General features: G+C 43.4%; 4 protein-coding genes across 5 annotated transcripts; all 4 read left to right on the forward strand.

Annotated features, from left to right (window-relative positions):
• The first annotated feature begins 2304 nt into the window (after positions 1-2304).
• CRYL1 (crystallin lambda 1) lies at positions 2305-60606 on the forward strand. Its single transcript, XM_032203432.1, has 8 exons — positions 2305-2401; positions 4676-4783; positions 14093-14219; positions 28678-28839; positions 33195-33389; positions 43264-43369; positions 56363-56469; positions 58508-60606. The coding sequence occupies exons 1-8, from the start codon at positions 2370-2372 to the stop codon at positions 58619-58621; spliced, it is 951 nt and encodes a 316-aa protein (XP_032059323.1). The 5' UTR covers positions 2305-2369; the 3' UTR covers positions 58622-60606.
• A 40514-nt stretch (positions 60607-101120) lies between these two features.
• Positions 101121-102198, forward strand: LOC116500448 (gap junction beta-6 protein). 2 transcript variants are annotated; one of them, XM_032205483.1, is made up of 2 exons: positions 101121-101434; positions 101489-102198. In XM_032205483.1, the coding sequence occupies exons 1-2, from the start codon at positions 101121-101123 to the stop codon at positions 101910-101912; spliced, it is 738 nt and encodes a 245-aa protein (XP_032061374.1). In that variant the 3' UTR covers positions 101913-102198. The 2 variants fall into 2 exon arrangements, with proteins under 2 accessions (XP_032061374.1, XP_032061366.1); XM_032205475.1 differs by having other exon boundaries at positions 101121-102198.
• A 19510-nt stretch (positions 102199-121708) lies between these two features.
• LOC116500673 (gap junction beta-6 protein-like) lies at positions 121709-122844 on the forward strand. The gene has a single exon (XM_032205846.1). The coding sequence runs from the start codon at positions 121709-121711 to the stop codon at positions 122384-122386; it is 678 nt and encodes a 225-aa protein (XP_032061737.1). The 3' UTR covers positions 122387-122844.
• Positions 122845-140660: 17816 nt separating this feature from the next.
• Positions 140661-142196, forward strand: GJA3 (gap junction protein alpha 3). The gene has a single exon (XM_032205831.1). The coding sequence runs from the start codon at positions 140661-140663 to the stop codon at positions 142194-142196; it is 1536 nt and encodes a 511-aa protein (XP_032061722.1).
• The last annotated feature ends 1983 nt before the right edge of the window (positions 142197-144179 follow it).

Raw genomic sequence — 144179 nt, forward strand, 5'->3', positions numbered from 1 at the left:
AGGCCAGGTTTCCTTCAGCCTGCCCTCCTACTTCCTTTGGTCTTCTTGTGGCCCAGCTATCTCTGCTTTGCTCCTCCTACATCTCCTAACTGCTGGCAGCTCTTGGGTCACACGTGCAGCATTTAGGTCCTGAGGTCACGAAGATATTGGCATGGTTTTCCACCTGCTGTCCTAGTCTTCATGACTAGTCTTCATGAAGGCTTTAGAAATTTATACTTCTGAGATCTCTGCCTCTGTGCTAAATATGGCTGGACTTAGTGAAGTGCTAGTGAGGGTTGTGGACATGCAAAATGATTATGTTTTTAGTTATGTTATTTTTTTGTATTTTTCCCCCCTTGGAAACTAGAAGAAATGATAGCCAAATAATGTTTCACCAAAATTTTTCATCAGTAATTATGAAACACTTATTCTGGAAAAAAATGTATCAATTTTCAACTTGGTTTTCAGAATGCCAGTAACACATAACTTACAGATGGTTTTCAGCTATATTAAGAGTACAGTAATATAACCAAAGAATCATAGAATGGCTCAGGTTGGGAGGGACCTTAAGGATCATCTAACTCCAACCCCCCTGCCATGGGCAGGGAGGTCACCCAGTAGATCAGGTTGGCCAAGGCCCCATCCAACCTGGTCTTGAACACCTCCAGGGTTGAGGCCCTGGCCACCTAGAGCTCCAGGTGGGGCCTCACGAGGGCAGAGTAGAGGAGGTCAGTCAGCTCCGTCCACCTGCTGCCCACCCCTCTGTTGGTGCAGCCCAGGACGCAGTTGGCCTTCTGGGCTGCAGGCATACACTACTGGCTCGTGTTGGGCTTTTTGTCCACCAGATCCCCTAAGTCCTTCTCTGCTGGGCTGCTCTCAGTGAGTTCTTCTCCCAGTCTGTGCTCATGTCTGGGATCACCCCGGCCCAGGTGCAGCACCTTGCACTTGGACTTGTTGAACCTCATGTGGTTCACGTTGGCCTACTTCTCCAGACTGTCCACGTCCTTTGGATGGCCTCTCTTCCTTCTTTGGTACCAACTGCACCACTCAGCTTGGTGTCATCTAAAAACTTGCTGAGGGTGCACTCAATCCCATCGTCTATGTCATTGATGAAGATATTGAGAAGTGCTAGTCCCAAGACAGACCCCTGAGGGAAACCACTCATCACTGGTCTCCACCTGGACATAGAGCAATTGACTACTACTCTCTGGGTGCTTTGCTACCTTTGCTAACAAGTAGGCATTTTAAATCTCAATTTTTATTTCTTTTTAGGAATATCCAGCATGATTACAGAGCAACACGCAGGTGAGTAGGAACTATATAGAATTAGAAAAAATGAGGAACACAGCAATCCAGCAGAACAGCAGAAAGTATAGAGCTGTCAAGATTATTAAAGAATTATGTTGACATTCTAATTTCACCATTTTTTTTTCACAATATAAGAAAGCTTTTGTCCAAAAATCAAGGAAAGTCAACAAAAACATATTATTTATCAGGATTCAAGAGGAAAGTATTTTAATGGTATGAAATTATAACTTTAATTTTATTACAATAAAATATGTATTTGTTATAATGTATTAGAATAACTTATTATAATACATTTATTATATTTTTATTATAATATTATTCCCTAATGAAAAAAAAAAAAAGAAATGCTTTGGACTTTGAACTTCATTTTGGAATTCATTTGTGCCCTCATCAGGAAACTGACAGCTGTGGGCTTTGACACACATTCTCGTCCTTTCTGTGGCCCAAGTGTCATGGGATGGGGGCTTTGCTTCTTCAGGGGAGGCTGCAAACCCCAGGTCCCCAATCCTCGAAGGTGTTTCAGTTTCAGTGGGAGCTCACATTGAACCTGAACACCTGATGTGGCCAGCAGGGTGTATGCTTTTGGACAGTAGGGTAACTGTTTCTGACAGTAGGGCGACTCGGGCCTCAACTTTAAGGCCAGATTTAGGCAGTGGTGGGGCACACTCCCTTCGAGGTGGCACAGGCAGAGTGCACCCAGCAAAGTGTGCAGAGTGCCCCTGAGCCTGGCAGGGGCTGCCATCCCTGCTGCCTCCTGGCACGGCGTGGGGCTGAGCACACAGTGCCCGTCCTTCCCGGGGCGTGGGGAGGACCAGAGCACGGCTCCTCGCTTTCGGAGGGGATAAACCTCCGTGTAGGGCCAGCATGGCTGCGGCAGGGGACGAGGCGAGCCCCGGGGGCGGGCTCCCTGCCTCCCTCCCGTCATGGCAGCGAGGCGAGGCCGGCCCGAGAGGCGCGGCCAGCGGGAGCCAATGGGGGCGGCCGCGACATGGCGGCCGCCGTGGGTGGGGAGCGGGCGCCTTAAAGGCGGCGGCGGGGGCGGTGGTGGCGGCTGCTGCTGCTCGGTGGTGTCCCCCGCGGGCATGGAGTCCTCGCAGGTTGCCGTGATCGGCAGGTGAGGCGTCTCCTTTCCCTTGCCGCACTCCGGGAGCCGGCTGTGAAGGGGAAGGAGCAGGCGGGGGGCAGCGGGGCAGCGCCTCTCGCAGCCGGCCGGGCTCTCGGTGCCCTCTCCGGCTCGGTGCTGCGGTGCTCGGTGTGGTTGGGAGCCCGCAGGAGGCCGGGGAGAGGTTTAAAAGCTGCCCCCGTGGGTGGGGAGCATCCCGCGGTGTGCCCGCGGGGTGGCCCTCGGTTGGGCATGCAGCGATGGGTTTGGCTGTGGAGGTGTCGCTTCGTCCTCTTGAGCTAAAATTGGTTGATTTGGGCAATAACCTGGCGAGGCGACGCTGGCAGCGAGGCAGCTCGAGGTCGGAGGCACGTGTCTGGCCGCTGTCACGCGCCAGCGACGAAACCCGCTGTGTCTGCTGGCACAAAGAAGCGTCCGGAGAGCCGGGCTCTGCGCTACCTGCCTAAGGAGGAACCCACCATCCATACCAGCCAAGGCCAAGGGAGAAGGTCTGGATCCACAGGCTGCAGCAGCGGGCCCCAAATGACAGTGCCTGCCTGTCCTAAAGGGACGTCTTGGGGTCAAGTGCGTCTGCATCCTCCCGGGATGCGGCTGTCATGCGCTGCTGCTCCATCGCACAAGTCTGATGCCTACCGCTGACTTCGTACGCTTGATAGTGCCTAAGAAAACAAATCACACAATCCTGAAAAATCAGTATCAAAATAGAATACATTATTTGATCAAATGTTGATTTTTTAAAGAGAGAAAGTTCATTTAAAAGTGCAGTTCAAGAGGAGTGATGTTTTATAAAGATACTAGTGGCTTAGATATACTTTGTTAGGGGGTCAGGTGGTCCTAACGCTTGTAGTTTAGAAGTATTTGTTAGCTGGGAAGTTATCATAGCTAACAAAGTATGACCCATATGTTATTTTCCTGTAAGTGCTTGCTCTGTAGTTTGCCTGAGAACTGCTGAGATCTGGGCTTGCTGCAGTGAAAATGTTTGCTTTTTCTTTTTAAATGATGTATTTTAAATAGATGTTAAGTTCTCGTTTAACAACACTAAATACACAGTTTCACCCCCCCACCCCACCCCCAGTTATTTCTACTGATTCCTGCTGTTTCCTGAAACTTCCTGTTTTGTTCCATTTTTATTCTTCTTTAACTAAAGGCTGAACGCGTTCCTGTTTTCTCTTCCTTTTCTTATCTGGCCTGCTGCTTTATCTCTGAATTTTTACCCCCCCATATCATAATTTACTGATGACCTATTGCCTTCCATTTTTACAGTTGACAGACATCGCTTCAGTTTAATGTTACAAGGACAGCAATCTCAGAAACGTCAGGAAATGCATGTGAAAATCAACACCAGTAATAGTAGTCGTGGATATAGAGTTCTGTTCTTGTTGCTGTTAGGATTATAATTATTTGTGATGTTACTTAATCTTGCTGTACTGTATCTCAGTACTTCTGTTTAAAGAGGCTAATGCCTGCAAATAAAGCTAGTTAAGTTAAAAAACCTGCATTGTTTTGATAGATGTGATGAAATTATCAATTACTGTACATTTCCTTTATATATTTCTTAATAATGGGCTACAAGTAATATGGCTTTGCCACAAGATGTGGGCAGACTCCTTCTGCAGGCCTCCAACATGGTAGGATGTTTCATCCAAAAGCAAGGGTGATGCTAGATGCGGGTAGGTGGAAAAGTAGCATCAAAACCACGTGGTTCTTTTTTTTTTTTTTTCTCCTGTTTTTTGCACACTTAACAGCATTTCCTGAGTTGTAGAGGATCCATGATTGCAGTAGCTGGGCCTTAGGTTTCTCAGATTAACTCTGAAGCAGGATCTTGAACTCCTGAACAAATGGGCTGCTCTCCATATTCAGACTTTGAATTAAACAAATGAGTTTCAAAAAGATGAAAAAACAAACCCTCCATAATGTGATTCCATGCACCATTTCCAGGTTAGGATTACAGCTGACAAAACTGTTAATACTTGAATCTAGTGTCACAGAGTAGCAGCTCCTACTCTTTAGAATTCCGCTGTCCTTTTTCTCTTTTTTTTCTTTCTTATCTTTCTCCCAGCACTCAGAGAAGCTGCTACACCACTAGCAAAGGATATTGCTTTGTTACAGAGAGAGGTTGGTTTCTTATCAACATGTAACTGATTTTTGGATCAAGTATTGCAGAGTCTGGACTCTGTTTTAGTTCTTGCAGTGCTTGTTGTTGGACCTTCCCCACCCCAGATAAATGCTACTTTATTAATTGGTTAAAATTTATTTCCTTTTCAGTGGGCTCATTGGTCGCAGCTGGGCCATGGTGTTTGCTGCTGGAGGCTTCAAAGTGAAACTTTATGACATTGCACAACAACAATTAACAGGTGCACTGGAAAACATACGGTAGGTCACCTGACTTGAAATGACTGACATTGCAGTGAATCTGTGGGATTTCTGTGGGATGTAATTAGGAATGAACAGCCTCATCTTACTATTCAAGAGAGTATAGATTTTAAGCATTAAAGAAGGCTTTAACTTAAAAGTACAAGTCCTGTTAAGATTAGAACTGTGCCTCTAAATCTTTCAATGACACTTCTGAAGAGCGCTTCAATAATTAAATAATGGTTTAAGACATTAAGTTTAAATCTAAGTTCTTGAAATCATGTCTTCCATGATTAGGTTATCTATAGACTAAGCTTAAAATACAGGAACATAGGAGTTTTTGCATAGAAAGATTACAAAGACTTCTTCAGAACTCAAAGAGGCTAATACTGATTGCTAAAGAGACCTACTGCAATTACCACTTCTCTATAACTAGATTAAAAAAAAATAATAATCTTAAAGTGACATTTCAGCATCCTAGAAGAAGAGGTGGCTAGTTGTGTTAAAGACACAACTACTGAACATTTACAATAGAGGTTTGGAAGCACCTTTATAAATTGCAAATTTGAGGACTTAAACATGAGAACAGTCAAACTACTTCAGACGGTAATCCCCTCACCCTTTTCTGTTAACCCTGTGGCACTACAGCTGAAGCCTTTGGAAACATGCGGAGCTGCAAATTCAAGTCCTGCCTGTCTGCCCTCCCTCCTTCCCATGACCTGCAGTGCCTAGAAGTTGCTTATGTACTGAGTGACTCTTAACTATATTTCTTCCAAGTATTTCTCTTAACCTTGCCTTGAACCTGTGTAAGTCGTTTTGCAGCCTCCTTGCCAAGGGACTTTGTGTTCTGCGGGTTTACTGCTCTCTGTGTGAAGAGCTGTTCGTCTTGTTTGTTTTGAACCTGACTCCTCAGGTGCTTTGTTTGGCCCCTAGTTCTTATGTTAGAAGGGACAGTGACTGGTTCTATTCAACCTTTTTTTTGCCAGTCCTGGAAGTCTAGTTCTCGTGGATGTGAGAGTGTACATTGATAGGGGGGTTCTGTGTACAGCCTCATATTGCTATATCAGCATTTAATGCTGAAGTTCAGGTTGCTTCCTGATAAGCATCCAGCTAAGTGCTTCAGCCCTTCTTCCCTCTTGCTGTCTTGTAATGTAACATGTTAGCTGCTGTGCAGCAGCCAGTATGGGGATTAACTTGTACCTAAAAAGGGATTGTGGTGTGTTGCTTTCGGTAACAAGGCTTACAGCAAGGAAGAGTGACATCAGGAGCCTCTGTACACTATTCCTCTTGTAGGAATTTAGATGTGAGACAGTATGTTATATCTAATCAGATTTATTTTTTTTAAGCAAAAATTTGATAGTGAAGGAGGGGGGAAAATCTGTCTCTTACAGGTGTGTGGTGTTGTTTTTTTGGTCGTGGTGCTTTTTTTTTTTATAATTTCCTCAAAACTTTCAATATAGACATTAGGTTTGACTAACACCTCTGTAACTATACCCTATATGATGGCACTTCCATTTTTTTGCAGAGTTGCTGTCATAGCAGTAGCCATAATGAGCTTCTGGATTTCTGGAGAAGGGAGGAGTCTTGTGGTCTGCATTACTAAAGCTAGCACTCACCTAATTCTTTTTTTTTTTTTTCTAATAGCAGAATGACAACTGCAGTCTTCCAAGGTTTTCAGCTTGGAAAAGAAAAGCATAAATTATTGTGTGTGGTAGAGTAGAGAGGCATTTGGGTGTGTCAGTGTACTGTCCTGTGCCTGCACATGCTGTTCCATAGGAGTTCAAGTCAAGTTTTGCCTTTCGCATAAGGTGTTTAGTTAAACTTATAATTAACTTAGGTATCTTGGCTGTTGTAACACCTTAGTTAAAAAGTCTAGTTTCAATAAAAGCGTTGTTTTTTTTTTTTTTTTTGTTTGTTTGTTTTTTGTGACAAGAACACAAGCTATGTAGTTTTATCAACCAGTATTTTAATGATTGTATCTATCAAAATGCAGTCAAACTTTTTTGGCACTGATTTCACAGCACACAATCTGTAGTAAATCCATCTGGATTACTGATACAATACTTCTGTAACTGCTGGAGCTTGAGTAGGTAATGAAGACTTGTAGAAGAGAGCAGCAGGGGCTGCCAATGGAAGCTGTATGACAGAGCCAGCTGGTGGTTACTCCTCTGGATTTGCTGGGATGTGCTTTCCATTCTCTCTGCATTGCTGATAATTTAGGAAAGTTCTTAGATTTAGTTGAGTGTGGTTTTGTTTGGTTAGTTGTTTTTTGTTGGTGATTTTTTTTTAAGCTTTAGTATTGGAAAGAGTTTTGTTCCGTTTTAGTTTACAGTCTATGACTTAGTTGTATGTACTTTACATAATAAAGAAAAACTGGAGAATACAGAGGACTTCTTAATTTTGCTTTTCTAAACCAAGCAAAATTGGATTTGAGTGGTACGCAGTAGTCACTTCTACAAGGAGTAGAAATAATTTGTTAATATGATTGACTTTTAGTACGTTGACTTGTAACTCATTCTGGATTTATAAAATCTGTGTTTCACTGGGGCATTTTGGGATTCATTAACCTAATGAATCCAACTCTCACAAAACGGTAGGTGGGCAGCAGTTGTGTGCAGACTTGCAACAGGACTGGCATGGAGGCTGGGAGGGACTTACATCAAGGATGGGAACCTGCATGTATCTGTGGAAAGTCTGAAATGTACTCTGTCACGATTTTCAGAACAACTGGTCAAAAATGAGTCTAAACTGTGAAATTTGCATCTACTGACACAAACGGAAATATGTGTCAACACAATGCCAGTAGACCAGATATGGTAAGGAAATGAGAGTGTGGTTATTGAGGCCTAGTGTGGTGCAGTGGATTTCCTACCTACCTGTTGATACACACTTGGTAGTCAGTGTCCTGACAAAAAATGACTGCACACTGGACTGAACTGGGTGTACCATTAGCATTATTAACCAGTGTCTGCTCTAATGGAACAACCTCTTCTGGAGAAGAAAACAAACTATCGAACAGCTTTATGCCCTGCTTGACCTACAGAAAGAACCTGTATTAACCTGCCTTGGAAAATGCAAATTTTCATATCCAGTATGCTTTCTCCAGAGTCAGTGTAATTCTGGTTTGAATGCAAGGTTGTTGAGTTTTAAAATAATGAATTAGAAAAACAAGTAGTGCCCTGTTCCTGGAAGTAATCCTGGAACATACCGTGTGGAAATGCTCTAGTGCATGTCCCCCAAAAATGCTTTGACTCTTGTAATATGTAAACTTTTTTCCAGTAGTTACCGTGCTGTTGTTCTAAACATAATTACACAGCTGATAAAGGTAGGTAAAACACAGTAAAATGCTGTAATAAAAAGATAATGAAGCTGTAGAATGAATTCTATATGGAAAAATAAGATGGGATGTTTGAGACTAGTCTAATTTTTTTCCAGAAACAGTTCTAGAGTGGTAGCTTCCTCTAGCCACCCTTTTCACTGGGGAAGAAAAGAGTTTCCGAGCTGTTTTAAGGAACTGGAAGACAGGGCAGGTTGGTAATGCTACTTCTCAGAAGTTCTGCATTCAGATATGCCGTAGCCATCTCCTGAGATTTAACAGTGGTGCTGATGTGAAGAGGTGCTTTGGGCTTGTCTGCTCAGTCTTGTGCAGGAGGTGATATACTCCTCCTGTCCATCCTCTGAGCTCTTGCTGAGTAACTTACGTTTGGAAGCTGTAGAGACAAGTCCCTTTAGGAACGGTGTCTGCTTCCATTCTCTTTGGGTCCTTTCCCCATCTGTAATAATAGGATATTTTCAAGATGCAAAAAGGACTTTAAAAGTTTTTAAAGTTTCCTATTTCTCAGCTGATGAGACAGGACATAAGTTTGGGAGACCTAAATACATTGCCTTGTTCTGTGATTGGGGGGAAAAAAGCTTCTGTCTGTAGCAATGTAATGTTTCTTGATGTAGAAAGTAGACGTGGCATTTTCTCCTTGAGTGTTTGGAAGCCATTTGAAACAGTCTCCAAAGAGAAATGTTGTTTTTTCTCCTCATTCCTGTGTGGCAGCCAGTTCCCCTTGGCAGCTTGAATATAGGCTTTAAATAAGGCTGACTTTTGCAATGAGAAAGGCTGTGCTTTGAGAACAGTTACGGTGTTGATGCTTGCCTGGTATGCAGAAGTAACAGATTATCTGTAAAGGTGATGAAATTTCCATTCCTGAAGGCTTTCAAGGTTTGGCTGCACAAAGCCAAGGTTAACCTCACCTGGTCTAAGCAGTAGTTTTGCTGCAGGTGCAAGCTGGACTTGAGACTTCCTGAGGCCTCTGTGTGTGCATGTGAACCTTCAGGAGATCTCAGAAGTCAGATCGGTTTGCATGCATTGCCATGCTTTTATGCTGTGCACTAGCTGTCCTGGAGTCCTTTGCTTTCTGCCTCTTCAAAACTGCCCGAGGAAGATGAGCAACTGTCCTGCTTTAATACACAGACATTTCTGTGGAGAAAGTGCATTTGGCAGCTCTGGATCTCATGTCTGGACCAGCTTGTCCTGCTGTTCTGGGTAGGAAACCTGTACTGTGTAAGTTGTATGCTTGTATTCAGCTTTGGGAAAGCAGGAAGAGGGGATTTGGATGTGAATACTTTAAAATGGCCACTTGCAACTCAATATTAGCAGCTTAGTATTTGGCCATTGTGTGTGCAGACAGTAAGCTGGTCCTAGTGTTGGGGCATTTGTTTCCAAGCTTGACCTGTTGTGTCTCAGGCTAGATCTGTGGGGCTGGTGATGTGATGGGGGTTGTGTGGGGTTTTGGTTTTTCTTTCCACTCCAGCTACTCCCTCGTTTATCAGACAGCAGTAGATAGCAGTGTGGTGCTGGCTCTGGTTTTTGGGCAAAGGCGGCTGGCTGAAGTTGTGAAGAAGCATTTTTGGCGTTGCCTCTTCTTCCCCTCCCTTCCTCTTGCTGATCTGGTCAGTGAGTTGTGATTCAGTAGTCGTTAGCTATAGATTTTGTGCCTTATCTTGAAGCAAATAACAGTTCAGTTCTCAGGACAGTGTTGACATGGGCAGTCTGGTACAACAGAGATGCTTGTTGAAGGGTGGGCTCTAAAAGGAGGCAGTATTTTCTTACGGACATGAATTCACCATTCTCTGAAGACCTTATGGGTACTGAGACAAATTCTTCAAGCTACTGCTTCATGTGCTCTGTGACACAGCTGCAGAGTGGAGTCCCGTGGTGTGTCCTCCAGCAACGGCTGCCGTGGCCTTTGAGTCTGTGATCGTACTCAGTGATGATCACCCTGAACATGAGGCTGCTCTGAATAAAAACTCACCCAGCAGAGGTCAGTGGTGCACTGCTGTATGCATAAACCAGTCTGTTGTGGGCCTTAATGTATGGTAAGTCTCTTATGGAAGCTTTCCTCCATTGCTCACACTGCTTCTGTCCCAGTCTAGTACCCCAGGGGAATGTAAGTAGGGATTGCATTTGGAAGGATTAGAATTCATTTGTGGAAGAAAATAACCAAACTGTCAATAAATATATTAATGAAGGGGGCAAAAAAAAAAAATCCCCTAGGGAAAGGGAAAGCCAAAATTGAAGTAATGCATTAATTGCATTTCATGTTCTGTTCCAAGTAAAATTTAAATTGCAAGCTGGGTGATGTTAACAGAAAGGAGTTTCTGCAGGAAGAAGAAGGGGTGAGGGAGGAATGGTCTAGCCTATAACTCTGAAGAATGAAGGCAGTAGCTTTGTAGGTTAGTTAAGAAATTGTATTTTCTGTGCACAGTATAGTGTGTAATGGCTTATGGCAGAGGCAGAATGGGTGGATGCTCATCACTGGCAGAGGGAAAAAAGGAACGGAACAGAAGACAGGTGCTGTGAACTTCTACAAGAGCTTGTGGAAGATGAATAAATGCCACCTCTCTGGTAACTGAGGGATTCAACACAGCTAGCAACAATCATGGTACAGAGTTTCAGAGGGCCAGGAGGAATGAGGAAGTGTAAAATTGCACAGAAAGTGAACAGGAGCTTCACCACCTTCGTGGAAGGGCGTGATTCTGTTCTGGTCTCTTCAAACTTTGCTTTTTTTTAAAAAAAAAAAAAAAAAAATAAGTATGGGCTATGGCAAGAGGATGCTGCATTCAGGCAACTGTGCCTGTGAAATGGACTTCTGATGAACGAATATTTGATGCCTTCTGAATTAATTGGTCCCCTACCGTTTCACTTCACAAGGAAGGCATCAGGAGCCAGAAGTTTGGATACTTCAGTTTAGATGCACCAGTCCCTTTACACACAATGTGCTGGCATCTTCAGTGGGTCAGAAGCCTTAGGAAGTCAATTAGAGCTGCTGCTTAGCCACCCGTGGTGTATCCTGGCAGCTTGCAAAAAGGGAGCTGAAGTGTCCTGTTCCTGCAGATTGCCACGCAGATTACTGAAGAGGCAGAAGGCCGTGCTCTGCAGCTGTCCTGTTGCTGCTTGTCAAGGAGCTGAGTGGGGAACTTGCTGAGAAACTTGATGGATTTTCTACTGATTTCTGTGTCACTAACCAGAGTTTGAGTATAAACCCGTATTTGAGAAAAGAGGCAGAAAGCTGATAGAACCATGCTTAAATTTTGGACTACACAGGCTGATAGAAACATTAATTTTGGCCCCAAATCCAAGGGACTCCAGAGAAACAAACATGACAGACCTGAGCAGTGCCTGGAAAGTGCATAACTCCTGGCTTCATTTTCTAGCTAAGTACAAACCTTTCCAAAGGTGTTGTCCAATGTAAACAGAATGCAGTGCCTGGCTGTTTACTGAGGCGTGCTCTGCCTAAAACAGTTTTAAAAAAGCGTTGTCAATGATCAGCTGTTACAAAAATAAGGTATCAGAACTTGCACCGCAGAAAAGATTATCTGGAGTTAAGTATTGAAGGATTTCCTTGAAGAGGAGAAAGCTAATGCTTGTAGGAGTTAGCTGTGTGTGTTTTACAGCTTGTTTTTCTTGTGTGTGTTTGAAAGTTGAAGAGTTGAAAGTTGAAGTACGTGCTTATTCTGAAATACGGGTGCCTATTCTGTTTTGGAAGGTACAATGTTAACCTTTACCAACTTCATAGAGGGTTTCAGTTAACATCTTGCCTACTCCCAAATTATAGGAAATGCTTTGATTGAAGGTGCAAAGTCCGTGGAGATTAGAAGGTATTTGCCTCTTCTGGCTTTTGTGCTAAACCAGGAGCAGGGCTGTTCTGTATGCCTGTGACTGCTGCAGAGTGCTCCTTACCCAGGTTTTAGTGGTGAGGTGTTGCAGCTCTGGGGTGGTGTTGGAGAGATGCATTGGGAGTCTGGATTGTCTGCTGGGAAACAAATGCTCTCCTCTACACCACTTTCAGTGGGAGGGAGGGAGTCAAGGTAACTTGCAGGGCAGCAGGTGGTTATGACCTCCTAATAAAGCCATGATGGAACTACCAGAGTCTATGCTTGTTGTATTTTCTTGGACATACTCCAGCTACACAGCTGCTGAAGTAAAATTCTGATTCTCTGGAAGTTGATGGTTGATTTAGTGAGCTGTTCCCAGCTGAAGGTCTGAGGGCCCATTGAACCTCTGAGGTTTGACTTCCTTCTGTATAGCTCAGTCGGAACTGGGTTGTCTTTAAATAAATCTCTGAAAACTTTTATCTTTGGTAACTTCAGAATACTGTGGTCTAAATGGCTCATTCTACCTATTTCAGCTAAAAAAGCTGCTTCTGTCATAAGATGAGAAAGATCCCATATTTGAGTGCCTAAAAAAGATCAGGCAAATGTACCCGAAACACTTTGTTCTCCCTTCTCTAAACGAGAGCTGAAGGTGATTGCCTCAGATGTACGTACTGGCAGGGTAGGTGAGATGAATCCCCCTCAGTCTCTTGAAGAAATCTGGAGGAGGAAGCTTAATATTAGATCTGTGGGCTCAAGACTTGTTGACAGGAAAGAGCCCTAAATAGAGGGATGGCCTCATGAAGTGTGGGTGTGTTATCCCACACTGCTCAGCCAGCAGCCTGAAAAGCATGGAGAAGATAGAGGCAGGGCAACCTGCATCCCTTTCCCTTAATTTGAAGGGCTGCTTGGAAAAATATTGATGGACTCAGGGAGCCCCATCTCTTCTGAGGTCTCTAGATGCAAAAACGAACCCAGTGGTGCTGTTTGGGGACAAGAGGGGGCAGACTTACTGAGGACTGGTTTGTGGCTGGGTACAGAGATCATCTTGGTGTATGTAAGTATCTTCTACACATTTAACATACGCTGTCCCAGACAGCCCCTTGTGAAAACTGTCATGTCTGCGCTGCAGTCACTTAGAAAAAGCATTCTGGATCCCTGGTTGTTTCAGTATTCAGCGAAGTGTATTTTTATGTTACACAAATCACAAACTTTTTCTTTCCAGGCTGTCCAGCTCCTCTGTTTGCTGTGGCGTTTCCACCCTCCAGTTGGGTGCCAAGTGCAATTTACTTGCTGTCTAAGGAGGCATTCAAAAAGAAGCCAAAGTTTCGGAACTTGTTTGGTAGGGAGAACAAAGGATTATTTTTTTCTCCCGCTGCTAATCATTAGCTCAATTTCCTCCTCTTCAGGATGAGCACTTTTTGCTGAATAATAAGCAAAGGCTTTAGAGGAGTTCTGCCTTGAGGTAACCAACAGATTTAACTGTAATAATGGCTACATCAAATAGCTTCAGGTTAATTGTGATGAGGTGCTGTAATCCCACTTAATTTCTGTGGAAATTACACCTCTCAATTACTTACATAATTTTGAGGCTTGCTCTTGACTTTTGATGGTTTTAAGCTGCGGAGGCGCTTTCTCAGGTGGCGTGTCCAACCCCAGCAGTTGTATACTTGAACATTCAGTTCAAACTCCGGCCACTCAGTGTCTGAAAATTCCTGTAGTTATTAAACTTGCTCTGTATTCATTATCTGTGCTGGGGAATGTGTTTTTTTAGGAATGACTCTTGGCATTATGGAATGCATTTTTTTATTCAGTTAAACAGTGATCCTACAGAGGTGTCACCAAAAGCTGTTTGTAATGCTAGAGGAAATAAATTAAAGGTATCTCTATTCTTGTTAAATATAAGTAGAAAATCTTTCTGATTTTGCATTAGTGAAAACAGGCTGGTGGCGGTGACAAATTTGGGGCTAGGAATAAATCTTGCAGCTGCCCATGACTGAAGAGAAGAAAAACCTTAGCAGAGAGAAATGACCAAAACTAACCTTTGTTTTCGAGTACAAATAAATGCTGCGGCATGGCAAATAGTGTTCATGTTTCTGGGTTTTTAAGAAGCTTTTATTTAAAAAACAAAAAAGTAAATGTGGCTTAAAAATGATCAGGTACTTGTGTGTGTCTTGTTTCTATCAGGAAACAAATGAAAGAGCTGGAGGAGTCAGGATTCCTGAAAGGATCTTTGAATGCAGAGAAGCAGTTGGCTCTCATCAGCATTTGCACAGACCTGAAGGCAGCAGTAGAGGGTGCTACTTTCATTCAGGTAAGCAAAGATTTAGCAACAGCGAGCAAACAGTTTAAGAAAGATGATGAAAAACTACTGCGCAGTAGGTGGGCGGTGGAGAGTTCAGCACCCTGACCCTGTGAGGATGGTTGTGCTTGTTATGATTAAAGTTCTTTCCAGCCTAGTATCCCAGCAGGGGAGATCATGCCTCTTTGCAGGTTTGCCTGCTCAAGAGTCTTTGCAAGTTTCTTCTGGGTTATGTTGGAAGAGGCTGACAGCTGGCTAAGCTGAGAGGGAATTGCTGACCTCCACGTGCAACAAAGACCATACCTGTTAGAAGAAGGAGGCTGGGGCAGGAGATTCTTGGGGGAGAGCTTATCTATTTCAGCAACATCGCTCATGCTAGAGCTAGGACTAAAAAGTATTTCTTCTCCAGGTATCTAGGTAAGGCAGGGAACATGGCTATGCCCAGGACTGACTTGTGACTGGTGAAAAGCAAGCCTCTTCTTGCTTGTGCCCTCAGGCAAAAACAGGTTAGGCTCTGTGGAGTGCACATCCTATCTCTGCCACAATCGCTTGTCATGGATGCTACAAAGAGTGCTGCATGAAGAGGGAGAACTGTAGCCAAAACCAACTATGGGCAGAGCGTTAGAGTATTAAAAATAAGGTTAGTAGGCAGGGCTGGATCTGTGCTGCTAATAAAATCTGGCTGGGGAACAAGTTAAATTATTGGACCTGATTATTCTGTGCTGCATAACTGCTCATATGCTCGTTGATATGGGTATAGTTGAGGGAATAGGTGCATTAGTGACCATTTCTGGAGTAAAGGCTGAATGAGTCTGAGTCTGCACAGAACTGAGTCTGCCTAAAAGAGGACAGATGTCCAGACCCCATCTTCCTCCTGTGTAGCCAGTTGAATGGGGAAGAAGGGGAGGCAGAGGGAAGCCTCACAGAGCAGTCAAGATGTGAATGCACTTGCAGATTCCTACAGTCGTGTACTATTTTGTGTTCGCTTCCTTTTCACAAGGTCATGAAACTATATGGTGTTAGCTCAGTATCTTACTTCCTCATTAGTAATGAGCTTAGAGTTTGTCAGTTCATATTGTTTTCACATATGTATCACGTCTACAGAGTTTAATCTGTGAGTTTGTCTATTCACTCAGTCTTATAAAGTCCTCCTGCAGATGTTTGCGGTAATAATGAGAAGGATCAACTTAAATCTGTGAGCTAACTTGCAGGTCATTTAATCTTTGTGAAACAGCACTGGTCAGCATCTTTCACTGAGTAAGAGCTGACTGTACTTACTTGATGCTTACCATCTTTACCAGTTACTGTCCGTGAAAGGACTTTTTTTTCCCCTCACATAGCTAGTTAACTTCCTTGAAAGCCTATATATGTCAAATGTCTTGGTCTTTGTTACAAGACTTCCAGACATCCTTACTGACTGCATCAGCTGTGTGACTCCTGTGCCTGTTGCCTCATTTAGAGAATTCAACTAGATTTGTGAGGCAATGCTTCTCTTTGAAAACGTTGCTTTGACTCTTCCACATTTATTTAAAGCTCATTCAGTGCTCCCTTTTTCTCTTAACTCTCTTAATAGAGACATAAAGCTTACAGGCTCAGTGTAGAAATCTTCCCTTAGTTTCCTTAAAATTGGCACTGTGCTTGCTACTCTCCTGCTCTTTGCTATCAAAATGCATTCATTCAGTTGTTTCAAGTGAGCAGTTGTGTATCACTTACTGGTTTGGGGCAATGCAAACACATCAAAACTGGATACCGTGTCCCAGTACCTTGATTTTTCACCCCCCCCTCCCTTTGTTCTAAGATTTCTTCCACTTCTTCCCACTTGAGACAGACCCTGGGAGCTCCTAAGAGGAGATCTTCAGTGTCTGCAGGGAGTAGAAAGGAGAAGTGGAAATATATAAAAAATAAAATAAATAATTCTGTTATCCAGATGTTCCTTATGTACTTAGGTTATTTCTTGGCTCTATACATTACTCTTAATGCATTCTGAAGGAGAAATAACTTTTTTCTGTGTATTTTTTGTCTTTGGCAAATAAACAGTCCTTTGCTGGCACGATCATTTGAGCACCTGGTTCTCACAGCTTTATGAAGTCTGCCTTCTTGGTTCTAGCAGACTCCAAGTTTTGCCTGTTTTCTCTTGCTCTTCCAAGCATTTCTTACCACCTAGTTTGTCAATATGGTATGTCTGTTCCTTCCATGCCACCTGTAAGCATCCAGTCCTCTTTTGCTGGCAAGTGTGCATCTCCTTTCAAGCATCCTCACTTGTATTTTACTATCTTCTGAAGCTGAGTGCAGCTGTCATAGAGTTACTAGCACTTGTTACTAGCCCCTAGAGATTTTGAATGTTTGCTTTTGTTCCTGGTAGAGAGGCTCTTCAGCCCTAAGAGTTTTCAGTAAGGTCCTGCATGCTACTTCAGATTAAATCAGGGGCTGCATTTTTCTGTCCCCTTCATATTCTTCTTGATCAGCTGATCAGCGAAGCGGGCATTGGGAAAGTGTTGCAAAATCAGAGTAATTCTGTATTGGAAGGGACCTGTGGAAGTCACCTTGTCCAACCTGCTGCTCTAAGCAGGACCAGCTTACATCAGCTTGCCCAGAGTTTGTCCAGTTGAGTTTTGCATATTTCTAAGGATGGAGACTTCCAGCCTCCCCAGGTAACTTGTTACAGCATTTGATTACTCTCATTGTGAAACTTCTTTTCTGGTATCTAATTGGAATTTTCCTTCCTGCAACTTTTGTCCCTTGCCTCTTGTCCTACTACTGTGGACCTTTGAGAAGAATCTGGCTTGTGTGTGCTCCCTTCAGGTAACTGAAGACAGCAGTGTTGCATTAATAGTGCCTGAATAGCAACAATCTACCTGGGGTAATGCAAGCTCTCAAGCTTTCTGGTACTATCTTATGTTCTCTTAATCCTTCTGATAACACTTAACAGCTACATGTTAAGCGTATAAATAAATGAAGGAGGTGCAGCATGCTGAAGGGTAACAAGCCTGAAGTGTGAAACGCTGTTGGTGGTGTTCATATCAGCTTATCAGTTCCAAGCCATAGTATCGAATTTTGGCTTGAAATGAAGTGTTACCAAATACACAATGTAAGCAGACAAATTATTTGAACTAGCCTTCAGTTTGTTCTTTTGGAGGTGAGAAGGGAAATAAAAAAAAGAATCCTTATTTTTAGGTTCATAGCCCTATTTCAGCATTGAACTGATTACTTTCTGCCTGGATGAACCATATTAAACTTCCGAAACTTCACAGCATACAGCTTTCCACCTGGAAGGACAAGGTGGACTATGAAGACAAGTGTATTGTTTTTTTTTCTTATTTTTTATTTTTAATTATTGGTTACTTAAAAATTAAGATGTCATTTGCGTTAATCTTAGTTGAATATAAAGGGCTTAATTTTCTGGCCTAGTGATAAAAACCTACTGATTAACTTGTCAGAAGACTTCCATGAGATCTCCATTTCTTTGCACTAGATTTCAGTTGGTTAAATCTTAACTTATTTTCAAATTTGGCCTTTGTAGAGTAAGTCCACCTCAAACTAAAAATTTCCTTGATGTTTGCACTGCTTGAATGAATTCTGCAGATAGCCTTCTATGCTGTTCTAGTGGGACATAACTTGAAATGAATGGGGTGAAATTATAAAAATATGAAACTTCTTGAATAGCAGTAATGAAGATACAATGGAAAAGTGAAGTGAAAGATGCAAGAAATAATTAGAAGGACTGAGAAGGACTACTATTTGGAATAGTAGTGTTGTGAACTTCTAAAAACAAGGTATGCCTTGCTGTGTTTTTGTTTGTATCTTCTATCTCATGGGCACTTCTATGAAGTAAGCTATCTTGATGATTTGGTGTGCTTTACATCATCTTCGGAAGGAAATTAATTTGCTTTTTGCTTTAAAACTGAGTATTCACCCAGGAAAATGATGGAAGTGCAGTTTCACCTCTCAGTTTTCCTGTGCTACTTAGAAGCAGTTGGCAGTGCCTCTAATTACTAAATAATAAAAATCAGTGCAGCATTTGTATAATCTCTTACCATGGTGCTATTAAAGCAAAAGCCTTTCTTTATATGCTTTGCTCTATTTTTCTGTTACTAAATTGTTCCAAAGCCTATTAGCTCTCATAGGAGGATAAAATGACTAGCTGCTGGTAAGATCTAATGCTTGATACTTGAGCTACCATGTTCTCCAGCAGCAAGCAGGGAGAGCAGCAGCAAAACCTGGGCTTTGAGGCCAGTGCTCACGGTGAGCTGCCTGCTCAGGGAGGTGCTCTTTGAGCCTACCAGCTGGGCTGTGGCATGGGACAAAGCAGGCTGGCAAGAGGATGACGTTAAGCTTGGAATTCAGACTACTGAATTCATAAGGAATTCATAAAGAGAGGATTCATAATCCCCATGGTGTGAGGTATTTATCCTTTTACATTTTAAATGAACTTTTCCAGAACAGCCCTTGAGCAGTTTCTTTTTTTTTCCTTATGTTAAAATGGGAGGACTCCCTCCCACCACCCTACCTTACATGTGCAAACTCTTGAACTGATAATAATAACACTAGTAGATTTTTGGCTTGGTTTCTTTCAGACCTTCCTGGATGTATTATATCTCCCAGGTAGACATAAATAATAATTTAAAAAGTTCTACCACCTTAAAATTAACTTCCAGAAAGTCTGGATGTGTTTCAGGATGGGATAACAGCATTGACTTGGGAGTCTTGACAGCTGGTGTCTCGTGTCTCTTGTCACACAAACTTGCTTGACTGATTGGTACCAATTTCTACCATTAGTGTTTGTTCTGCTCGTCTGATGGCTTCCAAGAAGGTTTGTGCTTCTGGTGGTGACCTGTCTGCAGACAGGTCAATGTGCAAAGGTGTCTTGAGCTGCCCTGAGCTCGTAGGCTGGGAGACAAGCCTGGTTTGGAAGCTGTGTTAATGAAGTACCTCTGTAAATGGAAAGCTGCTGCAAGGCAGTGTGCAAGCACTGCGGTAACAGCTCCTTTGGGACTGGTGTCTGGTCAGCTTGGAGCACTGGACAGGCAAACACGGATCTGTTTGCTCTTAACTGGGCAAACATAACCTTAGGCCTGGTTTTACCTTATCTACCTCAAACACTGGTCTGAGGCACCAGCAATTCCATTTCAGCTTCTGAGGGAGCTGGTTCTGGGACATCAACTGCCTCGCCATCGCTGGGGAAGCTTGAGGAAAACTGTTCTCCATTTTTAGGGGTGAAACAGTTTGAGCTCAAAGATTTGCTGCGAAATACTTGATGAAGTCCATGCTTGAGATGAACTGGAAGTTTGAGTAGGCAGCTGTGGTGCTGCTGTTGAATGGACTTTTATTCTTCCAAATTTCCAGATGCTCACTCCCATCTAGCCTATGCATGTACCAGCTGGCACTGTCAACCATTACGGACTTTAAAATGGTTTTGGTCCCTGTTAGAGGAGGTCTTCGCTGCTATAACCATTGTCCTGCCCAGCAGTTAACCCTGCTCCTGTGTTTTTTTCACTGTTCTCTGGTCTCTTTTCAAGAACTGTATTATATTTCCATTGCCTTTCCTGGATTCTTTCCCCTGGCACTTTTCCCTGTTTTTCAGGTTGGATGGGATCACAGTAGAAGGAAACAGCAGGTCTGATTCTTCAAGAAAGGATGTGGGGAGGAGGATGTTGATCAGGCATATCTTGAGATTGTTTTGCCCCTTCCCTAAAGGACCAAAAAGGATCCTAATCCCTCCTGTGGCAGCCCTGATCATCTTCTTTGTTTGTCTCTTGAAAGCTTTGTAGGATACAGGAACCTCATGGAAAAAGGTGGATGTCTTCATGGCATGATACTGACAATAAGTGAGATGAAACTTGCCTTCATTTATATATTAAAAACAAACAAAAACCAATAACAACAATTCTCCACATTAAAAAAAAACAAAAACAAAAACACTCCTAAATCTACAAGTTTTCACTCTGATTTAGATGATATGTAATTCTGCTCTCCCAGCTCCCTTTCTGTGTTTTGTACCGACTGAAGGTTGAGCAGCCACCTGTAATTCACTTGTTTGTTCTAACAGCGTACAGTGGCTGCAACTTGATATTTTGCTGCTCCAGTTCCTTAACAGGGCATGTTTCTGAACTGTAGGAAAGTACAAAATGTTTCCATCGAAATGCTAGATTTCACCTCACCAAAGTGGGGTTTATTTGTACAGTATCATGTGGTAGGCAGTCTCTCCTGTCAGTTGAGCTGGTGATTTAGGAAGCATCAGATTTCCCTCTAGTATGAACTCATCCAGTCAAGGCACCTAACAAGTTATTCTGGTAGATTTGAGGTGAGTTAATAGGCACAAAATTTCTAATTTGTATTTCTTTTCAAAGTCAGATTAGCCTAGAAATGTTGGTGTTTTAACTGGTGCCTTTGTAACTGCTCCATGACAAATTAGGCTTGCTGGTCTGTTGCCCTGTAGCTGATGATTTTAAGTTCTTTTAAAGCCTTTCTGAATATGAACTTAACACCGTTCTGAAAGCTGGACATTTGTGGATTTGCTGTAGGACACTTTTATAACTATATTTTGAAATGAAATTTAAACAAGTCCAAACAATATGAATTGGAGTTAAACTTGTATAGGGGTTGCCCTGGCTCTGAGCATCTGCTCCTCAACAGAGGAGCCTGTGAGAGGATTTCACCTTTATGAGAAGGTTCACCCTTACCTCTAGCTGCCCTGCCAGCTCCTGAGTTGTCCAAAGCCTGTCTGGAAGGAACTTCAGAGGTTACGTAGTCCATCCACTGCCCTGAGGCAGGTTCAGTCATACTCGGACAAGTGTCTGTCAGAAATGGTTCAACTTGTTCTTAAAATTGTCATGTGATGGGATTCCTTCTCCTTCCCCCTGTTAAGCACTTTATTATCTACCCTTATTCTGAGTCTGTAACTGAAACCTTGGGACGTGAACATATGTGACCATGCCTTTCCATTTTATTTACCATTTTTATAGGTACCACAAATGGTGGTAACGTGTTTTACCACCACTCACTAATTGCTCGCTGGTCTGCTCTTCAGTTAAGGTGCTGCTGTCCTTATCCTGTAAACCACGGGTGAGAGAGAAGGATACCAGTCTGTGTTCAGGTTGAAAACAAAGACTTGATTGCTCAGGTTGTGTGGCTTGTTTTAGGGTAACTAATTTGTTTCACATCTGAGTCTTTTGTCCACAGACATATTGTGTTACTGATCCAGTATTTGAACATGTGCTTAAATCCCATTTTGGAGGAAGTCCTGCACCAGCTGTGTGGAATGCATGTCTGCAGGGGGGAGAGGGGCAGGCAGCCTGTTGAGCTGTCTTCCCTTGGCTTGTATCCCACGTTGCCTGGGTTCCTGCCTCACCCCCAAGTGTTTTGGGGCCAGTCTCTTGATCTCACCTCCCTGCAGTGCTCAGCCAGGTGCTCCCCTGTGCTCCGAGCTGCCGGGGCTCCAGCTGTAGTCCTGCTCTAACACAGCCATGTCAATTATAAGAGTACGTTGTTGACTTTCTTTTTCTCTTTTCTTTTTAATCTTCCTCATTTTAACTGATCTAAATGCTGATACCACACCGAAGGATGCTGCATAGCCTGGGGCCTCCCTCACTGACAGCTGTGCGAGCATCTGCTGTTCCTCTGCTGTGTCCCACACCCGTACGGTGGTGTGCGAATGTCTCCTGTCCAGCAGCTGTCCTTACCTTCACCCTCAGATAAGGGTAATAGCTCTCCTTAAAAGGAGACAGAAAGAAATGTTTCTCCTCACCCACACCCCATCTTTGTAGTTCAAAATGGTGTGTTCTTATTTGACATCGTGTCTTTGTTAAATACTTAATTACTAGACATGGTTGTTTCTTGGGATTTGAGGGGGAGCAGGGGAAAGCTTAGAGTGACAACCTTTAGAACTAAAGCTGTAAAGCACTTTAACACCCCTGGCTTTGACATCCTCAAAATAACTTGAGAGACTAAGAGAAAAATATTAGTTTAGTTTGTTTTGACTTCTGTAATACGAGAACCCAGGAATAATGTGCAGTGACTTACCTTTTCAAAACAATCCACGCTTGCAACTTAGCAAGACCTGCACTTGCAGTCCTATCTCTTCCCTTCTGCTTGTGGTGTGAGTAGTGTGTTAATGCCCTGTATGTGCTGCTCCTTGCACTTGTTACTGATTTGTGAAGTCAGGACAACTTGTGGACAATCCCAGGACTTATATTTAACCACAGATTTAAGAGCAAATGTTTTGGAAAGTCACTGTTAGAACTCTGATAGGGCTGGAAAGACCTGATGTGGATTTAATTTCAACATGCTAGAGAAAGGGGGAAAAAATATTTTCTTTACAGACTGTGATCGTCGTCTTTACTTCTCTGCCCTGTGCTAGAGGAAGGAATTAACACCTGAGTGACTCACTTCAGAGTGTAAAGGAGTATACCTTAAGCCAGAGTGTGGGGAGGATGTTTCTCTTTTTTTTTTTTTATCCTATTATGCTTCCTTATGTAGGTATCTTGAGGAAGCTTTTACATGTTATTGCTGGAACTGATTTTAGTTGGTATGTTCATCGTTGACCTGAGAGTGTTGGTAAACACACCCAGTACTTGAGTTTGTAGGTGATAGTAAATTCTTTCAGGTGGCCTAATGCAATGCAAGCCTAAGAAATTCCTGACAAGCCTCCTAAGTCTGAGCAGAGAAAAAGTAGTAGGTGAGTAGTAACACAGATGTGAAAGAACATAAGGAAAAACTATTTAAATCATGGCTACATGATTCTGAAGTCACAAGTAGCAGTTGGAGTTTGGGAACAAAAATATAATTGTCCAACATTTCTCTAAAAAGTTCTCTAAAATGATCAATGCAGTGCATATTTGCAGGAAAAAAAGAAGCTTGCAAAATGTTGAGTATCACTTGGGAAGGGGTGAGAGGTGAGTGGGAGGTTATTGTTATACTGCCAAATGAAACATCGGTGTGCCCTTGTCTCATAGGTGCTAGACTGCAGACAGTGCTCATCTCACCAAGGATGCATGAGAACTAGAGGAGGTGCAGGAGGAGAGCAACTGAAATGATGAGGGGGCTGGAGCCCCTTGAGAGAAAGCACCACTTCATGTTGTTGGCAGTGATTTGCTGAAGCTGCCTGCCATGGGAAACTGTGGTGGCATAAAGTATCAGCAGGTTCTTATAAGAATTAAGCAAGCTGGGGGACAATATAGTGGGCTGGAGGATGTTTCTTATGTTCTTAGGGAAAACCTGGATAACTCTCATCTCTGAGTCGTTGTGTCCATGTCATTTGGTTTGGGGAGGTTCCACTTGTCTCTGTGTGCATGTGTGCATTTTAAGATTAATTATATAAAAAAAAGGGGGGGCTATCACCCTACAATATTTTAGACCATCCATCTTAAGCTTTTGATACAGATGAGGAAAACTATTTATAAATACATATAGTCATAAATTTATTTTGATGCAGAAAAGCTAAAAGAATATGTAAAAAAACAAAACAAAACAAAAAAAATAAACAACAATGTGGTGAGATCTGTCTCAGAGTTGCACCATACAGTCATTGTTTACATATCTTACAGTCAAACTATTTGTCACTTGGCTGAAACAACAAAATGCTTTGAATGATTGTGTCTAGTGTAAATAGTAATAAAAAATAGTTTGTGTCGAAATTGATAAAGAAATAGAGTCTTAATTTTAAACCTGTTCATGTAAGTTATTGGTATATCCACACACTATTTATCTTAAAACATGTCTCAAAATAAGCACCTAAAATTACTTTGAAAAAGGGTGATACAATAGGAAAACCTGGAATACTTGCTGTCACTTGTATTGTGTAATCATTTTGAATTTTGTGTAGCCACCCAAACCTGTTTAATACATGTGAAATACTTGATAGTTGAGCTAAATTGGTGACAATAACATCAGAAACAAAATTGATATTTTTACATAATAACTTGTTCTGATGTTAAAAACACCATTTTATTTTTCAGCCTGCTTTTTCAGCCAAACCCCTAAGCATTGCAGTCAAACTGTCACACTTCTTAATTGCAGTGGTGTGGTTTGTGTGTAACTTGTCTGCTGAGCAGGCTGTGTGTATCGTTGTTATGACAGAACAAAAAGAAATAAGGCCCCCTTTCCTTGATAGTGTACCTTTGATCTTCCAGATGAGAATTGCAGACCTAAACCCTGCAGAAAAGATGAAACTGGCAAGTCTAACAAAAGCCTAAACAGAAGTAATAGTTAGTATTGAAATCCTAATTATACTAGTGAGTGTTTTAAACACTATTTTACTTTAAGTATAATTTGATTTTGGTTGATATGGATTCTGTGAAACAGCAACAGTGAGGAGCACAGCAGTGCATATGCATACACAAGTGCAGTATTGCTTCAATAACATCAGTAATCTCAACTGTGCAAGTAATATTGTATAAGAATTGTCTGCTAAATTGCAAGGTCTAATTTACAGATAGAATGTACAAATGCTAAAATAAGCTGTTTAAGTCAGCTTTTTTTTTTTTTTATACAAGAGTCCTTTATTATTTAGATTTGCTAAATTATTTGGAATTATTTGGAAGACTTTTGACTGTGCAGTTGCTAAATATAGTTAATAGATCTTTGAAATCTGTTTAACTAAATTTACAGATCTTACAGATGTCTGTCCTTATAGTGATGAACTTAATACAGTTTAAAATCCACGGGTCCCTGTTTTATGCAGGTTTGTGTGAATAAGGCTTTGTTTTTAAAAATGCATCTTTCTAATGTGGTTTTGTAGGTTAAAAATAAAACAATTATGCCTGAAGTCTTTTCTGTGTTCTTTCTAGTGGATTATAACTCCAGAAGATAATGAAGGTATTTGTATAAAGGGATTAGGCACCAAGACTTTCAGAAAAGCAGCTTTGAGTTGCAGAGGTCTCTCTGCTCTTTGTTTCTTAATCCTGTGAGTATCTTTGTATTCCCTCCAGAAGCTGGTAGTCTGTTGCTGTAGGAATTAATGTGGTTTGTGTCCCAGGAGTGCTGTCGGTCCAGGTCCAGCTTGTGGGACAGGTCGGTGCTCCAAAGGTGGCTGCTGTACATCCTTGTGTACGAGAGGATCGCTGTTACCTGGCTCTGGAAAGTGTTCTGTAGAAAAAGAAAAGCTGAGCCCACTTACAGTGCTGTAAATTACACGTGTACAAACACAGGAACGGAGCCAAGGTTCGTGGTATGTTTGGAGATCCTCACTTAACTGCACAAGATGAAGAGCGTGCTTGTAGCAGTTGAAGTGGTTACGGTTTCTGAACAGCTCACCTGCTGCTTGAAGCCCTGTTGAATTCAGTGGGGACTAAGAAGGCCCAGAACTCCTGCAAGGAATTTTCTACCTTTTGTTGTGGTTAGGGCAAGGCTGCAGGGCGCTCCTGCTGCAGCATAGCAGTGAAGTACAACCGCTGGGGGTTAGGCGGTGTGCTCTGCGAGCCAGGTGAAGGTAAGGGAGGAGGAGGAGTACTGCCTAGGGGACTTCATAACATGCTATGAGCTAGGTGGCTCACCTGTGAGCAGGTGAATTTTTCAAGAATTAGTTCCTTCAAGTTCAAGATTGATCCATCTTCACTTGCAGAAATTTACATTGTTATAAATGCTCATATTAATATTCTCAGGGAACAATTTTTGTATTCATTGCTTCTTCAATACACAGCAACCAGAATCTAGTCAGGAGGTGGAAACTCATCATTGTACAGCTGTGGCTTTCAGTTTCTTTCTTTGGGGATTCCTCACACTTGGTGACCACTGTCAAGCTCCATGCTTGCTTATAGAGATGTTTCTGCTGCTCACTCTGACAGCATCATCAGGTGCTGTTATAGAAAGTTGGCTTGCTTGTTGCTGAACAATTAGTAATCTCCATGCCAGCTTAAATCTTTGGCTTTCATCTTACACTGTGATGCTTGTACTGCTATTTTAGGACTATACCGCTGTGTTGCAGTGCTTTGCTCCAGGCCATGCTTTGCTTCTTCACCTCACAGTGCTAGTAAATCCATTGCCTTGGCAGCAGCTCCAGTTGCTGGTGCAAGGAGAAGGGAGGTATTTTGCAAGATAGTGTTCTGGGGAGTGTTTGCTAGAGGGTGATGCAGGTGAATTGCTTCCTTGGCATACCCAAGAACGGATGGGAAGAATCTGGGTAGACGCCAGCATTTAATATAGGTAAATGAAGCTGTGCTCTCAGGTGAGCATGGATGTGTGTGGGAGTGCAGATGGCATGGTGGGAAAAGCTGTACAAAAACACAAACCCTCTTGATTTCAACAGATTAAGCTTCCTAGCTTTGTACTGACATTCAAATGGTCGCATCATACGTGAGTACAGATCCTTAGCTAGGGGTGACTGGACCCTGATCACCATGTCAGGGTATTGTTGGGGAGAAGTCAGGTATGTTCTTACCTTCTCTAGGTCCTTCAGAGTTCACAGGCTGCCTGAGTAACAGCTATGTTGTCTCTGAACCTACAGGTAACAGGCATTAAGCTGGCTGACAAGAAGTCTTTAATACAATGCAGCTATTCCAGGAGGTGGGTTTTAAAAATGAGCAGCTGTCGTGCTCTGCTCAGGCTGCTGAAGAGGACATTTAATAAATTTCTAGTCAGATTAGCAGCAGCCTTGTCCAGACGCTCAAGCCTTGGGATAAAGGCGTACTGTTTCTCACAAATGAGAAGTGCAATCTCTACAAAAAGTGCACAGAAATATACGGTGTCACTTAAAATGCACTGAGGTGTTGGCTAACCTTCTTTGCACTGATTCTTTGAGAGGGACTGTCGTAGCTTTAAAGCTGAATCTTATCTTGCTGTTTGATCTTCTTTTTCTCAGGGTAAACAGAATAGCCTCAGACCGCTCCAGGCTCCGTAACTGACAGCAAGTGAGGCTCCTGTTTAATAGGTTGTTTAGAGTTTAATTTTTCCCCTCTGTTCTTAAGGGAATTGGTGTCTCTGAGAAAATAATTGCATGCCCGATGAGGACAGAAGCTTTATTGCGGTGGTCCAAGAACCTGAATACAATTGTGACGATATATGAGAAACTTCAAGCAAATGGCCCATTCAGAAACCTTACGTAACTGTGGCAGGTTTGAGTTTCCAGCAGATTCGGATTTGCCTCTTTGATTATCATCTGATGTGAGAGGAGGCTTAGGATTTCAAGTTCACAATACATCTATTCAGTGAGACCCGTTTATTAGCCTGAACAGTATCTGCGGAGTTCTCTTCATCTTTGGCTTTACTAAAAGAAGCTATTTAAACTTAATTCCAGGCTCCAAGCTTGTTGGTTATGAGCAGAGTATCACTTTGTTTTGATAAGGATGTCTATTACTTTGCGCTCTCTCTGGAGTTCTTAAATGACCCTGTTTATCTCTTCTGCATCATGGAACTTTCAGTGCTGCCCCATGCAATGTGCTTATTTTCTTGGAAGACTTCAAATTAGCCTTAACCCACTTATATCCAGCCTGATGGAAACTCTGGTCCTGGGCGTTCCTGCTGAGTTCAGCATAACAGGAAGGACCAAATGACATGCTGATTGGTGGGAGAAGCTTAGGGCTGGAAAAAAGTAGGTATTTTCTGCGTTTTGATGGGGAAGCTGAAGTTTTGCAAGTTCAGGATTCTTTTTAGACTTTGTGAAACACTTCTGGGGAACAAAAAATAAAAACAAAGAAACAAATAAGCTGGCTGGCTTTACTCCCCTGTTTTGTCCTGGACAGACTGAAGTCCTTCCTATTGATTGTGGGATCCACTGTAGTTGTTCTCCCATGTCCATGTTGCTTTCAGACTGGTGGATTTCTGCATGCTCTTCTTCAGGCAGCTCATGGGGATAACTTTAAAATTACTGGAGAGGTTCTGGCTCTTGGCTCCTATAGGTAAAACTGCACACAACTCTGTAGTGCTGAACATGCTCTGTAGCTTGGGGGAAGTTTTGATAGCATGCATTCCACTTCAGAAATCTTTCTCACAGTTGAAGTAGGTGTCTGTATTTAAGCTTTTAAAGCATGGGGATCACAGATATTTCGGTGCAGGTTTCAGAACTGTAAGTTGTGTTATTCTCCCTTAGTTCTGGAAATAATAGGTTTGTCTTCTTTTGAGCTACATGTGATCATTTCCATCTTGTCTGAAAAAGAACAAAAGATCGCTGACTTACTTCATTTGAGGTTCTCTTCAAACAGGTTCTGAGCAAAACAGCAACAACAAAAAAAGAACAAGTCTTATTCCTCCTTACTATGTTACCTCTTTGTATGAATAGAAGTCTATACTTTATACAAAGCAGAATCATCTGCTTTGTGTTAAATCTCCAGTGGTGTGTGGTCATCCATCTTCTGCTACAGAAAACCTCTAGGGCTTTCACTTCCTTTGTGTGTAGAAAGGTATCTTTGTAGTATGGCTCACGGGTACATCTAGGCTGAATTAAAACTGGTGGTTTGTATGGATCAGTGAAGTCTGAAATGCATAGATAAATGCTATAAAAATAGAAGAATTCTAATACTGTTCTTTGTTCTTATTTCAGGAATGTACTCCAGAAAACCTGGAACTGAAAAAGAAGATTTTTGCTCAGCTAGATCTAATTGTTGGTGACAATGTTGTATTGAGCAGCTCGACCTCTTGTCTCTTACCCAGCAAACTGTTCACTGGCCTTAAACATGTTAAGCAGTGTATTGTGTCGCATCCTGTAAGTATGATGGCATGTATTATTTTTATAGTAACACTACATGTATTTAATTAAACCATGTCCCAGTTTCTTCCCTACAAACTGAGAGAGCTTGAAGGATATGTGGAGTGCTTTCATGCCATTGTTAGCATACAGGGCCTGAATTTTTGGAAATGCTTTAGTTTGGTCATTCTGTCAGCGGTAGCATTTACTAAATCTCAATTTAGTGTATGTTTTGTACTGTTGGTTCTAGATACCTTCCACGTAAATTCTTGTGCTCACATTGCTGTGTTATTCCAACTAATAATTCTCAAAATATAGGGACCCTGTGTTTTGTAGACGAACTTATAAAAGTCCCTATGCTCTTCTGATGGCATCATTATTATTATTTTTCTTGATGTAATTTTTCAGTATCAGTAAGCTTCCAAACAGCAAGCTGTATGCACTTGTCAGGTAATGTAGATGAAAGGTAGAAAGCTTTAGCTCTGGTTTCATCAAATTATTGATGTAGAGGTGGTATACCTGAAGAGGAGCAGCAGGCAAATGAAATGAAATGGAACAAATTGTACATAGAGCTGAATTTGCATGCTTTGTGTCTGACTGGGGCAAGGCAGCGATACATAGCTAGCATGACTAGAGGTGGCAGCAGAACCTCAGAATGCTGAAGGACACCTTTGAGCCTCTGTAGGCATTTGTGGGGCTGTTTTTCACAGCCTCTGTCCTCAGTGTGGAAGAATGTTTTGTCTTAATCACTGGGATTCTTACTGCTTCTGTTTCTGGACTCTGAGTCTGTTAACTGATCTTGCAGTCAGAAGGCCAATGTTATATTAAGAGAGCTGTGGTCATAAAGGCTTGCAGTAACTGGAGAATGGTACTCTTCGGCTGTATGTGGCTCATAGAATCACTGAATAGTTTGAGTTGGAAGAGATCTTAAGGATTATTGAATTCCAACCCCCCTGCCATGGGCAGGGACGTTACCTGCTAGATCAGGTTGCTCAAAGCCCTCTCTGACCTGGCCTTCAGCACTTCCAAGGATGGGGCATCCACAGTTTCTCCAGGCAACCTGTTCCAGGGACTCGCCACCCACTGAGTGAAGAATTCCTTCCTTATATCTGATCTAAATCTACCCTCTTATCCTATCACTCCACTCGCTAACAAAGAGTCCCTCCCCAGCTTTCCTGTATGTCCCCTTTGGGTATCAAAGGCCACTTTGAGGTCTCCCTGCAGCCTTCTCTTCTCCAGGCTGAACAACCCCAACTCCCTCCGCCTGTCTTTGCAGGAGAGCTGTTCTGGTCCCTTGATCATATTTGTGGCCCTCCTCTGGACTCATTCTGATACTTCAACATCCTTCTTGTGCTGGGGGGCCCAGAGTTAAATGCAACACTCCATGTGGGGTCTCATGAGAGCAGAGTGGAGGGGGAGAATCACCTCCCTTGACCTGCTAGCTAAAATGTTACTACGCTTTGCCTTTCCAGGGCAGAATGTACATTAAATGCCAATTCCGTTGGCATACTCAAGAGTGGCAGTGTGAACACAAAAATCCAGCACTACTTCATTGTGATATCTCTACAGCTGCCTGTAGCCTAATGCTGCAAATCGTTTGGTCAGCCCCTCTGACAGCCCTCCACCAGTACCATTGTGCCTTGGAGTGACTGAGGAGAAAAAGGAACAAAAGGATTGGTTTCTTTCCTTAAAACTGATTTTTTTTTTTTATCCCCTTTTAACTAAAAGGAAAAAGAAATCAAGCTTCAGAATATGTATCTCTGCCTAGGATTAGCCTTTCTCCAGTCTAAAACTCAGGAGTTTCTTATCTCAGATTTCTAGGGTTGTAACTTTCCATAGTGCAAAAGATCATGTCTCTTCTAAGCTTCTGTATTAAGGAACTATGATTTTATTTATTTATTACTGTTTCCTAGGCTTCTTCCTGTGCTCTTCTGCTTGTCAGCCTTTCATTTTTTTTTCCATTACTCTTTTATTGTTATCCCAAGCTGGTTTATTCTGGTTGATCCATTTAGTTTGAGCTGCAGCCTTCATAGGAGCTACTTCTGAAACCATCTTTGATCAGATCTGGCAAAGTAGCTAGTTTCTGCATAAACACTTTTCTAGGTTGCTGTTGTAAAGGTATGTGTGTTTTCCAAAGTAAACACTTCAGAGTGCCATAAAATGTCTAACTGCTCAGAGATGGCTTTGCAGTCTGAGACCATTTTCTTAGTAGTCTCAGATTCACTCATAGGGGAGTGTACTGTTCCATGTACTATTCTATTTTTCTTATATACGTAAAAACATTTGCTTTGTAGTAGTAGTTGGTTTTTGATTGTTTTGTTTTAATCGTGACCTTACTAGCAATTTAAACAAAAGTAGGACATGGGGAATGGTGGCTGAAGGAAGCAAGCTGTTCAGAAAGACTGAAAATAAGAAGTGTGGAATTTGATACTTTCATAGAAAAATAAAAAGCTCAAGTTGTAAAGCCTCTGGGACAGGTGAGCATGCTGAGGACAAATGAAGAGAAATTTCTCAAGTACTATATGAGCCTGCCCAATCACGCAGCTAGAAACATGGAGCTAGAGGAGACTGCCACCGAGTGAAGTTCCTTGCTGTAAGAGGAGGCATGTCATCAAGTTGCCTTAAAATATATTAAACTCCCTCTTAGTTTTTTTTTTTTTTACTTGACTGCTTCTATATAAAGTTTTCTTTTATTTCAATCTTACTAACAGTCCATTAAAATTTGTTTGTGTAGACTGTGGTTTTATAGCTTTTGTCTAGTTTAATTCTGTCTGTTTTCTTCGTTTATCCCTTCTTAGCTATCATTCTGTTAGGCTGAGTAAGGTAAACTCTCCTGCTCCCTTAAAAATGGCTTTGCATTACCCTTCTCCTTTTTAGAAGCCTTTTTTTTCCCCCTCCCTTTCAATTTCATGTTCATTTTACCACTTTCAGTTGTTACCAACATTAGTTATCTCACTCTTAAACAATCGTCCTCCTAAGTCTCCACAGCGTGCTCAGTAACACACCCATACAGTCCTTGTGCCAAGTCCGTGAAATAAAATATTTCAATAAGGTCTCTGTCAAAACTAATCGTGGAAGAAATTCATAATAGCCTCAGTCTTGCTCAACAATTAGCTCGTCTTCTTTCTGATGAGACCCGGTGATATACTTAAGGATTAGAAAAGCCTTCAGAGAACTTCTTGCAGTGTTTCAGGTCTTGCTGAATTGCCTGGCACCACCATGTCTGCAGTGGCGTCCATCACACCACACAGCTTTGGTGGTGGCACTGCCAAAGAAAAAAAAGTAAATGTATTACATGGGTTAGAGCAGGCATAGCTGTACAGCCCGTTATGTGTTGGTCAGATGCTAAAGTAAAGGAAAACATGTAAGTACTGAAACAAAAAACAAACCAGAGGAAGGACTGCTGGCACACTGCTGTGATTAAGTCCTGTATTTGCATTTACATGAGTACAGTTAAGAGCAGCTGACTGTGATGGAGCATGGTGAAAGAATCAGTATTTAATTATCATCCTTTAAATGTGAATGTTTTTTCTGGTGGTCATTTATGGTATGTTGGGTCTGACTGTTGGAATTGAGTACAAGAGCTTCATTTAAGACCTTAAGAATATGGCTTATGGACTCCTACTTTTGGAAGGAGCACACACTGGATACTGCCTGAAACACTGACCTGAAGAACCTTAGGCACTTCTAGGATGTTCGTTACAATTTTTTGTTTATAGCTTCAGAAACACATTGCACACAAGTCAGGACTTGTGTGTAAAATAACATTTGGGAAGAGTCATGGAGAAGTAGGGTTTTGTGGCTTTTTTTAAAAATAGGTGCAGTGTTGAAGGTAGCTGTTCTGCAGCTTTTTTTTTTTTTTGGAAGTATGTATTACGTGATATCTGTTAATGTGTTTACAATATATTCCCAGCCTTGGGCCAGTAGCCATTTATCTGTTGAGTTTTGCATCGTACAGGTGGTGCATAGCAATAATTCTGTTACAAACTTCCTGATTATTTAAAAGGAAATACCTTGTTTAATTTGGGAAGGCAAGTGGTGGTCATTTTTTACAACAAAAACCAACCTGCGTAGTGGGAAAACATCAGTTATTCAAGTCAGCATAAAGCCTTCTAATACTGAACTGTTCTCCTCCTTAGGCTACGTGGACTTTGGGATTAAACAGAGTTAGATTTAATTATAGATTATTTTCTTAATTTGAATTAATATACTTTTTTTTTTTACTGGTGAATTGCCTCAGGAACTAAAGATCAGACCTACTGTATTCACTGGAAAATATCCACGCTAGTAGAAAATTATAAATATGCTTTATATTAACTTGATCTGTTAGACTCTGACATAGCTGACATTCTTCTTTTGTGTTTCTTCTTGAGGTAAATCCACCTTACTTTGTGCCACTGGTTGAAATTGTTCCGCATCCAGAAACAGATCCTTCTACTATAGAGAGAACATACGCTCTTATGAAGAAGATTGGACAATCTCCTGTCAAATTAAACAGAGAAATTGAGGGATTTGTTCTGAATCGGCTCCAGTATGCAGTGATAAGTGAAGCCTGGAGACTTGTGGGTGTACGTATATATTTTTCCAATTTTTACACACTGTCAGTTTTGTAGAGACAAGCAAGATTGTATATTTAAATTTCTTATAAAGTTGACTTTTTAATTAAACTATCCCTTATGTACATGAAAATTAAAATTAGCGTGTAACTTAAAAACAGTAAGAAGTGATGTCAGTAATAAATAGCAAAGTTTATGAAAAACTTTGTGATATGATCTTAACAATTATCCTTTATCCTGCTTTCATTTCAGAATACTGTAATTTTTCAGGACAATCAAAGGAACAATGTTGAAAGTGTAGAAATCAAGATACTGATTTTTATTTTTTCTAGGTTGTCTCACTATTTCCTGTTATTTTTATGAATGTTGCTGGCTTACTTTTCAGTTGTTATGAAATGTTTTAAATAGTTCTCTGTTTGGCCTTTTAGGAATTGAACTCTTAGGTTCATTTGATACTTGCAGGTAAAGACAGATTTCGCCTCCTCCCATTCTGACTTCTAGCTGAGAATCATCTGTTTGTTTTGCTTCAGCTTTTCCCACAATTGCGTGTTCTGTGCTACAAAATCCATTCTTTCACCAGGAAGAGCTGAATTATAAGGCTGTTGGAATTCTGTTGAGAAGAGATTTAATTGGTGTGAGTGGGGTTGACTTTTTTGTCATGGACACTACTTTGATTTCTTTTATTTTTTCTCAAGCTGTCTTAAAAAAAAAAAAAAATGCACAGATACAGGTAAAGATCTTGAAACTAAGGTAATATTAACATGCTGTAAATAAAACAACTCTTTCCAAAGCAGTATCTAAACATATTTGCTCAACTGATGTTACTTTCAGTTAGCTTCCACTAGCAACACGATGCAACAATGTAAAGGAGATGAGTAACAATACCCAGTGATGTTGGGAAGGAACTGAGCTTCTACTGGAGATGTTTCTTTAAATTAAAAAGGTATCTGTTATTAAAAAAGTTACAGCAAAATCTGAAGGATGTGATTAAAAAAAAAAACCCTTCAGAAAGCTGTACTCATGTTGTACAGATGTAAGATAGAAAGGATATTAACCTTTAAATTATTTTTCAACCCATAATAAGGCTTATCAAGAGGAGAAAAAAAAAATAAAAAATAAAAACTACTACCAAAAATGTGAACAAGGAAGACAAACCCCGAGGGGAAAATGGCCGATGTTATTGCTAGGCCACTCTCCATCATCTTTGAAAGGTCGTGGAGAACAGGAGAGGTGCCTGAGGACTAGAACAAAGCCAACGTCATGCAAATCTTCAAAAAAGGCAAGAAGGGAAGACCCAGGCAACTACAGGCCAGTCGGCCTCACCTCCATCCCTGGAAAGGTGATGGAAAAGCTCATCCTGGAGGTCATCTCCAAGCAGTAGAGGATAAGATGGTGAATCCATGCTGACTATTCCTGATCATGGGGGGAAATCATGCTTAACCAATGTGATATCCTTCTATGACAAGATGGCTAGCAGGGTAGATGAGGGGAGAGTGGTGGATGTGGTCTACCTTGACCTCAGCAAGGCTTTTGACACTGTCTCTCGTAACATCCTCATAGACGAGCTCAGGAAGTGCAGCCTGGATGAGTGGATGGTGGATTGGCAGTTGGCTGGATGGCAGAGCTCAGAGGGTTGTGCTTACTGGTGCAGTCTAGTTGGAGGCCTGTAGCTAGTGATGTCCCCCAGGGGTCACCAGAAGACTGAGGGGAGACCTCATCAAAGGGTATAAATATATGAGGGGGAGGGTGTCAAGAGGATGAAGCCTGTCTCTTTTCAGTTATACCCAGCAACAGGATAAGAGGCAATGGGCACAAACTGAAGCACAGGAGGTTCCAACTGAATATGAGGGGGCACTTCTGTACTGTGAGGTGACAGAGCACTGGGACAGGCTGCCCAGAGAGGCTGTGGGGTCTCCTTCTCTGGAGATACTCAAAACCCACCTGGGTGCCATCCTGTACAACGTGCTCTAGGTGATCCTGCTTAACAGGGGGGTTGACTAAATGGTCTTCAGATGTTCCTTCCAACCTCAACCATTCTGTGATTTTGTTTACTGAACAGTGGTGCTCACTGTTAAGGAGGCTCCCCAACTCTAAACTTTCTTTAAAGGAAAGGGGTCTAAAAGTTGTTTCAGTCATGTGAAGAACAAGATTTTTTAGAAGTGGAAAGACAAAATGAATAGCAGCAGATAATGACAGGGTAATTGAACTTACCAAAGACTCCCAGAACTCAAATATTAAGTTGATGAAATACTGGTGTAAGCATCTTGTTACACACCTGCTAGCATAGTACTGCAGAAATGGAAGTTAGCACTTTCACCTGAGTAGTTTGTTTTTGATTTTGTTTAAAAAAAAAAAAAAAAAAAAAAAAAACACTTTCAAGTGTAGTTAGCAAACTGTGGACCAGTAAGTTTGGTAATGCGTAGGCATATATATCAGGGAAAGTAATGCCTCAAAAATGTAGGTTTTCTCATGACTCAAAGAGGCTTAAGCTGAATTGTGAAACTTGCTGTCACAAACCTTGGATGACAAAACTATGAATTGGTTCAGTGAACATGTAGACACAAATTTATGTTAAATGAAAACAATGTAGAAATAACCTCCAGCTCTCAAAATCTGAAAGACTGGACTACTCAGAGCTGAGATTCTGCTTGTGATTGAAGTATGAAAGTATCGCTCTGTATGTGCTCTTTGATTATGGAAAGATAAGAACACTTTGTAGGCTATTATCAGCGGTGGAAAAAAGCTACTGACTTGAGGTGAACTTCCAGTATGAACCTGTACCTTTAGTATAAACCTGTGGGTGGTATGTTAATAGTAACACAACACAGTGCTTTAAGCACTGACAAAGTTGCTTTCATTGTGCTTCATCTAAGTTTCCAAGTTGTTCTGGTTTTGTTTAATTTTATTGCATTTCAGGCAAATACACATTTAAGCTGCAACAACTTTGATACCTGGTATTTGTCTAGACTTCTGAAATGGAAATACAATCAAAGGTGTATAGTTTCAGCTGTATGACTTGGGGCTAAACAGCCCTTTTGGGGGAGAATCACTATGGATAGGTGAAAAATACAAGCCTTGAGCAGTTTTTCTTCCTACTGTTGTGCTGCCAACTTAGTCATTTTCATTGTAAGTCATGTTCTTTTGGTGTTTTCCACTTTCAAATTGGGGAAAAATGTATTTCTTAGTTCTGACTTCTAAAATCAGTTTTTAGTCCTTATTGTTGAGGGTTAAAATATTGTGAAAAACATCATCCTCCCCAGCTCACAAGTTTTGAGAAGGTCCTAAAAATTAAATTTTATTCAGTGTTCTTATTTTGTTGCTGCAGAAGTCCACATTGATACTTCCTAGTAACAAAACTTTTTGCTACCCTAGGAAGTACTTAAGGTGGAAGCTAGACTACAAATATTAGCAATAGAGACATTGTAATAAAATCTGCTTGTCCAAAATAACCCTATTATTAATCCTTTTGTGGTTAGATAGGTAAATTGCATGTATTAGATTTGGCAGACTAAGACATTTTGGATGCAAAACACAGGCATTCTTATGAAATTACTTATAATTGCTTTGGTATTTTAATGCTAATAATTGTGTACTGTTTTTGACGTTGTAAAAGAACAATGAAATGGAACCATAAAACATGATTTCAAGCATACTTGTTTTATTACTGGTTGTAAAATGCCAGAGCAAGTGTCTTTTTATGCCAGCAGTTACTTGTCATAAATTAATTAGTGCTCATACTTCTGTTACAAGTTTTCTTTGAATTTGCTTTTAACATGGTGAGTACTTGGGGGCAAATCTATATCCTCAACAGAAGAGTGCTGTATTTGCACTGCTCAATATCAGTTCTCTGACATATGCAAAAATATTTGTCCTTGTTAAAAATGCTGTGTGTGAACCGGGAGAGGAACGCAGCAGTGGCCTTAAGTGTTTTGAAGCCACTTGAAACTATCTTAAATCAGCCCCTTTATGTAAACAACCCTCTGTGAGGACTTTGAAATGTGAACTTGACAATTTCCATCTGGGTCTTCACCTGAAAAATATTTATAGTAATAGCAGGGGGAGCAGTCTTACACCTGCACACGTGTGCAGATGTACTTTCATGACAGTCACCTTTTTTTTTCCTTTTGTTTTTTTAATCAACTGATCTTAATTCATCCAAGAAACTAGTTGAAACTTCACTGGTAGTATTTATGTAGCCTTAAAAAGGGCATTGGTGGTAGCGCAGCTGTACCTGCATGTCTAACATTTATCTGGAAAACATCATCAAGAAAGGACTGAACAGTTTGCAGGGTATGTTTTAGTTCCCAAATGTAGCTTGGTAACTGACAGCTTGCAAGTCCCTCTTTTCTTTAGCAGTGTTGTGATGAGATGTGTGAGGCATGGGGCAGGAATCACACTACAGGAGAAGGGCTCTGATACAAAGCTATGATTGTGTCACCTGATGAGGAGCATTTGAACCTGGGGCTGTACAGAAAGCAAGCACTGCAGTCCCAAAGCCTTCATTGCTTGCTCTGAATTCCTATGGTAAGTGTAATTGCCTGCTGGATCCTGCACTGGACTTGCCAACTTCTGCCATGTGGGGTCTAAGAGTAGGGAAGTCTGCAACAGCCAGAGATCTGATGGGGGGGCCTGCCAGCAGGTTGAGATCAGCCTCTGACTCCACATGGTGACCTAACTGCATGTGGGCATAAGTGCTTAAGCAGAGCACAGCAAATTTCAGGGCAAGGTGATTAAAGTAGCAATGACAAACCCTCATATTTGGATGCTGTGTCTTTGATTATGGAAATAATCAAACCCTTTTGATTAAGGGTCCTCAAGAGCACCCTTGAGCTGGTATATTGAACCCGGGCACAAACTGAGTGAATGCAGGACTGGGACAAATGTGGAATGGGAGGTTAATGTGACAAAAAATTAGAACTGGAGGTTGAGAACCCAATTTTTAGGGAAGTAGAAGAGCGAAGACTGGTTTGGAGATGTACAGAGAGAACACCTGGGTGCTGAGAACTTCGGTAAGGTAGATAACATGAAATGTTTTAAGGATACAGGAGTTCAACTTTACAAGAAGTTAGGAGCAAAGACTGTAGATTCACTTATGGAATGAAAAGAAAGAATTAAAGCAAATGCTCTCCTTCAAGACAAGAGTGCTGCAATTAGATGCTTTATTTTAGATCTGAGTTAGTCTTTTCATGTGACACGATGTCTTATTGAATGTTGTTTTGATATGCAAGTTGCAAACACTTGGGCAGTGTAGGTGTTCGTGGCAGGAACTTCTTGTATCAGTTTTCTCTCTCCTCAAGCTCTGCATTTATTTATTGAAAATGCAGATATTGGGAAGACTCCAGTTGTCTGCTTCCATGTCTGCCTCTTTGAGGTCAAGTACCTGAGAACTTTCTGGGGGAAACTAACATAGGACCATCCAGTGCATATAAGACTGAAGTTCTTGTAGCCTTCATATTTTTAATTCTTTGGTTGCAAAACTGTTTATAATGAGAGGAAGAGACATACTGTGAGATGTTGAGTTTGAAGACCCTTACTGCTCTGGCCTTTTTAGTCATCTTAACCTTAAATTTTGATATTTTAAGTGTGGAACTATTAAAATAATCTGCAACCAATAGTAGGGAAAAATATCTGACAGGTTTTTCTGTTATTCCCTGTTATTTACTTTCTCATACTTCTATTGACAGTAACCACTAGTGTACATGTATCTGATTTTGTTCGTAGCTCCTGGGAGCAGAGACCTCTTTATTTGCCCTTATTTAGGAGTTTCAGCTGCCTTTAAGAACCTGCTGAAACTACTTTGTGAGATGGATCATACAATGCATGTCTCAAAGATTGTATATTGTCCTCTATGTATGCCTTTAGTACTGCTTTAATACAGATTTCGTTAAAAATGGGTTTACTCTTTTTAAGTTATAGTCATGGAGACTGTAGACGATAAGAATGGGTGGTCTTGCTATTTATTTTTTTTGGTTAATCTGTTGGAAAATAAGCAGTTGTGGTTTGGCTGTGTCCATTTCGGTTTGTTTTCACAGCAAGAATGTGCATTGGCTTCAGTCCCTAATTCATGTACCTCCTGTCTCAGGTGGCTAGCTTGGCTGTTCTTAAATACTGGTAAGACTTCAAAATTCCAAATTTGTTATTATTAATTGTATTACAATGTTGTTCTAGGTCCTTTACAAAAAACAAAGGTAACAACTGTAGAGGATTAAGCATGTAGTTATAGTGTTCTGTAAAAAGGGGATATTGTAAAAGGAAGTTCAAGAGCCCAGGGAGAAGGTGTTGATACTCAGTGGTTCTTACAGGGTGAGGTGCGTGAGGGTGTCATGGGGGAAGATGAGGACCAGCAAAGTAACAAGGTGTAAACTGTAGGATAAGTTTCTCAAACATGATGAAATGGGAAGAAATGGAGCTGGTAGGGGAATCTAGGAGAAAAGTCGTGTGCTCAAAATGATAGGACTGGAAAAAGATTTCATCAGGGTGTGGATCGAAGGGACTTGATTGAAGTGATAGTGAAGAAGTAAAGGGTGTAACTAGTGCTTTTGACAGAGAATGAATATATTAGTAGCAATTGGAGAGAAAAAAAGACTGGATCTTGGAGATTCAGAGGATACAGTGGCAAATCTGGAGACCTGTTATGTGGTCAGGGAGGGAGTAGAGTCCAGAATAACTCCAGAAAGGCTGAAATTACTAGGAGAACGTGGTGAATTGGTAGCAGCAGAAGAAATAAGATTGTTTTTTGTCCGTGACATGTTTAATATGATGACAAGCCAAGTCGGTGACAGAAGCTGAGATGCAGGTGTGACTCACAGACGTAAAACCTGGCAGGCTGGTCAGGGCCCAAAGGTGGAGATGGCAGAACTGCCACAGGCTTTTGGAAAGGAGAACAGGGTCCCCACACAGCAAGGATCACTAAGAAATTACCAGAGGATAATACTCCGGCATCACAGGAGATTAAAACACGTGGGAAGATCTGATTGTGGTATGTAAGTGGTGTCACAAGCAGTGTGGAGGTTTCTGATCCAGTGTAAATCTTGAAGTTTAGCTGCCCGTTGGGGTCACTGAGGGTTTTGGTGGAATTTGTTTTAAATTACCTCCTTAATTCTGCATTTGTGAAAGTCAGTCAGCTTCTGGTAAACAAAGCTTTAACTTTTATGTACTTCCTCTTCCCTTTGACAAGTGCTTAAGGGGAAGACTTGCAAGAAGGGTTATGCGGATTGAAGAGGAGGAAAAATCCTCCTTGGGAGGGTTGTTTCACACCTAGACTTAATGAAACCGGGTTGTGGAAGACTTTCTTGTTTACTTCTTAGCATAAACACCAGTCCTTGTGGAAGACACCTCGCTGACCTTGCACCCACCCTGCTGAATCATTCCACCAACTTATGATCTCCTTAACATAAGTGGGAGTAGTTATCCCCTAGAGGAAGGCAGTTTAACATATTTCTTACTTGTCTTCTCGTTTCTGAACAGAACAAGGTAAAAGACTTTTCTTTAAGAGGATCTGTGTGACAAAGAAAACTGAGCTTATATGTACAGAATAATAAGAGACCTCCGCTGGAAGAACCTTTTATTTTCCTTCTGTTAACTGCAATTTTTGCTTTTTAGCAGCCATAGCCATAAAATTACAGCTTTAGGCAGGAGGCCAAGAGCAAAGCACTCACCCTGTGATCCCGAGGGCCCCGGGTCTTCAAACATTGGTACTGAAGCCGAAGACTACAGTATCGGAAGGAAGAGATCACTTTTTCGTTTGAAAACTAATCTGTATTGATTCTGAATTGTTTCAAAAGTCTTATGTAAGCCTGTCAACTCTCTAATATTATAGTTTAAATGCTGCTGCCATTCAGATGCTTGTCTGGAACTTGTGGTTAATTGTTTGTCTGCAAATCTTTGTCAGCCTGAGAGGGGAAGAAAAAAAATCACTCATCAAGCACAGCTTTACCAGCGTAACTCATTGTTAGTTGTGGTGTTATTTCAGGAGAAAAAAACTTTCACAGCCCATGTGGTGCCTGTTTCTTTCACTGACACCAGTTCTGTAACCTGAATGCTGAGGTTTGCACTTGGACCTGTCTTTACACAGACCTTCTGGTCTTCCTCTAGACATGTTAACCATACCAGTGCCTTACCTTTGGGTTGAAGAAAATAATGCTTCCTTATCCCTGCCATTGTGCCCCTAACTGGGGGGTTGGAACTAGATGATCTTTCAGGTCCCTTACAACCCTAGCTTTTCTATGATATAATTAAATTGTTACCAGAGCTGGATGTTGCAAATATGGTGGGTTGGTGGTAATAATTATGTCATTGTTTCCTTTTTCAAGATAGATTTCAAAAGTTTCCTGCAACAGTGATTCAGACAGGGTTATTTCTGATAGGAGCAATGCCTACTAACAGATTGAGACTTGAGACTGAATATTATAAAAGGCTCTATTTAAACCTGAGATGGTTAAAAACTCAGTTTCTTTGGTTATGGAAGTTATGTTGGTCCTTGGCTTATTTTCTTCTAAAGTAACAGCAGCTGTGTTTGACAAACACAGAAGGACACTGTGGATGGGATTCAGCTCACTTAAGCTGAGACTTGTACAGTGTAGATATTAACAAAACATCTTAAAATGTTAACAAAAAAGTTAACAAAAAAAACAATCCTGTCTTGGCCAAGCAGACAAGTATATCTACTTGCCTGCTGCAGCTAAAGAAGGCTCGTGGAGCAAGAGGTCCTGTGTAGGGGGATCACCTCCAGGTAGGCTACAGGTAGACAGACAATTCAGCATCTCTCTCACCTTAACAACCAGAAGGAAATGATTTTTCTTTTGTCCCTTGGAATTAAGACGACAAGTTCTTGAAATGAAGCTTTGTCTGATGGAAGTAGTTAGAACAGGTCTTAGTTTGTCCAGGCCTTTCCAGTAGGTGGAAAATCAACCTCATATGATAAATATTATTTTTCTTAAGTAAAGCTGTAAGTTACTGTTCATTAACTCATTTTTATAAGCCTTCATGTACTTGCCCTAACCTGACGGGGATGTTGGCTTTCCTGTAGGTGACACCATCTGGGTGGAACAGCAGCACTCATTTTTTAACAGGAGAAATTCTTCATTTTGTATACTTCCTATCCTGCCAACTCCGAGGTTTAAGACTGACTGGCAATGAACTCAAGAACCTGGGCAGGTTGAGGCTGTGTAGGTTGAATATTCAGTGAGTTTTTTGGAAGGGAGTGGCAGCTGCATTGCCTGCGTGTTTGGTCCTAGCCTTTTTTTTTTCAAGTGGCCTCAGGGTAGTACAAATGCTGCACCCCCATTCTGCCAGTTGCAAGTCTGCACAAAAGTCCTGAACTAGGAGAAAATGAAGAGAGGTGTAAGATTTAGCTAAAATTTCTGTATTTAAAAGCGCTGGTGTGATACTTGGACTTTACTATAAACTCTTTTTGGTCATGTGCTATTAAGAGTGTCACCCTTGCTATGTGCTCTCTGATTCTCTTTTTCTAAGAAAAGTGTTTATTGGTTGACATAAACAGGTCAATTTAATTTTAATACATGGATTACTGTAAGTAGTAAGTATCAGGCAAACTAGTGTGTACAGGTAGTTTGTATTACATAGTGTATTAATCTACTATCAATTTAAAAAATAAGGTACTGTCAAAATGTATTTAGATTATGAAGTACAGTGATCTTACCAATGTGTTTAAAAAAAAAAGTTAGGTGAATTAATGTTTATACTGAATTACAAGAAGACTTGTATAATAGGTGCACGATTCTGATGAACGTTTACTAACTCTATTTCTAGTCTCTCTTTGTATTACTTCTTAAATTTTATTTTTTTTAATTATATGCAAAAAACAATCAGTTTTGCATTAAAACTTAACACTCACAAGTTTCCCTCTTCTACTTCTGCCATATAGGAAGGAGTAATATCTCCTACTGATCTAGACCTTGTGATGTCTGATGGATTGGGAATGAGATATGCGTTCATTGGACCTCTGGAAACCATGCATCTTAATGCAGAAGGTAGGTACCTTAACATGAGATAAATATGGAGAAAGCCTTACATTGCATAATGTCAAAAATGACATCTAATTGAAACACCAGCTGTGCACCTCATTTTTCCAAGACCTGTTCCAGTGCTTTGAAACCACTGCAGTACACATAGTTCAGGACTGTATGAGTGTCAGAAAAAAGTGTATCTGATAATTCCATGTCAACAGAAACTCACTTTCTATTGGTGAGTGCCTTTTTTTTTTTTTTTTCTTTGAGGACCTAGTAGCAAAAGGTTCACTGTAAGCGTGGCTGGTGCTGGTTTGGTTTAAACTGGTTTAGTTCCTGAAGTGAAGTTGTTTCTGTCTGCAAAACACCATTCTTACAAAGTTGACTTAGTTGAAGCAGTGAGGTAACAGTTCAACACGTCTTGCATAATCAAGATAGATCTTAGGTGTTTCTGGAATTATATACATAAATCCAAGCTAAATAAAAGTTAATTGCCTGGAATGAAATCAAAATTATGAGACTGGGGCTACAAAGGTTTAAGCAATAAATGTAACAAAATGTAAAAAAACATGAATGATCTTTACTTCCTAAAGACTAACTAAACACATTTTTAATTTTTTTTATGTTGTGGGCTGTCTTTATTCTGCTTTTGTATTGTCCTTGACATGGCAGTCCCCTTCTCCACTGATGGATCTTTCAGGAACTGCTGCGATGCATAAGAATACAATAATGAAATGAAAATAAGAAATGAAGATTGTAAAATATCAGTGGAAAATAGGAGTGTTTTATGACTACTTACTGATCAGTCACTTTGCAAAAATTTGTGTTTTTTAAGGGCAAATTGTCAATTTCCATATGAATGTGGAACTGTGTCCTCCACCAGAGGCTTTCTGCTTGTCAGTTTGGTGGCATACCAGTAAATTAAATGTCACAAAGCGTTTGCTTTTGTGCAATTGTTAAGGGAAACAACATCCATCCATCTAAGTAGAGGCATCTTCCTAAAAGCTTCCCCCAGAAATTTTCCAGTAATTTCTCTACTGAATGTAGATTTACTCAATATAAAGTATATGCATTCAGAAGATATATCAGAACTGATGCACACTGCACATCCCTAAACACAGCAATCTACGTGGAGTCTTGCAGGCCAGGGTTCTCCAGTCCTTGCCCCCTGATTCCACTAACGTGCCATGCCGTCCTCTGCATGAACTGTCTATGTGCAGGTGATTCTGTCAGAGCAACTTGCTGAACTGCCCCAACTAAAACATAAAAGCAGAACAACATGTGTATTAGTACCAGAAAAAAAAACGGTTTCAGAGACTGTATCATTCTTGGGTATCCTTTATCTTATTTTATATATAATCTTAGAATTTAGGATCATGGATTTAAATATATATATTCACTTGAGATGAATGGAATTTATAATCATTTAGGTTGGTTTTGATATTCTTCCTGGAGTGCCCTCTGACATTTTAATGCTCCATCGTGATTCAGCTTCGTTTCCTTCTTCCCACCAGAAAGTAGTTACTGTTATAAAACACTTCTGAAATTTCCCATCTCAAACCAGTTTTAAGTAGTATTTGCAACTGGTAGGTAGGTTGCTTATTCATGGCAGAGATCATCCAGATTCTAGATTAATGCTACCTTCGGTTAGTAATATTAGTGTTCAAGATCAGAGGAGGAAAATTAGAAAATACAATCCAGGAGATTGATAAAGAAAAGGAGATTGAAGAAAGAGTAGCTTTGTGGTGGGTTTGCAAAATACAAAGCCAAAATATACCTATATAGTTATTTTAGCATTATATAACACTTTCAATTAAATATCTTTGAAATAATATAACTAGTACATTTGTGAACTGGGACACTTGCTGACAAGGTGCTTTTGTGTTTGTTCAGTAACTTTGATCATGAGAAGTATTCCTTCGCTCCCCATCTAGCAGATGCCTTTTCTTCAACTTCAGAGCTGCTTCTGTTTGTGCTGGCAGACTTATTCAAGATGCTGCTCTCATCAGAGATAGTTCTACATCAAAATTGCTGATGTCAGGACACATGATGGCTTATGGGCACACTTATACCACTGCCAACTTCTTTGTTTGCCCAGAATTGCTTCCCATAGTAAGGAATATCATAGATCTCACCTGCTTGCCCAGGACAGCATTCTTCTGATGCAGTGCACTAAGTGTCTATTTTTGAGCAGCAGAAGGAAATGGAGGTAGAGATGCCTCCATTCTACTTTTTTGCCTGTCCAGCAGCTTTACTAGCTTCACAGCAGCTACCTTTCTAGACTTAAAATGTTAATTTTCCACAATCTTAACCTCACTGCTAATCAAGGAGGAAACATAGTAGGGATGCAGGAAGCATGAGAGGAAAATAGTGTTTGTGGGAGATCCTGGAAGGTGGGGAAGACCGTTTTTCTTTGTAAGGGCGGTGTGATATTTTTGTTTGGTTTTGAATAAAGAATATTATTCCAAAGATTTCTTTTGAAGTCAGCGTTAATGTGATGCAATACATCAAGATCCTCCCATGACCCTCCTATGTGCTAATGCCAGGGTTCCCATGTATTAGTTCTTTAGTCCTTTCCTGCATACTCATAAGTAGCCTTATCAAAAGCTATTATCTAGGCCACCTTAGACTGCTGGTTAATCCATGCATGAGTAATGGGAATTCTGAATATGTGGCTGTGAGCCAACAGCTTTGAACATCAAAGTGATAATGTCAAGCCACTACAAGGAGCAGAAGCAGCAACAGCAAGTTGAAAACTGAATGGCAACGGGCAAAGGTAACCTCCTTTTAAAAACAAACAAACAAACAAACAACACATTCAATTTACATATCATAATGTTGATTGTTGGTTTCGCTTTCAGTAAGCTGTTTTTTTGAGCTTCATCTTATTTCTCATGGCAGTAGCAAAATACATGCCGTTACGTTCCTTTTATAAGGAACATGAATAGACTTCAGTAGAGTCATTTTACCTGTTTCCTTACTGAGGGATTATGTTAGCCGACAGTGTCCCTCCTGTATATGTGCCTGTATCATTAAAATATACATCCATCCCACAATCTTTACTAATTTCACTTACAGCAATAAAAAGAATTCTCCATACCAAAAGCAGTTCCATGCTTGTTACTTGTGAAGATATTAAATATGATTTAAAAGATTGGACTAGATGATCATAGAGGTCACTTCCAAACTAAGTGATTCTTTTATGTAGCCTCAGTAAGACTGTATCTCCTATTTCTTGAACTGGCAATTTCTTTTAAGACCTTAGAAAAAAACATCTGTAAAACCAGAGGTCAGACCATCATATACGGTATTTTACATGTTTGCAGCAAAAGTTCTTCATGCATATTTCATAATGGCTGTCTTAGGTCAGTTACTTTTAGTAGTGGGGTATTTAGTGAGCTATAATTGTAATTTAATCTTGATCTAAAACTGCTACTACTAGTACAGGAGTTGGATATGGGGAGGTTGAAGGATCTTTTGTGGCTATTTTTCAGTATTGTATTTATAAAAAAAAAAAAAAAAAAAAAAAACACCACTCCAGGTTCATACTCTGCCTATTACTCACTGTGGTATTTGTGAGGTGTCCATAGCATGAACTGGATGGAAAATGGATTTGATATATGGTCCTTAAAAGCACAGATAGCCAGTAAGCACAGTATGACTCTTCTTGTTCAAAAAAATTTTGCTTCTCTTACTGGAAGAAGGAACGCTAACTCATCTCAGAAGCACCTGTCAGGTGAATAGGTTTAGGATGATATGACTGGAATGATTGTGTGGTATGGAAAGCACAAAGGATCAAAGGGAAAGAAGGAGAATCATAACCCGTAATTCAAAGCAAGGTTTTTTTTTTTTTTTTTTTTTTTTTACATACAAAAAGTATGTATTTTAACGATTACTGTAGACATACATGCTGGCTAGTTCTAAAGCATAGGTTATTTTCATTGTTACATCCTCTGGATTAATTCTTCCATGAAGGGAGCAAGGATTCAACCCAGTTCAGGGGCTTTGTGACACAAGCAAGTAAGCAGAAGGTGTGTGAATCTCTTTAAATTAAGGTAGTCAAATCAAAGAAAAGGAAGATTGCCCCTCTTTCTGTCTAGCTCTATGTGTTGTGTTTTATGGTACTGAAATATCTCCATTTGTTTCAGGAATACTTGTAGAGCTGAGATAATCACAGTGATACATAATCCTACAATCTCTTCTTTCATACCTGTTTACTCACATTCAGTTTGCTTTCCAATAGGGTGGTTAAAGCAGTTTATAGTGTCCTAGAACTGCTGTTTGCATCTGCAGCTGCAGGCTTTTTCTGTGAGAATGCTTGTATGCAGTAAGCAAAGGATATTTTTATTTTGATTTTTCAGTGCAGAGGTTGGTTTTACCAGTTGCCTACTATGGACTGTTAGGTGCAAAGTAGGTCTCTCCATCTTCTGAAGGGAGCAACTTACTTTGCACAGGAATTCATGTTTTTTTCTCAAGTGATCACGATAAAGCTCTGATTCTCAAGAACCTATCTCAGTGCCGCCTTCTCCCTTGTGCTAACAGAGGAATTTGCATGCTCATCAAGTGACCTGTCTATGGAACTCACCCATATATGAAGCTAATCTAACATAAGGAATATTTGTACACTGCTACTGAGATGGTAACACAGCTCCAGCGAGAAGAAAACTTTTTTGTTGCTACGACTGTCTTAGTGTAGGTGAAAGTATTCATGCAGCTTAAGTAACCTCACAAGGAATTAATGTCGAGTGGCAAGTGTCCTGTGAATTCACACCCTAACTGAGAGCATGCATTTGTGTCCGAACACACCCTTGATGAAGATAGAATTACACGTAGAAAGTTTTCTTTAGACTTGTAATGTCAGCAAAACAAAGAGGTTGGGACTTTTTTCACTGAACATATCCTAACCATGACAAATTCCTCCATGGTGTTCCTGAAATACACCCCTTTTTTTCTGATCTTATCTATACTCACCTTCATTCTTACCAAGTGCAACCTCTTATTAGATTTTACCTCCTAAAATGACCCTACCCCAGTCTTCTCAAATATTTGATGTTATATCAGTGGCTTGACCATCTTGCCTACTGTTTTTGAGTCATTACACTATCTTCTTATTACATTGCTCATCAAGTTCAAAGTAGTCAAGTTAATGCCACTGTCTCTTTTTCTGTCTCACAAATATCTCAGTGCCTTCCTCATTTTGCCCCACGTGTAATGTCCTTGCCAAACTCGTTTACCGAGTTTGTTTGCTTGCATCCTTTGTGCCTGTTGTCCTTCTTATGAAAAAGGCAGGAGTCTTAGCAGACAAGAAGCTAAGTTACTTGAGGCTGTTCACATGCATGAAATGCATGAAAAACCTTTTATGTTGCAATGTTTTCTCTTCTTTTTCCCCATTCTTCCCATCGCCTTTATAGGACCCTCACTTGCAAAGAGGTGTTTTAGAGGCCAAAAAGCGTTTTATGCATACTTCTAAGCTAAAAGCCTGTCCAGAGTTCCTTTTCTTTTCCATCCTCGATGCCCCAGTCATCTTGATGCAGCTAGAGACATTTCACCAATACCCATGTTCGTGTCACACCAGTGCAAGTCCTTCAGGTGAGGACCTGCAAACCAGAAGTGTAGTTTATTCTTCCTTTGGTGGTGGTTAAAAAAAAAAAAAAAAAAAAAAAAAAAAAGTATGGGCAGCTAAAGAGCCTTGAATGAATGCCCTCATCTTGCTTACGTCAACTTGTTCTTTTAACTGCACTTTACCAGGCAGAAATGCTGAGTGGGATAGAGACTTTCATGGACGTTAGGTTGTACCCCTTTTCATCTCTGTAATCCGTATCTGCTACTCCCTTAAAACACTTAGTTATTCCTTCCTCTTCTTTCCCTCTCCATCACAGTTGGAAGTGTGGTGGAAGGGAGATTCAGGGAACTCCTGCCTTCTCTGGAGGTATTTCTGTGCTGTGGTTGTAGTTCTCAGATGTCTGCTGCAACATCTGCCTTCTCTCCCAGCTGCCTCTCTCCAACATGGATGAGGTCAGTGCAAGGAAGACAGAGGTTGGACAGGGAGACAACAAACCACATGGGGAAAAAGGAAACTGTTGTCATTCCTGTACTGCAAGTTGCTTCCCCTCTTTGTCCCAGATGCATCTTGTCATTCTTTTCTTTCCAGTTGGAAATAATGAGGCACAGTAACTGGATGCAAGGAAAGATGGTGAGTGTCTTTAATAGCCCTATTTGCCACCATTTTCCTGTTTCTCCAGCTCCCAGGTACTGCCCTGTCTTATCTCACACTGTTTACAGATACTAATTCATCCAGCTTAAGATGCTGCCTGGGTAGTATCAACAAGGATTAAAGTTAAAGGGACTCTGTCATACTTGTTTTCCATCTTCTTGTCCCTATGCTCCAGTCAAGTGCTCTTCTCATCCACCTTTGCAGTAGCCCTGACCTTTGAGTCAAGGAACTCTTAAGTCTGAAGATCTGGAGTCAAATATTTATTGTTTTGAGTTTGCATTTGAAAAGCAAAGTGGTTTTTCCAGCAGTGTTCCCCATTGCTCAAGCAGTTTCTTAAAGCTGGTAGCATAGGGTTGATCTTTAGTACTTGCATCAAGTCAAACAGTGGGTGTCTCCTGAGATTTCATGCTGGGAGTGCTATCTCAAGTTACCTATTTTGAAATTAATTATTATTATTATTAAGTCTTTGAGTAGTACCATATATACATATATATATGTATATATATATATTCAACTTTCAGTGTGTTCCCTTCTCTTGAGACTGGAAAGTGTTTGCATAGAGCATCCACACCATTTGGCAAGCAGCATACATGCCTGCATGTTGCTATTTCAGCCACAATGTTGAGGTAAGCTGTAGTGCTGCTCTTCTCTACAGCCATAATATTTTGTTTTTATCTTTTCTTGTTTTGATGACTTTGCCTAAGGCTTCTTTTCATTCATACATTGCATGCAGTGAGTGAATTATATTACCCAACTTGCGTTTGGCATGTCTTTGTTACCTTGGTAAGAAACACCCACCCAGAAATTACTCTGATTCATTCAAGCTGTAGGTGAGCTCCAGTAGGAGCTCAATTTCCAGGCCTAGCTGGCTGAGTGAGCTTTGAAGGCCATCTCCAACCCAGGAGTTCACATCCACTAGGTAAATGGATAAGCCAAGCATTTTGCTTCCCAAAATACTAATGTTCTCTCTTTAGGCTGGGGCTCCTGGAAAAAAAAAAAATGCTGACACAGACTTCGGTTTTTACCTTCCTGACTGTACTAGAATCGGAACTACTCAGATTTATGGTATTATTACACAGGCTGACCAGGTGGTTGAGAGGTTCACCTTGGCTATTGGAAAATTACCAATCCCAAATTATTCAGCACTGGTGTAGGTGTCATAGACCTTTGTCAGCCATTGAAGCACCGGAATAACTGGTCACTGACACTGCTTTGTTTACCATTCATTCGATTACTAATTGCTTGTGTGGATTTGCTTGAATTGCCATGTTTGGCTGAATAACCATTTCTGCTTTTGTGATTGTCCAGCTGGCAACAGCTGCTGCTAGCAGCTGTGAGTTAGCAAGGTGTCCATGTAGTTCTGCACTCCTCAGCATCAGTTATTTCTACTTCTATATCTGGAAACTTTCTGTGACATTGCATGATGTGGGGGCAAACCTCTTGCTCAGACTCTTCGCTGTTACAAGAAGCTCACGTGAGTAAGGTGAAATATAAGCATCGTCATCTTGTGGTTGGTGCATAAGTATCATCCAGAATATCTGCTGCAGGTTGATTTAGGTTGGCTTTAGGTGCCAGAGTCTGTGAACCTAGCTGTTAAGAGGTAGCACACAGGCCCTTTATGCTAATAACAAGGTATGGTCAGTGTTCCAGTAACCAGTGATCCTTTGCAGAGACTTTGTGGAGGAGAATGGTCCCTGCTTATGCCCTCAATGAAGAGATAAAATCATATCACAGCCTGTTCAACATCCCATGGTAATGCTTCTCTTCCTCAATCATATTTCCTGTCAGTGATGTTTTGGTGGCCACTAGGCAATTTGAATGTTTCTGGCATTGTTCAGTTTTCCTGACTGACACACACAAAAAGTTCTGTACAACTGATATGGTATATCAGTTCTCTAGTTATATGGAAACTCTGTATTTTGTTCAATTTGTATGACCAGTTGTCCTCCTCTTTCTGTGCTGGAGAAGGCCAGAACATGCCAGAGAGTGTTCAAGGAGCAGATGTGTTCCATGGGTAGATAACACAAGGAGGTAGGTTGACCAAATGCTGATTGGTATGCTCTTGACACCACATGTAGCTTCAAGCTACTACAAGGTTGCCCTTTTTCTCAGAGTTTTCTTCCTTCCTTCTGACATGAGAATGTGTCTTCATTTTTGAAGAGGGTTCAATACACTCAAATCTTCCCAGGTCGCTCTCTTGCAATGGGTGTGTTCTCCCATTCTGTCCCTTTGGTTGTTTGTGACGATCATCCTAACTTCAGAGTGCTAATTTCTTAATGGAAGTTTCTTTCCTTTGAAAGTTGTTCTGTCTTAAGTCCAGGAACAACAACGTTCTCCATACTCTTATTGACCTCAGAAGCCTTTTGGAATGCACGTACTTCAGCGAATTCAGGCTGTGAGGTGTGCTGTGCCGTGTAAGTATTGTAGTTTATGATTCATGGCTGCCAGTAGTCTGAGGTTTCCATTCCTTCATCCACCTTTAACCTCAACCATTTAGGGTTAGACAGGTGTGACTTCTGTGGTATTGATACCACACAGTATTGCATTCCAGGGAACTGTTTGTAAGCTGTTCAGGAAAGAGACTGCTTAATGGCCTGACCTAGGATTCTTTGGTGCGGTAGTCAGGCCACCCCACTTACGTTTCTCGTATTTTGTGGCTGGGTAAGACTGTGATGAGTTCAGACTGGTGCTTCTCAGCCTGTACGATTTCCTGAGCCTTTGCGAAAGAGTTGGTGACTGTCCCCACCTGCCTTAGTCTTCTGGAGCTTTCTCTTTCTCTTTGCATGGGTAATTAGCTCATTAAAATAAGAACGAAAGGTTAAAGTTCTTCAGTTCTGAGGTTATCAGAAAAGGGAATTTGTCACAGACTTTCAGTGGATATTCAGAACTTCCTGTCTCAGATTTGCATTATTCGTTGGGATAATTGCATTCTTACCTGTGTTGACTTGCTTACTGACAGAATAGCATTACTTGTGTACTGTTGTGGTGTAGCTCATGACTTATAGATTGATGATCACTGGGAAAGGCTGACTTGTCCCTTCTTGACTGTGGTAGTTAACAGCACTAAGGAGTCTGCTAGATGACTGAGTTCTCTTTTAGGTGCATTTATCACTAGAGCTACTCTTTAATGCCTCAGCACTAATTATTTTGGGATTCCTCCTAAAGCTGTATCTTTGGCCAAGGTCTACCTGACTGCCATTTTACCCATCATTACCAGCTAGCTGGTTCTGTGGTTCGCTGACTACCTGCTTTCTGGGGTGCTGGTCAGAGGTCGTCAGTCAGGGGCTTTATTTGTCAGCAGGAATTCAGCCTTTGGGTACAGATCCTAATGGGTTTAGACTTCCAGCTTCCCTGCTCCCTTTTTTATCTGTCCATTGAACATAGCTTTCCTGATGGCCATTTTTCCGTGCTAGGATGAAGAAAATTCACATTATTACTGGTCATTTTAATGTTTTCCTCTTTAAGACTGGTGTGTCATTGTCAATTTTAATTAGAAAAGTCATTCTTCTCTTTTCCCCAAGCCTCTTGCTACTGGTGCTGAATCTATATTTTGTACATCTGATGTCAGGAGCATTTTGACTGACCTTGTAGATCCTGACCCTTTCAGTAGTGTCTGAGGATATTTGTTTCCACTGCTGGAAAATGCAGCTGCTCCATGCAATGGCTATCAAAGAGTAAAGTGGGTTATACTCAGAGGTGCTACGTTCAGTTTGTTGCCTACAGGGATTGGGAATTCTTGGGGTGCATGGGTCTGTGTTGTTGCAAGTTGAGTTGACTGAACAATGGAACAGGTTGCCCAGAAAGGCAGAGTCTCTCTTTTTGGAGATCTTCAAAAGCCACCTGGATATGGTGCTGGACAAGCTGCTCTAGGTGTTCCTGCTTGAGCGGGAGTGTTGAACCAGATGAGATCCAGTGGTGCCTTCCAACTTCAACCATTCCATGACTGAGATCTTTCTTTTGAGGTGCAGGACCTTCCATTTGTCCTTGTTAATTATTTTTTTAAGGTCTATGTCAACCTATTCTTCCAGCCTAAGTTGTTCTGGATACTTGCCTTCCAGTGTATCCGCTGGTCCTCCTCCTCCATCCCCCAACCACCTTAGTATCATTCAAAGATTTAATTGCTATTATGCAGTACAGTTCTCGGGATAGATTCCTGTGGTACTCCACTTTTATTGGCCTCTGAGTAGAGTATAACCCATTAACTGCTACCTCCTGAGCCTGAGCATTCACTGCATCTTTATACATCACAGAATCATCCAAGTTGGAAGAGACCTCAAGATCACCTAGTCCAACCTCTGACCTAACACTAACAAGTCCTCCACTAAACCATATCACTAAGTTCTACATCTAAACACCTTTTAAAGACCTCCAGAGATGGTGACTCAACCACTTCCCTGGGCAGCCTATTCCAATGCCTAACAACCCTGTCAGTAAAGAAGTTCTTCCTAACATCTAATTATCCAAACATCTAGACCCTAGTGTCCTAAGTTTGATACAAGAATATCATGGGATCAGTGCCAAATGCCCTTCTGAAGTTGAAGTAAATGATATCCACGACTTTCCCATTACCCATATATACAGTGATTTTATAACAGAAGTCAGTGAGGCTGGTCAGATACGATTTACCATTGGCAAGTACTTGACTGTTAACAATCACTTTCCTCTTATTCCTGTGCCCAAGCATTTGTTTCCAGTCAAGGACTTGTTCCTTGATTTTCTCAGGGACAGAAGTGAGATCAATTGGCCTGTAGTACCCTGGATTGTTCTTCTGACGTTTTCTGAGGATGAGGGCAATATTTGCAATATTTGCTGTCATTTGGGAATCTCAAATGATTTGATCAGTGTATTAATTGTCATGATTTAAAAAAAAAAAAAACACGTGGCCTTGCAAGGACATTGGCCTTTTCTCTTATATCCTTGAATGCAGTCTGTGTGGTCTGATGGACTTAGGTAGGGCTCACCTCCCTCTGGTTGCTCTCTTTTTCCTTGAACCCTGCCTTTTAAGCATGGAGGGATGGGAGACCTTGCTGAAGAAAGGAATGAGTTACTCAGCATTACCTGTTTCTCCAGTCACTAATTCAGCAACAGGCCCAGACTTCCCTTGTTCAACCTTTTATTACTAATATAACAGTAGAAGCCCTTCGTGTTGTGCTTGATATCTCTGCAAGTCTCAACTGGAGTTGAGCTTTGGCTTTTCTGTAAGCATTGCATTGGACATGCATGGACAGTGCTTTTAAATTTCTCCTTACCTACCTGTCTTCCTGAGAATCAAGGTCTTGCCCTTGGAGGATGCTGTCCTTAAAGAGCAGCTGGCTTTCCTGAGCTGCCTTACCCCTCAGAGCAGCATCTCATTGGGATCTCACCAATTTTCTGAATCAACTCAAGTCTGCTGCCTACTAATACTCTTCCTTACTCCTTTCAGGATCTTCAACTCCAGTATTTCATGGTTGCTACAGTCAAGGCTGCCACTGATTCTCATACCCCAACCAGAAGTTCCTTGTTACTGAAAAGCAGAGCCAGCTTTGCATCACCCCTGGTTGGCCCATCTAGTACCTTTATCATGAGCTTGTCCCTGACACTCTCCAGAAATATGCTTACCTGCTTGCGTTCTGATGTGTTGCCTTCCAGCTTTTTAATTCATCCACCTACTTACCCTGATTGTGTGGATGGCCTGTAACACACTCCCGCTATGAGATCTTCTTTACTGGCCTCTCTGCTGGTGCTCTCATCAAGCCTGTTATCCATCCCATAAAAGAGTTCCACACCTCTGAACTGCTTCTTTACAAAGATAGTAACACCTCCTCCTTGTCTCTTCTGCCTGTCTTTCCTGAAGAGTTTGTATTTGGTATTTGTCCACTGCAACGCTCTGGCAATGTGGGCAATCCCATCATATCTGAGTTACTCTAACAGTCCTGTAGCTGTGTGACCACACATGGAGCTCTTGTCCTGCTTGTTTTCCAGGCTGCATGTGCACTGCAGGTGGACTCCTCCTGCCTTATTTTGTTTTTGTGAGGTTTGTCTTGTACCTGTTACCATCCACTCCTGTCTTTTCACCCCAGTACATCCCTTCGTCATATGGCTACATGTTGTAATCTTGCTTTTCCAGTGTTCCTAATATAAAGCTTTCCTCACCAGATTGGCCAGTTTTATGGCAAAAATGCATTTCCCTCAATTTGTTGGGTGAATCCCATTTTCTTCTAGCACTGCTCATCCCTCAGAGGGGGCTCTGTGATCATAAAAACTAAATCCCTGTTGTCACCCCTAGTTGCACAACAAGGTGTTGATCTGCAAGTATCCATCTGTTCCTTCTCAAGTCTTTCTCTTTCAGTGAAGACCATCTGGGTCTCCATGTCTTTGACTCTTCCCCAGAGCTTTGCCCCATTCAAGGTCAATAAATAAAATCAAAACCAGGGATGCTTCACCTGGTAAGACACATACTGAACAGGAGGAAAGAAGGTGAGAGTGTTCTCCCTGTGGACACTGTTTGGGGAGGTTTTCTTGTCTCAAGTAACAAAGCACAAGTATGCCCATGGTTGCCTACTGCTTCCCTCACATAGCATTGCCTGCTGGTATGGAACATTAACTGGTTTTGCAATGAAGGCATGTCCTATATGATTTTTTTCTTGAACTTTAATGGAAGTGCAGTGGATAGAATCCATTTTTCCTTGGTGATAAAGGTGTCTTAGGCATAGTAGCACACCTTTTTTGGACTCTGATTTAAGACAAGGCTTAAGCACAGGTAATGTTATTGAACTTAAAGTAGGAATTTCTGTTCAAATGTACTTTTTTACTCTTATTTTTAGGTATTTCAAATTACTGTGAAAGATACCGTGAAGGTATGAAACTTGTTCTGAACACCTTTGGACCAGTTCCAGAATTTTCAGGCGAAACTGAGCAGAAAATCAGTCAGGTAAATATATAGAGAGTCAATAGATGCAGTGACTTTCAGAACCAAGAATGTTAGCTTTTGTTTTAATGTATGTATAATTTCAATTTACTGTTAGAGACAACTGTAGTCTATTTCTTGTGTGAACGTGTACCTTGAGCAAAAACATTAGTACAGAACATATATGATTATGTAAGTCCCTTTTCCAAAGTACTTTGAAGTACATCAAGGGAATACATCTAGCAGGTGAATAACATTACTAGGAGTCAACTGATAACAACTGTGGGTTATTTACATTAAATCCCCCATGCTGTTTCTTACTGTCTGTCGTGTTCTCAATTGTTACATTCACAGCTCCAAATTTCCTTTCCTACACAACAACTTTTCTCCGTGTGTCTTCCTCCTACTCAGTCTTCCTGCATAAGTCCTATGGCTTTTTTCCTCCAGCTGTTCTATTGATTTAGTATATTTACAAGCTAGATCTCCAGTCTGTAATGAATACAAAGGTGTGTTGACGTTAAGCATGTGAGCAGTCTGCTGAGGCTATTTGCATGCTTACAGAAAAGATGTGTTTTTTAAGTGCTATGCTCTATCAGGACCTAGTATGTCTATTATGTTTCAAAGCCAACAATTTGTTTATATTTACCATATAGGATATTATGTGTGTTCATAGCAGTTAACTCCAAAGTATTGCCATTTCCTAATTCTACCTTTCATCATTGCCTTTTTTAATGCTTTGCTGAAGAACGTGTGTATAATAAATTGTTTGTGTTTAGCTGTCACACGTTAATTCCGTATATGCAGGCACTCTGTCTGGAAAATAGCTTTTTGTTCCTCTTTATGTTAATGCAATTTCAACATCAGCTATGTTAAAAAGGAAGATTCTTCTATGCTTAAACAATATAGTCTGCTTGTAATAACAGTCTGTGACAACTGTGGAGTTATTCACAATTAGAAGCTTTTAATTAAAATGAAACAGGTTGGTTTTCTTCAAGGAATGCCAGATTCCAGTTCAGCATTTGTTTCTGTGCCTATTATCTGCAGTTTTCAATGCCAAAGATGAGCTTGCAAGAATCCTCTCTTAAGAGTAAACTATTAAACATCTCTTATCTTACACATCTATCCTTCCCCCTGATTTTTGCTTTCTGGACTGACTGCAACTTGCCAATTATTAGTAGCAGAACGAGGTTTTATCCGGTTTCTCAACAATTGCCTTTTAAACTGAAGACCTCAGGTGCTGCTTTGGCAAAGATGGCCTTGTAATCTGTACCTCAACTCTCAAACCCAGCTGTTTTTCCTTAAATGAAAATCTGTTTCCATTGTGCTAGCTTGCTTGAGTTTTCTATCTGTTCTTCTACCTTCAGTGATACATTTAGCAGATACATTTGGCAAACTTTGTTTATGCACTCAGTAGCACTTTTTTCCCCTCCATTTACTTGCAAATAATATTTTTGCCTTCTGATTTGTTCAGGCTTCTACCTTCGGACCCTTAAATAGCGCTATGTTCTTTCCCACATTTTCCATTAAAAAACAAAAATAAAATTATAGGTTTGTTACATCTCTTTCCCTGTCATTTAGACTGTAACTGGCATTCCTAAAACAGATGTTTTCAAAAAAACATGTTATCTATTATTAGATTTATTAGGAGCCAGAAGAGAGACTACAGTGTTACATATACACCCACAAATTTGTTTTAGAGCATATGTTTAGCGACATGCAAGTCCAGGTGTCCTCCTTCCTACTTAATAAAAGATTATTGTCAAGTAGGCGAGACAGTGGCTGTGTGGGGTAAACTGAGAAAAGAAACTGATGCACTAATGTTTCTGTAGGCACCTTCATTGCAACATTCAAGCCAACTTTCTCCAAGTGGGAGCACTTCTCTCATACAGGTTAGCTAATTTCCAGTCAGCCATGTGAAGATTTAGTGGCCTATTGCCTGTGATAGACTATATGACAGTTTGTATTGAAGGATACTTGTTCTGATGCAGCGAAAGCAAGAAAATAATCCTTCTTACTACTCAGGAAAATGAGATTTAATCATCTCCTAAATTTTCTGTTTCAGGCAATGTCTGAAAAAATTCCAGTTGTTCCGAAACACCTCAATGCCAGGAGGGAATGGAGAGATGAATGTCTTACTGGTCTTGCCAAGCTGAAAAAACAAATGTCATCCAACTGAGGTGCACCTCATCTAACAGGAGAGACCAAGTGAAGAGCAGTTCTTCATAAAAAGTGGAAAATTTTGGTCATGCAGAAGAGGAGACTGAATGTGCAAGCACTGATATGCACTTGTATAGAGACCAATGAAACTTTTGGTCCAATTTTTGTCACGACATAATTCATGAGTAACTGGAAACAGTTATTAAAAGTTCAGTTAAAACTTCATCAAATTATATATATGCATTGGATGTGCAAGTATTAAGTAGCTTTAGCAGTATGAATATTGTGCAATGCTGGGCTGGAACACAATCATCTTTTAACGCATTTTTCTAGCTTGCTTAGAAATTCAGCACTTGAACAATATTTGCTTATGCAGGGATCTGAAATTGGCAAACATCAGCTGTTTGTCACTGGAGAAAACAAGCCCTCACCCGCCAATCAACGTGGCAGTGAGGTTAATTTGTAAAGCACTGACTGTAGGTAGGGGGAGGTTGTCTTAAGCAAAGAGGAGATTTGCTGGCCAGTGAGCTGAGACCTCAGCAGCAGTAAGGGTCACTTCAGCTTAGCTCTGTAGCTGTTCCACAATGTAAGGGAAAGAATTATTCGTTCTTTCCCTCCTTTTGGCACTTCTGTACTAGTGTGATGATCTAAATGTGAGTAAATAAATCCCTCCCTCATCCCCCCCCCCCGGTTCTGAAGATTTACCAGAGACCTCTGCTCAGTTCTTCAGACCACACACTTGATACCCCATGGCTTTGCCCAAACTTCAGTCAGGTATGACAACCTGTCCATAGGCATTGCTGCGTAGACATATGATCTATTCTAAAATTTGCCTGTCAGAAATAATGTGATTAAAAGTTGTTTTGGGAGATGACGTGGTATAGTGGATTGGTCTGGACTCTTTCAGGCTACTCCACAACCTTCTGAGTGATCCTGGGAAGCCAGCTCCCCGCTTTGTTTCCTTGTCTATTTTGTACAGAAACAATCAGCGTTTCTTTAGGGCTCAGCTGTAGACCTCAGGTATCTGATACTTTGCTCCCAGATGCAGTGGCTTAGGTGTGAGGCACAACGTTTGTGTAAAGGTGGAGGGTGCAGCTGGAGGTAGAAGTTTCTCCTGGTGCTGCAGTGGCGTGCTTCAGTCCGCACCATGTAATATAGCTGGATTTTGATTTTAGCTGGAACCTTGGGGCAGCATTGTTTTGCAGATAATAACTTGGAACAGTGCATTGCACCCACATTACTCGAGTTAAGCATTTCTGAATCTTGTGCCAGCTGGTCATGTAACTTCAGCTACAGCACAGATCCCAAAGCGTTAAGCTCTTGCTTTGCTAATGCTCTGCTCAGGGCCATTTCAAATCTTGTTCATTACAGAAGATGCAGGTACACAAACGGGTCGCTGCAGCTTAATTAGTTCTGGTGCTGAACAGCAGCAATGTCTGCATGTGCACGCTAACACCACTTACTTCTGCACGGGTTGCAATGAACGAGACCTGAGATAAGTTGCGTCGCTTCATGCACGTGGTGGGCCAAGAGCACATCTCTGGACGTGGAGCATGGGATGGGAGGCATGATGCAGAGATTGCCCTGTGCTCTTTTATAATCAGCAGAGAGAAAGGAGAATTCGTAAACTCAATTTATTTTATCCCAATATAGACCTAATATTGTCAAATTTCTTCTAATGCTTTTTATTCCCACAGTGACAGGCACAACCTTCATTTAGCCATCTGAAGTTGGGGAGGTCAGCCCTCGCTCTTGGTGCCTTATTAAGCAATAATAAATTAATTGAGGCTGATTTCCTCATCTGATGTATGTTTTTGTATTTTAGACAAGGCCTCAGAAGGCTCCAGTTACTTTCAAGATCAGACCTGTTCCGCTATGAGCATGTGACACTGTCAGAACTAATTAGCTCTCATTGCTTTTTTTCTGAGATATTTTAAAACTCGATCGTGTCATCAAATATTTGCCTCCATTTTTATTATTTGCTTATGAATAAAAGATTTTAATGAGAAAGATGTTCTCCTGTGGTCTTGTGTGATACTCTAGTGGTAGCACTACATCTTTCTCTTGAGAAACCAGTGCCTTGATAAAACAATTTATTGAAGTCCATGGGAATAAATAGGCAAGAAATAATGTGCAGTCTCCAGCAGCTCTTGTGTGGGTGACCACTTGCTGCAGATGCTGGGCCCTGCTGCAAGGGAGCGGTTTTCTCCCTGGGCAAAAGCCTTGGGAGGGAATGGGAGGGTGCCAGAAATGCTCCTGTGCGGTGACCCAGCTCCTCGCCAGGTCAGGACATGGCACAGCTCACCTCAGAGCACTGCTCCCCACCCAGGCCCACAGCTTCTGCTGGGGGAGAGGCTCAGCAAAAAATGTATTTTAGCTGGGATTTGCTTAGGATTTGAAGCACACAAAATTACTGCTTAATAAATACAACAACAACTGGAAAACATCAGGAAAAGTTAGCTAAAAGGGTGAGACGGGCTCTCTTCTTCCCAAGGTTTTGTACCCTATTCACAACTGATCCCTTTTGATCAGCAGGAGCTTGGACCAGAGACCTCCTAAGCTCCCTTCCAGCCTCAGCTATGGTAACTCCAAGTTTCCTTTGAATTTTGGCCTAGTTTGTATCAAAAGTTGATGTGGCTTAAACAAATTAGCCTCAAAGAAATTATATATATATATATATATATATATATGTATATATATATATATATATATATAAAATATATAATAAATAAATAAAAAATAATAGAATCACAGAATTTTCTAGGTTGGAAGAGACCTCAAGGTCATCGAGTCCAACCTCCAACCTAACGCTAACAGCCCTCCACTAAACCATATCCCTAAGCTCTACATCTAAGCGTCTTTTGAAGACTTCCAGGGATGGTGACTCCACCACTTCCCTGGGCAGCCTGTTCCAGTGCCTCACAACCCTTTCAGTGAAGAAGTTCTTCCTAACATCTAACCTAAAACTCCCCTGGCGCAACTTAAGCCCATTCCCCCTTGTCCTGTCACCAGGCACGTGGGAGAACAGGCCAACCCCCACCTCGCTAATAAATAAATAAATAAAATTTATATATATAAAATATATATATAATGTTAATTCAAATTATGGGATGCAAACTCCTGGTTTATAGACCTGCTATAAAGCTTTTTTCTTTTTTCTTGATTTTTATCTCTCCCTGATTTTCCTCTCCAGTCTTGCCTTCTCTCTCTCTCCTCATCCTCTCTCCCTTTTCACTTTTTTCCATTTACTTTCCCCTCTTGGCTTTCTCCTAACATTCCATCAATAACTACTTCTAGGGTATTTAGCTGGTAATTTGCAAGGAGCTGCTTATAGGCCTGTGCAATTGGTCTGCTAATTGGGTGTTGAAAAATCTCTTCTGGGGAGCAACTTGTTGGAGCTGAACTGCTTGTCAGATACAAATCCTGATTCTGTTAAATTAATTGGTTTAATTACTTTCAATTTTGTGTCACTCCTTTTGTCCTATTTTTTTTTTTCTCAAATGCAATAGACTTGCAGTGGTAGACTGCACCTTGAGTGTGTTACGAGGACTTTTAGCACCAACAGTCCTAGCAAGTTGCAGAACTACCCAGCTAAGGTCAAATATTTATTTTGTTTTGAGTATTAGCAGAAGAAGCAAGGTTCAAGCAATTGTTCTGTAGTAAACTAAGAGATATTCTGAAAGAATTTCTCATGTGGTTTGTTTTTTACATAACTGCGTATTTTAAAATCCTCTATTGTTTTCAATGATTACACCTATAGGTCATTTTTAAACCATATCTTTGTCACACTGTATTCTGTTATACCAATTTATTATTGATCGTTTTCCTTGTTAGGTGTATTTTACTATTAGTTACTAATAGTAAATTAGTATATTTGAATTAGTTATTCTTATTGGAAGCAGACTAACTGTGTTCATATCAAAGCCAATAATTTAATGCTGGTAGGAAATTCAAACCAGTGATTTTGTGTCATCTGAAGAATAAAGGGCAGATACAAGGAGATACTCATCTGCTTCATTGAAGAAGGCTCAGTCCCTCCTTTCCTACATCTCTGAATGTCGTGGAAGTAGTTTGCTTCTGGCAAAGCAGGAGCATGAATTTACTGTCTATATTCTGTAGTCATTCTGTTGGGTTAGAATGAGTATTTTGTGATTGACATTATTTAGTTGGAAAGGTACTAAGATATAGTGTTGTCCTAGCTACATAATCTTTTAGGCAAAAATCAGCTGTGCTTCGTTTGGAAAGCAGGATAGTGCTGAATTAAAAGAAGGATAAAACTAAACAGGAAAAAAAATGGTTTTCAAGACAAAATTATGTGACTAAGTCTTGGTTCTCAAAACCAAGGTGTGATACACTGCAAGTGCCTGTGTAGTTACAGGTCAGGATTGCATTGCCATAGTGTGGAGTTACAAAAAGGCCTTGGGGAACATGCAGCTGTGGTAACCTGGCAGAGATGGAGATACAGAGGAGTCCTCCATGAGGATGGGAGCCTGGAAGACTTCAACAGCAATTAGTGTGACAGTAGGAAAGTGAAATGCTCTTTTGCTTCCTAGTCTTGAGGAGAAATTTTGCAATTTAATTTGGGTCTAGTTACCCAAGTGTAAATGGCTGTGTTTGTGCTGGCTGCCTGCTCCCCTTCCCCAGGATCCTGTGCACAGTTGTGCTGCCAGGGTCCTCAGCTGCTCTACGCCATCGACTTCTCAGGTGTGTGCACGTGGGGGTGTGCTATCACAAATCAAAGCGAATGGAGAGGCAAAAACTGACCTCTGGGGAAGGTCACATTTGCTTTGACACAGCTTTGTAGCAAGCTGGTGTCAAAGGGCTTCTTTCAGTTATATTCAGTGATCTCAGAAAGAGGAAGGAACTCCTGCCTTTGTTTCCACAAAATTCAGAGGACAGTTTTGCAATGCGCCAGGCTGCTTAGGGTTGCTGGTTTGCTGGGAAACTGCATGAGTTATCTCTTTAAAGTACATTCAGAGAAATTCTCCATAGGGTTGCACATCCCTCAATATTTTCCCTTCCCAAAATACTACGGGCACGTATGAGACAACATTCTGATGACAGAAGTCCCAGAAATGTCTTTGCACTTTGAGGACTGACAGGTCCAGCTCTGGGTCCAAGCCACGGCACTCGTGCCTGGGGTTTCTTCTTCAGTCTCGATGACCTTGGCTTTGTAGAGTTCTTTCTCCTGCTTGGATTTTGGACCTGCACTCACAAGAAGTGGAGATGTACAAGGGACAGAAGCATCCAGGATCTTGTTTATCTGTGAGTGAAGTGTAGTCCAACATGGAAAGGTCAAGAGCCCATACTTACATATGAACATAGGAAACCTTTGTGCTGAAGTTAAATTTTTGCTTTTTATTTTTTAAGATTCCATTTTATAGAATATAGGGCTGCAAATTTGCCCTAGATGGGATGTTTGTAAAGTTTAGTTTAAGCCCAGGTGACAATTACTGTCACAGAACTGAGCACTGCCCAGGGGACCCTGAACTCCAAACGGGTCCAACACCTCTGGGCTGCCACGACAAAACGTGATGTTTTCCAGCAGAAGGCATTAAAAAGCTCCTGTAATTTCATCTATTGTGAAAACCTTCCTCTGTACTTCTTACAGGTTTTAACACTGGATCTTGCACTTAATTTTACAGTATCATAACAATACATACTTTCCAGATGAAGCCACAGTTGCTTGTTTTGGGCTGCTTCAAACTGGTAAGACGCCGCAGAAACACAATGGGAGCATTTTGTGCAGTGCAAGGAGGCAGGGATGAGGCTGGAAAATCCTTGCTGTTGATCTGATATGACCGGAGAAAGGCTGTCATTTAGCTAGGAGGTGCTGGGAACAGCATTGATGGAACTGGTTCTTCTGAAAGAGAAATTATTTGGATTTTTGTTGTTTGTTTGGCTTGCCCAGTAACTGCTTAAACATGAATTAAAACTGGCACTGCCAGTGGGAACCATCTACCCTAGTGCTTCCCCAGAGCAGCCACCTCAGTGAAAACCTTGGCAATGTTCATGTCCCAATGTCCTCCCCTTCCTCCTTCTTTACTCCAGATGTTATTGAGCATGATGCCACATGGCATGGGATGTCCCTTTGGCCAGGCTGGGCCAGCTCCTGGCTGTGTCCCCCCCCAGCTCCCCGTGCACCCCCAGGGATGTCGCTGGCAGGGCAGCACCAGGAGCTGCAAGGCCTTGGCTCTGTGCGAGCACTGCTCTGCAACAACTAAAACGTCAGCACTATTTAGTGTTATCAGCACGATTTTCATCAGAAATCCAAAACACAGCATCATACAAGCCTCTGCGGAGAAAATTATCCCAGCCAAAACCATGACATCCAGAAAGTGTTTATGTGCAAAGACAAGCTGTTGGAGTCACTGGTGTGACACAAAGAAGGCAGACAAAGAAGTGCAGAGCTTTCTACGTCCCAGAACACCCTAAGACCACAATTTTCCGATATTACTCAGCAGGGTCATTTCAAACCCATGGAGTAATGGAAACAGCTGCTTGTGCCATTTCAAACATGTGGGATAGTGGAATTAGAGAATTGCATAACCAAGCAATTTGACTGAATGGGCAGTGCCTGGATGTGATGCACATCATGCCAGAGTGTAAGGAGTAGCATCAAGTATCACCATGTAATTCTGCAATCCAAAACCATGTCTTGCATTGGCTTTTGGTGTGCTTTTTTAGGAGGAAACATTAATTCCAGACATCGACTCCCTGCTATCAAAATTAGTATCAGTGCCTACTAAAGGGTGACCACAGAAGTTTGATCCATTTTTACAGTCTGAATACAGCTACAATTGCTCAGAGAGGAGCATCATACTTCTCTAGCCTGTCATCTACAAAACAAGAGCCATTAAAGATCAGGTTATGGCAAGAGAAAAATACAAAATTTCTAATAAGATGCAGGTATTATTTATATTACTATAAATAAAAGAGGGATTTTTTGTTTGTTTTGTTTTTAGTAGCCTGAGCTTTACCTTCTTATTTATTAATCCGACCCTAGTATCTGAATGCTTTAGTGTAAACAAAACCATTAGATAGGGATTAATGCAATCATATTTAATCATCAGTAAAAGTGAGGTACGTGTTAGTGTTGTCCTTGTACGCTGTATGAACAGTGCTTACTGTGTCTGCATATAGCTTCTGTTCTTTAGCCTTTTCTTTTAAAAAATCCTGTTCAGACTTCTCTGTGGTCCTACCTTGGGATAATGCTGCCCTAACAACTCATCACACTGCTGTCATACAGCTGGCAGAGACAAACTACTCAGAGTGGGTGCTGACTGGATGCCCAGGTAAGTATTGCCGTGCCCACCATGTTAGCAGTTCTGTCTCTATGCAACATTTATTCTTCTGTATATTCAGAGCAAAGGAAAGTGCAATTTCCCACTCCCACCTCTCCTGTAACATACCCATGTGTTTCTGGAAGGGCAGCAAAGGGACCTTCCTCTCATGCCCAGCCTCTGGTTGTGCTGGTGCAGCTGCAGTTCAGTAGATACACAGCATGGGTGCCTTGTCCACAACCCTGATTTTTGTTCAATTTCCGAGGCCTTGTGGATCCTGTTCGACATGCTGCCCTGTAACAAGAGAGTTCTGCCTGCATAGCCCAGCCTGCTCACACCAGCTCATGGTCTGAAATAGCGTAGATTTTGGTGAGACATTAGGAGGAAATTCTTCACTCTGAGGGTGGTGAGGCCCTGGCACAGGCTGCCCAGAGAAGCTGTGAATGCCCCATCCCTGGAGGTGCTCAAGGCCAGGCTGGATGGGGCTTTGGGCAACCTGGTGTGGTGGGAGGTGTCCCTGCCCATGGCAGAGGGTTGGAATGAGATGATTTTTAAAGTCCCTTCCATCCCAAAGCATTCTGTGATTCTATGGGAATCCCAGCCATAGCATGTTGCATAGCTAGAAGTGGATATTAGTAGTTAGTATTAAGGCCACAAGCAATCACTACTGGATGTTAGAGCCTACAAGAAGGGCTAGATGTGACCATAATCATGGTTTTGGGGGGCATAAAAAGCACTGATATTTTGGAAGCTACCTAATTAAGGCATTGCTGAGAGACTTCCAGAACAATACCTGACCACCTTGTTTACAAGTTTAATAGTGTAACATGAAAGCACAAAGACCAGAACCAAACAAAGCGCAGTTACCATGTGTAGCCTTGTTAATTTATCAATAAGACCACAGTGCTCTCTTACTTTTGCAACATGCACCAAACTAATTTTCAAGTGTAGGAATGGGACCTGCATTACTCTGGTTGCATTTCATAAATCCTCCTATGTGTGTGCATTTCCTCAAGAAGTTTATTTAAGGAAAGGAAGACTTTGTGTTTTCCAGCCCCTTTTTAGTATATGGTCCTTTGCGTGATCACAGAGTCACAGAATGGCTGAAGTTGGAAGAGGCCTCTGAAGATCTTTAAGTCCAAGCCCCTCCCAAGCAGGATCACCTGGAGCACATTCTCCAAGCTCATGTAGCCGTATGGTTACATAAAGTACACTTCTTTATATTTATTCTTGTTCCTTTTTTATGTTTTAAATCTTCCTCTGAATTGTCCAATCACCCTTTATCATACATCCCTGCTTCCACTCTCTTCCAATGACCCTTTTCTTTATTGTTAATGTTTCTTATCTGCTTAAGGGATCATCTTTAGTTTCAAAGCTACACACGGGAATTAATTGCTGCACAGAGGTTTTACAGGTCTCCCACTCCAGCCTCTGTAAACAAACTGAGTTTGTGGTCATTACTGATTTTTTTTTTTTTTTCACTCAATAGATGTGATCCAGACGCAGACCTCTGGCTATCTGGACCCCCCATAACCTTGGGTGATGTCTCCAGAGCCTTTTTTGATCCTTCCCCAGCACCACGCTGCTGTTCCCCAGGAGCAGCTCAGGTGCCCATTGGCAGCAACTTCTCTGGTTCAGATTTCTCCTGCTAAACGCTGTGTGCTGCCATTGGTGAACAGCCAGAGTCCTTTCCTAATCCTCTCTGTTGACAGCGATGTTTGGCTGCTCCAATTTAATCTTGTGATATGTTCCAAGATTAAGCTGCTCCCTTTTTTTTGGCTGACTCAGTACTTACCTATTGACTCAGTGGCTGCTGAGATCATTGGTGACCAACTCAAAGTTATTGGCATGAGGCGTTTTTATACCAAGGGGGTTTATATTTGGAGCTGCAGAGTGGTAGAAGAAGGACCCTGGTAGCTAGCACGGCCTCAGTAACTGGGAATGTTATTCTAAACACTCATCATTTCACTGATATCTTCTCTTGCTCCATCAGGCTTTGGTAAAACCCTTCTTGGTCATCACTTCTGGGCTTTCATCTGCCCTTCCACACGTTTTATGACCACGCTCTGCCTCACGGTCCTGCTTCAGCTGTGTGTAATGACCGCGTTGCGTTCCCATGCCACTTTCATTTCCTTATCCTCCTTTTGGAGGACAACTCAACAGGCAGGAGTCCAGAGTCCTGCTTTCTGCTCCTTGATTCATACTGCTGGCACGTGAGTGTGAGAAATGCCCTCACAGATCACGCTGGAAGTCCTTTACTGCCAGGAGCCTGCACCATTTAAGGGAGAAGATGTGAACCCAACTGCTTCTTGCAATTCACCCCACGATGCCTCCACACTTGTTGGATGGGGGATGTCAGCCATACTGGTCATACATCCCTGCCTATGACCTTCACGAATCCTTCATCCCTATCTGGATTTTAACCTCTTGCTCCAGAGTTGGTCTCGTCCCTGTTTGAACCCACCAGTGCTCCACCTCAGCTTCCTGCGGCATTGAAATTCTGGAATTTCACTGGCCTCTGTGAAATGTTTTTAAATGTTACTTTCATTGCCTGCCCCCCTCATTTTAATATTGTGGGATTAAAGAAGAACAGCTCTGCATTCCCTATTTTTGGCTAAACTTGATGGTGCCCCCCTTCAGCCCTCTCCCCTCCCAGCTGAAGTCACGGCCTTTCGGGCTCCCAGGGCTGATCTCCCACCCCCTGCTCATGTTGGCCACCTTTGGACTCCACATGTGGTGGGCACACCAGGCTCCACGCCGCAGCTGGTGCTCTGTCTTCTGCCACACGTACTGCTGCAACTCATCTGAGCCCCAGCTCCTTCCAGATCTCATTTTCTGTTCTTTTCCCTCCAGCCGTGAGATATATTTTCCTGATTTTCTGTTCTGCAGACTCAGCCTTTCCTTTCTCAGGTAGTCTTTATTCTTTTTGTTACTTTAACTATTATTTACACTTTTCTTTTCTTTTTTTTCTTTTTTTTTTTTTTTTAAATTTTGGTTTTGTGTGTGGTGTATCCTGTAGTATCCAGAGAAAACCAGTTTTATCAAATCCATGTCACCTGCTCCTCTTTTTCTTTCCTTTTGTGGTATTATGAAGTGTTTAATATACGCTTCTCCTTTTGTAGGTCTTTTCCTCATTCTGGGCACGGGACCAGCTACAGTTGCACAAACTTATCAGGATCCTCCATCCTTGGTCAAAATCCTCTGTTCACATTCCTGGGAAAACCACAGTAGCTGGGTGGAGAAATTATCGTCTCCACAACTAAATTGCAAACTTAATTAAGACAGATTTATTGGGGAGGATTTTATGACAGCACGTTTTCACCTCTGGCAGCAAGCTCACAGGAAGCCCAGCAGATAGTGCAGGGCTGCACACCAGCCAGGAGCGTGGCCATTAAATCAGGAGGCTACTCATGGTCATCCTCAGATGTGTGCCAGCATCTCCCTTTACTGGCCAGGAACGGGCAATGGTCCTGGGCCACTCTCGTTGCTTCTGCCATTTATTCTTATTCATCGTGCTTTCTCATAGCTATTTTATCTGTAGCCTTATACAATTCCTGCCTTTCACAGAATTTTCACAGAATTTTCTAGGTTGGAAGAGACCTCAAGGTCATCGAGTCCAACCTCCAACCTAACGCTAACAGCCCTCCACTAAACCATATCCCTAAGCTCTACATCTAAGCGTCTTTTGAAGACTTCCAGGGATGGTGACTCCACCACTTCCCTGGGCAGCCTGTTCCAGTGCCTCACAACCCTTTCAGTGAAGAAGTTCTTCCTAACATCTAACCTAAAACTCCCCTGGCGCAACTTAAGCCCATTCCCCCTTGTCCTGTCACCAGGCACGTGGGAGAACAGGCCAACCCCCACCTCGCTACAGCCTCCCTTGAGGTACCTGTAGAGAGCGATAAGGTCACCCCTGAGCCTCCTCTTCTCCAGGCTGAACAAGCCCAGCTCCCTCAGCCGCTCCTCGTAGGACTTGTTCTCCTTTCTACACCATTTTCTTATATATTTTTTTGCTCCAAATCTGTGCCTATTTGGGGGTCCTTTAGAGTTCCCTCTTCCTTTCTGCTGCCCACTCACTGCTCAGCTGCATTTTTTTGCTTTTCCATTCTCTCCACCCAGGTGGAGGCAGGTGGACACCCGGGGCCTCTGCACTTCCCAGGGGCTCTGGGCTAGGTACAGAGGCTGATCCAAGCCCGATACCTTGTCAGAGGTTGTTTTCTCAAGCCACAGTCTCAGCCCTAAGCCTGGCAAGTTAGAAAAGCCTGACGGGGGGCAAACCCCCATCACCCTAAGACAGCGGTAAACCAAGCAGGTTTCTCACCTGCTGCACATAGTTCCTCATATCCCCCTTCTGATGCCCGTAATTTTGGCTGCTCATCCATTTCCCACTAATTTATAACTGCTCTTGTGGTCATGAATGTTGCTCCTACACTCTTGGACTCACTGCTTATAAAATAAGTTAAGGAACATTATTGCAGGTTTTACAAGATTGTACCAAGTTTATCTTAGGTCAAAACAAAAGCATTAAGAGGGTTTGATTCACAGCTTACAATTAAGAAAGAAAAAAAATCTTCCTAAGAGTAAGTTAAGCAACCAAACAAGCTGCTTAGAGCAGTTGCAAAGGTCTTTGAGGTCTTTTAGGGAAGATTAGATACACATCTTTTAGAGATGAAGAAGATATAGTTAGCACAAATCAGAAACCTTTCATCCCTATAAACATACAAATTAAAACCAATTAAAATTTACAACATTGCCTAATGCTTAATATAAGCATACACCCAATGCTCATGCAGCTGGCAATTAGTTCGTCTAACAAAGAGACAAGAGGAAGACCAAGAAAAAGGTGGGGTGACACCTGATCACACAATAAGTTAGGGCTGGATCACAGCAAGTAAGTGTTCACTCGAAGAAGGTGGTTTCCAAAGAGCAACTCTGGGAGCACTTCGGGTGGTTCTAAGGAGAAAGGCTTGCTGTAAACCAGAGGAGAAATATTTGAGGAAACCACCCAAGATAGAGTGGGTGTCACAGAAAGGTGTAAGCAAACGTAGTGAATCTGCACAAGCCATAAAATAAAATCGTTACAGAAAAGGTATGAATAAGTCATGGCTGCTGAGACATCACCATTGCACAAAGCAATGAAGAAATCACCAAGAGCGGATACTCATACCTGTTAGAAAGGGGAAGCCATGAAGGAAATGGGAAATAAGGTCAAGATACACGAATGTAGGCCAGTGACAGTAGTCATAAAGGAACACAGATGGTGGATGTGAAGGGAGTGTGAAGAGAACTCAGGTGAAGGACCAGACTGTGCCATCCATCATGATGTGAGCACTGGTGAGTTGAATTAATTGGGAAGCCAGTCGGGAGGGATCAGTGCTAACACTGAGGCAGTGACAGAAGTAGGAACAAAAGGGAAGCAGCTCTAGAGGGAGGTGCCGGTCTCTGCTCCCTGGGAACCAATGACAGGACATGCAGGAATGGCACAAAGCTGCACCATGGAGGGTCACACTAGACATGAGGGGAAATTTCTGTACCGTGAGGGTGGTCAGACACTGGTACGGGCTTCTGAGTGAGGTGGTTGATGCCCCATGTCCATCCATGTTCAAGAAGCGTTTGGATAATGTCCTTAATAACACGCTTTAACTTTTGGTTAGCCTTGAAGCAGTCAGGTAGTTGGACTTGATGATCTTTGTAGATCCTTTCCAACTGAACTGTTCTAATTCAGCTACAAAAGAGCTGCCGTGTGCCATGTGGGAAGGCAGTGAAGCAGACCTCCCTGGTTTTTCAGTATGTAGCTGGCTCTAGGGGCAGGTAACTGCTATGAAAGTTGCATCTGGTATCCAGTCACCTCAGCTCTTCATCATGCACAGTCCAGCCCCACGCCAACAGGGTGATGGAGTTGTTTGCCTCACCTCTCAATGGGGCCCACACCACAGTATCCATCTGCCTTTGGCTCTTAGAGGTCTATGGCACATATCAGCAACTCTAGGATGTATGAAATAAATGGGGAGGTTGAGGGTTTTGCCATTTCTGGCATGATGATTGACAGGAGAATCAAATAGAGCAGGGCACGGCTGTACAACTATCAGGAAAAGCCACTGAAACATCAGAAAAGATCTCCAGAAGCAGACAGAGTGAGGGTGATCTCAAGACTTCTTTAGAGACACAATGGGAGTTGGTACTGAAAGCCATGGTGAAAGTAGCTGTCAGTGGGTTCACATCAGTTCAAAGTGACCAAAGACAAGCTGGTCACCTGCAACTGCCGGGGTGGGAGCTGGAGGACAACACGAGCTGGTCATGCTCATTCCTTGCTGGAGGCGTTTGCTCCAGGATGCACTTTGCAGGGCAAGCAGTAAATCATACAGGCACTCAAGTGACAACATTGTCATAAAAAAAAAATGCACAGAGGTGATTGCAGCTCTCTAGGAATTGGCAAAACCCAATTAGGCCACTGATTGAAGTCAAGCTAAAGACAGCCAAGGAGGTGTGAAGCTCCCATGATTTTAATAATTTTTCTGAACAAAGCTTTTGCAGGCTGGGAGAGGTATTCCATGGAAGATCTGAATGCTCAGCAATGACCATTGATTGCTGTAGGTAACCATTGTGTTCAAATTAGTGACAACACTTTCCATCACCCTGCAAACATCAGTTTTGCCATCTTGGTTTTGCATCTGCCTCATCAACTAGGTCTTCATCACAGGAAGAGGGAAAAATGTTGCTGTGCAGCAGCAGGAATTTGCAGAGACCAGGTAAATGCCCTGCATGCAGGAGCTGCTCCATGGGTGATGGCAAATGGAGACATGGCTCAGCTGCAGGTGTTGAATGAGTCCTGGTACTGAAACCATTCTTTGGAACCTTTATGTGGTGTCAAAGTGCAAATGTGTCCGAATCTGTGCACAGCAGGTCCCTGGGCATTATTCTGCTGACAGAGGATGGCTGCAGCATGCAGAAGTCTGGGTGCATTAGATTTGTAAGTTTGGAGAAAAAAAAAAAACTGCAGATTAAAAGAATTGGTGGTAAGGCAAATAGAGTAAGTTGTGAGATAAAGGTACATAATGGGCTACGGCTGAGAAGATTATAGAGGTGATATGTAAAGAATGTCCTGAATTAATCACTTCCTTTGTGTAAGTATTTGGGCTTTGCAAATGGTTATCACTTAGCAACATACATAATGCTTTTTTTTTTTTTTTTCTCAAACTTGAACTGCTTCCTAGGGATATTATCTCTGTCTGGCTCAGCAAAATGAAGGCAGTATCTCATTTAACATTGCCCATAAGTAGATGAAAAATAGTTGGCGCCAGATGTGTTATGAATGACGCTTACAAAATTAAAGTGCTTTAGATGACAGAAAGTGGGGCATACTTGGTGTTCAACACTTTCTTATAGAGTAGCAATCCTTGTTTAGCTTCACGGATCTTATCAAGTGCTTGTTCAAGCCAAGTTACAGCTCCTGCCAAGAATACTTAGTGCTGTGTTTCTGGCCACAACGCGTGCACCTGGCAGGGACCTGGAAGACCTGTGGCCGCAGGCTCTGCACTGTGGTGTCCCACCAGCAGCAGGCAGTGGAGGGACCGTGGACCCGAGGGTGGAGGGAAACATCATGGTGATGTTGTGTGAGGAGTTGGGAAGATGGAAAAGGAGTCTCCGGCCTCTCCCCATTCTCCACGCCTTGTGCGTTTTGGAGATGTTCCCTAGTAGCCAGTCAAAACACTCCTTGTTGCAGAAGGACAACTGATTTCTTCACGTCTATGTCTCAGCAGATAATATAAAATGGTCACCTCCTTACGAAAGTTTTATGTGATAGAGGGCTGTTACCATCTTTGTTCCCAGTATTCATCTCTAAATGAGCCAAGTTCTCCCACTTGTTCCTTTTGCTTCCATGAGTTTCCTCTGATTCCTGTGCTCTCTGAATGCTCCTTGCTTTGTCAAGCCATATCCAGACCAGGACCCCCCCACTCCCATTAATTCATTCAGAGATCTCAGTGTGTGTTAAAGTGCATCAAGTCATTGCTCACTCCTGCATTAGAAGAATGATGACAACATTTGTCCTCTCCCAGTCCTTCCCAGATGATTTCCCTGGTGTCCATGATGATCTGGGCTGGACACGGGGGTGTCCCCAGCCAGACCCCAAAAGGCCTGCCTGCACCTTTTGCCCTTGCTCGTGACTGCCATTTCCAGCCCTGTCTAGATGAGCAGAGAGGGAATGGGTGGAGGGCAGGGAGTGGATGATGAGTGGCTTGATCCTTCTCCTCCTCCCTGAAATCTCCTGCCCAGCTCTTGTGGCCGGCACGGAGGGAAGCCTGGGCTGGGCCCTGAGTCACCCCTGCTCCTGCCTCCTCCTCAGCCACACACTTTGCAGGAAAAAGCCCTTCCCTCTCCGCTCATGGCCACCTCCAGTGCACAAACACAGCCCCGCTTGGAGCCACCACCTCTCCCAATTCTTCTGGTCGATGAGACCAGAGATCCTCCGCGGTGCCCCACTGCATGGCCAAAGCATTTGCCTCACTATGAGGGATTTATTGCAGCACTAAAACTTGGGCCAAGAGTCTGAAGAAACACAGCAACCATTTCATGACGTTGTAATGGCTGGTGGAGAGCTGAGATAGCACAGGTCTGCTGTGTGGGCATCTGCAAACCTGCAGAAAGCCGCTTTATTTGTCCTGCCTTGATTAATAACGAGGAAAGCTTAAACACGCCGTGTCACTTTACTAACAGCTGCCCTAATGCCAGAGGTAGAGGTGAACAGAGGCATTAAACGCTGGATAATTGTTAAGTGTTAAAAGCGACACGTCTGTGGCCATAGCACTCCTCTGGGAGTTCCCTTTAAGGCCTGAGCCTCTTAAAGCACCACCTAAAAACCCTCTGGTGCACGCAACCCAGCACCACCCCGGGACTGGCGCTCAGGGCCTTCATAAAACCAGGATTCTGGCATGGAGATCACACAAGTTCTTAGTGTAGAGTACACTTCTTATTAGCTATTTATATTAGAGCACTTGGTACTTTAAGACAATTTTTCTTTCTTTTTTTTTTCCACAACCTGCAGGGCTGTGCGAAGCTGGTTTTGGTTTGGCATCCACCGTTTGGCTGTGTTGTGTGCCAAGGTTTTCGCCTAGCCCAGGTAACCAGCAAGGCTGGGTTTTCACAAAGGAAATCCATCACCAGCCATCCTTCACCACCATTTCCAAAATCCCCCAAACTGCCCTCTGATATTCTAAAACAGGAGGCAAATCTCCCATTCACAGGCTCCTGAGCTGGAGAAGAGACCCTGCTTGGCCTCCAGGAGAGCGAGGAGGCTTTTTTCGCCCTGCCCTCGGCTCTGTCAAGAAGTGTCCCCTCTCACGCGTGCACCAGCGAGTCACGAAGCCGCCCTGGTGCTGCCCAGGCCAGTCTGGGGCCATTACTCATCTTCTCGTCCTGATCAGACGTGTTCGACCGCTTTCTGCAACCCCCCCGAAGGGCTGGCGGGTGCCTGCCACCGCACGCTGCCGTGAGCGCGCCGTGATCAGTTTTGAAGGCAAGGAAAGGCAGAGGCAACCTCAATTTGGGTGCCCGAGGAGCCCCAGCATCACTGCTCCCTCCTGGTGAAAAACCCCACTGATGGCTCATAGGGCCAACCTTCTCCTCCCGTTAAACAGGCTGGGGCCTCACCATCAGGGTGGAGGTTGACCAGAAGTTTGTGTGTTGGGGAAGGTGTTGGTGGGCTCAGCACCCTCAGCCCCATCTCAAGCCAACTCTCCTCACTTTTTTTTTAGCCACCACGAGGGATTTGGGTTTGGTCTAACCCCCTGTGCAGCCAGCAAGCAGGTTCCTATCTTGACTTAACCTACAGGTAGAGTGACTCTGGTCACACAGCCGGCATAGTTCAGGGTTTATGTCCACACCCCTGTGGTGTGTGAGTCCACTGTCCCTCGGGTCGTCTTTCATCATCGGTTACGCTTCAAGCCTCTGCAATCAGATACGGTTATCACAGCAACAGGGAGGAATATTTACCAACATGAAATTCAGGGAAGTAAAAATGGGGAAGAAAGGAAGGTGGAATGAGAAAAGAAATAGAAATAGAAAGTCAACTTTATTGGAAATATGCATTAGTCTTTTTCAGAAAATGATTTAGTTGTGCTTTTAGACATGGGTAGTTCTATATATGAAGACTTATTTCATGAAGCATGTTCTTTGCCTTCTGGTCTGCTTGTAATTTGGTTGATAAGATACTTGTTTCTTTCTTCTGACATGTGTTTATCTTGAGGAAGACCCCAAGACCTGGGATGCTAGAAGATCAGATCTGGACAATATTTATACATTTTTATTGTTTTTCAGTAAACATCCACTAATTCTTTCCCAGAGTTTCCTCTTATGTGATGTTGTTTTGGCTCTGATCCACAGCAGGTGGCTGAGATCTCAGTACAGATTGCTGAGCAGAGGTTTTACCACACACTGAGGTTCCCCTGTGTGCAGGTGACCAACCCCAAATGCCATTCACCTACAGAAGTCAAAGAACTCCCTTTCCTCAGGACCCTTTAGCCCTTGTATGAGAAAATAAGACCTTGGCAACTCCTGCAGCCATGACTTTTGGCAGAGCATCTCAGTGGCCTTGTTGCCTTCCACCAAACTCTTTGGGGACAGCTGTCCTGTGCTGATAAATGTTTGATGTTATGGCACTCTGATTACCTTCTCCCTGCTTAAGTGTTCCTCAGCTCTAAAATGGAAATTGCTGCTTCCCCTAGGGTGAACTTGGATGGTTAATCCCCATGGGCTTCTCTGAGCCCTGGAAATGGAAAGTTTCACCAAAACCCAGTGCTGTCCACAGATCTGTGGGATTCAAATGGGATTTCTGGTCTCATTTCTCTGCAAAAGTTGCTCATCTGGCTCTTCTGGACACACCCTGGTTTGTGACTGACATCTCAGTGCTTAATGAAGGGGTTAATGGGCATCTTCTCCTCCTCAGTGAGGTTGCAATTGTAGCCTGGACCCTTCAGTGTGGGAGAGCAAGGACGGGTCTCACCAGGGAAGCAAGGATAGGTCTCATCAGGGATCTCCTTCACAACACTAAAACGTATTCCTGAAATCATGACTTGTGAAGGTCTGATGTGGCCTGGGTTACACAGACAGCTTTGTGGATGCAGAAAGTGTTAAAAAGTACCTACTTATTGCATTGCAAAGGGCATGCATTGCAAACTTGGGAAAGTATGCTAGGCAGCATGAATTCTGCCCTTAAGCAATACGTAATACGTGAATTACTTCTTAAAATTAGTATCCCGTGCTTGTTAGGATTTGTGGTTGTTTTGTTTTTCTTTCCATTAAGTCCCTTTGCTACCTCCTCAGAACCAGCCTGTGCACTTCTGCCATTCTTTCAACTACTGCACACTTTCTACCGGGCCCTCAGGGATCTGGGTCCCCAGGTTTTACCCTGGGACGCTGCGATCTGCAGGACCTGAGCTGTCAATGAGCACTGCACGTGCTCTGCAGCAGCCTGAAAGCAGGTAAGTACATGCTCAGCAGTGCCAGCAGCCCCCAGCCAGCTACTGAAAGCATTTCCCTGGCTTTGCAAAGAAGGAAGAGGTTAACTCAAGGTGAGCCGTGGGTAGCTCATGTAATGCTTTCCTTCTTAAGACACCAGCCACATGCCACAGGGCCCCTGGAATGAAAAGCCTTGGGGAACTCTTGTTCTCTGGGGTTAGGCTAGGAAACTGGGTGGGAAAGCAAGTGGATGTCTGATTTCCCAAGAGGGTCTGGGAGACCTTGTTCATTACAAGGTCAATAGGTAAGAGGACATAAGCGTCATGACAAAACCATGGAAGCATGAAAAATGCAAGGGTCTGATTCCCTCTCCTCCATCAGCATTACTCTATCCTGATGAGATGGCCTCGAAGGCACAGAAAGGGCCTGAGAGCCCTCAGTGATGGGGAAATGGATTGTATCCCCTTCCAAAAGGTGGTTTTCACAGCAAACATTTACAAAAATTAGAAGAAAATAAAAATAAAATAGGCTCCTTTAAGAGCCAGCAGAAATGGGAAGGGAGGTTTTGTTCACTGCTTGGAAAAGTGAGACTCCAGGTAGCAAACCAGCAAGATGAGAAAACTTTTTCTACCCCTACTCAGCTGGTGGCATGGTCCACAGACCACACAGGCTTTGGAGACCTCAGTTTTGGTCCAGAATAAAACCCTCTGGACATCCTTGCAACTCTTCTTCCTGCTTACATTTGGGATGGGGGTTTAATGAATCAGACTCATTTCTCATAAAGGCAGGGGAAGAGAGTTACTTACCTCTGGTTTATTATCTGCTTTTGTTAATTTACCGTATAATTTAGTTTTACAACTAGGCACTGACTTTTATTTTCTTGTTGGTGTGGTTATTTTATGGTTGAAGAAAGGGCAGAGATGTGTATGATGTACTAGAAAAGGAAGGAGTCCCCGATTCTGACGGTCCTGGTAAAGGACAACATGCTGGAATAGAGAGAACTCCTCTGCTCTCATAAAACACAGGATGCGGATGCTTCAATTAAAAAAAAGACTCAGGTTTTCCCTTGAAATTTGGAGTTTACTAGAGTCTCTTGAACCTAGAAAAATGCATCCATGGGAAAGGAGTGCCATTAATAACAGGTTTACACTCACATTGGGTGGTAGAAGAGAAAGAAGCAGCAATTCCCCCCAAGGGAAGTGGGATTCTGAAAGTTAAACAGAAACATTTATAATTGAGAAGAGTTAAAAGGTTTCCTAGCCACCCTGGCTTCCCTTTCATATCCTGAACATGCTGGGGTAATGCATTAGCCCTGTGGCACAGTGGGAGCAGCCCATCAAAGGGCTTGCTTTCTGTGGTTTCATCTTCTGCAGGGAAACTGAGGAAACACAGGAATAGGGAGGTGGGTAAGCATGGACAGATCCTGCCCACAGAAACTCCCCATGGGGATTATTCACTTTTTTTTTTTTTTTTTTTTTCCTCTGTGCAGGAGACCTCTGTTTTTTCAAGATCTGAATCCACCTGCCCTCGTTGAAAACAACTGCTGTTATGGGATTTGCTTTGTTAAATTTAAGGCAACACATACAAAAAGCAAGCAGTTTGAGTGAGGTGTGGGTCAACTTTTACACACTGGCTAAATTTCCCTTTCTATTTGGACTGTTCTGTCAAACTTGCATTTTAGACCTTTGTGCAATGTGAATTTTGGCTTGGCACCAAACATAAACAATTATCCTGCTCTAACGCCACCTATATTCTCCTACCATTCCTCCCACCAATGTGTCATGCAATCTATGCAGACATTGATCCCAAATTAAAAGACAGCATCAAAATCTGAGTCACTTCCAAACATTATTAAGTGCCCATTTTGGTTAAGCTGACGATGGTTGCCAATCCCATTTCATACCTGCCCTTCCCTTTTTTCTAGTCTTTCTCTCCTCCTGGCAGAGGACTGTATACATGACCAGAACACAGTCTAATATGTCTTTGGGTCTGCTTTTCACTTGGCTTTCATATGGATTTCATATGGATTTTGGATTATGGATTTCATATGGATTTTGGATTATGGATTTCATATGGATTTTGCTATGTTAACGATTTGACTCAATGATCTTAGAGGTATTTTCCAACTTAAATGATTCTATGGTTCTATTTTACACCATATCTTATGTCAGGGATGTTCCTTTAGCTATATTCAGTCAATCATCTCCCCTCTTGCCCATCTCACCAGCCCTGGCTGAGATGAGTGGCTGACAATCTTGTATGGAGCTGAACTCAGTAGTCCAAAACAAACGTCAGCTCCTTGCTGTTTTCACTGGGTGGAGAAAAATCTACTACCAAAGCAAATCTGGTTTCATGGCTACAAGGCAAATTTTTCCTCCTCCACAGCCATGGGAGATCCTGAAAATGTTGGACAAAAAAGATTTGCTGCATGGGATGCGGGAAGGCAGAGAAGGAAGCAGTTTGCAAAGGGTCAATCTGGTGGCTTTACTCAGCTGGACAGCTAAGCTCTACCACAACTGCTCTCTCATTCCCTCTTCTCAAAGGGAAAGGGGAGAAAATATGATGGAAAGAGTTCAAGGGTTGAGATAAGGACAGGAAGATCACTCAACAATTACCGTCGTGGGCAGAACAGGCTCAGTGTAGGGAGATAAGAGAAATTTATTACCTATTACTAACAAGCTAGAGCAGTGAGAAACTAAAAACAAAACTAACACCACCTTCCTCCTATCCACTCTCTTCCACCTCCTCCCCCCGAGCGGCACAGGGCAATGGGGGCTGCGGTCAGTCCCTGGCGCTTTCCCTCCGCCGCTCCCTCAGGGTCCCTCTCTGCCCCTGCTCCCCGTGGGGTCCCTCCCATGGATGCCGTCCTTCCCGAACTGAGCCTGCGGGGGCTGCCCACAGGCTGCAGCTCTTCAGGAACTGCTCCCACACGGCTCCGTCCCACGGGGTCCATCCCCCAGTCCCAAACTGCTCCAGCACGGGTCCCCCACGGGTGGGCGGCAGCTCCCCCCAGACCCCCTGCTCCTGCGTGGGCTCCTCTCCACGGGCTGCAGCTCCGGCCCGGGGCCTGCTCCTGCAGGGGCTCTCCATGGGCCGCAGCCTCCTCCAGGCCACATCCACCTGCTCCACCGGGGGCTCCTCCACCCATGGGGGGGCTGCAGCGTGGAGATCTGCTCCATGTGGGACCCATGGGCTGCAGGGTGACAGCCTGCTCCACCAGGGGCCTCTCCAGGGGCTGCAGGGGATCTTGTGCTGCCTGCCTGGAGCACCTCCTGCCCTCCTTCTGGTTTTCACTCCTCATTGTCCTGTAGTCCTACAGACAACACTCCCAGCTGCTATTGTGCAGCAGTATTTTTTTTCCCTTTCCTCAATCTGATTTCACAGAGGCACAAACAACGTCATTTATTGGCTCAGCTCTGGCCAGCAGCAGGTCCCTTTGGAGCCATCTGAAACTGACCCTTATCTAACATGGGGGAGCTGATGGGCTCTGCATGCCCCCACTACCAAAACCTTGCCACATAAACCCAATGCATGAGGTTATATATGCAGTGACACAGGAAGACCTCATGCTGTGAGGACACCCAGGAGGCTGGAGGTTTGCAGCCACAGGAGTTGGTGGCCAGGGCCTGTTATCCCCAGCCATACAAACCGCTGAGTGCTAGAGTCCCAGCGAGGTTAGCTGGCGTGTACTGCCGAGGGGATGAGGTCCCATACGTGTGATGGGCAGGACAAAATATGCAGGAGCCCATCCATCACTGGGCTGGATGGGATAAGTGGGAAGAGTCCTTCCTGGGGAGCCAAACTGGTTGCAGCATGACAAGGAAAGAGGTTCCCCTGTGACCTAAACATGTCTAGCATGGATTCAATGGGGACCTTTAAGTGCCAGGAGACAACAAGTCTTCCCACAGCCTGAGTCAGCTCTGTAATCCCCACACTGCAGATTACCACACAGACATGCACACAAAGCAGCAGGAAAAAAAAAAAAAAAGGAGATTGCATCCCTCAGGAGCCACAGGTGCTCCACAGGCCTTTCTGCTGCTTTAGAAAATAACATCATTATGCCAGATCGCGAAAAGCAGAGGGTGTGACTGCCCTGCATTGCCCAACCCCTGCCCACTCAGCTTGGCAGGGCTGGTGGAGGAGAGAGACAAGAAGTCTGAGCACCGGGGCAGGGGGAGTGTGTCTGTATGTTAGCCCAAGGTTCACTAAGAGCAGCTGTGGCCCAGGGTGGTTTTTGTTGGTGTGGGCTGACCCAGGTAGAAAGGGAGTCCATCCCTTTCTGCTGAGCAGGTATTAGATAAATGGCACTCACTGGCCACTGAAAACCAATAGTGCTGGTTGAATGAAAACTCCTTGATCACAGAGTCACATAATCCTCTAGGTTGGAAGAGACCTCCAAAATCACCTACTCTAGCCTCTGACCTAACACTAACCAGTCCTCCACTAAACCATATCCCTAAGCTCTACATCTAAACATCTTTTAAAGACCTCCAGGGATGGTGACTCAACTACTTCCCTGGGCAGCCTATTCCAATGCCTAAAATAGTATTAACAGGCCTGACAGAAATGCCAGAAAGATGCTAGTAGTCACTGGCTGATTGCAGCACTCTCTCTCCAAGGCCCACATGCAGTAGGGGATGGAAGACATCCCACAGGATTTCTGTGATGACATCCTGCGGGGTGGGGGTTATGTTTCTTACCTCTTCAGGTAGGACCTCATACAGCTCATGAAGCATAAGGTGTACCTGACCAAGTCAAAGCCAAGCTATGATTTTAACCAGGACGACTCTGATGAGACTGGCTTGACTACCCTGGGTCATCCCGCTTGGGGATCCTTGTGAAGGAGAGATTACCTCCGTGGCTTTGATTCATGCAGACTGAGGATCATTGTGGAGGGATGAAAGCTGGGAAGTCCCCTTCCTTCTTTCTCTTCCTGCAGAGCCTGGCAGCCCAGTTTAGTCATTCTCAGATGAGAGGTAGAGGGGACAAGACTTTCAATTAGTCACTGCATCTGCACACCTTAGGTCTTTTTAAAGTTAGGCAAGTGTCGTAGCTGGGGACAATAGTGCTTGAGCTGGAAGATGATGCTGGCTTTCTGCTCAGCCCGTAGATGTGTTTCAGAGTTCAGGTTACTCAACTTGCATAAGGAGTGTTTCCTTAGAGTGTTTTGCTTTTGAGATGCATCTGTGAGCACACGTTGGGAATGGCTCCTCTTCAAATCCAGTGGCTGATATCACACAATCTTGCACTTGACATAAATTTTTTGCAAATCATGCCTTTGAAGTCAAGATCTGTTTGGAATACCTCACAGAAATCCATTATTATTTGCCACTGTTTTTAAGCTGTTTAGGCAATCAAAATGCTTGCAAGAACAGGCCTTTACTAAGATTGTAAAAGTTGTCAAGTGCAGTGACATGTCCCAGGTGACAAGCAGCAGGATGTGTGTGTGGGAGGAAGGAGGACGTGGGAGGATAAGAGTCATAAGAACCCTGGAACCTCCGTCACACAGACCTCATCGTGGTTCACAGTGACAGATCAGCCTGGTCCAGCTGTGCAGGGAGAGCTGGGCAGCTCCAGGAGAGCCTGCTCCTTCTGATTCTTGGAAGTCTGGAAACAGGCAATAAATTGACGGGTAAAGTTCACTTTAAGTCATGAAGAAAAATGCGAATTACTGGTGGAGTTTCAGCTCTGCGCCAGTAGGGAGCCTTGCTTTTACTCCTTGGCCAAAGATGTTAAGGAACATTTGGCATTTGAGGACAGTGGCAACTTTCTGCATTTCTATCACATGGGGTTGGGACAGATGCCATTACCTGTTTAGAGCTTGATTATGCAAACATACACATAGGTGAATATCTGTTTATGCAAACTATCCCTTTGAATGATTTTGTGGATGGATAAAAATATCCTTGTCAGATGCTCAGATCTCCAGAGACAGCAGAAAAAACACCCAACTGAAGCTCTAAAGATTGACATCAGCTGTTAAGAACCTCAGTAGTGATATTTCTCAGATATGATCATTTGCAAAGTGAAAACGGCAATGTAATAGATGGCATTTGAAGTTATTTTCTTATATTACTATCCATTTAGTGAATATGCAGCTGCAGTTACCAACTGATGGGGCAAAGTCAAAGGCCCATAAATATACTTACATAATAATTCTTTTTGCCAAAACAAAGCATTGTCTTTCATGGCTGAAACATACATAGAAGCACAAAACATACATGAAAACAGTGAGACTGTTACTGTGCAGTTTCTGTAAGTAGCCATGGAAGCAGACATGGAAGAAGAGAGAAAAATTCTTGAGGGAGCTTAGTCACTCGGGAACTTTGTGGCTAATTTATTATGGCTTTCTTTGTACTTCATAAGCTCCTGCACTTCATACAGACCCTGCATTGGGTCACTAAGGCTAAATTCTGCAGGCCTGTATCAGCTCACATTTAAGGTTTAATACATGGAGCCTCTGTCCTGCAGGATACTTTGCAGAGCTGCATAAAACAGTTGTAAACATAATAGCAAATAATGATAGAGCAGGAAAAAAGGCAAATCTTCAGAGAGAGACCAGTTTTTTGCAGTACACCTGGATGCTGTGAAACAGAAGCAGCCAAATAAGAGGGGTGTATCTACATATTTACTCTTCCTGACTGAACCAGTAAGGAAGATGGACAGTTTGCGTATTTATATGGCTCTGTATTATTTCCTAAATCTGTGTCTCTTACTGACTGTCAAATAGGAGCAGACACAAGTGGCTAAACTCCTTTGGCCATCTTCTGCTGTTATCTACATCTAGCGTGTGGCTTCTTGGCTTCTGGGCTTTTGAAATCTCACGTGCATGTGTGTGTAAGGAATGTGAGATCAAACTAATTTATCTTTCTGTGACCTACACAGAAACCTGGCCTACCCCCAGAAATGTTGCCTCTAAGAGACCTTCCCAGAGAGTCCCCTCTCGTCCCTTGAAAGCTGGCCCTATTTCAAGTCAGGCCTAACAATACTTTCCAAATCAGGGGTATTACACCACCCCAATCAGTCAAAAAAGATAATTACCAGCATGATTTAACTGGAAAATTTTCAGCTCTTGAATATACTGTGGTGACCTTTGCAGGTGGTATTGTTCATATGCGTTGGGGGAATGGGGCTTTTTGTTAATACGCATACCTAAGGTAAAGGGTATAGGATTTGGCCCTTTTAAGTGGCTGTACTGATGTTAACTAAGGGTTGTCATGTTAGTAGCTGTCCTGTGTTCATTAAGATCTTCTACCATGGACAAGGAAAGATGAAATGATGCTGTGGTGGAAAGGGAAGATGTGGAAACTGCTGCTGCTGCTGCTAAGGTGCTCCACAGCCCTGGAGACCTGAAGGTGCTGTGCCTGCATGTTTTGGAACATGGCAAAAACTTTTCGGGTAACAGGGTGACCTCTTTGAGCTACATAAAACCCAAAGGGAAGAACCATGTCACAAAATGATAGAATCACAGAATATCCTGAGTTGGAGGGGATCCACAAAGATCATCAAGTCCAACTCCTGGACCATCCAAAAATCCAGATATCTGAGAGCGTTGTCCAAATGCCTCTTGAACTCCAGCAGGCTCGGTGCTGTGACCACATCCCTGGGCAGCCTGTCCCAGTGCCCAACCACCCTCTGGGTGCAGACCCTTTCCCTAACCCCCAGCCTCACCCTCCCCTGTCCCAGCTCCATGCCGTCCCCTCGGGTCCTGTCGCTGTCCCCAGAGAGCAGAGCTCAGCTCCTGCCCCTCCGCTCCCCTTGTGAGGGAGCTGCAGGCCGCCATGAGGCCTCCCCTCAGCCTGCTCTGCCCTGGGCTGAGCAAACCCAGGGACCTCAGCTGCTCCTCATACATCTTCCCCTCTGGACCCTTCACCATCTTTGTAGCCCTATGAATGTCACCAAGCAGCAGGTAACAATTCTTGGATGCAAGTCCTTTGAAATGGTTACATCTGAAATTTATTTTTTTTTTCAGTTTGAGTTAAAACCACTTATACAAATAATCTTGTAGAAGTGTTGTTTTTTGTTGTTGTTGCTGTTGTTTTTTCTCTCTCTCCCCTTCTCTTTATTTAAGCGTATTAACAACAGGGTAATTACATCAATACAGTGATACCAGTGAAAGCCTATAACACTGCAGTGAAATGGCTTGCATGGGTTAACTTCATTTGCAATTTCTGAAGAAAGTGTGTAGTGCTTCATATCAGTGTTTTCCCAAACTGCAGATGTCTTTGAAGGGCAGGGTGGGGCTGAAAAAGGGAACAATTTTAGGCTGTCATTAACATTTTGGAGGACAAAATACCTCACACCAAATAAAGGTAAAAGGCCGTAAATACTTTCTTTATGTTACTATCTATGCAGCTGTTGTTCTTGCCACAGGGGTGCTTTGGAAATACAGGTGGAAAAGCTGGCTGTACATTAAAGGGTAGTTGTCCCTGTTTCTGTCTTTCTTAATCTGTGTGCCACTTGAGCAACCATATTTTTAATGTATCAGCTCAGTGATGCGACGACTTTTTAATGGAACCACTATCAGAAAGATGCCTTACCAAATTGCAAGATGTCAAGAGTCTCACATCTACTAATTTTAAAAAGTCTAACTTTAGATCTAATTTTAATGTTATTTTAATTACCATAATGGAGAATGAAATTAAGTGTCTGTGGACCAATCCTATTCTCATAACATTTTTGAGAGGTTTGGCAGCAGCTTTCATGAGAACAGGGCTGGGTGTCATACCTATGTATACTTGTAATGGGAGAGGGATTGCCAGTATCTGCATCTTCTGGAAAGTCAGGCAACCTTTGTAAATCTTGCAAACTGTCTGAAGCTCATAACAGGAGGACATGTAAAGATGAATTCAAAGGGGGTCACTTATATAGGGGAGAGAATGGGTGACAGAGCAGCAGGGATATGACCGGGTTACATTAACGAGAATATACAGAAGTTGTGCATCCTGCCCTGCCTACCTTGCTGAGGTCTTCCCTAGAGAGTTGTTATTGTGTGTGTGAACCTGCAAGAAAAAGAGACAAACTGAAGTGAATTTGTAGCTGAAGGAAACAAAGAGATGAACATTTCTGGTGAAAATAACACTTGTGTGGCTGTTTTTCAAAAAGCCAAAGACCCAGCTCTCCCAAGCAGTCATCCAAGGTTCTTGGGTATTCAACATCAGTGTAATCTGGTATCTAATAACCAGAGGCAGAAAAAAAATATGATAGGAATACAATGGCTTTGGCATCCAGCAAAGCAATGCAGAGACAGGCTAATTCACTGCAAGTGAAATTGAAGAGCATTAGCCACACAGTGTAGGGTGAGTAAAGATCTCCTGAAGGCCAGAGGGAAGCTTTAGAAGAATGGGCTGGAGAGATGTTTTGGTAGTTTCACCCTGCGGGGCAGCTGAACCTCCAACATTGCTGTTCTCTCACTCTCCCTCCTCAAAGAAAAAAAAAAAAAGGGGGGGGGGGGGGGAGAAAATATGATGGAAAGGATTCAAGGATTGAGATAAGGACAGGGAGATCATTCAACAGTTATCATGACAGGCAGAACAGACTCACCATATGGAGATTAATAAAATTTATTACCTATCATTAGCAGACTACAGCAGTGAGAACTGAAAGCAAACCAAAACCACCTACCTCCTCCCCCCAGGCAGCACAGGGGAACGGGGAATGGGGGGTGATTAGATTAGAGAAATTTATTACCTGTTACTAACAAGCTAGAGCAGTGAGAAACTAAAAACAAAACTAACACCACCTTCCTCCTATCCACCCTCTTCCACCTCCTCCCCCCGAGCGGCGCAGGGCAATGGGGGCTGTGGTCAGCCCCTGGTGCTTCTTCTCCGCCGCTCCTTCATGGTCCCTCTCTGCCCCTGCTCCATGTGGGGTCCCTCCCAGACAGTGAGATTCTCTCTGGAAGAAAAAAATGGCACATTAGTGAAAAAGAGATAGCCAGAGGAAGGATGAGCAACATACCTCAAATCTGTTCCTGTTGATACAGAAGCCACATCTCTGTTTTGCCACTGAGTGATGGGGATTACTCTGTACAGACAAGGAAGCCTTCCTGGACTCTCTTCCAAGACACTTAACAGAGGAAAAAAGAGAAAACAGGTAAATACAAAGAGTAGGCAAGGGCCAGAAAGAGTGATGTGGCCAACAGGGCCTGGGCAATGCGAAGCCAGGAGGGCTGTATGATCATACAAGATGTTGTGCGTACTAGACTGACAGTTCAGGCAGAGCTGACTTTACCTGTATGCATTGAACTGAGGTGGCCAAGGGAAGCCTGGGCTCACCCCAATCATTAACATAAATACAGACTTACAACCGGACACACCTGCCTTGAAAAACGTAACTCTGCTTGCAAATTGCATGTCTACTCCTAGCATCAGATGGGGAGTAGAGCAGGACAGAAGACAAGAAATGCCTATACCTCATTCTTCTGCTGAATGAAGACAGAAGGACATTGCAGAGGAATAAGCCAAGGAGATCTGGGGAGACTGGGGAGACGAACTGGGGCCCAAGAGTGGAGGGTCAGTCAGAACCCTGTGTCATCATCAGAAAAGCATTTTAGGTGAAAATTTTAGAGGTAAGGAGCAACTACAGTGGAAATGGAAATCTCAAAGCAATTGAATGGATCTAAAGCAGAGAAGGAAGAAAGAAGAGCAAAGAGCCTGTGTGATGCTAGGTAATGGGCACCAAGGGAGAGCCTTCTGGATAATACCTCAACAGAAGAGAAAGCTGGGTACCAGCAACAAGTGGAAGTGAAGGAAAAAGGAAAGCACCAGGCAAGTGCTGCTGCCTGTGTAGGACTGTTAGGCAGAAGAGGATAAAAAATAAACCTACTATAGGAAGTGCAATCTAGGACGCATGAAGCAAGTGAAATGCAAAACCTTTGGGGAAGCTCAGGAGCAGCTTTAGAGGAACCGCAGCGGGGATGGTTACTTTGGGACACAGTGGGAAGAGCTCTGGGAGGAAGCCTGGAGGCAGGCCCAGGGCAAAAGCCAGGGAAAAGCAGAGGAAAAGGATGGGAAGGATTAGAGGATGAGGGAGAAAAGCTCCTTGGGTTGAGGAAGAGCTACAGGAACAAAAAGGAGAAGCAGAAAGGAGCCAAAGGCTGCAGCTAGAGATCAGAGAGCAGGTCCCAGGAGAGGACAGGGTTGTTGGAGGGGAGGGGGCTGAGGATGGCAGCCCAGGCTAGGAGCTGTGAGCCGTGCTGGCAGCCAGCAGCAGGAGCTTGCATATTCAGCAAGTCAGGCAGCAATTAATTAAATCTAGCCAGGCAGCAATCGGTCAGTTAAATCGGGTAACAATGACTCAATTAAGTTGAACTGGGGAACAATGAACTTATTACATCAAACCAGAGAACAACGAACTGATTAAATCAGCTGGAAGCCTCCGTGGTACATCTGGAGCCCGGGCTAGCAGCCACAGGAGCAGGGGGATTCTCGCTGCAGCTGCCTGCTTCAGGAGAAACATCACAGCAGCGACCGTGCATCGCTGCTGACAGCCCTCCTAGTCCCCCTTCGCCCAGAGCAGGTAAAGAAAGACATGGCAGACTACAGCTGGTCTGATGAAATATCTGTAATAAACCAAAGGGGTGGGGAGGTGGAAACTGCCAGCTTCCAAATTAGCAATAGCGTTGTGAAAATTACGGGGCTGCCTGAGGATGGGGAAGGCCCTCCCTTACAAATCTGGGTGATGCTGGATATCCGGAGCTGTCAGCTTAAGAAATCACCTGAGAGACGAGTGCCTGCCCTACCTACAATGCATGAGAGGTGCACTTTCCAGTGGTGTCACAGATGAGCATGGCTATTAGGGCACTTGTACTGAAATGTCTGTGTGTGTCTTTTTTGAAGTAAACACTACAAATCACATGGATTGGCATGAGTCAGGCTGCTCACGTCCTAGCAGTACAAGACACCATTTTCATTCCCTTTCACTGATCTCCCTTATCATTTGAGTTTGTGGCATTGGTCTTTTTCTGTTCCTTCTATCTCCAAAAGCAGTGAACATCACCAAGCTCGCTGAGTTACCCTACAAGAAAGCGCTCTGTCCAGGGTGTGTTTGTCTTGGGCTATGCCATGAATATCAGTTAACTGAAAATAAAAGAGGGAAAGTTTGATTGATGAGGACAACCTGAGCTCAGAAAGATATGGGTAAGAGCCATCTGCCCCATTGTTCAAACAAACTGCAATCCCAATTGTTCTGTGAAAGTACCTGTAAGGTCGTTGCTGGTGGGGAAAAGTAGTCAGGCATTAGTAGCAGTACAAATGCTTCAGGACCTGCAATGGTTAATGAGCAGCTGTGTTACATGGACAACCTTTATAATACCACACGTTTTCATTAAAGTAATTACACTGCAGAGGAAGTGACTCTTTGGGTGTCATTTCTGGATAGATGAGGTCTTGGGATTTCCAAAGAGTATGTAAACCAGGGCTAATACAATCCCCGTAAGAGTGTCTGCCAATAAATTAAACTGAAAATAAATGTCAGAAAGAGCAGATTCCTAAGCAGCGTACAAGAGGGATGGTGCTGCATTCAACATTTTGTATATAGTATCAGCACCATATGAATGCCTGTTGCATCCAAACAAAAATGTGCCACGAGAGAGCAAGGACTTTGAGGCGCACCTACACAATACTTTCACACTGAGGCACTGGAGTTAATTTTCTTTTTCCTCCTCTGAATGGCTAAAATAGTCAGAAGGCTACAAGAGTATAAATAGAGATATGAAGGCTTGGAAAGGAACCAGATATCTGCAATAAGGAAAAAACTCCCACTTCTAGTCCTCAGTGCAATTCTTGACCTGAGGTCTGCCATGGGAAAATGGAAAGGAACTTCCTGGTGATTTTTTAATCCTTTTTTCATTCCTTCTGAATTATAAAAATACTGAGGAGTTGGAAAAGTTTTGTGCAAATCTTCAGTCTGATGAACTATATGAAAACGATGTTAAAATTTCAGTTGGAAATTCCAGCTGTTTCAAGCTCTGGTTTGCTTAGGGTGGTCACAACAAAGATTTGAACTACACAAGCTTTTTTTAAAAGCTGCTAACGATGCGCATGTTCTTGTAGGATAGCCAGCTTTACTTGTGACTATGACCTTCTAGACAATGTTACGCACTGGCAAAGAGACTGGCTTCCCTTTCTTCCCCCTTTTAACTTAAAAATTATATCAACAAAAAGACTCATTCACATCATAATGCACAGCTGCAGCTCTTACAGGAGGAGGAGTTGTCATAGCTCAAAAGTAATGAATTTACATGTATTTATTTCACAGGTTTATCAAGCAGTACTTCTATGCTGACTAAATTACACATAAGCCATTCCTCATCTGTAAAAAAATAAGTACAATTTAATTCCGATATGTAGACAATTACTAATTATATTTCAGCCTTTCTTCCATAATTAAAGAGAAAATCATAGGATTATAAAACCCTTTTCATGTTCCTTAAATTCCCAGCACTTATACATTTTGCGTTCTCGTATCCCTGGCATCATTACTTATAATTGGAGTCAAACAGCAGGCTGACACTACCAGGTGGGAGAAGTAGCATCTGACACCGTGTGTAAGTATGTAGAAAGGTGAAAAAAAAATGACCTGGCAGAGAAGAGCCTGGCCCCTTGCTCCCCAGTCACACCAAGTCCACTTGCTGCTTCCCACCATGGTTCCAGCTACAGAACTGCTTTGGAAATTGCCTCCTTTTGGGAACACAGAACATCATGGAAGAGTGTTTTGCTGCCAGAACTATGGGGTTTTGCTCTAGGAGAAAGGCCAGATGTTGGCATCTGACTGCAACACCCTCCCGAAGGCAATGCAGGAAAGACCTGCCTGCAAGGCAGATAGGAGAGGTCTGTGCCATGTCCTGCCCGTGGCTCATCTCCTTCAGGTAATTTCACTGTCTTGGCTTCATGCGTTTCTCATAATACTTTTCCTATTGTAAAAAAACTTTTTTTTGGCAGTAAATGTGGACTTACGAAACAGCACAAACTCAAAATCCTCTGCTGCAGATGAATATACACAATCTTTAAAAAAAATTGACCTGGTAATGACAGAGGGGACACATTCTACTTTTTAGAGGTCACTGAATCAAGCTGGAACGTGACTGGAGAAGGAAAGACACATGAGTCCCAGATGTCTCCTCCAAAGTTTTTCTTACACGGAGAGGTGGGCTTCCCTTTCACAAAGTACAGCCACATGGCCAGGTCCTGAGGCACCTCCCTTCCTCGTGCGCACTGTACGCGTGAACCTTGAACATTGTCTGAATGCACAATTTCCACAGAAGGCAGTGAGCGACGGAAGACTCAGGCCTGAGGTATTTATGCCTGTCTAGCTCAGTGCAGCATCATGTATCTTGGGCCTGGTCCTGCAGATGCAGCAGTGACCCGACTCCAGCTGGTGCAAGCACCGAGCCCCTGCGGATACTGAGTAATGGCTGAGTGGTCCAAAGGAATTGCTGATCCTGCTGGGACCAGGAGGTCAGACTAAAGACCTGAGATCCCCTCCAACATGAATTTCCCTGTGGTTCTCTACCATGCAGGTTGGGTGGTGTGAGGGTGAGGATGAAGGATGAGTGCCACAGAGACAGGGGTGATGTTTGAAACACAGCTGATGGCACTTTTCCTTCAAATGTCGGAATTGAGTTACTTGTGCCAGACACTTCTACCTCTTAAACCTGAGCATGTGATCAAATAAACTATTGACTTTTGCAAAAGATTTTCGATATATTTATTTACTTTATTATTCTAGGAAGTGGAGGTAAAGGACAGAAGGATTCAGCTGGAAGTGGTTTGCCATCTGAACCCTTATACCAGTACCCTAACCAAGTGCAAACACATCTCCAAACCCTGAGGAAACGTACTGCTGTGCTGTATGTTTTCTGCAGAAATTTAGGTGGAGGACTAGAAACCATTCATCTAGTTTGATGTGCATGCGTGCAAGATGGAGAACTCCGAGTTTCAGGCAGGGATTTTTGAACCCAAAGGTTAAGAAACTGAAGTGTTTCCTCAGCAACTGTATTCCTTGGAAACAGAAAACTCTGCAAAGTAGGTCTTGGAGTGACACAGATCTGCAGCCCGCTGGAAGCCTGCAAGCCTGTGGGGTGCTGCTGTAGCATTTCAATCACCTTTTAGGACAAACTTCGGAAAGCCAGCGGCTCTGGGCTTTTCCGGCTGCCGTTTGCCAGTCATTTTGTAATGATTTTCATAAGTAAAGGCCTGGGTTTGACGAGGCAGAGCACGGGGGGGGGGACGGAGCGGGGCAGGGGCACGGGAGAGCCCCCTCAGAGCCGGGCCCCGCCGCGGGGCCGGGCGCCCCCATGCCCAGGCCCCGGCCCCGGCCCCGCTCCCCGGCCCGGCCCCGGCGGGCGGAGGCGGGCTCGGGGCGGGTTAAAAGCGGCGGCAGGTGAGCGGGGAGGGACCTCAGAGCCGCGGGGCGGCGAGCCGGGCACCGGCCGCTCCGCTGACACCGCCGGACCCGCAGCCGAGCCCAGAACGGGGTAGGGGGCTCCCGGGGCGCTCCTCTCCCTCTGCGGGCACCCCCGGGGCAGGTGAGGGGCGAGGGGGGGAGCTGGGGCCGGCCGCCGGGGGGGCGGCTCCGCGGTGCCCTCCGTGAGGCGAGGGCCGGGGCCGCCCGGTGAGGGGCCGGGAGCCGCCTCAGCGCGGCCCCGAGCCCTGAGGCGCTGCCCGCGCTCCCCTCAGCTTCTTCCCTTCCTCAGATTCAGCGTGCTCCTGAGTGCCTCAAACCTCTTTTTTTCTCTCTTTTTCCCCCCAATTCTCAGTCAGCAGCTCTCGGCGAGCACGTTATGTGAAGCACCCGGCCGGCTCCAACCCCGAGCGAGCTAAAGGCTTCCGCAATTACAGGTAATTAATTCGCGACACACCTATACCTGCCGAGAGCTGCACCGAGACAAACAGCTTGCATCAGGGCAGCCGGCAGAGCACCTGGGCACACACGGCAAGCATTCCTCAGGATCACAGCGGGGTGGGAAATGAGAGGCGTGAGTCAGAAATAAACCCATCTCTGGGTGTCGGGGTGGACGGGATCGCGCGAGGACTGAGTGCTCAAGTGCTGTTTCCATAAAGCTCAAGAGACGCATTGGAGTAAGAGCAGGAGTGCTTACTCTTCACGCTGAAGCGGATGGCGCTTGGCTGCTTTTGGGTGGTATTCAGGGTACGTCTGTTTTTCCTGTCAATGGGTTTTCCTAGATGTTACTCCTCCCATCTCTTGTGTTGAAGAATCCCTTTCTTCATTTATTTACTTCTTATTCCCCCCCCCCACCCCCCCCCAATGGATGTATTTTTGCCTTGCGCTCTATTACATTTTACCAGACAACACGGAAATATTTTAAGAGAGCAGGCAGAGGGTTGAAAGAGGGAAGTTGCCTTTTGTCTTCAGTGTACGCTTTTTAAACCCTGTCTTTCTGACTTCGATCACTAACAAGCTTGCTGCTGAGTGTGGCTTGTTTGCAGTGGTATATGGGTTTTGGTCTGGTTTGTATGTGTGTTTACCACAACATATGTATGTGTGCTGAGCTAACAGTAGAACAAAATACAGTATCATTCCTGTTTGTCTTAGTGAAGTTAACATAGTTTCTAGTTTCCCTTGGTCTCTGGTGATCAGCCTGGAAACCCTGCTTGCTGAGAGGCTTGACCTGAAGTAAGGTAGGAAAAGCAGCAGGCAGGAAGGTGTGCAGACATATGTAAAGACAGACAGCTGAGTAGTGGTGGCTCAAGCCTCAGCCTTCTGCAGTAAAGTTGGAGGAGACACCTCTGTATGCCAGCTGGGGTTTACAGTGTATTTTTCTAGGTGAGATTTACAGCATGCTTACAAAGCCATTGGATTGTTCCTTTTAGAGCACATCCATCACAACTTCAGTCCCCAGAACTGTCAGTCTCTTCATTGGTAGGACTACATATCAGAGATTAAAACTGAACTATAAAAAGTTATGAATTGAGATACATCTCAGGAAATATTCATTTCTTTCCTGATGGGGCTAGTTCTCTCAGATTTCTGAAGCTTGGGCCTCTGCCCATGTGGTTGTTTTGCATCACTTGAAGTCTAACCCGGACAGATTATTTGGGAGGCCTCATTTAATTTTTACGAAAAGTAAGTATACAGTGAAAAAATACAGTTGGTAAACTAGCAGCAGTTTGAGGTTTAAGTTATTCTAAAAAGCATTTCATTCATTCAGTTGACTTTGTCAGTATAAAGGACACTTTATAAGTTGGGTTTTTCTTCTTGATGTTCCTGTGAACAGTTTCAATGAAAGAAGTGGTTTGAGAAGCTTCAGCAAACAGGAGCATGGATTGATTTTTTGTTTTTCTTCTGCTGTTTTTCCTTCTGTTTGTCACTGCTTTTAATTGCTGTGATGACTGATAACTTATCTAAAAGGAGAACTGAGTCTTGCCTGACTAAACAGTCTTTTGCGTAAAGAAAAGTCTGAAGTGATGATACATGAGGAAAGATAAAGTGCTGTCAAAACAAAAGGAGTGGGGAGAAAAAAAAAAAAAAACACAAACATATCTATTAATAGCTAAAAGAAAGTTGAAAACTGATTCTATTCCTGATCTCATGCATGGTTCTTCCTGTAATAGATATTTTTAAAGGAAAAGCTTGGTTTCTATCTCTGCTTTTGTTAAAGGAGATGCTAACAAAATACCCGTTCAAAGAAAAACTAGTCTGCCGTATAAAATCATCACATATATAAACTTATTCTGTATTTCTGAAAGGGTGCAAGCTTTGTGTGTGACAGACAGTAACTTGCCAATGCATGGTGAATTTGTAGAGGGGATTATTGGATGTTTGCCTCGGGTGGGGGAGAAGGAATAAGAAATAACTAGTTTAAAAAAAAAATTCTGCAAATAATGCTGCTATTTTCATAACTGGGAGCAAGGCACAGTGCACCGAAGATGTTTTTTAAAAGTGGGGAAATAGGATGCCAACATCAGTAAAGAAATGATTCTCAGGAATTTGAGTTCTTCTTGAAGCAAGAAGTTTTAAGCTGTCTTTCCCTGCCAACCTTTCCTTCAGAAATGGCTGACGGGCCAAATTCCAGTTGGAATTCTTCTGCCGTGCTATGCCTTCAGGCACGACTGGTTTTTCTGATGCTCATTTTTTCCACAAGCGGAGTGAATCTTGTGCAGAGATGCTTTGGAGGATGCTAATTCTCAATTTAATTCCCAGTAGTGGGCTGGAGGAGGAGCTACATGTGTTTCTGAATGTGCTTGGGAAATGGCTTAAAGTCTGTAAGGGCATGAACATGAGACAGGCTTAATGTGGCAATCGGTGTGGAGCAGAACCCTTCAATGTTGATAATTACTTAGCAATGTTTTTAACACTTAACTGCATGCGTGTGGGGTCATAATCTGTCATGTTAAAGGCTATTTCTGGGTTTTACACGAGGCTTAGAGCAAAAAATGCATCCTGTTGCCATAAACTTGAGTAGAAGAAATATACAATGCTTGCTGTGTTCAGACCTGCAGCTGTCAGAGGTTTCCTGTTCCTGATTAGTCCTTGCCTGTTCCTGTGTCAAATCAGATAAATTGTAACTCCTATCTGTCCTGGCTCTTCTGTTGCTCTCCAGTTTCCACTGTGATCTGCAGATAGGTATTCAGAAGAAAGTTTAGGAGCTACTAGAGAAAACTTCACAGGCTTTTGTGACTGTTAGGCTGTTCTTTTGATACTTACTCAACTTCTTAGTGTCAACAGCTCTACTTTTTTACTTAAGGGGCATGCAGCTGGAACATTCTGAATACCCTGCTGTAAAATTAAAATAGCTGGAAGTTTAATAGTGAAATGAGAGGATTTGGGTTTGACAGTCTCTAGATTAGAGCTGCATCTTACAGTGTGTACTCCACATTGAAGCTGTAGCAATGTGGGGAGCTGTGTTCTTCAGCAGCGGGAACATGCTGAATGGATTTAAGCTCTGTGCTTCAACTTGAAGCTGGTTACTTATCTGTTACTTGTTTATCTCAGTGCACTGATAATGAAGTATGAATCTGTGCAGCCCAAATTGTAGTGGGGCACGGCAGACCAACCCTGTGAGATAGTGAGGCTGTTATCCCACTTAGTGTCTGGGAAACTGAGGCATGGCACAGGCTTAAAGGTAAGTAGGTGGTCTGGGAGTTGGCAGCTAAGGGCTGTGGCCTCTGTGCCAGCCTTTCGTGGTGAGATAAAAGGGTGCTGCCTCTGGAAGAAGATAAATATCATCTTATTAAGAGCTTCCTGGGATCTGTCCTGGTAATACTTTGTGTTTTATTTGTTTTCAGTACAGCACCAGAACTAACTCAACAACATAATAATCTTCGCACTTGCACTCTTGCTTACAAATAACTTTACTCTGCCAACATGGAGCCTAGTTTATGCTGATAACAAGCTGCTGAAATCCAGATTTGGCTGTTCTCAGATTTGGATAGGAGACAGCTCTAAGGCACTTTGGTGCTGGTGGCAGCCCCTCTGCTGGCTGGTGCTTCCAACCTAACTGTCTAGATCAAGACCTGAAGGGAAGATTGTATCAGCAGAGCTGTTAAACAGGTGCTGTACCTCAACAGTCATATTTATTGTGTGAACATGGGCCATAAAATAGCTTTTACCTTTTATCTGAAGCAGATCAGATGTTCCAAAGCTTTCTTCTTGGATGAAATTATGTGCTGGAACTGCCAGTCTCAGGCATCTGAGTTACCTCTCTGTCCACAGCTCTGGCCAGGACCAGTGAGTGTTTTTTTGCTTAAAGTTTATCTCAGCTAATGCATTCCTACATTGAATAAAGTGACATTTCTTTGTAGACTACTGATTTTATATCCGTATCTGGAAGCACTATGGAAAGTGGCAGTGTCACACCAAACTGGTGACTCTTGGTACTCTTAATAATGTATTTTACGTTGTTTTCACCTTTGCTGCACTTTTAACTGTATGTGCTGAAGCCGTGGCTTTAACCATTGACTAATGATTTCTCAGTGCAACAGTTCTTAAGAGAGTGGGGGGAAAAAAAGAAAGTATCTGCTAACTAGCTGTATTCCTAAGTGCTGGTGCTCAAAGGCATCTGTCCTTGGTCTTGTGAATTGTAGGGATTTCAGTGGGTGTATGCAGAATGCTGTGATTGCAGTTTCCTGTAGACTTACAGGAACTATTTTAAGTAGTAACCTGTCTAGTCCTGGCAGCACGGAGCTCAAGACCTGCCCAGAAGTTGGGGAAATAGTTAAAGCTTTTTTTCCTCCTAACAAGCTTGGGTCCAGTTATAGGCTAGACAGCAGCAAGATGAGAGCTACAGTTCACGTGCCTCTCCATGGGTTGTGTGATCATCTAGAACTACTTCCTTCGTTGCTAGCTCTTTGGTGGAGCATGGTGATCTTAAGAGTGATCATTAGAGATACCATTAAACTCCTACTGAAACAGCCAGCTGTACTATCCTGCTCCTCTGATTTCTCAGATGGAGGAACAGAAGGTTCAGCTGACAACAGGGGAGTGATTTATGCTGAGAGCTGGAAAGGCTTATCTTTGCCTTTTTTTTCTTTTTAAGAAAATGTAACAATTTTGTCTCGTGTAAAGGTGCATTCTAAATGCTTAGCTCCTCAGCTTCACTGGCTTATCTTCTGTTCTTCCCATCTTCCTCTCATTTTTATTCCCAATCCATACTCCCACTCTACTCTATTTTTGCCCCAATTTCACCCAAGTTTGTGTGTTTAATTCTTATACCATGCTTTACTTCTGGGATGAGCAAAGCAGGTAAGTCACTGACTGCAACCTGTAATTTCTGTATGTTTAGGTAGATTGGCTTATATGTAAATAATATCTGGAGTGACTCTGAAAATAAGAGTTAGCATCCGTTAAGGGGAAATACCTTTCCTGCTTTCTTCTCCTTTGGTCAGCCAGACAGTTAATATTTTACTTCCTAGTAACATGTTCTTGAAAGCAAGTATTTGGAAGAAAGATAACCTCTGATCGTGAGTCAACACCCTAGCTTTTGAGTAAGTTAGGAGTAAATGAGCCATCACATCACTACAGATAGCCCAAGCTGGAGCCATCTGCGTTGATGGGTTAATAGTGTGAAGGGCCATTCTGAGTTACCTTAAATTCTTCTTTCGTCACTGTTTCTTTATTGGAGAAAATGGTGGGCACTGCGAGCAGTTTCTGAATTGCCTCTATTACATTCTCTAAACTACATTGTTGAGAGGTGTTTGAAGTAGGAAGCACTGATTCCAGAGTACTTCATTGGAATTCAGGCTGCCTGACTATGGCCCTACAATCTCAACTGTGTTGCTCTTCAGGAGTTTTACTGGTTGCAGTATCTGATGATCAGTGCTTCTATCAATGTCTCAGAAGTCACATGCCTCCCCACCGGCATAAAATTGAGTCAAAGGCAAGGAGGGGCAAAGGTTGGTGACTAGCTCTGCAAGCAGCAGGAAGAACGTGACGGTGGCAGGAGGAGTAGGGGAGATAGCTGGAGGACTTGGAAAGGGGTGGGAATGGTGAAGGGGAAGGTTTGGGCAGATATGAAAGGCAAAGACTTTTTTTTTTTTGGGGGGGGGGGGGGGAAGGAGAGGAAGTGGCTCAATGAGCCTGAGGCTTGTTTTACTTGCCAATCAGGTCAGATGAAGAAAGACTGCCTCTAAGTGTAGTGGCTTTTTCTGCCTACATCCAGGTACAAACATCCTTTTACTAGGATTGAAGCACAACATACTCCCAAAGGAGATGGAACAAGTCCAGTGGATGATGTAGTTTCATAATATATTGTCCTCAGCAGTGATGCTTCCTCAACCACTCTTCACTGACTGCTCAGTCTATCCCATGCATTGCAATGTGCAGCTTCTGTCAGCAAGGCAGCAGTTTTGGTGCATGTCGATAAAGGAAAGCACACGAAATATGAGGAGGGAGTACACATGTTCTGCTTCTTAGCCTTTCATGTTGTAAGGAGGTGGTCATTGTGCACTCTTCTGACAGCTGAGACAAGAAATGCAAGGAGTCTGGTAGACTTAAATGGTGGGGTTTTGATGTGTGTGATGCCACAGTTGACATGGTGCCCATTTTGTGCAGGACTTATATTCCAGTGTGCATAAGCATGTAAAAACACCCTTGTATTCATGTCATGGTTAAATTTCCTCAATTTGCCTGAGCTATCATATTCTTTGCTTTGTATTGCATGTGATTTACAGGGTGTATGTAATTCAGCTGGAAGGCAGTAAGGCTTTTGCCATTGTTCAGAATTGGAGTGCAATGCAGAAGATAATTCCAGAGATATCTTCATTTTATTCCTTGTGCAACACTTACCTCGGTTATTTAAAAAAAAAAAATCTTAACTACATCACATGATAACTGCAGTGGCCTTTGCACCAGTGGCTACTGACCTTTCTCCAAAAACCTGGAAAATGCGTTGATTGCTTTTTTTTTTATTGGTGCCTTGTGCTGTAAATTCCAAAGGAAGATGACCTCTGGAAGGTGATGGAATTCATAAAGTTGAGAAATGTCTTGATAAGGTAGCTCAGAACAGAGGTCAATGAGTCCTTTAAAGTGTCTGCCTGATGGGCACAAGAAATGTTGGTTTCTTAATTTCAGAGTAACGTGCAAACTACCTCTCTGTAAATCTGTCTGGAGGGGGGTGGAGGTGTGGAATGCCTCTTTACGCTTTCTGTGAATGGTTGGCTGGATTTGCTTGGCTTCCACAAACAATTGCAGCGTTCCTGGGGAGGCATGGGGGAGGCAAAGGTGAAAGGTGCCCTAGGTGATCCTGCTTGGCAGGGGGGTTGGACTAGATGATCTTCAGAAGTCCCTTCCAACCTCAGCCATTCTGTGATCCTGTGATTCTCTAACTCATTACAGTGCTCAGAAATGCTGTTTCTGTTGAAGAGTCTCTGAGCTACTGCTGGCTTGTTTGAACTTCTCAAATGTTGACTTCAGCTTTCTCCCAGCCTCTTGGATGTCTCCCCTATTCCAGTCAGTGTTACAAGGGAAAGTGACCTGCACAGGCATGGAGAATGAAGTTGTGCTTCTGACTGGTTACCCAAGGCTATGTTTTGTAGTTAGTGGAGAGAAACATGATTTGGGGATAAATCTCATAATATTGATTTTTAACACCCACCTCAAGATAAGATGGATCATGACCAAGATTTCCCTCAAGATATTGTGGAATTTACTTCAACTAACAGTGCAGAGTGCTCCACAGCCACATCCTTAAAAATTTGGCATGCAGGTTATCGAGACCTTCTCATGTAAGGTAGAAGCAGCTCCTCAAGGTCCTTCTCTTATGATAATGGATCATACAGGTTTTGTTTTCCAGTTTCTTCAGTTTTCTGTAACTTTAATAGAGCTTCCCCACCACACCCTGAAAATTCCAGAGACTCTAGTAGTTTCTCATACTGCTTACACTTCAGCATAACATCTACCTTACTTTTGACTGATGTTGTCTTTTATTCTTTATTACTGCTATCAAAAAAAAATCACTGTTGTAGCTTTTAAGGCCATTTTCATCAATTTTCCCTGCCTGATTTTTCCTCATTGATGTAACTAATGGATATTTTCAGTTGCCGAATACACGTTGAAATAAGATGAAGTTGATTCCATCTGTGTAATCAAGTAATGAATTACAGCTGGCTGAAATGTGGTTATGGTGTCACTTTGCTTATAGGTAAGACCACTCTATCAACAAGATGTTACCACAGCCCGTTAATGCACTGCAATTGTACAACACTGCTTTTATTTTATACATGTAATGTATGCTTGATAGTGTTTGTTTCCCATCCTGATTAATCTTTATTTTGTTTGATTTTTTTGTCTTGTCTTAGGTTATACAATTAAAACAAGAAGATGGATTGGGGATCACTGCACACCATTTTGGGAGGCGTAAACAAACACTCCACCAGCATCGGGAAGATATGGCTCACAGTCCTGTTCATCTTCCGCATCATGATTCTGGTTGTGGCTGCAGAGAGAGTCTGGGGAGATGAGCAAGATGACTTTGTCTGCAACACTCTGCAACCTGGTTGCAAAAATGTTTGCTATGACCACTTTTTCCCTATCTCTCACATCAGACTCTGGGCCCTGCAGCTGATCTTTGTCTCCACGCCTGCGCTGCTGGTGGCCATGCACGTAGCTTACAGGAGGCACGAGAAGAAACGGCAGTTCAGAAAGGGGGACAAGAAATGCGAGTACAAGGACATTGAAGAAATCAGGAGCCAGAGGTTTCGTATTGAGGGTTCCCTGTGGTGGACATACACTAGCAGCATCTTCTTCAGACTGATCTTTGAAGCTGTCTTCATGTATGCATTTTATTTCATGTATGATGGGTTCCGAATGCCTCGCTTAATGAAATGTAATGCTTGGCCCTGCCCCAACACGGTAGACTGCTTTGTTTCTCGACCTACTGAAAAGACAGTGTTTACTATTTTCATGATTGCAGTGTCCAGCATTTGCATTCTTTTAAATGTGGCTGAATTATGTTACTTACTGACAAAATTTTTTCTCAGGAGATCTAAAAAAGCTGTAAATGCAAAACATCACCCCAACCATGAGAATAAAGAAGAAACCAAGCAAAATGAAATGAACGAGCTAATATCTGATAGCTGTCAGAACACAGTTATAGGATTTACAAGTAGCTAAGGTAGTGTCAGTGCTGGTACTTACTCTTTTTGGAGTAAATATTCTTTGTCTAAAGGCTGCAAATGAAATTCATTACACTAAACAACTTACATCGGGTGTGATTTTTTGCTATGTAGTAGCATGTGTCAATTATGCACTTCTTTGGAGAGGAAAGAAAAGCCAGGGCAGCCTAAACATGTGAAATTTATGAGGGTTAAATAGAGAAGTGTATCTTCCTATGAACATCCTTACAAGCTAGCTGACAACCAGGAAACTGCCTAATACCTTCACGCTGATACAGTTTCTGTAAAGTATCTGCAACAGCAATAAGAACAAAATTCTTTCCAAGATAGACATTCTAATGTTACAAGATATTTTGTTATAGTGATAGTTTTTACTTGCAAACTGACAATTAAAATATTTTTGTAAAGATTCCATGTTACTTAAGGTGTTACAGTAAGTAATTGACTCTGTTTTGACTAGCAGGCTTATGCAAGTAAACCCTGCAATACCATATTCACAGAGAGGAGATGGTGCTAGGCCACATCCTTACAGCTTTGCAAGCACTGCTTGAGTCTGGACAGGTAACTTGAGGCACCTGCATAGCCCCTGCTATGGGGGAAGCTGTGTGAAAACCCACCACAGGTAGTGGATAATTAGGGTAGCTAGGTTCTGAGTGCAAAGTCATGCAGAAAAACAGCATGGCAATACTAGATGCAGTCTGAGTAGACCCACTTCAAGCATCTAGCAGACAAGATACACGTATTCTTATTAATCCCTTCATTGCATACTGCCAGTTTTATAGGAACATACATAATTTTATGTAAATATTCCACTTACACATGTTTTTCTGTAATGTTTTAGCTGTATTTAATTCTTTATGCTATATCACATCATGGAACTTTTTTGTGTTTTTTTTTTTGTGTGTGTTAGACTGGTGCTGTTATGAAATGAGGGCCTCTTTGGTTGGAAAGACATGGAAAAATATCTTAAACACTGGAAATGGAGAAAGTCTTAATAAAAAGCAAACACTTTAAACTTTGGCAATGAAGTGAGAGTCGATATGTGACTGATAGTGCTACATGTGACTGCTAGTGAAGTCTTGAGCAGTTTATGAAAGGTTCTGTTTTTAAGCAAGGACTTTACATACAAAGTGCACATGGGCATGCACTGCTCCTTCCAAGCCTGAGCTGATATCCAGATTCTGTTGTACCTCCACTACAGGGGGGAAATGTATAATTCCTGTCTGCACAGTGGTAGGTGGTTTTGAGAGGGATGTGCTGTTGAAAGTAAAGGATACTGGAAGGTCAAAGAGGTGACTGTAGTAATACTCTAGCTATGGTGCTTTCTCTCCTATTTTTGGTTGCCTCTCTTCATAGTAAGTCATGAATCAACAGTCCTTGTAGTTGCCCCGTTTCATACTAGAGCAAAGGGGTTAGCATTGTGCTTCTTGTACCCTGAAGCAACTTCTTCAAAGGGCCAGTGCAGGTATCCCTAGGAGCAGCAATTGCACCAGGTGCATAAATCACCTTCAGTTTTAAATTTCCGTTCTGTTTTTCTGCTGCATCTCACTTTCTTACTTTGTGTCTGTGTTCTAAGAGCTTTGGGTTTGTTTTTCTTCATGTAGGATCCTAATAGGGTGTAGCCACAAGCAGCAGTGAGAGAAGATACCTAACATCAGCTCTGTCCCCAGATGAGACCCTAAATTCATGGCTATCTATTCTCTTCTACTGGCAAACTCCTGATCTTCCCTGCATTTTCACTTTCTTTCATTAATCACTGTACTGAAAAGAAATTATTGATAGCTTTCTGAACGCATCTGCACACAAGCTTGAGGGGGAAAAATGAGTAAGTACAAAACTGTAGATCTATGTGCTTGGATCGTTCTCTCTGCTGACTGAAAATCCAAGCATAAAGGAAGCAATACAAGAGTTTGCCCTTGTAGGCATTGTTGCTGATGGCCTTGCAGCTGCTCCCAGTAGTACAGGCTACATGGACTGCTCTGACAATGATATAAACCTAATTACTGTTCTGGAGCTGCTCCTTTACAATGGGTAAGGTCAGTGCTTGGGCAGCACCTCACCGTCCCTGCCCAGCAAATTGCCTCCCCCCCATTTTGTCAAAGAAAAAACACAGATTTCAGGCTTCACGCAGTGCTGAGCTGGAGGTGTGAAGAGACAGCTATTTTCAATCCAGAGCTCTATTTCAGAGCTGTGGACTTTCATCTGGGCATGCTGTGAATTGTGCACTGCACAGGGAGGTTGGTTAATTATTATGCCTGATCATGCCTCATCACTTGAGGTGATCAAACTGAAATAGCCTCATGCTGAACGTCAATAAATCCTGAAAACACCTTAAAGTAAATTACATCATTCTCAGATGGGGCATAAGTATTTTTGCTTGGTTTATCACAAAGGCTGGCATGCCAGCTAAACCCCAAATGGGAATGTAGCAGTAGCTCTTTATACGGTATTTTCATTTCCCACACATATTTTCAAACAATTGTTTTATTCTAGGATTTTTTTTTATTATTATTATTATTTTTTCTCCAGAATATCATGTCTGTTAGTTTAAGCCTGGATAAGTGGGCAAAGCTTAAGTGAAGAAATCGGGTGTATGTGAACCTTTGTGCGTCAGCACAGCTGTACATATGGTGGTGCTGTAAGTGGGTTTGGGTTGGCTGGTTTGTGTGTGATGAGTAGGATCTGATAAAGTGCCAACAGAAACAATCCTTCTCCACTGCTGGAGTGTCCTGGCAGCCAGTTGGACCAGAAACAAATGTGCCAGTCCCTGTCTAATCTACACCACGAACAGGAGCTAGAGCTTGTCCAAGGCTACGCTAGCGTGAATTTATTGACTCAACAGGGAGGACCAGTTGTGACTGCGATGTGTTTAGCTGTGATGTTTCCTGTTGCACTACTGTGCAACCCTAACCACAGGCGCTCCATCTGAAACATCATCTGGCTTTTGTTACGGCCAAGGAAAAGTCCCTTAAATTTTCAGTGCCCTCTGAGCTATATTCCCAATTTCTCATTGCATTAAGGTAAAGTACATAGGATCACGAGGAAATTGCAGCTTGCAGTATTTGGCACAGTTGGCAAAAGCAGGCGCTTGTTCTGGTTTCTCCAAGTCACTTTCCTACTGCCTGCCACATCCCACGGCCTCGAGGTGTTACGGGGTCTCTGACCCACTGGTGACTGGCAATTTGTGCTGTGCTGACACCACCACCCCATGGCAGTTCAGTGAGTTTCTTTGCTGGAGATGTCTTAATTCTCCCTGCCCGTCCCTGGCATTGTACCCCACCCTGTGACTTTCCCCTTTGATATGCCTGGGGCAGAGATTGCTTAAATTGGTTGTGGTGCCAAATGATTAATCAGAGCCGCTGGAAAAGCTCTCCTACAAATCCCCCCTTCCCTGCTTTCCTATCTAACAGGCAGGAGCCCTGAGTGGCTCTTAGAATCACAGACTGTCCTGAGCTGGAAGGGACCCACAAGGATCACAGTCCAACTCCTGGCTCCACAATGACCAGCCAAAAAACAAACCATGTGTCTGAGAGCACTGTCCAAATGCTTCTTGAACTCCAGCAGGCTCGGAGCCATGTTCACTGCGCTGGGCAGCCTGTCCCAGTGCCCGAGCACCCTCTGGGTGCAGACCCTTTCCCTAACCCCCAGCCTGACCCTCCCCTGTCCCAACTCCATGCCGTTCCCTCGGGTCCTGTCGCTGTCCCCACAGAGCAGAGCTCAGCTCCTGCCCCTCCGCTCCCCTCGTGAGGGAGCTGCAGGCCGCCATGAGGCCTCCCCTCAGCCTGCTCTGCTCGGGGCTGAGCAAACCCAGGGACCTCAGCTGCTCCTCATATATCTTCCCCTCTGGACCCTTCATCATCTTTGTAGCCCTTTTTATGGACACTCTCTATTAGTTTTATGTCCTGATATTGTGGCACCCCAAACTACACACAGTACTGGAGGTGAGGCCACACTGGCACAGAGCAGTGCCAGAGCCTTGTGCCTGCTGGGCTCTGCTCCTGTTACACAGAGCAGCCATTGAATCCAGCCCCACTGCGTGCTCTCCTCTGTCCCTCTTTCTTCTCAGCCCAACCCTCTGCAACCCTGGTTTTGTTCATCTCTTGACCTAACCCCTTCCCAGCAACCCCAGATGACAAAACCACAAACCAGACCAGTGGCGGGACACTCTGAAACCCCTCTCAACCTCCTGTGTCACTAACCTTCCTACCCCAGCCCAGTGCCACAGCTGTGAGCACCTTGCTGTGTGGATCCACACCAGATCAGAGTGTAGGTGCTCCAAGCAGCGGCCTAGGGTTGCGTACCACAGTGCCCCACCATGTCACCTACCATCACGCTGCCCCAGCATGCCAGAAAGCATTGCCACCACCAACCTGAGGCAGACCTCTGCTCCCAATTGCTTGGTGTGCTTTCCTAAATACCACTCTTACCTTTATACCCCTCATTAAACCAAAGCTTTATTGCTGTGCTTCTGAAATAAACCTATTTCTATCCTTCATAAAGTAGCACTCCCTGCCTTGCTGCCTCTTCCCTTTGCCACTTGCGATGACCATGGCATGGCAAGCCTGGAAAGGCTGTGCCCAACAGCCTGCCCACGAGGAGTCCCTTCTGTGTGGATCTTGGTAATGCTCACTCATAACTCAGATTAAGATTTGTAAAATTTTATTGATTTGCAAAGGAAGCAGCTGTGGACCTTGGCTAAGAGCAATTGCCCTGTTTCTTTTCTTCGTTACCTGATGCTGTTCTTACCACGGAGGGCAGGCAGAGGGGCATGCATTTAAGAGTTCCCCAAGCCCTTTCGGATGTAACCTGTGTCTGGTGAAGTTGCTTGGTGTGCAATCACCACAGAAAAAACTCTGCTCTGCTCTCAGCCTCACAGCCTCTGCAGCCACTGCTGGATCTGAGATCCTACACCTGCTGTCCCACAGGGAGGCCCGTGGGCAGAGGCCATCCCCACCCCAGCAAACACCCTGATGGGGAATCCGCACCCCTGTTGTGAGCTTATGGAGCACAGCTGCCTCCTCAGCGTGCAGGGCTCAGGTGGGTTTCTCCTCTCCCAAGGCCTTGTCTGACACAGAGCAACAGGCAGGTGGGTCTGTGGGAGGAACAGAAAGGGAGAGGCTCTGGCAGGGGCTTGACTCAGCCTTCAAGCCCTAGCAAGGGCCACGGCCAGCACCCTGCCTCATCCGTGCCAAGAGGCACAGGGACAGCAGCACCGCTCCCTGTGCCTTGTCCCCACCCGGGTACCTCCTGGCTGTGCTGCCAGGCCACCCGCCCACACCAGAGCTTCTGCTCCAGCCTCCTCCTGCAAAAGTCACATCAGCACTTTCTGAGTGTTTGCAGAAGTTTCAGGGCTTGATCCATGGTTCCTCGCTGCCACTCAGAAAATCCCTGTTGATCTCCCCGTGGCTTGGGCCTGGCCTGTGGGAAGGGTGTGACTCCTTAAAAACTCAGTGATGCCACCCAGCCTCTTTCTGCACAGCCCTTTTTGCAACACCAGAGCCCACTGCACACCGCAGCCGTGACCTCCTCGCAGCACTTGTGCCACCTGGGTGAGCGGTCCTCCTGGCCACCAAGGCCACCCACTGCAAGCAGCACTGGCTGAGCACAACATGGGCCAGCATGCCCATGCTGACGTGTAGTCAAGCTCACAAAGCCACAAAAACACAACAACAACATCACGTAAAACATGACGACAACCTCCAGGAAGAACCAGACCGTGTCTTTTGGTGCCACCGATGAGCCGTGGGAAGGCTGGAAAGGAAAGCAGCTGGTGAAACCCTTGTTCCAGGTAAAGCACCGTCCCCAGCACTAAAGTCCACAACGGGAACACCTGGAATGACTCTCACAGTGTTTTGCTAGACCTGGGTGACACCAGAGGGAGAGTTTACTGCTGTTAATAGGGTCCGTGATTGGGGTTTAATCAAACTATCTCCCAGGTAGGCGTGCAGGACAAGTTCAGTCAGTGATAATAAAAAGCAGTTTAAAAGCATCCTCCAGAGCTTTAATAGACAGTCTGAAAAAACAGTCACAGTTACTCAGTATCCGGTTTCTTATCTAGTCAAAATTTAACTAGTTCCAGTAAAGTTTCCTAGCACAGATAAGGTTGGAGCAGGGAGCAGGAGCGCTCACACCTCACACACTGCAGCCGTCTGGGAGGCTTTGAGCTCCCCAGGAACCCCTGGCCCAGGGGGGCCATGCAGCCAGGTACTCAGCCCCACCAAGGACACCAGACCACCAGTGGGTGTTGGTACCAGACATCACTTCCCCACTCCTCAATGAAATATAAACCTGCACATCCCTCTTCTCACTCAAACTGCAAGGAAGCAGGGCTGTCCTGTGTCCTCACATGCATTTTTGTTGAAGTTTTCTCTATATGAAGTGATTTATACATATATAGGCATTTATGCATGTGCACAAATACGATGCATGGTTAATATTTTGTACTAAAACAGAATAAATTAGCACTCCCTGCAAACACTTAAAACACTGGGTTGAAGGTTCAATTCTATTTTGGCATCCCTGGTTATTAATCTTGTGAAAGCAGTATTTAAAGAGGATGAGAGAAGACAAAATCATCAAGCTACAAGAGTGAATTAGTCAAGATCAGAGAAGAACTGAGGATCCTTGGTGAAAGATCATTTTAGCAGCTACATAAGGGTAGGAGATCAATGGAAGTTAAAATGCACTTCTAGGAAAAATCTGAACTCCCCATCCAAGGCCCTGATTTCCCATGAACTGAACTGAGTCAGGGGTGAGAGCTGGCCTGCCTGCCTCTGCTCTGTGCCTAGTGATGACAGAGAGAAATCAAATTATTCAGAGGTATAAATGAGAAAATTAATAATGCAATTGGTAATTATGTCATACAATCATGCTGGCATGGAAGGGGGCAGATGATGATACCCACAGAGGGTCAGATGCTGGAACTGCACTGACTATATCGAATTTCATGGGGGCTCAGGGGTTATGGATCAAAGGGGAATACCATACTACTCAGGTTTCCTTCCTTGAAGCCTGATCACATGATAATTTTTGTGTTTATTCACTGCTTATTGCAAAATTCAGTGTCACGGCTGAGGCTGCTTGCAGCTTGCAGCATGCGAAGGGAGAGCCCAACCTGCCCACACTTTCTCCCACTGGCTCGTGGCATCTCCCCTCTTCTCCTGCCAGCACTGCTCTCCATCCCAGGGAAAGCAGGTACTTCCCTCTGAAATCCCTTGTGCTAATTAGGAGCTAAAAAGATTTCTCACTTGTGGGCAGGTGTTCAGTCACAGCGTGATGGGTGATTCACACCCCAAAATCCACGGCTGCCCTTGCCCTGTGAAGGGGCAGCCAGGCTCTGGCACCACCAGGAGATGCGGGGAAGCAGAGCTGTGGGTGCCCGGGGACTCGCAGCTCATGCTTGAAGGGTGAATTTAATACCTGGAGGGTTGGGTGGCAGCTGAATGGGGGTTTTCTTCATTGCAGCTCTAAACATAGGTGTCTGATATTTATTTAAATCCCAAGTACCTGAAGAGTCTCTTGGATCTCATCCCAAACGTGTCTAATGCCTTTATCACCGTGCAGAAAAGCCTGGAGCAGCAGTGGAAGGTTTGGGCAGTGGAAGGCATCCCACCAGCTGCTCACAAACCTCCGAAGACCCCTGAAGAGCCACCCTCTGCCCTGAGGCCTCCTCTCTGCAGGACTCAGCCAAAGGAGAACACAGCCTGGCCTCCCCTGGGCCTGGGGACGTGCAGCATTGCCTGGTGCACGCATGATTCACCAGCTTAACTCACTGCTCAGCAAGCTAGCGCTCGCTGCTGGCTTTTTTAACAGTCCTGGTTTTACACGGCCTCCTTCACCGAAGAGCTGGAAGGCATTATCCAGTTAACCATTGAAAAATTAATCACTGGAGAATAACCGTGTATTAAATGTCATTACAAAACCAGCAGCAAGTGCATCTTTTCCTAACGGAACTGTTGGGAAAATACACTACTTTTTTTTTTTTTTTTTTTTTCCACACACAAGCAAAAATAAAAGCAAATACCAGAAATGAGAGGGCCGAGAGACTTCAAGAAGTCGCATGGCCAGTCTGCAAGTCTGAAGCAGGATTTGGCTGACATGGCAGGCACTGAGAGATAAGGTCTATCTGTTTTTTCTTGAGCTATGTCTAAAGCAGAAAAGCTGATCAGATTAACTAAACATTATATTTATCTCAATAAATTTCTGTGAAACTGTGATAGATATGCTTCAATTCATCTAAAGCTTATATATGTTACTTTAGCTTCATTTGTTGATACTAAACCAGTTTGAACATTGAGTAAATTCAGTGCTTTTTCCCCTTCCCCAGATGAGTCCCCAGTCCTTAAGGAATCATCTCCCACAAGTTGTCTCACTCCCTCCCCTGTCCTTTTGTCCTTCTGACTTGTTCCCCTCTGCCCAGCTGAATAAATCCTGCATGAAGGGTGGAGAGCAACACCAGCATGGGCTACCTGCAGCCTGGTGGCTATGGCATTTTGCTGGGAGTATGAGGTAAAGGTTTGAGTCCTCTCAGGTCAAGCAAATCAAACTCTCTGAATCCTGAGAAAAGCTAAGGGTGTCTCTACACCCTTTTCACCAGGGGTGGGAACACAGTGCTGAAGTGAATATCCTGATTATCTTCACCCCATTATTTTGGATTGCTCTGTCTAGTCAGAATCACAGAACCAGCCAGGTTGGAAAAGACCTTCAAGATCATCAAGTCCAACCATCAACCTGACCTACCAAATCCCATCACTACACCAGCTCCCTTAATATCACGTCCACACATATTTTTTTAAATGCTTCCAGGGATGGTGATGCCACCACGTCCCTGGGCAGCCCATTGCAATGCTTGACCACCCTCTCCATGAGGAAATTCTTTCAAATATCCAATCTAAACCTCCCCTTGTGCATATTGAGACTGTTTCCTTGCATCCTATCGCTTGTGACCTGAGAAAAGAGACCAACACCCTTTCACTCCAACCTCCTTTCGGGTAGTTGTAGACAGTCATGTAGTGCAGTAGCCAAAATCTGTTCTATAAATGAGACAGGTGTCTCTTTTCTCAAAAGAGAAGATCCGTGGTTTGGGATTCTGCTGCGGAGACAGTTTATGCATTTAGCATGAAATCTTCAGCACCAGCAGCTGCTCTTAGGAGAAAGCAAGGTGCTAAGCCTTTGGTGGGAACGGGTGTGGCAGTCACTTTCATGCCAGAGGAGGTCTTCTCTGTATCTAAAGGGACATTGGTGCTGTTGAACCTCAGAGAGGTGAGAGCACAGCTCCCAAAGCCATGGCTCACAAGCCTTAGCTATCTTAGGAAATGGTATAGAAATGTCACGTTCACCAAAAAGTGCTGGATATCAAAAATCTTGCCTGTAGCATACTGGAGAAAGTTTAGGCAACTCTCCCCAAATCTTGCTTTGCCTTCCTGAATTTCAATGGGAGCACATGTTGTTGTATTCTTGAAGCCAGACTGTGGTCCCAGCTCTGTCATATCATAATTCAAATGAGCTAAAGGAAAAAAGACAAACCTATGTGGCTGTTTTTATCGATCTTGCTGTGATTTTCACATCAGCAGGCAGTATGACTATGCTAGTGGGTAGTGCTGGAAGTGTGCTGAGTGCCATAGAAAAGAAAAAGAGATGCAAATCCAATTAAGTATGCAAACCGGAGCTATGCATAGCTAAAAGGGCAAGAACAATCTTGTTCTATGCCAACATTTCATGTCCCTGGAGCTATAGGCATGCATGTGTATTTTGCTGATTTATAGGCAAAATTCCTGTTCCCAGCATGTACAATAAGCTTCACTACAATGCAACGTGTCTTGACACAAGGAAGAATGTACTCACCCGTGATTGCAGGCTGCAGTTTGGAAATAAAATGTTTCTACAGCAGTCCCTGGTGGGAACGGGAAACTGCACATACTAATCCCACCTCAAATTTCCTTGTAGCTTCACGGAAATATTGTCTGTCGGGCACTTTCCAGTAGATTCTATCTCCTTAGAAATTATAGAAACTGCTGCGATTGATTTACGAGCACCCTTACACTGACACTCTACACATAACAATTAAACACCTAGCAGTAACACCTCTTAATCAGTTTAGTCCTGATTCATTTCACATTTTTTTCCACGAGCTGAGCATGCAAGGAGCTGCTGTAAAGTTGGTGGCTGGGGGCTGAGACAAGAGGAGCTCTGGCAAGGAAGGTCCAGCACACACAAGGCTGCAATCGTTTAATGCATGTGGTTTTGGCATTTCCCTTTCAGGGTTCCCAAAATCCAGCCTATCTTTCAAAATGTTTTACATGGTCAGATACCAAAAGAATAGATCTGTTTTTCCATAGTCAATTTATTCTGCCTGCATTTACTCGTAAGAAAGTAAGGTTGTACGGGAACATTTAGGCATTGTGAAAGAATTTTGAGTAAGAGTGAGGAGTAACCTGTCAGAAACATATTTCTTAACAAAAGAAATGATCTACTGGCCCGTAAAAATACCCCAGCAAGTCATCAAGTACCTGCTTAGCTGGAGCCTTCAAGTGCTCAGAGTACCTGGGTAATGCAAACATTGCAAAAGACAATGGCTTTCTTGGATGTCCACCTTTCCCTGCCCTTCATGCTGTATTTAAATAAAGTGAAGGACAGACACAGAAACATTCCTGGCCCGAGGAGTTTATTTCATTTTCTTGGGGTATTAGTTGAAAGGGATATGTCCTGTGTCCGTCTGGCTATTTTGTGAGCCTGAATGCATACATTGCTCGGGAACAATCTCGGTGGCATGTCTGAAGAGATGCTGTGTGGCTCTTTGGCACTGCTTGGCATGGTGGCTCTGTTGCTGCTGTGTCTCCATGATCCCTGCCCACGGATCTCTGCAATGGGCTCTGCTGGGACTTCTGCAATCAACAGAAGAGACCTTGGTGCCTGCAACATTGACCTTCCCTGGGGCTCCATCATCCCCAGGGGAGGGAGGCTCCTGCCCTAAATGAATTTAGCAGTAATTACTGCTCCATTCCTTAATGATCTGGTCCCTTCAGCTTGGTCCAAGTCCAACTGCTTTAGTCTATGAGTAGGGAACCTCCTGAGCTCTTTCCCCCGGCTCTGTGCAGCTCCAACACACCTGCATTTCCACAGAAATCCTGGAGAGACCTTCCAGGGAAGATCCTAGCAGTTTGCAGCTTATCTTTTTGAATACAACTGTTTCCCCAAAGAGCTTGGGAGCCTGAGCCAGGCCCAGGGAACAGCCATTCTTCTCCCTGGTGCATTCTGCACACTGGGGACTCCTTGGTCCTCCCCAAAAGGAAATGCAGAACTGAGACAAGTTCTTAGTTTTTGCATCCTGTGGCAGCTGCTGACCAAAAGATCGGGGAGAGTGACAGGGCTGAGAAGGCACTGCCCTTCTGGCAAGGAAATGGGACCCTTAGGAAAGCCAGAATTGGAAGTGCTATTGTGAAGTGTATAAAGATGTCAAGGAGAGGCTGAAACAGCAGCCAGACAGTTCATGCTACAGAGGAGGGGTCCAGGGACTTCTTCACCAGCAGCCCTTGTACCGCAGGGATACTGCCATCCTCAGTCTTCTCCACCTCTTGTTGCCCAAAGCCAGGGAAGAGCCAACATCCTTACTCCTTTTCAACCTGTTACAGCCAAGGACTATAAAAATTATATGAATACAAAGCAACAACCACTTCACACTTCCCGAGGCTGTTCACAATGATTTAAGCTGCCATTAATTACTGACTGTTTCTACAACAGCTCATGCAGTCTGGTTATTGTCTTCTATTGTAGACCAAAGTTATCAGAGTGTGGGTCTTAAATCATAAGCATTGGTCGTTATCAACCAGTCCCTCAAATATTGAAAGTCCACCTGCTTATACTTAGCATCCATTTATCACCTGAAGAAATGTAGCAAAGAAATGTAGCCCAAACAAAAATATGGGCACAGAAAGGGTCGCACTTACTGGCCTCAGGACATTTTAGTCAACTGCAGAAAAATTATTTCATTAAAATATATTTATTTATTAATTTAACTTGTGTTACCCGAGTATCTAATACTTCCTTTGGATTTATTCTTGTGTTTACTTATCAGCTTTTACATCTCAAATGCACTGTCTGAGACTCGTGTTACCAGTCTGGGGTTTGTATGTGCCATGAACCCAGAGGAGTCCTTCCGAGCAGCAACACCACGCCATAGTCCAGCCCCACCTGCCCCAAGAGAAGCAGACCCTGCCTCCCTCTGACAAAGAGAGCTGCCCTCAGCTCAGCAGCATTTTCATGTCCTTTGCTGTTGGGTTTTGTCTCTGGTTGTTCCAGCTCAGCAGAATCGTTCCTGCAAGCTGCCTTCGCTCCCCGCTCTGCTGCTATGAGGTGGTGTACAGATCATCGCTGCTATCTTTTCAAGTCTGCGGAACATCAATGAGCACACACTGTTTGAACCCTTCCTGAATGCTGTCTGGTGTCCAGCGTAGACATTGATGAACCACAGCGTTCACTCAAAACAGCCTACTCCCAAAGAGGAGGGGCAGATTTGGGCAGACACTACCGCCTCACCTACTTTGTGTTCTTTAAGGTGCATGGCTTTTACTTCCCCACTGCAGCCTCTGTTATTTCATGGGGTAAGCTTCCAATTGCCTTCTCAGCACATGCATAATCTGGTAATATACCCTTTTTTTCATCATATACTCAACGGCTTTTGGTCAAACAGCTCTTCCTGAAGCCTACTGCTTCAGTTTCCTTTATAACTTCCTGTACAAACCGGAGTCTCACAGTCTTGCATAATTTCAGTTGACTTTCCAGCTCCAAATTGTTGCCCATTGACTAACAGCAGTCAAGCTTCAGCATGCAGCTGCCTGCTTGGTTTTGACATCACGGGCGCCCTCCTGGTGTTGTTTCTGCATAGGAGGACCAGTGCCAGCTTTGCACGTAGCTTTGCATGCTTCGGTGCCCAAATGCTCTCCAGGCACTGAAGATTTTCTCCCACCACCATCAGTATGTGACCCGGTCATGCTATGCTCTCCTTGAATCTGCTCCACTGAATACAGATGGCCACCAAAAATCAGCAGGTTTTAAACATTCTCCAAATTATGCACATGACCACCTTGCAGAGTCCTAAATTATTTTCACCCCTCAGTGGCGATGGAGACCTTCTTCTTGAATAAAGAAAGAACTTCTGGCCTTGAGTTGTGAAGGAGCCATCTGATGGGATGAGTGACAAGTAGCAGAAATGCAAGTGAAAAAAAGTCTAAAATCGGGGAATGCAGAAAAAAATGAGGAATCGAAAAATAAATAGTGTGTCTGAGAAGATGACCTGCCCTTATTTCATCTCCTATGCCCATATGCATCTCCTATGGCTTCACATGTCCCATTGCTCCAGGGAGAAGCACTGTGCTTGGAGATGACACCCAAAGGGTCCTGAGGTTGCAGCTGACCCTGAGAGCCACACAAACAGATGTGATCTCAGACCACAGCAGTCACTCAGCATAGATCTGTGGGTGGCACATTTTGGCGTGTAGCTTCTGCCTGGAAACCTCTTTGTAAAAGTAACTTTTTTTTTTTTTTTACTTTTTTTTTTTTTTTTGCATTTTTTTAAGAGCCCGAGGTTTTATCTGTATGCCTTTAGTTCCTCATGACTCTTCCTTCCCAAACCCAGTTCAATTACTTTGTCCTCGAATAGGTGAGCAAGAGGAAGTGTTTCCCACCATATATTTGCGCTCAATAAATGACTGGGCTAATATGATGCATACATAGGTGCAACCAAGTCGTTACTGATTCATGCTGTCCTTGTTTTTAATCTGATTCAGGACTTGCACTTGAGACCTCAGCAAACTGCTGGATTAGTCACGTAAGTCAGTGATTTGAATATTGACAAAAGGAACCAGAGAAGGCACTTTTCTCAGATTGAATTGAAACAATGCAAAACATGAATCCAGCCCACTTTCCACGGTGGAATCATCCATCGTTTCTGGATGCTGCCTGCTCTCCCCACCCTTTCACTTGAGCTCCTGTCACTGAGTCCACTGATTTACAGCAGAAGCTTTATTTTGAAAGCTCTCCTCCCACATCCCCCTCTTCCCTCTGTAGGGGTGTACAGAATGGGCCCTTCTCCCACTGCTGGCATCCAGCCTGTCCTTCAGAGCCACTGCCCACCCTCTGTCCTTTACAGCTTTCATTTTGCTCAATCACCCTTGCCCTTAGCAATTTCTCTCCCCAGTCTTCAGTGCTTGCCACCGATTTCTCTCACTGGCTTCTTCTTATTCTTATCTCTGAATAAGCAAATTAATGTGGGCTTCTTCTAAGCTCTGTGTGCTCCAGGAGACATGGAAGAACAAAAGGTCCTCAGATAAGCATCAAAGATTGATGCGTTCTTGGTTCTTGGCAAACCTGTTAAAACTCTAATAGCCTAAACTCTAATAGTTCATTTGCAGGTATGCAATTTGCATAACAAATGACAGGAATTAGCCAAAAGTTAGGTCTGCCACTAGTTCTGGCCTGTACCCTGCGCCCGCTCTCCCCTGAGGGGAGATGATTTCTGAGGGACAGATGAAAGCACAGCCCTAGAAGCAGAGAACATCACGGTCATCCCTCACAAACCTTCCTCCGTTTGGGCCTGTAGAACACTGCAAGATGGAGCTAGGGGTGAGACGGGACCCCTCTGTGGGAAGGGACCATCCCACCTCTGACAAGAGACCTGCAACCCTCTCCCAAAACATTTTTAGAGCAACAGATAGGAAATATAGGTTCTATCCACCAACTCTGTTTTATTTGTGAAAGTGTTTGAGCTTTTGTGCACAAGCATGCCAGCAGCTCATGTGAGATGTGGCCAGGGGAAGGTGGGCCTGTGGACACCCCACAAGCTGCAAGGTCTGGCCAGGAAGGTGTCCTCCAGAGCTGCATGGCTTGGGTGAAGGACCTGGGATGGTGAGGCAGCCATACAAACCTGTCTGAATTAAGGAAAAAAGGCAAACAGATACTACAAAACTGAATCCTTCTGGATGCCAGAAGGGGGTGAAACAAGGGCACAGGCTGCCACTGACACTTCAGAAGTATCACTGTAAAGTGTCACATTGTTGTTTTGTTTTTTTTTTTTTTACAGCTGAATTAAATTGGTCTAAATTCTCTGTTATTCTACACATCCAACAGATCAGAAGGTGCCCAAGCTGTTTCATGTAACAACTTTGCAGAGTAATTGTAAGGAGTGATCTGGTAAAGACGGGTCTAACTCATGGAGGAAAGTTAGGCACTGTGACCCTCTCTAGGAACCTACTGAGCTTGAGCTGGTCAGTGAGCATAAGGAAGGGTTGATGTCTACTGCACTGGCTTCTTTTTTTCAGTGGTCTATGTGGTGCATTTTAAGAATCCAGTGCCATACATCAGACTTGGAGAGCAGGGCTTTACAGACTCCAGCACCTATGACCGGGCATTTGCGTTAGCCTGACTTTGTCAACAATACTTCAGGCACTGTTGCATAAAATGCGAAGGCTCATTTGTGTAAATGCTGGGATGGCAATTTATGTGAACATGAAAATAATGTTTGGACGCGTGTTTCAGACACTAATGTGTGTGCAAAGATATCGAAGTAGACCAAACAGACAGCTCAAAGACTATCAAACTGTGGTGGTTTTGGTCTTAGCATGACTAAAACGAGTGTTTGAAGAATTAATGTGGAGACAAACCGGTTACACATGCTGAGTTGAACTGGGAAGGTGCTTTTATTGCTGATGTTGGTGAAAAATGTCAGGTGTAACATATTTAGCTCAGCCTTGAAGAAATGAAAACTATTTCCAAAATACAATCTGACTCTACAGCTATATTTCCAGTTGGTCAAAAATAATTCTGCGTGACAAGTAGCAAGGAAGCTGCTAGGTGTTGAAAGAGCCTTGCTTTAACAGGAGTGATGAGTAAGGAGGTTGCTACAGATATGACTTAGGAAAAATCAAAATACTTGTGAATAGCACATTAAAAACCTGATGCTTCATCATAATCAAAACCAAACCTGGCCATGAGGGATGGCAGAAGATCTTTTCCATAGTGGATAGTTCTCTTATCCATAGTGGATAATAAAATGGCAAATGAACCTCAGTGTCAGCTAGTGTAAACTAATACACAATGAGGAAAATCAATCTGAACTATACCTGTTCAAGTAGATGTATGTACCACAGTAGGTACCAGCTCTAGCTGCTAGAAGTCTTAGGAAAAAAATTTGGAGTGACCATGGGAAAGTCAACTCCTTGCTCTGCGATGCCTGAAAAGTGGAAACAAGTAAATAAGGATTATGAGAAAATGATGGAGAATGCAGCAGAAAACATTGTTTTGTACATATATAAACTGTGCATACTGCAGGTACTTGGACCATCCTCATTAAAAGGCATAAAAATTTGTAATGATGATGATAAAAGTACATAGCAGCTCCTGCATGACATGGATGCAAGAAATAAGGCTTTCCAGTGCAAAATAGTGGAAGATGGAGAGAGGATATGACAAAAATTTCTGCATTCATGAATGCAGAGAGGAGTTGAACAGGGAAAGACAACTGGCTAGCTATTACTCCTAGTGGTGAGGAATCAGGAGTGTCCCATGAAATTATATAAAAACAGGTCTTAAATATTTTTCTTGTTTTTTCACAATACATAGTTAAGTTTTTGAGATAATTCCCCCATGATTTTGTAGATTTTGTGATACATATGGGATAAATGTGAAATATTTTTATAATCCACATGCAGGCAGCATCAAAACATTATACAAAGCAATGCCAGAAAGTGAACCAAATATTATAAGTATTCACCCAGACAGAGCCTCTGGAGGTGACTATGGGCCGTGAAATGAAGAGATGGAGACACAACCTTTGGAAATCTCTAAGGCAGATTACTGGAAGATGATGACAAGAATTCTGCAATCTGGAAATAAGCTAATAACTGTTTATGCATTGAGAAAACTACAACAGTATTTTCCAGTTTTTATGAAATGCTTTCATTTCTGCATTATCTTACAACCCGCAACATGAGCAGAGGATTACTTTCGAGCATTACAGTTACTGTCCTCAGATTTTTCAAACTTTGGTATTATTTTATAAAATATAGCTGGTTCTTTCTGACATTTATTCTTTTTCCTCTTCTTTCTCTTCTTCTTCTTCAAGACCTTACATATCTGACTTTATTTTCTACACCTCCCAGTGCAGAAGCAATGTCACTTGGCCATTTTTGCAGACATGCACACACACAAGTGCTAGTTTTCTGTAATTGTTATCTACACGAATTACCAGATCAAGCTTAAATTACATTTGAATCACTGCTGATGAAAGCGTTCCTACTTCCAGGCACGCCTCATAAACCCCAGCTCCATGTTTAGCACAATACGCGGGACAGATAACACACACAAATAAAATAAAATAAACACAACCATTCCCAGCGGCGCTTTAATGTTCTCGGAGAAGTTTTTATTATCTCACAGGCGATGGGCACGGCACTTCCCCATCTCCCAGCCTTTTCACACCCCCTCTGCAGCAGAAACAGAGCGCTCTTTTCTGACAGGATTTTGGGCCACAGAAAAACAAAATCAGGAAACCAAAACTGGGCTGTGAACGATGGTGTTGAGAAGACTGCGAAGGGGCAGCAGTGGGGGTGAAAGAAGAGTGAGAAGGGGCTGGTGCCTCGGGTTTTGTGGGGGGGGGGGGGGGGGGCGGCCTTGCCTAGCCCCGGCCTGGCTGAGGCCCAGCCCCGGCCCCGCTCCCCGGCCCGGCCCCGGCGGGCGGAGGCGGGCTCGGGGCGGGTTAAAAGCGGCGGCAGGTGAGCGGGGAGGGACCTCAGAGCCGCGGGGCGGCGAGCCGGGCACCGGCCGCTCCGCTGACACCGCCGGACCCGGACCCGAAGCCGAGCCGAGCCGTGCCGTGCCAGGTGAGGCTCCGCAGCGGCTCCTGCCCGCCCGCGGGGTCGGGTTTGGGGTTAGGGGGTGCCTGCCGGGGACCCGGGTCGAAGGGAAGGGGCGCTTTGGGAAGGGGCAGCTGAGCAGGGGGGTGTCTTGTAGCTGTGCTGTAGTGTTATTTTTATCGTTTTTTTCCCTAAATTTTCCAGCTCTGGTTCAAAACTGTGGTGTGAGCCTGCTCTTAGAGCCTGGGTTGTTCATCCCGATGGGGTGTGCACTCAGATAACCTTCCTTCGGTCCCGGTTAGCCCCCCTTAAATACTTCACTAATATACATGTGTATATATATATGTATTTTTTTCCTTATTTATTTTTTTTTTTCATATTTATTTTAACGATTACACGCAAATAAGAGGAAATCTTAACCCAAAGATGCCGGTATCTGATCGTGGCCATGGGTTCAGGTGATCATCAAAAGCTGCATAAAACCCTGCCGGTCTCAGCAGTGTGAGATCGCCAGCGGTGGGAGGGATCGCAGGCACCTTCTCGAGGCTTTTTTATTTCCTTTTACCCAATTTAACCTTTCTTCGTGTGACCTGCTCCTCATGCCTCGAGGCCTGTCTGTACAAGCGAGGCCCTCTTACCAAGGGTATGTGTTGGGGCACGCTGGGCCCTCGGTCATACCCTAACGGCAGCAGCGTGAAGAAGTTGTATTTATTTATTTTTATTTTTCCTGTTATATGAGAACTAGAGGTTTTGGAGACTTCACCAGCCTGGTGTTGCAAGGTACCGTGCTCACCCTAAAGCATGTGCACTGCCCCGGGGCAGAAGGGGCTCTGTGGCTCCCATGCGAGGCTGGAGCCTGAACCTCACGGAGCAGCTGTGTGAGCTCCCAGCTAAGGATTTCGTGTGTTGCCCAGTTCAGGGAGAGTTTCCAAATGGCTGCTGACCAGTGAAAGATGAGGCTGGACTCTGATTTCTGCAGAACTTAAGCTTCTTTTTTCACAAGGTATAGATTTTCTTCAGGAGTATGAGGAAGGGAGGAAAGCTGAAATAGGACTTAGCTGACATTCAGTCTCCTGTGTATTTTACTGGTGTGTGATAGCATCTAGAAAATCAACATAAACTCTTTAGCTAAGGGCTTTGTCTCTCAACTCTTTGGCTCTGCGTGTCTCCTTTTCTGATGAGATAGGGATGAATGTGGCAGGGCAGGCTCTGCAGTGCCTTCCTGTGCCTGCTGGTAAGTGCTATCTATGCACATGGCCCCAACAGAGCTGGCTTGAGGTTTCTCGGCACCACTGACATAATCAAACGCTGTACTTACAGTGATGAAGGCCCTGCCGAGGAAAGGATGCGTCTGAGCTGCAGCAGACAGCCTTGGGGGCCTGCTGGAGGTGTCTGGGAGGAGTGAGGGCTTCTGACAGAGATGGCCAAGTGTTACTTACTTGGGAGGCAAAGCAAGTACAGCCCAGCCTTCTAGGGCTGTGGCGTTGGCAAAGAAATTCTATAAAAATCACCTGTTTTGTCCAGATGTGGTGTTAACTTATGCAGTGGTATAACTTTCTATTGCTTTGGGAAACACAGTGGCAAGGCAAAGCAACAAGAGCCAACCACAGGGAGAAATATCTCAAAGGGAAGGATGGCACAAGAGGATGCAGGGAGGAAATATATTCGAAGGTGTGACTTATTGCCTACCAAATGCCTTGTTAGGAAATCGGGACAAGCACACCTTAATATTTGTAAATATATGGAAGGACAGAGTCTAATAGGCTGTTTGAATCCATGAACGTACAGATGGTATTAATGAAGGTGGCTTGCATTTCACTACGATTCTCAAGTGAGTGCTAGGAAGTCCTCTTGTTGATAGGAGATCTGGAAATGATTCTTTGCCCCTTGAAAAGTGACTATTCGGTGTTTTATGTCATCTTACAGGTAGAAGGACACAGAAGAGAAGATGGATTGGGGATCTCTGCAGGCCATTTTGGGAGGTGTAAACAAACACTCCACCAGCATCGGGAAGATATGGCTCACGGTCCTGTTCATCTTCCGCATCATGATCCTGGTCGTGGCTGCAGAGAGAGTCTGGGGAGATGAACAGCAAGATTTTGTCTGCAATACCCTTCAACCTGGGTGTAGAAATGTTTGCTATGATCACTTTTTTCCCATCTCTCACATCAGACTCTGGGCCCTGCAGCTGATCTTTGTCTCCACGCCTGCGCTGCTGGTGGCCATGCACGTAGCTTACACCAGGCATGAGAAGAAACGGCGCTTCAGAAACGGTGAGAAAATTGATATAGAAGAGCTGAAGAACGAAAAGATTCACATTCGAGGTCCCCTGTGGTGGACGTACACCAGCAGCATCTTCTTCAGGATCATCTTTGAAGCGGTCTTCATGTACGTGTTCTACTACATGTACGATGGGTACCAGATGCCTCGCCTGGTGAAGTGTGATGCGTGGCCCTGCCCCAACGTAGTGGACTGCTTTGTGTCTCGGCCCACCGAGAAAACCACCTTTACTATTTTCATGCTTGCTGTGTCCGGGATCTGCATGACGTTGAATCTGGCTGAGTTGTGTTACCTAGTGGCAAAAATCTGCATGAAACACTCCAGGAAAACAGCAGCTTTAAAATAATCTCCCAGTTCCAGGATGTCCTAGCTCCCCATTTCCCTCAAATTTTCTTAGGTGTCAGAAAACAATCTGCAATATTTTCACACTCAAAGAAAAGGACAAAAATGAAAGGACATTTTTATAATGATAGCCTGCTTGGGAAGCTGACACTGAGGCAAGTTTCAAGGTTATGAGCTAATTCAGTATTCTTGCATCCACAAATAGAGAGAAAAGTCTTTTGGCAGCAGCTTTTCCAAGTTTGCCTCCTGCTGTAATGGTCACTTCTCAAAAAGGGGGAGTGGAAAAGCCCAGAGAAGACTCTAGTGCCCACAAAAGAGCAGGGAATCACAAACACAGTGTCAGCTTCAGAGGCAGGCCAAAAACAAAGGGTTTTGGTCAAAAGTGGGAGGAAGGGTTTTTTTGGGAGGAACTTCCAGATCCTGGAGAAGACAGACAGGATCATTATAGCATGTGTCCTATTCTCTCTAAGCATTCTGGAGAGACATGAATTTCTTAGCAAATGCTATCAGCTTTGCTGGGGACCAGCACTTTTTTTTTATTATTTTTTGTTTTTTTCCTGCACTGTGGAGCCACTGGTATGTGGCTGGGGGTGGCCAGACTCAACTGCTTGTGGTCAGTGCTCCTCCCTCCACTCCCAGGGGCTGCAGCAGTCGGAGGAATTAAGTTTATTTTTCCTTCTTTTGGTCAGGTGAAAGAAAAGGGCTGTTGCCTCCCCAACATTTTGTGGAGAATCTCAGTACGGTAGATTTTATTTGATAACACTTTATCACCTGACCAGGCCTCCTTCAGCTGTGTACCTTGAACATTTTTTTCAGTAAAGATCAAGAAAAATTGCCTCATTGTTTCATTCTGTTTGTTTTCCAGAAGTGCTTCAACACTTATAGCATGATACCCAGTAGAGTGCACCTATTGGTGCTCCTTCCATTAGTTTTTTTTGTTTTCTTTTTTTTTGTTTTTTTTTTTTTTCTTCCCTTTATTACTCATACATCCTGTGTAACTTTTCTTCATGAAACCTTCTCCCACTCTGAGGTACCTTTGGAGTGAGTGCACCAAACCACTCCCAGTCTCTGACATTCCACATTGTGAGACTGAAACACCCTTCCTCTTCTTGCCATATGTTCAGCAAGAATTACAGACAATTTGCAGAGCTGAAATAGCAAAGTGCCCCAATCAGAAATGAGGAGGATCTTGAGAATTTGGTGTTTTTCTTAAAGTTCACATTGCTGAGCTGTGAATTGTACCTTACTGACTTGATCTGTGTGAGTCAGTCTTTTCTCCAGAGAAGTCTTGAAACGTGTTCTGCTTTTATGCCTGTCCTAGGCAGCTACACCAGCACATGGAGCAGTGCAGCGAACCTCCCAAGTGCCCGCCCATTGAACTCACTTCTAGAAAGCTGCCTGTTTCTCCTTAGCTTTAATAATTAGCTTTCCTCCCAAAAGAATGAGCGTTATCTTAGGTTCTCTTTTTTGCATCTGTCTCCTCAAATACTTTTAAGTTTATCACTGTTGGATAAACAAAGCTGCCTTAATTAAGACTCGTGACCCCTCACTGTGCCCTGGACGTGGAGCACAAGCAGGCTCCCCTTGCTGGTGTGCTGCATCCAGTGTTGCAGCTTGACTGCAGATGGAAATCTTTCCTCTAACAGGGGAGCAGGGAAAAAAAATAGGAACAACATCCTTGGAAGCATGAACAAAATGATGGAAAGTCAATAATGAGAAACTGGAAACCTGGTCTCTGAAAACATCCTTAATTCAACTCTAAAGAACAAAGTTTGGCACATACAAGGTTTGTGCTTGGTAAAGTTCCTGCATTGTTCTGTGTATGAGCACAAAGAACAAGCTATCTACATTCCCGGTGCTCTAGTATTACATTTCTTTTGTAACAACAAGATTTTTATTTTCTGCTGAAAGCATGATTAAAGCACTTTTGTGGTGTCTGTTTTCTGTATTACTTCTATGTGCCATGTATTGCCTAATGTGTCTAAGGAAAATCTGTTTACTGCAATAGAAAACGTATGCACCAATAATACATTTAATAGCCACGAGCTACTGTAAGCATTTTATCCTTCTGCCACAGCTTGTTTTCAACCACTTACACTGCCTTTGCTACCAGCTACATCCTGCTGACTTCATGAGCCCTTAGTGGAAGGCCACATGTGTGATCAGTGCTAGAAATCAAGTATGTTGTGTAAATCCTTCCTGTACTAGCAGTATGCAGCTGGAAAAGGCTCATATCAACCTAACCACTCCACTGGGGGGAGAATTTCTTTTCCCAGTGTGCCTTTAACTGGAATTTCAAATGAGCTGCACCACGACTGATAACACCAGCAAGATGAGGTTAAGTATCTTCAGCTAGCAGTTTAGCAACCAGGTTTTATATAAGGGGAAAAAAAGATAGAAATTGGGAAAGTGGCTGGAAGTGGCCAAGAGAGGAGTTCAATTTGGAACTGCAATATCAGAGGGTAATAGCTCTAGCAGGAGGTGTTTATTGTCTCTGAGATTTCTGTTTATGTTTTTATTTTTCTAAAAAGCTGCTTTGTAGGGAAAAAAATGTTCAGATAATAGAAACTAAACACTTTGCACCTGTTTCTGTGTGCTACGTTGCATGGATGACCTACAAATAGATTTGATACCGATTAAAATACAATGCTGTTTTGGAATTGTGTGTGTTCTTTCCTGAAATACACAGTGTCTACACCTTTGGCATGTGGCTCCTAGACTTTGCAGAATGAAGGTCACGAGTGCTGAAGACTTCAGGCAGCAAATCTGAAGTCCTGACTGTAAAGAAGGCCGACTCCTTACTGCCTGGAGTACAGCACAGCAAGGATGTAAAGTGTCAAATAATGTGGTGTCCAAACTGGGAAGTGTAGGAGTGGGACAGGCTAGAATTATACCTTGACTGAAATCACCAGAGGTTTTCCATTGGCTTTGACAAGGCTAAACTTTCACCCCAAAACCTTAAAACCAAGCCTACAACTATGCTTGTCAGAAGGGCAGCAAAGCAAACTTCACTATTAGCTCATTGACCCATCTAGAGAAAACAAAACAAAACAAAGAAATATTCCCCTGGGTGAAAGACTACATTAAAAGGAAGCCAGAAGTCCGCATTCTGACTCCTGGGTATAAAAATACCTAATACAGTGTTGTGATAATACCGTATTATTTCCTATCCAACAGCAAGAACATAAAAGACAAATGACGGGGTCCATACAGAGATGAGCACTGCTGTACCATGGAGGTTCAGTTCAAAACAGCAGCATTGTTGGAAGTTGCTTTTTTTTGGTAAAAAGTAAATATACAACAACAAATATACAACACCAGGAGCACATTACTAAAAACTGCCCTATGGAGATTAATTTCTCATTTTCCCTAATTACAATTCCTTCCCCTACAACCTAGGCTAAGGTGGCATATGGGCAACAAAATCATAATGAATATCACTGTATTTTGTGGTTACCTGTCCTGATAACCAGGGCGGTCACTAATCTTGGTGTTAATTCCAGTTTTCCTTGGATTTTCACTATCATAGTATGTACACAGTCATCTAAACCTGTTTGTAGCTAAGGCAACAGCAAAAGTAATGGTAACTATCCAAGACTTAATTAGCTAAGACGAATGGTGATGATCTTCAAACTACTTCAGGAGCTACATGTACTTTCTTCCCTTTAAAATCACTGGCGGTAACTCAGTGATTATTTTTACACCCACCTGCTCTATGCCCACAGCAATCCATCTAATAAAATAAAATCCTCTCCAAGCATCCTGCCAGGCAGCCAGATGCTTGCATCAGCCTTTCTGGTAAAGGAGTGCTACCACACCAACACGACTTAGCATTTAAGGGAATGTGTTTAGAGTGAACGGGCAGGGAACTTACACAGCCGAGCTATGAATCACTGCAGGTTTTGGATGGATTACTGTGCTTAAATGATGTTTTCTATTTGCTTTTTCATTGTGTCTTTGAAGCTGTTCACATAAAGCCTTGCTCTCAGGCTTTCCAACAGCAGTGTGCATTCTGTGCACTCCTAAAACCAAACAGCATTTCAACATGTCACTCATAGTGCCCCGCCTGATAAATGCTGCAGCCACGTCGGTCCGAAGCAGGCAGCATTTTTCAGTGGGCAAGCTGTGCTGGGCACGCTTACTGGCTTAGGCAGCGTATATCTTTGCTGTCCTCCTGGCAATTACAGTAATACAGGCTTGTCAGATGTGAAAGAAAATAGCAGTTTTAAATCTGTTTAAGCCAGAATCGTGAAATGTTGTTAAAAACACTTTGCAGATAATTTTCAACTGAGATTCAGTCTCTAAGAGAATACAAAAATTACTCCTCCAAGAGATCCACCCATTAGCAAGACTGCAGCACCTTCTTTTGATAGGGAAACTGTAAAATTTTCTGTCTAGTATCCAACATTACTCTTCTCCTAAGACTCCTCTCACTTGATCTGAAAGTATTATAGCAGTCCTAGTACAGACTTACCCCTATGCCCCTTGTTCCTGAGTTTTCCCAACTAAAAGATAAAGACGATAACTATGTCGTGTTCACAGGGAGCAGGGATGGTTAATCAAGCATTGTTTGTTAAGATCATTGCAATGACAGGTGCCAGAAAAAATATTTTATAATCATTGTGTGGTAAAGATTTCAAACCTATTGTGTGTTGCATCATTCTCGTAATACCTGCTTATGGTTAGTCATGTCCCTGCCCTGGATGCTGCATCCTGTCCAAGGACTGAGCATTTAATATACGGTGTAAGGAGCTGCCACAACCTCTCCAGCACAAATTAACAAAACCAAACACATCCATGCACATGTGCACCCAGACACCGAGGAACAACCTGACTGAATCATTATCTAACTGTTATCTGATAGAAGACATTGCAACATGGATTTGTCAGGAATGATTTCTGCCTAGGCCATGATAAAAGCTTTTGTATATAGCAGTAAAATAGTTGTTAATGATTCATTGTCAAAGTGTGAGTTTATCCCAAGTGGGATAAACTATGCAGCTGGGAGGAACTGCAGGTGCTTGGGAAGACAGGCCTGGAATTTGATGAGATCCTTATCACCGGGAGAAATGGTATAACCAACGCAGTTTGAGAAGTTGGGAAGGACTAAAGGCTATCGTTGTGAAACACTAAGCACTTGCAAAATTGTAGGATGGAGAACTGTTCTGAAGCAATGAACAATTATTGAAGGGAAGAGCTGGAGTTTGTAGTAGACCATCAATGGAACACGAGTCAATGATGTTATTGACTCGGAAAAATATCATACCAGTATGTATGAAAGGTTTGCCAAAAATATGATGTCTGAAATGCTTTCAGTATTCTTAGCACCTTCAAGTCCTTATCTGGATCCTATTCTGGGGCACCTTCTGTTACAAAAGCCCGTGTATCAACTGGAGTTGGGAATAATAGACAACCAAATATCTAAAACACAGAATTTGTGAGGAAAGCTTGAAAGAAATGGGCCAGCCTGGAAACATCTGAAGGAAGGTCCACAGAACTCCCCAAATATGCAAAAGATTGTGGCAAGGAAGATGAGGATGCTGTTCTTTATATCTGCTGGCAACTGGGGAAGAAGTAAAAGGCTTATGTTGGAATGAGAGGTGGGTCACTCACTGCAGAAAGCATGCTGTGAAGAGGGCTGAGCACTGAGTTAGAGTTAGGCCCCAACTGAAGAGTCAAGTTGTACAGGCTTTTTGCTGAGCCAAAGCTCAGCTACTAAATAAAAATCTTTTTCATATGAATTCAAATCTACGTGTCAGTGTACAGGTCTGTCCAGTGTGATCTCTATCAGCAGGGTTTCTTTCTGGTTTTAGTCATTCCAATAACACATTCTTGCACCGTAATAAATTCCACTTGACAAAAGCATACAAGGTGGCATACATGTACAACTTTATCCAAGTAAAATTGCAATTCATATAAGTGAAGTTGGTGATAGTTGTTTTTTGTTTTTTTGTTTTTTGTTTTTTTCTCTCCTCAGCAGAGTGGGTAAAAAGCTCTTTCTGCCTCAGTTTTATATCTCACAACGCAGGCATTCCTCGCGATAGGAGGAAGACCAAAACCCAGACCAATTTTCAGCTCTGCTGCCCCATTGACTATCCATAGGTGGAGTTCCCTGCAGCCTGGTCTGCATCCAGCAGTTTCAGAGTGCTAGCAAGCCATTTTGTGTTACCAGTTTCTTTCAGTTCAAACCAGACCATCGCATTGTGCAGCAGCTTGAACTCTGCAGAGACAGTTTCCCATACATGAGCTCTGCTTGTTTTTCCGCTCCTTTTGCTGTTCCTTTCTTTGGAAGGTATCCGGCGTTTGAGGCCTTGACAAAGTCGTGATGTATGTCAATAAGGTATTCCTGGTAAATACATTTTATTTGTTCTTACCCTGAGTACAATGCAAAAGAACATCAGGCGAGCAGTTTCCTTGTGCAGAAGCTTTGGTTGTGGTTTGGCATTACAAAGCATCCACTGGTAGCACTTGTTTAGGATATTAACGTTGATGTCAGTGCTTCCTACTCACCCCTAACCCCATCCATGTCTCTCCCTCCCCATCCAACACAGCACCTCTGCTCCAGGACCTTTACCGTGCCAGCACGGTTGTTTGTACAGCTGCACTTGGCACTGCATTTGGTGACTCTTTTAGCCGATACAGAAACAAGTGTTTTGCTTTGGTGCATTGATTTTTAGCTGGACCAATTCCTTGATATGGCTTACAGGGAGGGCACATGAACTAACGCTTCTGCTGACGTGACTGTGGGGCAGTAGGCCATGGTGTTGGGCAAGAAGAGCTGCAGGGAGTGAGCGGAAGGGGTGGAGGGAATGGCAATATGTTAAGTCGTATTTGCTGCTATGCACAATGCAATTCCAAATCACAGCCTCTGGCTGTATTTTCATAGCTGGCTGCTACTAGAAAGGCAAAAGTCTTTTCCCCCTTGTGCTGCTGTACCTTCCCTGCTCTCTACTGGCTCTGCTTCTCACCTACTGCCCTCTTGTCCCTTGCTTCATCACAATCCCCCCTCAGCCCTTGTAGGTGTTGTTTTAACTCACTAGCTCAACAGAGAACTGCCTGAACTCTGCCTTTTGTTCTGTTTTCAGCTCAATTTGCTTCCTGACGGGCTCATGGCAGATATTAATATATTTCAAATATCAATATTTGTCTCTTATTTCCTCACTTTTCTGTCAGTAGTTTGGAAAACAAACAGAAACTTCTTGCCATGACCAAGTGACAAAAAGTGACATTTATTTTAAGATTATGCACATCCTGTATCTCTTTTTGATTCTTCTTCTGTACAAATACCTGGCTTGAACAGTTGTAATTTTTCCTCTTCTTCATCACATGGAGCTTTTGCTCTTAGAAGGATGACCAGAAAGCATCTGTTCCTACGAACTAGAAATCACAATAACTCTTATTACAAATATAAAGTAATTTTTATAATACAAAATAATCACAATAACTTTTCCTGTCATCAGCTCTTATTTGTTAATATGTTCTCTAACGTGCTTCTCAGTAGTGTCTAACAGAACACTAATTACTCATTGGTACAATAATAATAGTAACTATCATATGAGATTAAGCCAGAACTCCAATGTTTTTATTACCAATTTATTTAATAGCTAATAGGTTCCAAAGTATTTTGATTCATCCACGTAGAAAACAACTAGAGAAGAAAATGTTCGGTGCTTCTTGCTTGAAACTGTGCCCCCTGAGGGAACAGCAGCCTTTCTCAGCATTTAAGTATCTTTGGTGCCATCTTCTGTAGCACAGTGGCATGTCAAGCAAAGTTCTTTTTACTGGCATATCATGCAGGGTGCCACAACAAGCAGAAATGAAGGCATTCATAGCTCTTTTTGAGGCTGTGTGGATACAACTAGTATCAGCACTGCTGATAGCCAAGTACCACCTTGAATCACACTTTTTCTGCTAAAGGAACCAGGGTTGCCACCTGTGTGGAGGCCTGGATGGAAGATGAATATTATGTAACTATGCATTTTAATGTAACAAAATAAATATGGACTTAAGTTTTATGCTGCTATCTAGTGTTAATGCAGAGAGGCCTTTGAACATAAAAAGGACTTAGGGATTTGGCACGCACTGAAGCCTCTGGCAATGCTCTAAACCTTTAAAGACAAGTGCTGATGAGGAAGTTGGCAGGACGGCCCCTTCATGGCAATCCTACTATCAGAGTGTCCAGGGGAAGAGACACTTCTTAACACCTACTTTTAAACCCAAGCATATCTTTCTTCTGAACAAATTCCTCATGGAGACAAGTCCTATTTTTTCTCTTTCCCTCCTAATTTGGCTTCAGATCCTCACATTCTGGTAAATGACTAAAAAATAACCCCTCATGCCTCCTCAACATGCTTTCATACTTGTGTGTTCACCACTACATAATTAGTCCTTTATTTTTAAAGCTGCTCCTTTCAGGTTTCCCCTGGGGATTTGGCCTTCTTGCCTGTGAATTTTCTACAGCTGTCCCAGAGAGGTTTGTTGACAGCCCAAAACTCTTCTTGTAAGAACCCAGAAGGGAATTCCTGGAAAGGAAATTGTTCATGGATAGGTAGTCCCATGGTTGGCAGCCACAGCATCAAATTATCCCCATTTGAAGATGTATTGAATTCTATCTTAAAAATCCTTGGTGGTGGTACTGAAAAGCTCCTCTAGAACCTCACTGCTCTCCTGATCAAGAATATTTTTCTAACAAAAGAGTGTTAAGGCCAGTTTATACAGCGGGTGGGAAATACCACTTCACACCTGCAAGGTATTGAGAAAGCAATCATGGAAACACCAAGCACTTCATAGTATTAAACCTTTCGGGCAGATGGTTGGAAGTGAGATCTCTCTCTTCTTCCTCCTAAAATCAAACCTTTCAGCTCAGGGGCTTCACTGCATGAAGGAAGCTGTAATGTCAGGAGCTACAGGGGCTGCTGGGATTCCCTCCCTTGCCACCATGCCCCACTGCTTCAGGATCCACACTGTGATACTACAACACTGACAATCATGGCAGCACCATGTTTTGGATGTATCACCCATCTCTGGTGATAATCATTTGCCCAAGTGCCACCACTAGTGCTTAGGTCAACGTATATCATCCTCCTTAGTATTTTCAGCTGAAAGATTTAAGAGGTAGCAACCAAGCGTTGTAAGGATACAAGCACATGTGGATCCTCTGGTTCAGTTTGTCACTGGTCCTGTGCTACACTCAGCTCTTCAAAGTGTTTCAAAATTTTTCATAAATGTTATTTTTACTGAATAGAGCAACAGAGAGTCTCGAAAACAACCTGCTGTGGTCAAGTTTACATCTCTCTGTAAACATCTGTAGAGTACAGAGCTGTAGAGTTACAACTGTAGAGTAGCTATGAACAGAAACTTATATGCTATTGCTGAAGAGTCATTGTGCTAGAATAAATCATTCTGTCCAATGTTTTCTTTTCTCAGGGTAACAGTCAAGAACACACAAAAGACTGATCAAAATGTAGGGGATAGCAAAATATTTGAGTACTGATGCTGAAAAAAATTAAGAGCTGCCTTTAAATCATCATCTGGACAGAGCTGCAATAAATTAGGTACTTTAAATGGGCTGCACACAATGGCGTGACAGCTGTCCTTGACTGAGGGAAGTATTTGAAAAAAATGCATTTTAAAAAATATTGCCCATAATGCCTTCTTTTCCTAGCATAGGCTCAATCACAGGTACAGGTGCTCAAACCCTGAAGAGCCAGCCTTGCCATTTGTAAAACTTGAGGAGCATCTAGTAATCCTGCAAGGGGCTGATGCAATGTCACTTCCATTGTGTCAATGAAAGGATCCAGCCTGACACAGGGGCCATAACTGCTGCCTGTGAAGCACCCCAGCTTGTGGGGCTGGAAGCTCTTTGTACAGGGCACACAAGCAGCGGGAAGGCTTACTCCATCATAAAATCATAGAATGGCTTGGGTTGGAAGGGACTTCAGAGATCATCTAACTCCTATCCCCCTGTCATAGGCAGAGAAGCCACCCACTAGATCAGGTTGCTCAGGGCCTCATCTAACCTGGTCTTGAACACCTCCAGGGATGGGGCATTCACAGCCTCTCTGGGCAACCTGTTCCAGTGCCTCACCACCCTCTGACTGAAGAATTTCCTCTTAACCTCTAATCTAAATCTCCCCTCTTTTAGTTTAAAACCATTTCCCCTTGTTCTGTCATTATCTGATTGAGCAAAGAGTCACTCTCCATCTTTTTAATAGTCCTCTTCAAGTATTGAAAGGGTACAATTATGTCACCCTGGACCCTTCTTTTCTCCAGGCTGAACAGCCCCAGCTCTCTCGGCCTTTTTTCACAAGAGAGGTGCTCCAGCCTCTTGATCATCTTCGTGGCTCTCCTCTGGGCTGGCTCTAACAGCCCCACATCCTTCTCGTGATGGGGGGCCCAGCCCTGGACGCAGCACTCCAGGTGGGGCCTCACCAGGGCAGAGCAGAGGGGCACAATCCCCTCCCTCCACCTGCTGCCCACCCCTCTGTTGGTGCAGCCCAGGATGAAGTTGGCCTTCTGGGCTGCAGGCACACACTGCTGGCTCGTGTTGGGCTTTTTACACAGCAGAACCCCCAAGTCCTTCTCTGCAGGGCTGCTCTCAATGAGTTCTTCTCCCAGTCTGTGCTCCTGTCTGGGATTGCCCCAGCCCAGGTGCAGCACCTTGCACTTGGACTTGTTGAACCTCATGTGGTTCACGTTGGCCTACTTCTCCAGACTGTCCAGGTCCCTTCGGATGGCCTCTCTTCCTTCTTTGGCATCAACCGCACCACTCAGCTTGGTGTCATCTGCAAGGGTGCTGAGGGTGCACTCAATCCCATCGTCTATATCATTGATAAAGATATTAAACAGTGCCAGTCCCAGGACAGACCCCTGAGGGACACCACTCATCACCAGCCTCCACTTGGACATAGAGCTATTGACCACCACTCTCTTTGTGTACAACCTTCAGTCCAACTCCTTGTCCACAGAAAGGTCCACCCATCAAATCCATATGTCTCCAATTTGGAGATCAGGATATCATGTGGAACCATGTCAGAGGCCTTAGAGAAGTCCAGGTAGATGACATTGGTTGGTCTTCCCTAGCCAACTGATGCAGTCACTCCATTGTAGAAGGCCACCAGCTTGGTCTGGCGTGATTTGCCCTTGGTGAAGCCATGCTGGTTGTCCCAGATCACCTCCTTGTCCTGCATGTTCCTCAACATTGCTTCCAGGAGGATCTTTTCCATGACCTTCCCAGGCACAGAGGCAAGGCTCAACTGTCTGTAGTTCCCCAGGTCCTCTTTTCTACCCTTTTCAAAAATGGAAGTGCTGTTTTCCTTTTTCCAGTCACCATGGACTTTGCCTGACTGCCAGGACATTTCAGACACGATGGAGAGAGGCTTGGCAGCTCCATCAGCCAGTTCCCTCAGGACCATGGGATGCATGGCATCAGGTCCCATAGACTTGTGTGTGTTTGGTTCCATCAGGTGGTCTCAAACCTGCTCTTCGCTTACCGCGGGAGGCACTCTGCTTCCTTAACCTCCATCTATGGGTTCGGACTTGGTCTGAGAGAAACAAAACAAACTCCTTCTGTGTGAATAATTTTCATTTCGGATATACCTAACGCAGCATTGCGGGCGGGCTGGGGTACACCACCGTGAGGCGCTGCTGCGCCCCGCGACATGGCGGCGGTCGCTCCCCCTCACGGCCCGGCGCCCTGCCTGCTTCCACCTCTGCCCGGGAGCCGTGGCCGCCGGCGGCATCGCTGTACCGGCCACAGCCACGGAGCGGCCCCGGGACAAGGACGGAGCCTCCGGGGCCAGGCTGGGGAGGGAGGCGGGCGAGGGGAGGGGGAAGAGGGAGGGACGGGGACCCGCTGCTGCCGCGGGGGCTCCGCCGCGGGCGGGCGGCTGAGGGCGCGGCCAGGCAGCAGGTAGGGAGAGGCGCCCCCCCTGCTTTCTTCCACAGCCCGAGCTAAAATTTGGGGGCTTACTGTCCCCCCCGGTTAAACGAGCAATGATCGGACGCTGTCCGGGCTCCCCCGAAGGAGTTGGGCTTTGGCTGATTAAAACAGCCTCGCGTAAGTAGGGCGGGGGGGGGGGGGGGGGGGTCCCGGGCTGAGCCGCCGAAGGAGCCGGCTGGGGACTGGTAACGGGGAGAAGTGTCCAGAGCTCACAAAATACCTCTGGAAACGCAGGGAAGAGGGGGGAGACGGATTTCTGTGTGTGTCAGGGATTGTCACGGCTGTTGCCGGGCAAGGGTGTGTGTGTAGGGGATGTTGTTTCTTCCCTAAGGGTTCCCGCTAACTTCTGAGCATCAGTGTGCGTTGCAAGCCAGTTTTACACCAGGAGAGCAATGAAATCCAAGATGTACCGCGGAGACAGACTTACTTCGACCCTTGTACCACACAGAATGACAAAGTTAACAAACATAACCTGAGATGCTTCTGGCATTTCATGTGCTCAGCTCTGATTTACTTGACCGATCAAGGGTTTCACCCGTATGGGCCACACAGAGACCAGGCTTTTGCCTCACTCTGGTCACATCTGTGGCCTGAGAATTAACCAAAAACATGCCAGTTGCTCACTTGTTCACTTGGGACTCTAAAGGGACACAAAGTATTTTAAATGCATAAATGCTCTTTAAAACTCTTTGGAAGATGTTTATAGCTCGATTAGGCAAAAGTTGGCCCGTGTTAGCAGGAAGGAAAGTTGTGTCATTTTTTTTTCCCCCATAGGCAAAAAGAGTATTAGAGGTATTTTGGGTGCATCCCTGACTTGCTGAAGAAATCACATAAGCCTGGGGTGTTATTAGGAATCCTGAGTGTGTGTTAGTTGTGTAAGAGCCTGACGTAGATGTGAAGAAGGAATTGAACTGAATAGCCAGAGCAACTAGAGTTTCCCTTTAAGGGAACTTTAAAGGGAAAATCCCACCAGAGCACTTCAGAATCAAACTAGAAGAAAAATTAATTAGTTTCCATAAGACAAAAATGCACTTGAAGAAGTTTGAACAGGCTATCTGGCACTGTCTGCCTTGCAGTTCCTGTAACGTGCCTGAAGTCCCATCATACCTCAACCTGTCCTCTGGGTGCCTGCTCCTCTGCGGTGAAAAAGGGTCTTGAATCTTTGAACCACCAGAAAAGCTCATCTTTCCTCTGTACATCTGGGGCAGGGGGTGGGACGCTCCTTACTGTGCAGTTTTTAGATCCGTGTGGCTGCTCGTATGTGGACACCTGACAGATCTGTCTCATTCATGCTTCACTCACTCGGGATGTAGGGACTGTCCCCCTCACGCTCGACGGCTATTCCGTAGTGCCCACTCTTCCATAGCTTCACACTCTTCTCACCTTTCAGAGTGTTTTATTGGTAAGTCACTGTCTTTTAATTCCAAAGTAGAGCTCTTAGATGGCATTTCAGTATGCTGGGGAAGAAAAGGGGTTACTTTCTGTTCCTGTCTTTTTTCCTCTGAGCAGTGAATCTGAGCAAAGGTTTGCTATGCCGGGGAACAGAGGAGTGTAGCAGGTGGAGTGTAGCTCTCCTCCTGGGCTCCTTGCACTTTTGCTTTACTCAGGACAAACTTTCACTGAAGTCAAGAAGTTTTGACTAGAATTTAAGGAAGGGGCTCCACAGTAACAGTGAGTTTAAGACAGGCGATTCTTTTCTCACAAGTGTTTAAAATGTAATGAAAGTGATAATAGAAGCCTCTGAAACTGTTACACTGTGAGCATAAGAAAGATATCTTTCAAGCCCTCATTCAAAATAAGTTTATAAAACAAATTATGAAACTTCAGCTGTTGTGTATCATATATGTACGTGACCAGATACCATTAGATTTTCACTGGGAATTATAGTAGCTCATTCTGTCCCTCCAGATCTTCCAGTTTGTCTGGAATGACACAGCCCACTGCAAACTTTGTGCAAAGTGACTACTACTTTTGTTGGATATGAATTGCCAGAGATAAAAAAAATGATACATAGTTACTTGATCTTTTAGTGTAAAAACAAGGAAGTATGGCAAGTTGTGTTCTCTTTTAACAGCATTTTTTTTCTCATACTGGTTTGTAAAGCCTAGATAATTTTGAAGATGAAAACCCAAATTCCAAGTTATTACAGACTACCACAAGAAATGAAAGAAAATGTGGGCTGAATTCATATTCTGACAGAGACTTGTTAGGTCTCAAATAATTACTAAAGGACTTTTTTTAGATATATCAGTATTACAAAATCATAAACATACCAGCTGTCATAATCTGGTAGTATTTGCAGCCTAGCTGTGTAATTATTTGTGTGTATGTCTGTATATATATATGCCTATATAAACATATATGTATGAGTAGAATTATAAATAAAATATCATATTTCACACACGTGACAGTGATAAACATCTTCTGTGACAGGGTCAGAAACACAACGAGAAGTAGTAACTGGCAAGTTATAAATGCCAGATGAGAATTATTTCTCTCCTGTAGAGGGGTATATTTGACATAATGGCTTTTAAAATTTATTCTCTGTCTTGCTCATTCTCTTTGTCACACACACAAACAAATGCAACATCCACAAAGCCTGTTTGTGCTTGTATTAAACTTGGTAAACAATGGCAGAACATTGATTTTTAAAGATAATTCCATGCCATTTTTTATGAACAGACTATTTTTCAGTTTTTGTCCCAGCAGAATGATTTTTTTAAGTGACACAAACAATATACAGCTCCCAGTTCTTATGACACAAACCCAAGGTGCATGAAATCCTAGCTTTTCATACTATTGAATTAAGTTGCTTTCTGGGACAGATTCTCTGTCATTCTTTTGCAAGTATTTCCCCAATAATTTCATGAAATACAGATAAAGATGTTTCATTTTTTAAACTGTATTTTTTTCCAATCGCAGAAAGAAAGAACGTCTCCCTTCACAAACCATATATGAGACTAGGGCTAAGCAATTTCCTCTCTTTGTATTTGAAATCGTGATCAACAGTGCTGGAAGCAGCACTGTACAGCTAAAAAGCAAAAGCAAGCTTGGAAATGTTCTCAGCTAAAATACTGAGTAGTGTCTGTTTAAATTTAAATGTAGGTGTTTTGTTGTTGAACTCAGTGGTGACTACTCAAATATTCCATGAGGTCTGTGAGCTCTTGGATTTAGTCTGATGTCATTTAATCATTATTTATATCAAAGCACCCCTTTAAAATGGTTGGTGTTATTTTTGGATGCATTACATTGGCTTTACGAATTACTCACTGGAGTATTTGTTAATGATGAAGGGAGATAACGGACCTGGATTTCTTCAAACCCTCTAGCCATTGGAACTAAGTATTTTCGCATTGTCTTTGGAAATTGTGTCCTTCCCATATTTTGGTATAGGCGATACAGATTTGTGGTGAAGGCAATGATTGCTGCAGTTGGTACCAAGATGAACACTGAGGTTTTCACCTCTGTGCAGTTTAGATGCTATGAAGTATCCGCTCCCTTCTAAAGGACTTTTTCTGTGTACTGCATGGATTTTCAGACTTTGATATAAATCTTTTATTAATGTAAGCAATTAGAATCCCTTTTAAGCGTATCCTTTGAGAAGTGCATCATTGTGTCATACCTTTGGTATCCTGAATTATCTCAGACTGGGCATTGCTGGCCTGTAGCAAAAAGGGAAAAAAACATCTTCAATAGTATTAGTGGATGGAGAAAGACTGAGAATAAATTTGATTCCTTTGCTTTTTACAAGCTATTATTTTTGTTCTTCCACTAGTCAGTAGATAATTCTTCCAAAAAAAATCACAAAAAATCCTACTTTAATTGTAGTGAACATTACTTATTGATGTGTCTATATTAAAAAAAAAGACAATTGCTGTCTGTTCACCTTACACTGCAGGGGTTATATTTTTTTAGGATGGCAGGTTGACTTCATTTTGGGGAAAGTAGTATCTGTTTTTGTCAAGAATGGTTTGCAGCGCCTAGCCCAATGGAAGCAAGGGTGACCATGCTGAAAATGGACCAAATTTTTGAAGATAAAGAAAATTTGGTGTGCTAACTTTTGCCAAACCAGAAGCTTTCTATTACAAATATTACTAACAAAAGAACAAAACTTAATTTTGACTACTTTTTACTTGAGCCATCCACTTCGCTTATCTGGACAGAAAACAAAGAGCGAGACAAATTGAAATGATAGACACAGAATAATGCAAAGGATAGGAGAAAAATGAAGTGCTGAATTTGGTATTATGCTAAATTTCCTTAATCTATCCAATATCACATTATTCCTTTTGTTGTTGCTACACAACAACTTTTGCAGTCAAAATAAGAAAATTGCTGAACAACACTAAGATAGAACTAAAATGATAAACTTTAGATTGAGGATAAAACATAAAAATCATATAAGGATACTAAATTAGTGTTAAAGAAATAGAATATCCTAACAAAGTTTATGCAGCCTTGGGTTAATATTTTGAGGGAGAAAAATACATTCTTTAGAAACACTTTGAATATACTTCCAAAAAAAAAAGAAAGATTAAAAATTGTTTGGGGACCAGAAGCATTCCTGCACAAAATCAGTGTTTCAGAATCAGTATATTAATACCATAATTTACAATTTATCATGCTGTGGTGGAAAAGGAATTCTATAACATTAAAAGCAATGAGTTTTTGTAGGATATCAAAAGCTATTGTTAGGGAAGTTTATGCTGAATTAACTTTCTGAAGATAAAAAGTGTATTAGCATTCCAGGTTTTCCAAAAATGTTGCTTTTTGCGTGGAAGAATACTGCTCTGCAATTACAGGTACCTCAGTTCCTCGTTGTAAAATCAAGTTATACAAAAAGAACAGTATAGAAAATTAACAAAATGACTACCTTAACTGAGAGCTTCAAAGGAGTTCAGTACTGACTTTGGAAATGCTTCCTCTTGAAATTCAGCAACACTGTTGCTGGAAATCACAATAAATTAAATACCAAAAATGATCAGTTTTCTCACTGGTAATTTCCTACATGTAATGATGAACTCTTTTTGGGAATTGTAACACATGCAGGTATCTAGACAAAAAAAAAGATAAGTAAAAAGCTAAAAAGAGCAAAGTGCAATTCAGTTATACCAATAAAAGTAAGCTAAAATTTTTAAAGGAGGGATAGCAGGATAAGTTTTTTATAGTGATTTTTCTTGCATGTTGATTGTTGCATCTGATTTGTAATTACAATTAATTATTCCTGAAAATATTGAAGACAGATGAAAGTAAAGTTTTGTGGTTTGTTTTCATTTGAAGGTTGACATCTAAAAGGTAGAAGTGTGTTTCTTAGGAGAATGAAATGTACTTCTTATGTATATTCCAGCATGTTCCAACTGAAAACAAGCCAGGGATAACAGAAGTGATGCTAGCAAATTATAGCTTGTTTCTCAGTTGAAGACAGCTGACAAGGAATCTAATTAAATTAAAATAAAATAAAATAAAATCTTTAAGCCTTTCCAAATCAGAATTGTGTCACTGCCTAGAACTGAACATGGGAAGCCCATCATATATGAATTATTGGAAGCCACCGATAATATATGCCAGTTTCTCACACAAGTAAGAAAATGTCGTTTTATTTCTCTGTGCACAATTGCCGAAGTGCCCTGAGCTGTGGTGGTTTTTTTTTAGAAATAATTTTATTGACTTTGCAGTACATTAACCACAAGTGGCAGGACATTAGGGAAAACATTATAGAAACCTTTCCACTGTTCCTCTCAGAATTTGTCATTTTCCCCAATATTTTTAGATACTCCAATAATTCTCTTTCCAGAAATAAACAGACTCAAACATGAGTAAGCTTGGAGGACATTAGTGTTGATGGTATGGTCATAGAATTAAACTGTACTTTGATAGTTTTTGAATAATTGTCTGTTTGTATAGGGTTAAAATAGCAGAGACCTGAGACATTACTAGTCCCCTGAATGCTGTAATAAATAAATCCTGATAACAAAAAGAGATTGTTAGCCAAACTTTGTATCACACTGTGATACAAGTGCAGTCACTTTACGAGTAAGAATATTCTAATTAATTGAACTAATTTCCATCTGTTCCTTTCTAAAAATAGGCAAGAACAGCTAGAGGCATCTCAGGTGGAAGAAACAAAGAAATGGCATTGTTCAAAGATTTAAATGTAGCAGAAATTCTAGTTCTGAGTGTGCCTTGCCTGCCATTGTGTGTAGACACACCTGCAGTGACTAGTGAGAGCATCCTGTGCTCTCCCAGACCCCTGGCTGCCTGGGACGCAGGGTTTGTAAAGACGAGATGCTTTAACATTGCTCTGCTTGCTCTTATTGTAGGTTAGAAATCTGGAACGATGGGAGACTGGAGCTTTCTGGGGAGGCTGTTGGAGAACGCGCAGGAGCACTCCACGGTTATCGGCAAGGTTTGGCTGACGGTGCTGTTTATCTTCAGGATACTGGTGCTGGGGGCCGCCGCTGAGGAGGTCTGGGGAGACGAGCAGTCAGACTTTACGTGCAACACTCAGCAACCTGGTTGCGAAAACGTGTGCTATGACAAAGCCTTCCCCATCTCTCACATCCGCTTCTGGGTGCTGCAGATCATTTTTGTCTCCACTCCAACCCTCATCTACCTGGGCCATGTGCTGCACATTGTACGCATGGAGGAGAAGAGGAAAGAGAAAGAAGAGGAACTGAAAAAGAAGGGAAGCGTCAAGGACAGCAACTACCCAGGAGCAGCGATGCCTGGCAGTGGTGGTGGAGGCAGCAATAACTCCAAGGATCCTCCTGCCAAAAGGGGGAAGGAGAAGCTCCCAATCCGTGACGAGCGCGGTAGAATCCGTATGGGGGGCGCCCTGCTCCGTACCTACGTCTTCAACATCATTTTCAAGACACTCTTTGAGGTGGGCTTCATTGTGGGCCAGTACTTCCTATATGGCTTTGAACTAAAGCCAGTCTACCAGTGCAGCCGCCCGCCTTGCCCACACACCGTGGACTGCTTCATCTCGCGGCCCACCGAGAAGACCATCTTCATCATCTTCATGTTGGTGGTGGCCTCTGTCTCCCTGCTGCTCAACATGCTTGAGATATATCACCTGGGGTGGAAGAAGCTCAAGCAGGGCATGACGAGCCAGTACAGCCTGGAGATGCCGATCACAACGCTGACGCCGGTCATGGTCACAGGGGAGACCAAACCCGTGTCCCTGCCACCGCCGGCACCACCCGTGGTGGTGACGACCGCCGCACCCCCTCCCGTTCTGCCAGACACCCGCGCTGTCACGCCGCTGCTGGCCCCGGTGACCATGGCACCGTACTACGCCGCGGCTGCTCCCAGAGCGCGGCCCCCCTCCAACACGGCCTCAGTGGCAAGCTACCCCGTGGCTACACCAGTTCCCGAGGAGAGGCACCGTGCCATCACCCCCACGCCCGTCTCCACTCCCGTCACCATCCCGACGCCCATCCCCACGCCTACGCCGGCCGTCGTCAACTACTTCAACAGCAAAAACCACGCGCTGGCGGCCGAGCAGAACTGGGTCAACATGGCAGCCGAGCAGCAGGGGAAGGCTCCCTCCAGCTCGCCAGGCTCCTCCACCCTCAGCAGCATCCAGCGTCCCCTCCCCGAGCAAGAAGAGCCCCTGGAGCAGCTTCTCCCACCCTCCACCGGGCCCCCCGTGGCGGTGGCCAGCAGCGGCAGCAGCACCAGCCTGAGCGGGGCGAGCGGCACCAAGTGGGACGTGGAGGGCGAGGAGGAGCTGGCGGAGGAGCGGCCCGTCTCGGCCGCCTGCACCACGGTGGAGATGCACGAGCCGCCGCTGCTGGTTGACACGCGGCGCTTGAGCAGGGCCAGTAAGTCGAGCAGCAGCAGAGCCAGGTCAGACGACCTGGCCGTGTAGCGCGGTGGCCACAGCGCAGCGGGGCCGGTGGCTGGAGGCAGAGCGGGCAGGGGAGCTGCCCCCATGGGGGCCAGGCCCGGCGCGGGCGGGGTAAAGGCTTGGGTTTCACACTTTGACGCTTGCTGTTTTTTTTGCACTCTGTTGAGTTGTAGTGGGGAAAAATAGCAACATTTTCTGATAGGTCAGGGGTGGCCGAAGCGCCAGGGGACCAACCCCGCTCTCTTTAATGCCCGTGGCGGATCTCCCAAGGGCAGCTGTAGTGGAGGCCCGCACAGGTAGCAGGCGGCAATGGGAGCTGGTCTTGTGCCCCGAGGCTGACTTTGATTTGAGAACATTGATACCCTTAGTGCCCATGTGCCCGCCCATCATCTCCTTCACGCCCTTGCCTTCCAGCCTTTTCACACAAGCTGTTCGTGAGCAGACACCATGACTTATTTTCTTCCTCTTAAATCCTAATAGAGCCCGATGGCAAACCCCAGGATGGCATATTGCCTGTTGGCACCCGTCACCTCTATGGAACAACTTGCCATGTTAAAGACCAAGGCGACGGCAGTCTCTTCCGTATAACACAGCTTAATGAAGCCTTTGTGCTCATGGCAAGTTGCCAGTGTGATCCTCTTGGCTGGGCAAAGTTTAGGTAACCCCTGTAATAGATTTTATCATTTTGAAGTTCATCTTTCTCCTTTTTTTTTTTTTTTTAATTTATTTTTTTTTTCACTCTTGACCTGTTAGGAAGTGTTCGGTTTGACCTTCTATCCAGTGTTTGCCGACCATGATCGCACCTTTTTTTTTTAAGCCCACAAACACGTTTCAGCATGTTTGATTACAATTTTAGATGGCTTCTGACATTGCTTAGAAGAGGACAGGAATGTAAACCACACACCTCAGAAATGATTACACAGAACAATTTCTCTTCAGAAAGCAAGGATTATGATTTCAAGACATTGTGGCCCCATACGTTGCCCGTGGACAAACATTAGGATAAAGTACAGCTCTGCATTTTAGACTATTAGATACCAGCTTAAGTTTGTTGGAAAAAAAGCTTTTTAGAAGTAAACTTGAGTGCATATTTTTAAGTATTTAAACATTTTTAGAGTAATTTTGATCTGTAGGTTTAAACTTACTTGGATGTGTACTTACTCATTTTAGTTTGATTTTTGATCTTACAAGAAAATGTAAGGGGAAAGAAACTTAACTAATGGTGAAAGTCCCAAAGCAACATTATTTCCTGTTATGATCTACCCTGTCCTTTAACAGCAATCTGTAGTGTCTGACAAGTCCCTAAAAACAGATTTAGACAACATTGTATTGCAGAAAAGGTGGCTAAAATATCTGGGCAACATGCTAGTGGCTAAAGGGTCTGTTTTGATCCCACTGAAGTCACTTGCAGAATATCCATTCATTTTACCAAGGAGCAAGATTTGGGGATGGATCTTGCAGGCCTTATTCAATCGAAACTAAAATTCACATGGAGTTTTGGGAGCCAGAAGGAGCATAGATTTGGGGCCTTAGATAAAGACATTAAAATCCTGCTTTTGAAAATTGTGCATTTCCCTTAAAAACGGATGGAGGAAACTGCTGGGTACTTTTTTCTAAGGTGCAGCTTTCCTTTTCACTGACTTAGTCCTCCTTTCCTTTGTAACAAGCACTCTCGCAGAAATCAGTCAGAATTTTGCGTGTCTGATGAGGCTGGTGAGAGTTTGGGTACAAAGCAACACGGGATTAGGCCCAACTTCTGTTCTAAGCAAAATCCAAAGGAATTGAAGCTCAGAGTCGGTCCTATGGCTGCTGTCCACTGGAAGCGCTGTAACTGGAGCAGAGCAGTCAAACACACTGGGATAGCCCCTCGCGTGGTCAGAGTATTTGGCCTGGCACTGCAGCCCTTCCTCAGGCAAGCAGGGTCACCCTGTAGCAAACACTTACAGTTGCCAGTTACTCTGCTGTTAAATGTTTTCCTCGATGTGTTGATTTTATTCAACAACT

Source organism: Aythya fuligula, chromosome 1, assembly GCF_009819795.1.
Source record: "Aythya fuligula isolate bAytFul2 chromosome 1, bAytFul2.pri, whole genome shotgun sequence".
NCBI classification, from domain to species: Eukaryota; Metazoa; Chordata; class Aves; order Anseriformes; family Anatidae; genus Aythya; species Aythya fuligula.

Bases quoted from the DNA above. Each gene is read 5' to 3' on its own strand.
- CRYL1 (XM_032203432.1), top strand. From the start codon at position 2,370: ATGGAGTCCTCGCAGGTTGCCGTGATCGGCAG. The intron at 2,402-4,675 runs GTGAGGCGTCTC...TTTCCTTTTCAG, and splicing joins CAGGTTGCCGTGATCGGCAG to TGGGCTCATTGGTCGCAGCT. The intron at 43,370-56,362 runs GTAGGTACCTTA...TCTTATTTTTAG, and splicing joins CATGCATCTTAATGCAGAAG to GTATTTCAAATTACTGTGAA.
- LOC116500448 (XM_032205475.1), top strand. From the start codon at position 101,121: ATGGATTGGGGATCACTGCACACCATTTTGGGAGGCGTAAACAAACAC.
- LOC116500673 (XM_032205846.1), top strand. From the start codon at position 121,709: ATGGATTGGGGATCTCTGCAGGCCATTTTGGGAGGTGTAAACAAACAC.
- GJA3 (XM_032205831.1), top strand. From the start codon at position 140,661: ATGGGAGACTGGAGCTTTCTGGGGAGGCTGTTGGAGAACGCGCAGGAG.